The sequence below is a fragment of the Adiantum capillus-veneris genome, chromosome 26 (assembly GCF_014529385.1).
Source record: "Adiantum capillus-veneris isolate H3 chromosome 26, ASM1452938v2, whole genome shotgun sequence".
In the NCBI taxonomy this organism is placed as follows: domain Eukaryota; kingdom Viridiplantae; phylum Streptophyta; class Polypodiopsida; order Polypodiales; family Pteridaceae; genus Adiantum; species Adiantum capillus-veneris.
The window spans coordinates 49,633,965-49,778,143 of record NC_140956.1 but is presented as its reverse complement, the minus strand read 5'-3'; the positions used below and the strand labels follow the sequence as shown (position 1 = coordinate 49,778,143).

At 44.0% G+C, this 144,179-nt stretch overlaps 2 protein-coding genes, 1 long non-coding RNA gene and 1 pseudogene across 4 annotated transcripts; 2 read left to right on the top strand and 2 right to left on the bottom strand.

Moving 5' to 3' along the window:
• The first annotated feature begins 25,475 nt into the window (after window positions 1-25,475).
• Window positions 25,476-59,545, top strand: LOC147423414 (uncharacterized). 2 transcript variants are annotated; one of them, XR_015186689.1, is made up of 3 exons: window positions 25,476-25,881; window positions 25,989-26,219; window positions 57,072-59,545. It is a non-coding gene; the product is annotated as an uncharacterized LOC147423414 (long non-coding RNA). The 2 variants fall into 2 exon arrangements; XR_015186688.1 differs by having other exon boundaries at window positions 57,001-59,545.
• Window positions 59,546-63,373: 3,828 nt separating this feature from the next.
• LOC147423413 (uncharacterized) lies at window positions 63,374-71,964 on the bottom strand (annotated as a pseudogene).
• A 183-nt stretch (window positions 71,965-72,147) lies between these two features.
• On the bottom strand, window positions 72,148-74,787 carry LOC147423412 (uncharacterized). The gene is made up of 5 exons (XM_086501478.1): window positions 74,742-74,787; window positions 73,860-74,638; window positions 73,744-73,769; window positions 73,583-73,648; window positions 72,148-72,318 (listed from the first exon to the last, which is right to left on the bottom strand). The coding sequence occupies exons 1-5, from the start codon at window positions 74,785-74,787 to the stop codon at window positions 72,189-72,191; spliced, it is 1,047 nt and encodes a 348-aa protein (XP_086357604.1). The 3' UTR covers window positions 72,148-72,188.
• On the top strand, window positions 74,619-82,121 carry LOC147423411 (uncharacterized). Its single transcript, XM_086502243.1, has 5 exons — window positions 74,619-75,842; window positions 75,933-75,958; window positions 76,054-76,119; window positions 77,384-77,462; window positions 78,582-82,121. Exons 1-5 carry the CDS (start codon window positions 74,814-74,816, stop codon window positions 79,278-79,280), a joined length of 1,899 nt encoding a protein of 632 aa, XP_086358369.1. The 5' UTR covers window positions 74,619-74,813; the 3' UTR covers window positions 79,281-82,121.
• Window positions 82,122-144,179: the final 62,058 nt, after the last annotated feature.

Here is a 144,179-nt window from a genome sequence, read left to right as displayed (position 1 = left end):
AAGCATAAAAATTGCTTCACGAGCTTCCTATCTGGAATGTCGACACTGATTGTGGGAAGTGCGCAATGAGAGCTGGGCTAGAAAGCTCTAGGCTGTTTTCAGCAGATGCCAAGCGAGGGCCTCTCTCTAGATGCCATCACCTATGCATGCATCTTGAAGGGGTGTGCCTCTCCACAAGATGCTCGTATGGACACGAAACTTCACGATTAGTCAAAGAATCTTTAAAAAATTTGTTGAGCCTGGAATTGTCTTGCTTGATATGTATGCCAAATGTGGAGTGCTTGAGAAAGCATATAAAATTCTTGAGGAGCTTCATGTCTGGCATGTCACCTCTTGGAATGCACTAATTGCGGGATTATATTGTTAGTCAGTGGCTGTTGAAAAAAGATGCCGTGCTTGGCTCTGTCTTGGTCGATATGTATGCCAAATGTTATGCACTTGAGAAAGCACAAAAAGGAGATCTAGGTTGTTTTCAGCAGATGCTAAGCAAGGGCCTCTCTTCACATGCAATCACCTATGTCGCAAGCTTTTTTAATCACTGGCAAATCGCATTGGGTAACCTCTTGTGCTAAACTTGCTACACTAGATAAGTGCTTACAAGCAGATGGGATTCAACAATACCAGCATGGATCTTTCTACCTGTGCAGAGGTCCTTATGTTGGGCACAAAACTTGAACTGGGCTTCTAGACTATTTTCAACAGATGCAAAGCGAGGGCCTCTCTAGATGCAGTCACCTACACATGAATCTTGAAGGCACGTGGCTCTACGCAAGATGATGATATGGGCACAAAACTTCACAATTAGTCATAGGCTGTTGAAAAAATATGTTGTGCTTGGCATTATCTTGGCTGATATGTACGCCACATGTGGTGCGCTTGAGAAAGCAGAAAAAGAGCTTGAGGAGCTTCTTATCCGGAATTTCACCTCTTAAAATCCACTAATTGCGCGATTATATTGTTCGTCAAAGGCTATTGCAAAAAGATGTTGTGCTTGACATTGCCTTGGTTGATATGTATAGCAAATGTAGTGCACTTGAGAAAGAACAAAAAGTGCTCGAGGAGATCCCTGTCCGGAATGTCATCCTCTACCAAGGAATGCATTGATCGCGGGATGTGTGCAACGAGAGCAGATCCAGAAAGTTCTAGGCTGTTTCAGCAGATGCGAAGCAACGGCCTCCTTCTAGATGCAATCATCTATGTCATAATCTTTTTTAATCACAAGAAACTTGCATCACATAACCGCCTCTGCTAAACTTGCAACTATGAGAAGTGCTTTCAAGCAGCCGAGATTCAACGATATCAGCATGGGATCTTATTATTGTCTGTGCAGAGGTCCTTCTGTTGGGCACAAAACTTGCATTGGGTGGCAAGAGCATTGTCCTTGCATGCACTTGTGTTGGTTATGGCCATGAGTTGGACCTTCCCCACCTTTGCTTGCATCCTCAAAGCCTGTAGAGGCTACTCGCATCGAGGACGCCCTACATCCTAGCACCCTCATGAACATGTATGCAAAATGCAATGCTATTAAAAAGGCACACCATGTCTTTAATGAGCTTCCATAAAAAAATATGATTTGTTGGATTGCGTTTATCACAAGCTATTCCCACCATGGGCTTGGCAAGGAGGGGCTTGCTTGTTTCCATCAATGAAATGCGAGGGACTTTCTCCTGATGCGACAACCTTTGCTTGCATCTTCAAAGCCTGTGGAGGAAAAGATGTGGTGCTTGGAATTATCTTGATCAATATGTATGCCAAATGTGGTGCGCTTGAGAAAGCTCAAAAAGTGCTTGAGGAGCTTTCTGTCTGGAATGTCGCCTTTTGGAATGCACTGATTGCATGATTAGGTTGTTAGTCAGAGGTTGTTGAAAAAAGATGTTGTGCTTGGCACTATCTTGGTCAATATGTATGCCAAATGTGTGTGCTTGAGAAAGCACGGAGCTTCTTGTCTGGAATGTCACCTCTTCGAAGGAATGCATTGATTGCGAGATGTGTGCAACGAGAGTTGGGCCAGAAAGCTCTAGCCTATTTTCAGTATATGCAAAGTGAGGGCCTCTCTCCATATTGCGATCACCTACGTCGCAAGCTTTTTAATCGTAGGTAAATCTCATCACATAACCTCCTCTGCTAAACTCGTTGTTGTGGAAGAATGCTTTCAAACAGCCGAGATTCAACAATATTGACATGGATCTTGTTGCCATGAGGAGCTTCTTGTCCGGAATGTCACATTTTGGCATGCACTGATTGCGAAATTATGTTGTTAGTCAGAGTCTGTTGGTGAAAAAAGGTGTCATGCTTGGCACTGTCTTGGTCGATATGTATGCCAAATGTGGTGCGTTTGAGAAGGCACAAATAGTGCTCGAGAAGCTTCTTGTCTGGAATGTCACCTATTCCAAGGATGTGCTCAACGAGAGCAGGGCCAGAAAGCTCTAGGCTGTTTTTAGTACATGTGAAGCGAGGACCTCTCTCTACATGCAATCACCTATGTTGCAAGATTTTTTAATCGTAAGCAAATTGCATTGTAAAACTACCTCCGCAAAATTCGTCGCTATGGAGAAGTGCTTTCAAGCAGCGATGATTCAGCAATATCAGCATGGAGCTTGCTGCCTTTGCCAAAGGTCCTTATGTTGGACACAAAACGTGAGTTGGGTCTCTAGGCTATTTAGCAGATGCAAAGCGAGGACCTCTCTCCAGATGCAATCACCTATGTCGCAAGATTTTTTAATCACTTGCAAATGCATTGCGTAATTGTTTCTGCTAAACTCACTACTGCGGAGAAGTGCTTTCAAGCAACGGAGATTCAACGATATTAGAATGGATCTTGCTGTCTGAGCAGAGGTCCTTATGTTGGGCACAAAACGTGAGTTGGATGACGAGCCTTGCCCTTGCATGCACTCGTGTTGGTTATGGCCATGAGTGTAACCTTCCCCACCTTTGCTTGCATTCTCTCATTAATCCACGGGTCGGACTTTCAAACAACAGGTTTGCTTGTTATTTATGCCGTTTAATATGGCTCGTATGCTTTTCAACAACGCTACATCATCATCCTCTGGATCTAACTCCACCCTGTGTAGTCTCCTAGGCCTGCGTCACCTTTCCTCAGCATGATGGCGAGCTGCATGAAAAAGACAACAAGAAAGCGCACATACAACTGCTTAATGCTCTTGGCTATTTTCAGCAGATGTGAAGCAAGGGCCTCTCTCTGGATGCAACCTCTATGCAAGATGTTGATACGGGCACAAGATGCTGATATGCGCTTGAGAAAGTACAAAAATTGCCTCAGGAGCTTCCTGTCTGGAATGTCAGCACTAATTGCGGGATGTGTGCAATGATGCAGGGCTAGAAAGCTCTAGGTTGCTTTCAAAAGATGCAAAGCGAGGGTCTCTCTCAAGATGCAATCACCTATGCATGCATCTTGAAGGCATGTTTCTCTATGCAAGATGCTAATATGGGCATGAAACTTAACAGTTAGTCGGAGACTGTTGAAAATAGTTGTCATGCTTGGCACTGTCTTGCTGGATATGCACGCCAAATGTAGTGTGTGTGAGAAAGCACCAAAAGTGCTTGAGTGTTGGAATTAGGGTTGCAGAGAAACACACACAGCTTGGAGAAGACGAAGGAAGCTCAAGGCACACAACAGAGAGTGTATAACTTAGTGTGCAATGGAAAGATAGATAGCCCTAGAGTGATGGGTGTATATACAATGCTCGTGGGACAAAACCTCCTAAAGAGGGAAAAAATGCCACGGCGGTCCTAGTGTGTTCACACACATCACTACCACATGTATATGGTAACAAATCCCCCCTGGAGTGATGCGGTGAACGAGAGATGGTACATGAGTAAACGAAAGTTCCATGCCCTGAGGACATGATCAGTCCACAAAGGGGAGTAAGCCCAAAGCTTTGTGGAAATCTTCAATCTTCTCACGAGACAATGCCTTTGTGAAAAGATCTGCAAGGTTGTCCTGTGTTGGCACATAAGCCAAGCTGATCTCTCCTGCTGAGAGTCTCTCCCTCACAATAGTGGTAATGCACCTCAATGTGCTTTGTGCGAGCATGAAAAACTAGGTTCCTCGCAACTGCCAATGCGCTCTGACTGTCAGTGTAGATAATGTTGGCAGTGTCCTGTCCAACACCCAAATCATCCATAAGGCGTCTGAGCCATACACACTCAACCGTAGTTGTGAAGACTGCCCTGTACTCAGCCTCACAACTCGAAGTGGCCACAGTAGGTTGCTTCTTTCTCAACCATGATATACATGAACTGCCAATCATGAAACAAAAACCACTTGTGGACACTCTCGTGTCAAAACAACCAGCCCAATCTGAGTCCGAAAAAGCATGTAAGTCTGGCGGCAATGATCCCTCCTTGGGATAAAACAAGCCAAGATGTAAAGTGCCACTAAGATAGCGGAAAATCCTTGTGACAGCCTGCCAATGCTTAGACCCTGGGCTATGCATAAATCTGCTGACTTGTGAGACTGCAAACTGAATATCTGGCCTTGTGTTGCATACATAAATGAGGCAGCCCACAACATTTTGGTAAAGAGTGACATCAATAGGATCGCCAGCATCATGTAGACTCAACTTCAAACCTGTTTCCATGGGAGTGGCAATAGGTTTGCAATCCTCAAGTCCAAACTTACATAGCAATGTCTCTATGTAACTTTTCTGACACAAGGCAATACCACCATCACACTGCTTAAACTGTATACCCAAGTAATGATGCAACAGCCCCAAATCTTTCATCTTGAAAGTAGCATTCAAATCAGCCTTAAATTCAGCAATATGTCTCTCATTTGGTCCAGTGATCAGCAAATCATCTACATAAAGAACCACAATGAGAAGTACATCACCCTCACGCTTTACATACAATGTGCTTTTTGTTGGACTGTTACGAAAGCCTCGTTTAACCAAATGAGTGTCAGCTTTCTCATACCAAGCACGAGGAGATTGCTTCAACCCATACAAAGCCTTCTTACATCTGCACACATTGTCCTCTTGTCCTTTTATGACAAAACCGCGAGGCTGTGTTACATAAACTTCCTCAAATATGTCACCATTCAAGAAAGCAGTAACAATGTCTGATTGATGTACATCCCAACCAAAATGAGCTGCCAATGCACATAGAAAACGCACAGTAGTCATACGACAAGTGGGAGCAAAAGTCTCTTCATAATCAATGAATTTTTGCTGTGCATAACCATTTACAACAAGTCGAGCCTTATGGCAATCAATCTCACCATCCGGCTTGCGTTTCAACTTGTAAACCCACTTCGTACCAATGGCCTTTTTGCCAGGAGGCAAATCACATAAAGTCCATGTGTCATTTTCTATAAGTGCATCATATTCTGATTGCATGGTAGCCATCCAAATTTTTTGAATTTTGTGCTTCATCAAAAGACAGAGGCTCCTCAACATCATGTAAGCTAGACACAGCCAAAGCATAACAATCTGATACATAAGATGCATGGCGAGAGCCTGAACGAGTACGACTAGATAAAGGTGCATCCAATTTACTGTCACACAAAGTGCGCACCAGCCATTTTGGCATACCTCTAGCCTGCTCATTTTCAGCCCTTTCCTCATCAAGTACACCATGTACATCTGCATCAATAATAGGCTGATCTGTAACATTTTCAGAAACCCTCATAGGCTGTACATTTGCCTCATTGCAACTTACATTCGTATTTCCACCACTGAAAAGAGGCAACAAAGTGTCATAAATGTCATGTGAGCTTACATTACAATCTCTAGTACATGACAGCAAGGGCTGAACAAAATCTTCCACAAACACTGCATCCCGTGAAACCAGAATACGTTTTGTTTGCGGATGATACAACCTGTAGCCTTTGCTTTCAGCACTATAACCAACAAAAATACATTTGACAGCCTTATCATCCAATTTTCTGCGCTGCACTTGTGGCACCAAAGCATATGCCACACAGCCAAAAACACGCATGTGCTCAATAGAAGGCTTTCTATCATGCCATGCTTCTTATGGAGTAATAGACTACAAAGCTTTTGTAGGACACCTGTTAAGTACATAAGTGGCACACATGATGGCCTCAAGCCAAAAAGAATGTGGCAAAGCTTGACTTTTGACCATACATCGTGCCATTTCCGTCAGTGACCTGTTTTTCCTCTCAGCAATACCATTTTGCTGAGGTGTATAAGGCACTGTACATTGGTGTTTTATCCCATGACTAGCCAGAAATGCATTAAATTCATGAGACATATACTCTGCCCCTCGATCGGAACGGAGGGTGCCCATAGTACATTTCAAGAAATTTTCAGCCATAGCCAGAAATTTTTTGAAGCACATAAAAACTTCGGACTTCGCTTTAAGCGGAAATACCCATGCATGCCTAGAGTATTCATCAATGAAAGTCACGAAGTACAGGTAATTGCCCAAGGACAGAATTTGCATGGGCCCACAAACATCAGTATGCACAAGATGCAACCTGCATGTGGCCCGAACTGAACCATCCTTTGGAAACTTAGAACGCTGCATCTTACCCAAAATACAGCCTTCACAAACATGTTTGGCAGGTGCTTCAAGAGGCGTCAAAAAAACAACCATATCAGATTTCTGCAAACGCAGCAAACTGGCAAAATTCAGATGACCAAAACGTGCATGCCAAAGTTTTGCATCTGAAATAGCCCTTGAATCTGCAACAGCATTTGCAAAATTTTATCCACACTTGTCATACAAAGTGAGCTTTTACAGCCCACGACACAAAAGGCCAGATGCAACAATTTCATCACCAAAACTGAGATCGTGAACTGTACATCTGTCATCCACAAATTTGACTACAAGTCCAAGTCTAGCAAGTGCGGATAGAGACAATAGATTCTTCTTGATCCCAGGTACATAAAGTGCATCAACAAGTGTGAAGGAACTACCATTTGCAGTAGTAAGCACAATCTTTCCAACTCCCTGAACTGGATAAGAGGCATTGTTGGCACAAGTGACAGAATTCCCATGAGGGACAGACTCGAGAGAGGTAAACAATTCACGATGTGAGGTAATGTGCTTTGTAGCACCACTATCAAAATACCACACATGTGAATCTGCAGCAACTGACAAGCATGCATCATGGACAACAGGATTGTAAGTGCACTCTGCACTAAAAGCCCATTCTGCATCAACATCAGCATCACAGTCTCCTTTCACAGAAGACTCAACAATGGCTGCATTTGTAGTGGAACCAGCATTCGCAGTGGAACCACCCTCTTTCTTCTTAGCCACTTTGGCCTTCAAGTTAGGACACGACTTGATCAAGTGATCATTAGCTTTACAATAATGGCAACACATCTTCTTTTTGCCCTTATCACCAGAATTTCCAAACGAAGTGCTGCCAGCAAAAGCATTAGGAACAGAATTTCTGCCACTCGCAGCAGAACCATAAGAAGTGGATGCATTACTGTTACCACCCTTTCTTTGAGAAGCGATAAAAGCATGTTCAACTGCATGCTGCCTAGTCCTGTTTTTTCTAGAAAGTGACTCTTGCAACAGCAATGTGCATAATGCATCGAACTTGACAACTTCAGGATTTCCTTGGGTCATAAGTCTCCAAGTACTAGCAAAAGTCTCGTAAGAATCTAGTAAGGCATCAAGAACAATCTGCACAAGAGAACTATTTGAAATGACTTCACCTGTAGAAATAAGTTGCTCATTGATATCCTTGACACCAACAAGGAAAGTGTCCATGTCATCTTCCTCACGCATAATCTTTGACTCCAGCTCTTTACGCATCAAAGCAATTTTAGCCTCATTGCGGCTTGCATAAAGACCTGCTAGAATATCCCAAGCCAGTTTTGTAAATTTTGTTGAACGGATGTGAGGAACAATGGTGCGCTTCACAGACAACACAATCAATGCATGAGCTTGTGCATCCTTTACATCCCAACGAGCTTGTTCTGTCGTAGGCAAAACAACTCTAACAGCAGCAATCCTTGCAGCAAGACCTGCAACATCCTCAACATCACCTACATCCTCAGAACCAGGACATACATCAATGCCCTGCACAATGTTCCAGACGCCCTTTGACACAAGAACATGTTGCATCATAAGCCCACATAGGGTAATTGTCCCCATCCAACCTGTCCTCAGCAGCAAACATCTTGAACACATCTGTGTTGTTGTCAGCCATGGTAAATGCTGCACCTGATGTGAAAATTGCGCGAAAATAGGAGAAATGGAGTGGGAACAACACGTGCTATATAGCACAAACCGTAGAAGACTGTAAGGCACCTGTTATGCAGAAAACGGCACTGACAGAAATTCTACACAAAATGACAAAATAGCCTGTGCAGTACTGCCTGTAGTGGAAACGGAGGCCGGGATGAGCCCAAATCAAAAATCGACCTGCGAACGCTCGCCAAAGCTTACTGAAATCGAAGAAAGTGAGCAGGCGTGAACTGGAGCAGCTGGCGACTAAGCCCGGGAGGATGCAACCTGCTCTGATACCAATTGTTAGAATTAGGGTTGCAGAGAAACACACACAGCTTGGAGAAGACGAAGGAAGCTCAAGGCACACAACAGAGAGTGTATAACTTAGTGTGCAATGGAAAGATAGATAGCCCTAGAGTGATGGGCGTATATACAATGCTCGGGGGAAAAAACCTCCTAAGGAGGGAAAAAATGCCCCGGCGGTCCTAGTGTGTTCACACACATCACTACCACATGTATATGGTAACATTGAGCTTCCTGTCCGGAATGTCCCCTCTTAGAATGCACCGATTGTAGGATCATTTTGTTAGTCAGAGGCTGTTGGAAAAAGATGATGTGCTTGGCACAGTCTTGGTTGATATGTATGCTAAATGTGATGTGCTTGAGAAAGCACAAAAAGTGTTGGAGGAGCTTCCTATCCGGAATGTCACCTCTTCAAAGGAATGCACTAAGTGCAGGATTGCGCAACAAGAGTAGGGCCAGAACTCTCCAATTCCAATCATTGACACGGGCATCTTGAAGGCATGTGGCTCTATGCAAGATGCTTGGCATTGTCTTAGTCAATATGTATGCCAAATGTGGTACGCTTGAGAAAGCATAAAAATTGCTTCAGGAGCTTCGTGTCTGGAATGTCGACACTAATTTTGGGGAGTGTGCAATGAGAGCTGATCTAGAAAGCTCTAGGCTATTTTTAGCAGATGCGAAGCGAGGGCCCCTCTCTGATGCAATCACCTATGCATGCATCCTGAAGGGGTGTGCCTCTACACAAGATGCTCGTATGGACACGAAACTTCACAATTTGTCAAAGACTGTTGAAAAGTTATCGAGCTTAGCATTGTCTTGCTTGATATGTATGCCAAGTGTGGTGTGCTTGAGAAAGCATAAAACGTGCTTGAGAAGCTTCACGTCTGGCATGTCGCCTCTTGGAATTCACTGATTGCGGGATTATATTGTTAGTCAGAGGCTATTGAAAAAAGATGTTGTGCTTGGCTCTGTCTTGGTTGATATGTATGCCAAATGTGATGCGCTTGAGAAAGCACAAAAAGGAGATCTAGGCTGTTTTCAGTAGATGCTAAGCGAGGGCCTCTCTTCAGATGCAATCGCCTATGTTGCAAAATTTTCTAATCACTGGCAAATCGCATTGCGTAACCGCCTGTTCTAAACTTGCTACACTAGAGAAGTTCTTACAAGGAGCTGGGATCTAGCAATACCAGCATGGATCTTGCTACCTGTGGAGAGTTCCTTATGCTGGGTGCAAAACTTGAATTGGGCTTCTAGGCTATTTTCAGTAGATGCAAAGCGAGGGCCTCTCTCTAGATGTCTTCACCTACGCATGCATCTTGAAGGCATGTGGCTCTACGCAAGATGATGATATGGGCACAAAACTTCACAATTAGTCATAGGTTGTTGAGAAAAGATGTCTTGCTTGGCATTGTCTTGGCCGATATGTAAGCCACATGCGGTGCACTTGAGAAAGCAAAAAAAGAGCTTGAGGAGCTTCTTGTTCGGAATGTCACCTCTTAAAATGCACTGATGGCATGATTATATTGTTCATCAAAGGCTATTGCAAAAAGATGCCATGCTTGGCATTGTCTTGGTTGATATGTATAGCAAATGTGGTGCGCTTGAGAAAGAACAAAAAGTGCTCAAGGAGATTCCTGTCCGGAATGTCACCTCTACCAAGGAATGCATTGATTGCGGGATGTGTGCAACAAGAGCAGAGCTAGAAAGCTCTAGGCTGTTTTCAGCAGATGCGAAGCAACAGCCTCCCTCTAGATGCGATCATCTATGTCATAAGCGTTTTTAATCGCAAGAAACTTGCATCACATAACCACCTCTGCTAAACTTGCAACTGTGGAGAAGTGCTTTCACAGATTCAATGATATCAGCATGGGATCTTATTACTATCTATACACAGGTCCTTCCGTTGGTCACAAAACTTGCATTGGGTGATAAGAGCATTGTCCTTGCATGCACTTGTGTTGGTTATGGCCATGAGTTGGACCTTCCCCACCTTTGCTTGCATCCTCAAAGCATGTAGAGGCTGCTCGCATTGGGGACACCCTGCATCCTAGCGCCCTCATGAACATGTATGCAAAATGCAATGCTCTAAAAAAGGCACACCATGTTGTTAATGAGCTTCCATAAAAAAATGTGATTTGTTGGATTGCGCTTATCACAAGCTATTCCCACCATGGGCTTGGCAAGGAGGGGCTTTCTTGTTTCCATCAATGAAATGCGAGGGACTTTCTCCTGATGCGACAGCCTTTGCTTGCATCTTCAAAGCCTGTGGAGGAAAAGATGTTGTGCATGGCATTGTCTTGCTCGATATGTATGCCAAATGTGGTGCACTTGAGAAAGCACAAAAAGTGCTTGAGGAGCTTTCTGTTCGGAATGTCGCCTTTTGGAATGCATTGATTGCACGATTATGTTATTAGTCACAGGCTGTTGAAAAAAGATGTTGTGCTTGGCATTGTCTTGGTCAATATGTATGCCAAATGTGGTGCACTTGAGAAAGCATGGAGCTTCTTGTCTGGAATGTCAACTCTTCGAAGGAATGCATTGATTGCGAGATGTGTGCAACGAGAGTTGGGCCAAAAAGCTCTAGGCTATTTTTAGTATATGCAAAGTGAGGGACTCTCTCCAGATGCAATCACCTATGTCGCAAGCTTTTTAATCGTAGTCAAATTGCATCACGTAACCGCCTCTGCTAAACTCGTTGTTGTGGATAATGCTTTCAAGCAGCCGAGATTCAACAATATCGACATGGATCTTGCTGCGTGAGGAGCTTCTTGTCCGAAATGTTACATTTTGGCATGCACTGATTACAAAATTATGTTGTTAGTCAAAGGCTGTTGGTGAAAAAAGGTGTCATGCTTCGCACTGTCTTGGTCAATATGTATGCCAAATGTGGTGCGCTTGAGAAGGCACAAATAGTGCTCTAGAAGCTTCTTGTCTGGAATGTCACCTATTCCAAGGATGTGCTCAACGAGAGAAAGACCAGAAATCTCTAGGCTGTTGTCAGCACATGCAAAGCAAGGACCTCTCTCTACATGCAATCACCTATGTTGCAAGCTTTTTTAATCATAGGCAAATCGCATTGTAAAATTGCCTCTGCGAAACTCTGTGCTATGGGGAAGTGATTTCAAGTAGTGGGGATTCAACAATATCAGCATGGATATTGCTGCCTATGGCAGAGGTCCTTATGTTGGACACAAAACTTGAGTTGGGTCTCTAGGCTGTTTTTAGCAGATGCAAAGCGAGGACCTCTCTCCAGATGCAATCACCTTTGAAGCACTATGATCGATATCTCATTTTTGCAAGATATACCTTTGAAACACGATGATCGATATCCCAAACATACTCTCAGGTTAAAAAAAAAGTTAACATGCTTTGATGAAATCTCTCTCTCTCTCTCTCTCTCTCTCTCTCTCTCTCTCTCTCTCTCTCTCTCTCTCTCTCTCTCTCTCTCTCTCTCTCTCTCTCTCTCTCGGGATAGCTTCCTACGACATTAAAATTCTCTTCTTATCCTCCTCCTCTTGGGTAAAAAAAATTAACTCTTTGATGTAAACTCTCTCTCTCTCTCTCTCTCTCTCTCTCTCTCTCTCTCTCTCTCTCTCTCTGCGCTTCATTTTGATGTCTCCCCTCCCAATTAATAAATATCTTAGACATAATTAATAGAATCAAATAGTCAATTTTTTGAATTTGATAAGTCTTGAAATGGCATATATAATATTTTGCTCAATCTTAATTCGATTGAAAAGAATCACGCGTTTTGTATCCACAGTAAATCCACTACAGAGAAGAAGCAATATTCACTACACAAGTCAAGCATAGACAGGAAGAGCATGCGTTGTTGCAATGCTTTGGTCTATATGTATGCCAAATGTGGTGCCATTGCGAAAGGATGAAGAGTTTTTGTAGGTATCCTCTTCAAAATGTCATCACTTAGGTCGCATTGATTTCAAGATATGCCCAATATAGCTATGGCAAGGAAGCTATGGGCTTTTCCACCAACTCCAAGGTAAGGCCTCCCTCATTAGGAGATTTCGGAGGTCTTTTGGAGGGCCTTTTAGAAAAGAGAGGAAAAAGCGCTCCTCCAATGAAAGAAGAGCTTACGTTACATAGAAAAATAGATTAATATTAAGAAAAATATAAAAAAAGGTGTCAGTGGTCCTTGAAAACAGGCGTCTTTTCATTCAATGCGAATGTTTCTTTCATGAGGTAGGCGACGCTCATTTAATGTGACTTTGTCACCATTGAAATTTTTTAAAAAAACACAAAACTATCAATTGGTGTTAGAATTAAAGTTTTTGATACCGCCAATGTGTCCAAAATGACCAAAAACTTAAAAAATGTCTATCTACTTGCCTCAATCTGACAACCAGAGAAGGAGAAATTGTCAAATACCCCTAAAAAGGAGATGTTGCCTCATGGCGCGCGGGGGACCATCTGGAAAATTCCAAATGGCCCTCCGCATCGTGAGACAAAAAATAAAAAAAGTGGATGACGATGCGCAAAGGGTCATCTAGAGTGATTTTGTGATCTTTTAATTTCAATGATGACAAAAGCTATATTGAATGAGCGTCGTGTACTTCATGCAAGCGACACACGCATTGAATGAAAAAGTGACCGATTTTTGAAAAGTTAGTTTTAGAGTGTTCAATTGTCCTTTTGGACGTAGGCAACAAGTGCAAGTATATTTTAAGAACATTTTCTAGAGAGAGAAATAGAATTTCTTAGAAGGCCCTCCAAATGACCTTCAAAATCTTCTAATGCTAGATGCAATCACTTTCCCTTGCGGGCCTTTTTCACATGGGCAAGAGATTTCATGATGAGATTTGTACTCAAGGGCTATTGAAGGAAGATGTTGTAATGGCGGTGCTTTGGTCGATACGAATGCAGTCAAATGCAAGAAATGTCCAACATGGCTAGGAAAAATGAAGCTATGGTTGTTCACCTTAACACTAGAATGGTAACCTAATAGGACATAAAAGTGTCCTTTCAGGGTTTTGGGAAAAAATTCCAAAACCATAGTAGATCCACTCATTTTGAAAAATCCTTTCATGAGCTTATAGTTCAATAACTACTACATATGGAAAAAATAAGAAACTTGTAATTTTTCTCATCCCTTGGTCACTACAAGCCTCCAAAGTTGATGGACCAGTGCACTTTGCCCAAAACAGTAATTTCTTACGGTTGATTGCATATAAATAAGAGTGGGGATTTTTGTAGGACATGAGATAAAATGCCCTGTTAACTTCAATGGGTTGGTGACCAAAACATATGGTTGTTTTTACCTCACTAATTTTTCTTTAGGAAAAAATAATAGGTACAAAGAAGTTGCATTTTTGCCATTCTGCGGACCTATCATCAAAGTTTCTATAGTCACACTCAATACAGATACTATATACATGTTTTCTTAGTTCCCTTTGGGCCTTTGGATTCAAAAGGAGCCTGGAGCATGTCAAAAGGATAATGGATCTCTTACAATTGGAACCTTGGGGGCAATGATAAAGTGCTAAATACAGCAAACATGAAAAAACTGGGTTTAGCATTATGACCTCTAGAAACCCATAGAAACTACTCAATATCTAGCCAAGTTTGTAGTCTATGATTAGATATGGTCACTACCTATAAAATACACACAATTGGCCTAAGAAACTAGCAATATTGAGAAAGTTATACTTGCTACTCTAAAATGTATCGTATTCTTCAGCAATCAAAAAACTCAACCATCATCATATACTATGCTATATAGCATATTAGGTCCCCCAAAACTCAAGGAAGATTATCTTTATGTTATACATTACACTTACACAATCAAAATTGAATTTGGATATCAAGAAAGTCACCAAAAAAATCATAAAAGTGTTAATTTTGGCCAAAAAACAGGATTATGCAATTCTTGTAAATTGGTCATAACTTTCAATTTTAACAATTAGCTCTCCCTACAAGCATCAAAACATGTTGAGAACTATGAAGTCCTAACCTCTAGCCATCTAAACCTCAAAAACATGAAGTTTAGAGTGGTATAGTTGCCAAAAATTGAAAAAAAGCCAAAAACAGGATCCGTTTTTTCACACAGTTTAGGTTCAAAAATGTTGTGCAAGAGTAAGGTTAATGGTGAGATCGATACTCCAAAAAAAATGCTAAGTTTTTTTCAGCTCATAAGGCAACTTGGTGGATATAAAGCACCTAGAAATTCATTTTCATACTCTTCAAATAATTCAAGCAAAATGGTCACTTAACAGGACACAAAAGTGTCCAAGGACATAAAAGTGTCCTGTTACCATTCTAGTGTTAAAGATGTGCAAAAACTTCACATGGGTGAGACCATTCAGAATGAGATTGCCAATCAAGGTTTGCTCAAATGAAGATGTCATGTGTAACAATGCATTGGTTGATATGTATTTCAAATGCAAGTGCCTCATGAAAGAACGAATGGTCTCGATGCACATTCTATTCAGGATCTCATTATTTGGACAACATTGATTGCAGGATATTCCCACCATGGATTGTCAAGGAGGCTCTAGGTTTTTTTCACCAGTAGTGAAAGGAGGGCGGCCTCTCTCGAAATGAAATCATTTATGTTTCCACCTCCAGGCATGTGGGCATACACAAGATATTCATATGTGTAAGATAATTCACTATCAGATTTCTACTTAGGGGCTGTCGTTGCAGAAAAATGTGCTTGACGATGCTTGGTTTGATATGTATGCCAAATGTGGTTCGCCACAAAAAACTCTAATGGGCATCCTCTCTAGAAGGTCATCTTTTTGAATGCACTGATTGTAGGATATGCCCAACATGGGTTTGGCATTAAGGAAGCTATTTCACGCTAATATGAAGGGAAGACCCTTCTCCATGTGGCCTTTGGCAAAAACTTCAAGTGGATGCAAGATGCTGATATGGGCACCAAAATTCACAATTATATTGTTAGTCAGAGGCTACTGAAAAAAGATGTTGTGCTTGGCATTGTCTTGGTGGATATGTATGCCAAATGTGGTGCGCTTGAGAAAGCACAAGCGGAATGTCGCCTCTTGGAATGCACTGATTTCAGGATGTGCGCAACAAGAGCAGGGTCAGAGAGCTCTACGCTGTTTTTGACGAGTGAGATGTTGTACTTGGCACTTCTTGGCCGATATGAATGCCAAATGTGGTGCACTTGAGAAAGCACGAAAAATGCTTGCGATCCTTCCTGTGCAGAATGTCACCTCTTGTAATGCATTGATTGCACGATGTGCATAACAAGAGCGGGGAAGCTCTAGGCTATTTTCAGCAGATGAGATGTCGTGCTTCACAAAAGTGCTTGAGGTGCTTCTTGTTCGGAATAAGCACAAAAAGTGCTTGAGGAGCTTCTTGTCCGGAATGTTGCCTCTTGGAATGCACTGATTGCAGGGTGTGCAACAAGAGCAGGGCCAGAAAGCTTTAGGTTGTTTTCAGCGGGTGCCAAGCAAGTGTATTTCTCCAAATTTAGTCACCTACACTTTTGTCTTGAAGTCTATGCTTACATCTTGAAGCCATCTGCTGGCTCTATGCAAGTGCTTGAGGAGCTTCCTGTCCAGAGTGTGAACTCTTGGAATGCACTGATGCAAGAATTTTCCACCCTCTTTGGCACTGTGTTGGTCGACATGTATGCCAAATATGGTACGCTTGAGAAATCACAAGTGCTTCCTGTCCAGAATGTCGCCTCTTGGAATGCACTGATTGTGAGATGTGCAACAAGGGCAGGGCTAGAAAGCTCTAAGCTATTTTAGTGGGTGAGATGTCGTGCTTGGCATTGTCTTGGTCGATATGTATGCCACATACGATGTGCTTGAGAAAGAACAAAAAGTTCTTGAGGTGCTTCCTGTTCGGAATGTCGCCTCTTAGAATGCACTGATTGCGGGATGAGCGCAACAATAGTAGTGCCAAAAAGCTCTTACCTATTTTCAATGGGTGAGATGTCATGCTTAGCGCTGTCTTGGTCAACATGTATGCCAGATGTGGTGCATTTGAGAAATCACAAAAAGTGTTTGAGGTGATTCTTGTCTAGAATGTTGCCTCTTGGAATGCACTGATTGCGGGATATGCGCAGCAAGAGCTGGGCCAGAAAGATCTAGGCTATTTTTAGCAAATGAAAATTTAGTCACCTACACTCTCGTCTTGAAGTCTATGCTTACATCTTTTAGGCACGTGGCTCTATACAAGTGCTTCAGGAGATTTCTATCCGGAGTGTGGACTCTTGGAATGCACTGATTGCAAGATTTTCCCCACGTGACACGGGGCAGGGCTAGAAAGCTCTAGTCTGTTCTCGATAGATGCGAAGCGAGGGCCTCTCTCTATATGCAATCACCTACGCATGCATCTTGTGACTATATGCGAGATGATGGTATGCGAGGTACATTGACCAAAATTGGGGCTTCTCTATTGTATTAAGGAAGGTATCAATCAAAAAACAAGGAAACATGCTTTGATGAAAGGTAACAGGCTCTTTCTTTCTTCCATTTTCTTCTTCAAGGACATATTTTCTTGTTGAATCTTCATATTACACAACCACACTTACACAAATGATAGCAATGCATTTCTGAATGAGTCGAAGAGGAAGACATTTCAGATGTTGATTCTGAAAAAGTGTCTGAGACTTCTTCAAAAATAGTGTCCAAGTGCTCTCCTTGATTCACACTCTCTCTGGTGGATACTCTACTAGCGATCTCTCCAAATATTCCTTGATTTGCTAGTATATGACCAAATTTAAGGTTCATATAGACTTGTGAAGCCCTGGATAGAGTACTTACCATCAGATTGACTTGTTATCAGCTTCTTCCACTTTACTTGATTGCAACTTCTATCAAGATTTCAATTCCTTGTCTACACCCTGATTCCTGTATCAATTTTAATCAAGTTAGCTATTCTTTCACATGGAATGTACAATTTTTGCTAACTATTGTGACTAGTCTATGTGTATCTCTTCAATTTGAGCTAGGTGAGTCAGCAATTGAGACTTTCAGATTCTACTTTTGCAAAAAGCCAAAGGCTAATCTGCAACCTAGAAACTGAGTTAACATGTACTAATTTGGATCATATGGAACCCAAAATTTCCCGGTGGCTTTGTATTATGTTGGTCTAACACTGTACAAGTTCAAAAGTCAAAAAGTCTGTCTTTGTGTATCAATGGTAGTAAATAATCACGATTATTTACTTTTCTCAGTTTTTTGCACTTTTTGGCTTCATTTGCCAATTATGAAACTTGTTAAGGTCTCTAGACAAGTTTCACTAAGTTTGAACAAAATTTGTTCAAGTTATCAACTATTTCGTGTCCACAAACTCAATTTTCAAGAATAGGGCTTAAGACTCACTTTTGTGATCCAAATTTCACTAAAATTGATTTGTGCAGTCTACTTGATATGCTTGACCTTGTGGTATACTCAAATGTGCAAAAATGTCTAGTTTTGAAGCAGATGTAAATAATCACGATTATTTGCTCTCGCTATTTTGTGCACTTTTTTTCTTAAGCTCCCTAGCCAAGTTTCATGAAGTTTAGATAGTTTCTGTTCAAATGGTCAACAGTTTTGTGTCTACAGACTGACTTTGCAAATTTGGCCACAATTTTCAATCCAATGATCCAAATCTTACCAAATTGGATTTGTGGGCTAAATATGACATGCTAAAACTAGTGGTATGTTGGGTTGATTAAAAAAATGAAAAATGGGACAAAAATGCTAAGAAGATTGACCTAGCTAGACTTGGGGAAGAACTAAAACCGGCTTATATAGCAATGGATTTATCTCAAGACAAAGAGGAAATCCTCATCAAAAGTCTAAAGGAATATAGGGATGTTTTTGCATGGTCTTACAAAGATCTTGAGGGAATAGATACTGACATCCATCAGGATCTACTCCTGACATTTGTTCGCATACTATACCCATGCGAGATGATGCCAAACCAAGTAGAGGCCCTACACATACAATGAGACATTCGCAAGAAAAAGTAAGGAAGAGATCGAGAAGCTCAAGGAAGCAAAATTCATCTATGAGATAGAACACACTCACTGGGTATCCACAATAGTGGTGGTACCAAAGAAAAATGGGAGACTACGAGTGTGTGTTAACCTCAAAAAAGCTGAATGTTGCAACTATACGAGACAATTACCCTCTTCCTATCACAAATCATGTTCTCAAACAAGGGGCTGGAAAAGAGGCTTACAGCTTCCAGGGTGGGTTCTCGAGGTATAATCAATTGGCCATTGTACCTAAGGACCAACACAAACTGGCTTTGCCATAGAATGGGAAACTTTTGCATATTGAGTCATATTCTTTGGGTTGATGAATGCTCCTGCAACATTCCAAAGACTAACAAGCCATGCCTTCAAAGAATATTTCAGAAACTTCTTAGAAGTTTATATGGATCCAAGAGAGAAGACCATTTTGAACATCTAAAGTGTGTCTTTGAGAAATGCTATCTATATCAAATTTGTTTAAATCCTGAAAAAATGTGTATTCATGGCTAGACAAGCCAAAATTCTTGGACATATTGTTTCAAAAAATGGCATTGCCACGGATATGGAAAAAGTGACAGTGATTAGCTGATATACCTAGACCTATTAATGCTTGGGAATTGCAACATTTATAGGACATTGTGCATATTTTATTGAAGATTTATCTACATGTATGCTATCATTGAAAAACCCATCTATGGTCTTATTACTCAATTTGCATGGATTGATGAATATGAAGAGTCATTCCAAACTTAAGCAAGCTTGACTTCAGCACCTATTTTGAAGGCTGTAGATTGAATAAAAATTTTCCATGTACATATTGATGCTTCAAATTTTTCCATTGGAAGCATATTGGCACAACCAGGAGAAGGTACCATGGGTTTTCCTATCTCCTACGCTAGCAGGCAACTCAACTTTGCTAAGAAGAATTACACCACGATGGAACGGGAAGGACTTGGGATGGTCTATATGATGTTAAAAAGTTTAGGCACTACTTATTAGCAAATAATTTTGTGTTTTTTGTGGACCATCAAGCTTTGCTATAGTTGGTCAACCTGCAATATGGGAAGGATTGTAAGATAGTTCATCATCTTACTAGAATTTTATTTTATAGTGGTAGTTAAGAAAGGCACCACTCATTAGAGAGCGGATCACTTATCAAGGATTACTTTGGGAGAACCACACAGGGGAGTTGATGATGACCTTCCCGATGCATATTTGTTTTTGGTTGAAATGATCCCTAGATGGTCAGAGGATTTAGTTGCTCTAATGACAATCACACAAGTAGGTTCATATATTCCACTTCATTTAACACCGTGACTAATAGAAAAATAGGCTATGTATCAATTGTTGGCAGGAAGACTGTATCATAAGAACAAAGATGTAAGGTGCAACATATGTGAATGTTGAACTTTGCTCAAGATGAGTGCTCCGAGCTTTGCTCAAGGCTTCTTTTACTTACGGAAGGAAGAGAGTGCAAATGATCACAAACAAAGTGAATGATACTGTGAATGAAGGTACTGAGACTGAGAGATAGAGAGAAGAATACGACACCGGAATGTTGTCAAACCCTCCTCCGAAGGCCCCACTCTCTATGGCGAGAGTGGTCTACTATTGATTGCACAAAGCTCTACAATGCAATGGACTTACCAACGATGTCGACGACGATGAGGAGGACAACTAGACGGGCTGAGATCTGAAAACACTAAGGCTGAAATCAGCAAATTTTTATCTAATGAATTTTGACTCTATGTTGGTGACGGCGGCAATGACGACGAGGTGACGACGACACACTGAAAACACAAATGCTAAAATCTGTATTTTTCAGGTTGAATCTGCAAACAGTGGCTGATCTGACCGTGGGGTGAGGATCTGCTGCGAGAAGGTGAAATCTGCGAGGATTGGGGTTTCTACTGCGGAGTCTTGATGCTGAAAACTGAAAATGCTGATGCTATTCTAGGTCTTGTCGCGATGAATCTGCAAGACGCTAGGAGGTCATGCTGATGCAAAAACGCTAGGGCTAACTGTTGTCCTGTTGTTGCTAGATTGGCTTGCAAATGCAAAACGCTAGGCTACTTGCTGGAATTTGCTACTGCTGGGGCTGATCTGCAATGCAAACGCCAGGCTGTCTTCATGCAAAAATGCTATGCTACATCTAGGGTCTGTGGCTGAAAATGCAAGGTTGACTACTGGGGGGGTTCTTGTCGCGAAGCTGCCTGCTGAACACTTGGTTCATGTTGCCTCTTCTTCCATATTATGCTAGCACTGGGTTTTCTTATATACTTGGCTATCAAAATTTCCCTACCTATTTCCCAACAAAAGTCACTTAAAAATAATAAGTGAAAAATAGCTAAAATAGGGAAAATAGGTTTAGACACTGTAAAAATGCTCTTGATGGGTCCTGATGGTAATCTGATGGTCATGTTGTGTGCAACCAGAGGATATGCATCTACTCTAAGTTCATGGACATGCACGGTCTGCAAACAGACTCACAAAGGTGCCAGAACACTTCCTAATCTAGGCTGACTGAAATGAACTGAACCCATGTCATGAAGTAGCTTGTCCACATACACATAGCATTAGATGTGCACGTGACAAAAGATGGATTTCTACTTCTGTGCATAAGCCCCGATGAATAAGAAAACTACTTAAACCAAACCCACACCATGGTATTTGGGATCCATTTTGCAGTAGACCAAACATTGAGAAGGCTCACATGGTAAGGAGTCTACTGGCCAAACATGAAACGTGATGTTTATGCATATGTGAATGACTTCTCCCAGTGCAAAAAGAGAGCAGCAATACCACATGTTACTTTATTCCAGATCTCTATAACACCGAGGTGGAGTAGATATTTGGTGGAGTACTTGCAAAACAGGAAATTTCCTAAATATGTGAGCAAAGAGCAATCAAAATGGAAGCGGTCAACTACACCTTAATCGGCCAACAATTATACATACGAGGAAAACATCAACGAAGACAAGTATATTCCAATCTTACAATAGGCACACGTAGGTTAATTGGTGGTCACTTTTCTCATGAAAAAATGACTAGAGCAATTTTGATGGTTGGTATTTGGTGGCCAACTTTGTTTGTAGATGCAAAAGAGTTTGTCTGACGATGCAACTCATGTCAAAGAGCTAAAATTCCCAACAAGAATGGATAGCATTCCATCAACCAATGATGTGAGCTATAGATTTTGTTAAATTGGGTATAGACTTTGTGGGTCCTATACATCCACCAGCTTATTAAACATAGGCACAATACATTATTGTTGCCATTGATTATCTAACCAAATGGACTGAAGCAAGAGCTACTAGGAAGAAGAATGAATGAGCAACCATTGCATTCTTATATGAATGTATGTTCACGAGATATGCACTTCCTATAGAGTTAGTCAGTGATAGGGGGACTCACTTCTTGAATGAGGTGATAGAGCACTTACTAAATGAGTTTATGGTGATCCATTACAAATCTGCACCCTATCACCCAATAAAATGGTCAAGAAAAGCACACAAATAAACTCCTTAGCTTGGTATTGACAAAGATTGTCAGCTCTGGATGCACTGATTGGTAAATGAACCTCCATTTTTCTCTTTGAGGTTACAGGGTGTCATAGAAAACCGCTTTGAACACCACTCCATTTAACTTGGTCTATGGACTAGATGCTATATTGTCAATGGAGGTTTTGTTACCAACAACAAGAGTTGCACAAGAATTAGAATGGATCAGACACAAACTTTCAGAACGCTTAGAAAATTTAGAGGAATTAGATGAGCAAAGGCTGGTAGCTATTGCACATATCTATGCTCAAAAAAGAAACAAAAGAAATTCTTTGACTCTCACATACTGACAAAAATCTTCAAACCAGGAGATCTTGTAATGATCTATTCCCTAAACAGCACATTCCCAAATTTAAGAAAAAGGGACACATTTCATTTGTGATCTAGAGTGTTTCACCTAGCGGGCCATCAAATTAGCCATTGTGGATGGAGAAATATTGGAAAATTGGATTAGTGGATGCCGTCTGAGAAAGTATAATATGCCACTAGCCAATGATCTTTTAGAAAGGATGCATGCAATAAAAGAACAAAAGATCAAGTACGAACAGGTGATTGATGAAGCTCATGAAGAATCTCAAGTCCAAATTTTAAAAGGGAAAGCAACAATGCAACCTGCACCAAAAGTCATGCCAATTAACATGTTGCAAGTTCAGGCAGTGCAGTCACTCAACTCTATCTGCAGATGAGATGGAAACAAATGATGAATGGCTAGATGGACTTCACATGAGGATAATGATAACCTTGAAATATGAAGTCAAAGTCCAAGCATTGGCTAATACAGGTGCCAAAATAAATGTAGTAAGCTATTCCACTCATAAAAAAGCAACGACCCAACCTTTGGAGTACTCTAGAGGTGAAGTTAAAGGTTGCAACAAAGAATTCATTCTAGCCTTGGGAAAAATCAACTTGAACATCTTTGTACAGGGATTCCCTTGCTCACACCCATTCATCTGTATTCCAGATGAACAAATGAATGAGGACATTATACTAGGAGTTCCATGGAGACGAACATATAAAGCTGTGCAAGATTGGGATGCCAAGGCGTTGGAACTTACACTAAAAAATGGACAGTTGAAGGTACCATTTGCATACAACAAAGAGGAATGGAAGGCAAGTCTCGATGTTTCCAAGTCGACAAGGCCAATACAAAACACCGCTCTTATGGCAATTTACCCTCACCCCTCAAACATGCAAGGAACTAGGAAATATTGGGTACTAAAGCTCAACTACAAGGACACCCTAAATAGATTTGGGTGCCGAAGGAACAATCAAGAGCCACAAGATAACCTGCAAATCACCAACATCAGCTCCAACATCAATAAGAAGAACCAGCAATCATCTAACACATCCCAAGTATGTGTGGACAGAAACAACTTGAAGCTCACCAACCAATCAAGCTGGTCTACAAATGGAGATCAAAGACCAAAATGGAGTCACCACAATCAAGGAACATTGTCTACAAATGGGTGCCAAAGCTTCAGCAACAACCAATCTCTCAATAGCCTGACAAAACAAATGACAATGGTGCTTCGCTGTTTACTATCAAAGAACGAGCTCAACTACTTTAGAATCTTCTATTCAAGAGAATCACTCAGCAGGAAGCTTTGACATGAGAAGCCCTTGAGCACTCTGCTCAAGACCCACCTCTCGCACTGCATAGTCTTTTGCAATGCATCGACTACATTAGCATGGTAGAGCCACTCAAGGCTATGCATAGACATGGCTTGTTATCCCATGCACTGCACTACTTGGACCACACACTATCATCCAGGAGGACTCCACTTATCGGTCTCTCACCCTGAGGCGAAGCGCCAGCGCAGCCAACGCCATTAGACTATGTATTGGTCCTTGTGGTTTGACAGAGATGTATACTCAGTGTGGTTTTTAGCTGGTTTCATGGATTTTCACATTGTTACTTGGAATACCAATGGGTTGCATACTGCAAGGAAGCTTTTATTGCGACAAGATTTGCACAAATATGTGGTGGATGAGATAGATGTTTTATTTGTGCAAGAGCACAAACTCTCCCTGGCAGATACTCAGTCTTGTGGGAGGATTCTTCACACACTTTTTGAGAGCCTACCATGGGAGTGATGTCTTGCAGTGGGGGTGTTGCTATTTCTACTGGTCCATGTTGGGTCTCATGCATTAGAGACCACGGGACTTTGGTTGATGGCCGTTGTAGGGTAAAGGGGCCAATTAAAAGCCGCCCCCCTTTACAAGGACATGGCCACCCCCAAAATTAAACTTACGTTTATCTAATCGTGGGACGTCAAATGACGAATGCTGTGCTGGTTACGTGAGCTTCTCAAGGAATCTGGGCCACACGATCTGCGCTCGATCCTTGTTGGCAGCATTGGCACATTATACCCCTCTCCTATGGCTTGCCCTTCAACCCCGATTTTGGTACACAGGAAATCTCTATCGCTGCTGTGTGTCGCCTTCGGATCCCCGTCAACCCTCATCTTTTTATTGCATGTGCGCCTTGCAATAAGCTTCCGATCGCATTCTTCCAAGCTAAAATAGGTGAACGTTATCGCCAGAAAATTGCGCCCCTCCTTAGGTGGCCTTAAGTTGAGGGTTTTACCCTATGTGGTACCCATCAATGCAGATTCAGGAACAGTTGGTTGGCTTTCTTTGTATTTATGCGCCTACAGATGCTCGGTTGAGAGCTGGTTTTTGGCAGGAGATTGTGAATGTTTTGCCGATTGTGGACTCTTGGATAGCAGGTGGGGATTTGGAAGGTCCCTCTTCTGACTATCGCACTGACATTCCTCCTCACCTGCCTGAGAGTGATGCATGGGATAGTTTTCTGTTTTCATTGCGCATTTCTGATGCTTGGTATGAGCAGTCTTTTATGCACGCTACAGGCACCTTGGATTTCTCTTGGGGCTTTTGTCGACAGGCAGGTCGTTGCTTGAGAGACTAGAACGGTTCTGCATTGGTGCATGGGCTTCTATGATTGGCGGCTCCATGAGGATTTGGCCAGGCACGTCGCTTTCTGATAATGCTCCTGTCTCTCTTCGCATTGTGGTTCAGAGACTTGGTGCTCCTCGTAGGGGTTGCAGGACTCCAGATGTGATTTTGACTTCAGACTCCCTACATGTGCAGCCTGAGGATATTTGGTTTCTTTCTCCAGAGGCTCCCCCAGCAGATTTTGTGCTTTTCATTACTGCCAGTCTTGTAGCTTCTAGTGAGACTTGTCATCATCATGCGACTGTGAGGAGACGCTTTCTTTGGGCTAGTGATCAAGGGCTCCATATTCGTCTTGCATCTATACATCGGCTGCAGCAGCAGCAGCACGCTCAGGATGACTTTCTTGTTCATGAGGAGAGTGAGGCTAGGGCTGAGATTTCTCTTGTCTTGGAGAGGAGGGTGGAGTTCACCTATCATGCTTCAGTTTTTCAGTGGATTACCAAAACTGATAGGATGAACAAAGATTTTTTTGCGACCTTCAGAGAGCGCACGTCGGGCTCTTATTTGTGAGCTGTCAGGCATTCAGATGGCATTCTTTACTCTAGGCCTGCAGAGGTTCTTCATTTGGCAGTAGATTACTTTGAGTCACTCTTTGTACCTGATGTTCTCACTAGAGAGATTGCAGATGCTCAAGATGAGGTGTAATCACATGTACCTTTGGTTGTTACACCAGACATGTCTGATTCTCTCATGCGTCCATTCACGGATGTTGAGCTTCGTGATGCAGTTGCTTCTTTGGATGCCCTGGGGATGATGGTCTTACTAGACAGTTTTTTGTTGAGTACTAGGATTTGGTGAACCGGCCAATTCTCTTTGGTCTTCAGCATATGTTTGACAGTGGCAGCATACCGCCTTCCTTGACCTCTGGTTTAATTGCTCTCATTCCCAAAGGGGGGGACCCTACTCTATTAGGTCAGTGGAGACTGATCACTTTGCTTTCCTCCTCTTACAAGCTTATGGGTCATCTGATTTCAGCTCGTCTGCAGCCTCTTATGCGTTTGCTTATTCATGGTTCCCAGATGGCGTTTATTCAGGACAGATGCATTCTTGATAGTTTTTACTTTCTATGCTGTGGCCGAGTGGGCCAAATCTTCAGCTCAGAGATTAGCAGTTCTTCTTCTCGATTTTGAGAAGGCCTATGACAGGGTTGACTGGGATTTCTTGGAGGGCACTCTTTCCAGTTTTGGATTTCCTGAACGTTTCTAGCAAAAATGGATTGGACCAAGCACCGACAAGCAGAAACAAAGGAGGTAAGCTTCAAATTTCCTTAAGCAGTTCCAAAATTTAAAGATGATGAATTGTACAGAATGCATGTAAAAAAATTTGATAATCGTAGTGAGTTTGTTGCCCTGTATGCAACCTTAAAAGGAACCATATTTAAAACTATGATGGCATACACTTTTCCGTATCCAAACAAACAGGATTTACATGTCTATGGAAAAAGAGGGGGACAACATCCTTAGATATCAGGGATGCATGGGGAAACAAATACTATAGAGGGAGAGGGTTTACAAGACTTCACTAGAAGGGGCATACCATTATTTCCTTCACGACCACATGCACCTACAGTGGATTTAAGACCAACCTCTGCCACATTAGGACTGGGAAGATTCTGGATACCATATGCCTACTCCAAGATTTGGAGAGACTTCTGCACCCACTTATGGTTAAACTCATGAGAGTGGGGATCCTAGAGTGAGAGACCCTCCACGAGTGCCAAAATCTCATGAAGATACACTTAGACCAGGAATGGGTGAAACTGGGGGAGTTACGTCAGGAGCTGAACTAAACATGCCAAGGGGAAAAGAAAAGTTTCCAGAACCAAAAGTAAGGGGAAAATGGGAAGAATCGGGGGGTAAGAACATCCACCCAACAACCCTCCAAAAGTTTTGTAAGAAGTTTGATGGAACAGGAGACCCACATGAACATGTGGCTCAATTTAACCAGTTCATCTACGTTGAGGGAGTCACAGATATGCACACTAAGGTGCATGGGTTTGGGTTAACGTTGAGCGAAAGTGCTCTGTCTTGGTTTCAAACCCTGAAGCCAAAGACACTATATGATTTTGACATCTTAGTCAAAAAATGATTGAGGCGCACATAAAGATAGTAATCAAGCACAACACTGTGACCCTAATCCTAAACTTCAAACAAGGGGAAAAGGAAACAGTGCGACAAAGCGTTGATCGAATGAAACAATACATAGCTCGATGCCCAGAGTCTGAATTGCCCAAACAAGAACGTCTTGTATCTTGTTTTCTTGAGGGCTTATTAGATGCACATCTTTATATGTTGTTGTTTGTGCAAGGCCACAAAGACTTTGAGTTTTGTTGTTTTGAAGCCCTGCACTTAGATGACAACAGAAGGGGACGATCTTTTATTGAAGAACAAAGATCTAATTCTTCTAGTAACGCTCACAAAAATGAAGAGATTGTCTCGCATACAATAGCAGAAAAGATAGTTCACCTCCTCAAGCAAGATAATCGGGGGATCCCACAAAATTGCCCATACCAACCAACGCCATGATTGAGAGACAATCCTCAAGGATCTCTCAAATGGTGGGAACCATGTAGAAGATGGGGCAACCATAGCACAAATGAGTGCTATAGTAAACAGAGGTACATGAGGGAGATTGGGGCAGCAATGCCAGGGGATTACAAACCGTCTAATGCTCCACCTCTCGTAGGAACTAATGAAGGGGTAAGGCCTGTGTTGGGTGCTCAGCCAGCTCCATCGAGAACCACACCTTTCCATTTTGTTTGGGAAGTAGAAGATTTGGGACCATCTTTGGAATTGGTACCCTTGTGTCTGTACTACGAGGAGACCCCTGAATATCTGCAGTCAGCGAAATCCCAGTTGACGGACTTAGACACATCAATAGTCCAACTTCTAGCACAAGCATTGTATGTGCTAGCCAATGGGGGTTACAGGTCACAGGGTGGGTACCCAAGAAGAACAGCAAGTCCAGGAATGGATACGCCCTTAGGCCCATGTTATGAATGCAATGGTGCACATTTGGTCAGGGACTGCCCAGCTAGAAGAGAAAAGAGCTTAGCCGCAAATGATAATGGTAATCAAATTTGGCCTCGGCTGCTTAGATATTGTGGAGGTTGTGGCAATGACCATCTAGCTAAAGACTATCCAAATAAGCCACAAGAAACAAAAACTTCATTTGGTTTTGTTGAGGTGATTCCCTCACCTGCAACTTCGAAACAAAAGGGGAAACAATACCGTTGAGAGTCATTTCGCGGAATACATCTCCAAATGCTCAAATGCAACCTCTATTGACACCAGTAGAAGGGGATAATTCTCAACAGGACAATCCACAAGATGGAAGGGAGAGCCTTCCGTTCTTAATGAGAGAATGCTATGATCACAAACAAAGTGAATGGACACTATGTGTGCAAGTGTATGAGACTGAGAGATAGAGAGAGAAGAGAGATACGACAAAAGAGACGTTGTAAAACCCTCCTCCGAAGGCCCCTCTCGCCGACAACGAGAGTGGTCTACTATTGATTGCACAAACTGGTACAAACGGAATGCATGTGACTGATGCAAGTCTAGGCTATGTTGACGACGACGACGGGGGATAATGAGGCCGACACTAGGGCTGAAATCTGCAATCTGGTATCTGTTGTCCAAAAACGCTATGGGCTGAAATCTGCTGTTGCTGAAAAACGCTGATTTTGGGGGTTGTTTTCTGATGATCTTTGTCGCTGAAATTCTGCAGGTTTAGGGCTGAAAACTGAGGTTCTTCAAGGCTGAAAACTGTTGGTCTTTCCGGGCTGAATCTGCTACCTTCTTAGGGGCTGAATCTGCTACCTTTTTTATATACCGTTTGGAAGTTCCACAAGAACCCTATAAAGCCTAGATTTATAGCTGCTTCTTGTAACACCTCTTTGACCGAGGTTTCCAAATGGCTTAGTTATTGTTTCAAAGCCATTTTACCTAGCGTAAATGAATTGTGGAATAATATGCTAAAGGAAGCAGACGTACCTACCGATTCAAGTTGGATTTTAAATGATTCAGTAGGTGTGATTCCTGTTTTAAAGTTTTTGAACTCTTCAAGAAGCCTTAAGGAGAAATCTTCTCCTTTATGTCTCCAAACTTTTGACTTTACAACGCTATACTCGAAGCTAAATTTGGAGGACCTTAAATTTAGAGTCAAGTCTCTTATTTCAAAAGTTTTTGCGTTCAAGCTTGAGAAGGATAGGTACAAGGCATTGCTTGTAGAAAAGTCAGCCTTGAACTTTGACTTCTTATGGCTGAAAAATAAGAATGTAGATGTAGACAAAGGAAGAAAGAGAGTCACCAGGATTGTAGATGACATTGACATCATATCTTGGTTAGATTTTCTTTTGGACAATTTATATATAACCATCGGCGACTCTCTTTTCAAGCAAACAATTGGTATCCCTATGGGTACTAATTGTGCTGTTTTTCTTGCTAATTTCTATCTTTTTACTTATGAGTTTGATTTTATGGAGTGTCTTGTCCTTGCTAACACTTGCCCAATATTTTTGCACAAGTTATGCAATGTAAGACGCTTTGTAGATGATCTTTTTGTCGCTGACGTTCCTTCTTTTCAAGATTTTATGTACTTGAATTCGAGTTCTGTAGGCGGAGGGATTTATCCCAAGGAGTTTTGTGAACTTAACTGTACCACAAATAGTGATTGTTGTGCCTTTTTAGACCTTAAGATTTTTCAGACTCCCTTGGGATTAGAAGTAGATATCTATGATAAGCGCCTTGAACCAGAATATGCCAATCTAAAAATCATCCGCATGCCTCACATTTCTTCGAACATTTCTCTTTTAGCTAAGTACGGTGTCATTTGCTCTCAACTATTTAGATTTTCTCGTCTTTGTTCTAGTAAATCTACTTTTGTTGTTCAATCTTGCCATCTTATTTCTTTACTAGTTGAAAAAGGATACTCATTCAAAAGAATCATGAAAAAAGTTCGTTCATTTTTGCATCGTAGTAAGTTTATTTTTAGTGTTTCTTCCTTTGGAATGTTCAAGATAATCAGTAGTAAATTCAATAGAAGTGGGGAGCTAAAAAGCCGACTTATTGTTTGACTTAATAACACCTTATGTTGTTGTTTTGATCTTTAGCGTTTCTAGTATTTTCACTATAGCTTGACAATTGCTAGCCTTTATCATGGCTGAGTATGCCCATCACCTCCGGAGGGTGATAAAAACTCAGCTCGTTGGTTTTGTAGAGTACGTTCAAAGCATGAATGACCTCTATATAAACCTGCACCTACTCTTGGGCACTGACGACGTGAGTAGGGATGTCATAGCTGTTGTCCAAGCTATGCATGATAAAGGTGATAATCTTATTCTTCCTGTTTGGACAAGCAGTGAAGTTGAGATCACATATTGTCAAGTTTGGTTCTTTGCTCTTCGTAGGTTTGTAGTAGTATTCATTTTTCGATTTCATATTTAGCTTACCTGAGGACTTAAGAATGTGTTCCGTTATAGGTTGTTGTGTGAAGTTTGATTTCGAGGATTAAGTTTTTAAGATGTCTTATCCTTTTTTTTTTTTTTTGGCTTAAAGTTGAGTACTTGTTTTAAGCCAAGTAAGTTGCGTCAACTTATTTTACACATACCTTTTTTGAAAACATTTTTAAGTTAATAATGTTTTGTTTTATCTAGTTTTGTTTCGAAGCAATCAAAGTGATTTAGTTAGTTAGTTTGTTTGTTTTTGTTTTTCTTTTCTTTTCGTGTGTCCCTTGCTTTTATAGTTTTATGAGTGCTTTATTCCCTCTTATAATTCGTGAGTTCAGACTATTCTGAACTTATGAAGGTATACCTTCTTAGGGGCTGATCTTGATGGTTTTCCTACTGCTGAAATCGATGCATGCTGTGGCTGAAAACGTTGCAAATATGCAAAGGTTGAAATCTTCAAAAACGCTAGGCTGAGGTGTCTTTGCAAAAAGCTATGGTCTTCAAAAACGCTAGCTTGCTGGGGGTTCTGTTGGCGATGATGCTGATGCAAAAACGCTATGCGATGGGGTCTTCCGCCGCGGTGATCTACTGATGAGAAAACGCTAGGGCTGATTCTTCTTGCTTGGTGGGGGAAACCGCCAAGGTCTTGTTGAGAAGTTGCCTGCTGAGCTTGGCTCCTGTTGCCTTTTCTGCCCGCAACAAGCAAAAAAAAATTCTTGTGATTCTTGTGGTTCTTTCCTTGAGTGATACAGAACACTGCCAAAGCTCTGATACCAATGTTAGATGCAGCGGAATCAATGTTTGCGCTTTGCTCAAGATGAGTGCTCCAAACTGTGCTCAAGGTTCCTTTTCATTCTTATGGAAGGGAGAGCCTTCCGTTCTTAATGAGAGAATGCTATGATCACAAACAAAGTGTATGAGACTGAGAGATAGAGAGAGAAGAGAGATACGATGATATACCGCTTTTGACGTGTACAAAGTAGCGTTTATATGCATGGTCATATGTCCAAAAAGATGTAAATACATGCATTTGGGAGCTTTGCAAAGTGGTTTCAAGTTCGGAAAAAGGTGCAACGTGTGCACATTGTAAAAATGCGTGCTTGCGTGTCGGCAGTCGAGCATACGTACATGCTTGGATAGGGTATCGACGCCTTGGATATGGTTCTAGGTGGCTTATTTTGGCTCTATATAATGTGTTTGAGCTTTCTAGAATGTAAATAATGCAAGTGACAAGTGTGGGTACTCTCATCTCGCTCGAGAAGTTTGACACATGCGATAACTGTCTATTTGCGGCACCTGATCTGCGGTGAGGCGTGCACCGCCCTAGAAGTGGTCAAAAATAAAATGTGGGGATGTGGAAATGTGCTTTGGGTATTGAGGATCAAGCGTGCGAAATTTGGTGAATTTTGGAGTCCGTTTGGGGTTTTTCCTACGAAAAATGCCCGCCAGGGGTCAAAACTGGCCAAAACTGGGCCAAAAAAGGTGTGAAAAGGCATCAAAGTGCCACATCAGTGACGCTGCCGTGAGTGCTTGGGCTGATAGAGCATTTTGGAAGCCAAGTTTTGGTACTTTCACCTCTCTGTGTGGGGAAGGAAGCAGGGTTCCTACAAGTGGTCTAGTGCAGTCCCGTTGCGTTCCCGTCCTGTTTTCGAGTGTATGGAGGAGTGAATGAGAGCTTTCTCTCTTCAATTTTGCACTTGGGAGAGTCTATGGAAGTTCTGAGGTTTCCATGGATGTGTGTGTGCAAGGAATTGAGGGAAGAAGGTGCGGCTTTCTGCAAGACTATGTGACCCTGTATCGGTGCCATTAGGGTTGGCGCTACTCCAAAGAGTCCAACAGAGTGGAGTTTGGTGAAGCTTTTGCAATGGTTTGAGAGTGGCTTTTTGTGGTTGGAGTTTTTTGGGTTTTTGATGGTTTTTCTTGTATATTTTGGTTACCATCAAGCGTGATTTCTAATGTTGATCACCTCGAATCTCCTTGAAGTGTCTGCGGGCAGGCAAGGGCTTGTAGGTCGAGGCGTTTGGAGTTTGAATTGAGCTTGTGGGTAGAATTTTTAGGGAGCTTTTGAGTGGTGGTGAGCGAGGTGAGGAATTTAAGTAAATTCCTTGTATTGTGTTGAATTTTCAAGGTGTGTGAGTGTGCACACGACATCTTTTGCTCCATCATCCTTTGGCGATCCCGCTGGGGAGCGGAAATTTGCCGGTTGTGCACCCAAGTGAAGCGGTTTTGCTGTGAAGTTCGAGCTTCATTGAAGAAAAGTGGTGGTTTGGTTGAGGTGCAAGACTTCAACTTTTGTGGAGTTACTCACGCAAGGGAGAAGCGACTCCGAAGAGATGGCTTATAGTCGGCCAGTGTTCACAGGGAAGGAGGATGTGAAGGACTGGATTGCGGATTTCGAGTGGCATATGCTTGGTATGCACATTGTGAATGACGAAGCCAAGCTTCGTGTATTTCCTCTTGCGCTCAAAGGAGAAGCTCGGGAGTGGTTTGAAGGTTTAGAGGAAGACAAAAAGCAAACATGGGAGCAGGTGAAGTTGGCAATTTTGATAGGTTTCGGAAGAAACTAACCGCAACAGAAGCGACGACTAAATTGAGAGGTTTGCAGCAAGATGTCCATGCTAACTTTAAAGAGTTTTTGCAACACTTCAAAGGACTTTGGGTTCAATTAGAGGCGGCATCCCAAATACCTCCAGGGGATTTCTTTAAAGTGCGTCAGTTTATGGATTGTCTCCATCCAAGTGTAAGAGAGAAGGTCGATCAAGAGGAGCTTGCTACATTTGAAAGAGCTGTGGAAATTGCCGAGGCCAAGAGCAAGAAGATCAAGAGAAGTCTGAAGGTGGGAGCAAGGCATGATACACGCTGAGCCAGTTGTGGTGCAACCAATGGTCCCTATGACAACGGATGATAGAGTGGAGCGAGTGGTTCAAGGTCCAATCCTGTTACGGCCCGGGTTCTACATGATCTTGCTGGTCAGTTACAAGAATTAAGAATTAACATAATGAATAGGAACCAAAGAGAGGAGCGGTCAGCTGGGAGAGGCAGGGGACGAAGGCTACAAGGTAGATGCTACAATTGTGATGAAGAGGGTCATTACGTCCCTGATTGTCCTGAACCACCAAGAGAGAGAGGAGGGATATACCCCTTATATGGACGTGGTCGAGGAAGAATAGAAGAGAATCATCAAGAGCGGGCACTAGAAGCACCGCCGCCACAACAACCACCACAACTGTTGCCTGGAAATGGAGAAGGTAGGGCTATCAACATCATTACCCTTGAGCATCAAGATGTGGATGTTTTGGCCAATAAGAGAGCTAGGCATGGGAGAAAGAGACAGAAGAAGAGAGGGAAACAAGAGCAAGGAAAGGAAAGGCTAAGGTAGAAGACAAACCAGAAAGTAGCAAGAGGCGGCGAAGAAGGAAAATTGGTCCAAAGGACTACCTCCTTGGCCAAGGTGTTGAAGACTATGATATTGTCGACGACATATGAAATCAAAAGGCAAATATATCTTTTGGTGAGTTGGTGGCTTTGAATGCTAAATTGAGGAGGCAGTGGACCAAGTGTGTGAGTACGCGGCTTCCTTCCAAGAAGGAAAAGCGTCAAAGCATGGTGTCATCTTTGAGGGTTGGTCACCCAGTGGATATGGTGCCAATAGTTGAAGCTATGTTGGGAAAGAAGACGGAAGTGCAAGCATATGTGGATGGTGGTGCCCAGGTGTGTGTCATGACCGAGGCTATCATGAAGGAAGCAGACGTTAAGATGTCAGTGAATGCTTCGATCCGTATGAGGATGGCCAACCACAAAAAGGCAAGGTGTCTTGGAATAGCTGAAGATGTGAAGATAAAAGTCTTGGGGATTGAGTGCTTGGTTGATTGCTACGTGATGCAAGCGGGTGAGAATGCTTATCCGATCATTTTAGGGAGGCCATGGCTTATAACCCTTGGTGCTAAGCAGGATTGGGGTACGGGCTTGATAACCATCCCCGACAAAGAGAAAGGAAGGACCATTGTCTACAGCATGAAGACACACGAGAGCCGTACACAGCCCCTATTGGAGATGCAAGATACAGATTCGACAGAAACTACGTCATACGATAGTGATGGGTCGTCTACGACATCAGAAGAAAGTGTAGAGGAAGGATTGATGCAATTATGTCCTGATCTTTTTGGGATAAGTGTTGAAAAGGAAGCATCGATGCATGATGTGAATGTCAAGGAGAAGAAGGATAGTCCAAAAGCAATTGTAGAGCCTGCCAAAGTGAATGTAAGGAGCATGCTAGGAGAGGACTTGACAGAAAAAGAAAAAAAGGAGTATGAAGACATGTTCAAGGAATTTCCAAAGCTATTCGCCACTGAATATACAGAGTTGCAAGGAGCTAAAGGAGTCGAGCATAGAATCAATCTAAAAGAAGGTGCCAAGCCAAAGGTTCAAAAGCTTAGGAGGTTGGGGGTCATTCATGAGAAGGCACTTCATGAAGAGGTGACGAAGCTTTTGGAAGCAGATTTCATCTTTCGAGTGGAGGAGTCTGAATGGGTCTCTCCAGTTGTTATTGTGCCCAAGAAGAACGGAAGATTTAGGATATGTGTTGATTTCAAACCTTTGAATGCTGCCACAAAAAGAAATCATTATCCACTACCCTTCCTAGATGAAATCCTCAATCAGGTTGCCGGTCATGAACGTTAATCAATCATGGATGGATTTTTTGGCTACTTTCAGATCTTGATAGCGATTGAAGACGACCTTCATTACTCCCTGGGGTTGTTTTGCCTAAAAAGAATGCCTTTTGGGCTGGTTAATGCATATGCTACCTTCCAAGGATGGATGAATAGAGTGTTTGGTCCCTACTTGGGTAAGTTCATTCGTGTTTTCATGGATGACATTGGGTGTTATAGCATAAGGGTCACACATTTGGAGAAGCTGAAACGCTTCAACAAGAGGGTGGGCAACTCAACCCAAAGAAGTGTAAATTTGCTCATGCCAGAGTCCATTTGCTAGGACATGTGGTTTCCCAAAATGGAATAGAAGCTGACCCAGAGAAAGTTAAGGCTTTGTTGCTTATGGATCCGCCCAACAACACAAAGGATTTGGCATCATTTGTGCATAAGCTCAGGTACTTGTCACGTTTTTTCTGGATGCTATGTCAGTATGTGTATCCTCTCCAGAAATTGAGTCAAAGAGTTCAAGGGTTTGAATGGAATGAAGACATGCAACAAGCTTTTGATGGCATCAAGGAGGTATTGTGTGCTTTACCAACAGTGAGTCCTCCTGACTTGCAGTTGATTTTCTATGTATCTATTAGTGTGGGGTCAGTAGCTTTTGGGTCGGTTCTCTTACAAAAGCAAGGAAGGAACTTCAAGCCAGTTTATTTTGAGAGCAAGATGAAGAATGTAAGCAAGTTCTCCTACACGGAAATGGAACAGTGGGTATTTGCCTTGGTTCTTGCATGTCGAAGGTTCAAAACCTATTTGTTGCCCCAAAAGTTCTATGTGCTCACCACAACGAATCTTTTGCCGGATGTAGTACAACATTTGAAGCCTAGCAAGCGCATCTTAAAGTGGACTTTGGAGCTTCAAGAGTATGAGTTTGAATTTAAAGTGGATCAGTGTGTTAAAGCTCACTTGGCAGACATAGTGGTACATAAGGGGGGGGGGGGAGCTTCCATCTTACCCAAGGGTGGACAAGGATGATCATGAAGAGGAAGTAGATATTACAAATGTGTATACAATGATGTTTGATGGTGCATACAGGAAAGTTCTTCAAAAGGCAAGTGGTGGGGTAGTCATTAAGAACCCAAAAGGCGATGTAATCTTTTCTAAAGCTTACGATCTTGATGAAGCTGAAAGTAACAATGAGGCCGAGTACCTCACGCTTTTCCTTGGGTTGAAGCAGTGCATTGAGTTTGGACTGAAGAGGGTCATTGCAAAAGGGGATGCATTGCTAGTCACGAATCAGTTGCTTGGTTTGTGGAATGTTAAGAAAGACAATTTGAAGAAGTGGTTCTATGGCATCAAGAAGCTTTTGCATGAGTTTGAGAAGATATAGTTTGCATTGCTAGTCATGAATCAGTTGCTTGGTTTGTGGAATGTTAAGAAAGACAATTTGAAGAAGTGGTTCTATGGCATCAAGAAGCTTTTGCATGAGTTTGAGAAGATACAGTTTAAGCACGTTCCTCATGAGCAAAATAAAGAAGCTGATGAGTTGGCTAGGGACAAGTTGGATGCCTTGGTAGCTCCTTTAAAGGTCAAGGAAGCCTGTATGCAGGAAGGGAATCATTGCAAGATGTAGAAGTATTTCTTGGTAAAGGGAAATGTCCAGAGGGCATGTCAAAAGTTCGGCGTCAGAGAATAGTTGCAAAAGCAAGAAACTACATATTGGTAGGTGAGGATCTCATGCTTTATGGCAAGGATAGCATTTTGAGAAAAGTGCTGTACAAAGAAGAGATAGGCTTGATTTTGGAGCACTGCCATCAAGGCAAGGATCAGGTTGTCTTTCGTGTTTTAAGAGCAGGTTACTGTTGGCCCTCTATGATGAGAGATGCTTATTTTTGGTGCAAGTCATGCCATGAATGCCAAGTGTTTGCAAATCGGAAGCTTTTGGCTGAGCCTCAGAAAGCTATAATGTCTTTTGATGCATTTGCAAAATGGGGAGTAGATGCTATAGGTCCAATGCCGAGGACCAACAATGGCAAAAGGTATATCCTTGTGGCTGTGGACTATTTGACAAAATGGGTTGAGGCAAGAGCAGTAAAAGATGTAACAGCAGGAAGAGTGGCCTCTTTTTTATACGAACAGGTGTGTTGCAGGTTTGGAGCTCCTATGGTTATCATTTCTGATCGTGGACCAGGGTTTAGGGGAAAACTTGTTGCTGCTCTCATGGAGAAATTGAAAATTCAGCATAGGCATTCTTCTCCTTACTACCCACAATGCAATGGGCTGGTTGAGAACTACAACGGTCAAATTGTGAAGATGCTATCAAAGTATGCTAGAGAGCATCCTAAAGAGTGGGACTTGGACTTGGAAAAGTGTTTGTGGGCTTATAGAACTGCGTATAGAGTGTCAACACAATTTACACCATATGAACTTGTTTATGGAAAGGAAGCTCTTATGCCCATACAAGTGCAGTCGGATGCCTTGAAGTTGTTGTGCAGAATGCAAGGTGAGTATAGTGACAAGCTGCAAGAAAGAATTCTTTCTCTAGAGTTGTTGCGAATGAATAGAGAGAAAGCTAGTGATTATTACCTTCAGCAAGCAGAGACAAGGATGGAGAAAATGAATAAGAGGCTGCCAGAGAAAGAGATCAAAGAGGGAGATCTGGTGATGAAGTATGATTCTCGCTTGGATTTTACTTTTTAGAAGAAATTGAGGGACAAATGGTTGGGTCCATACAGAGTGAAGCATGTATTTTCTAATGGCACCTATGAGTTGGAAAAATTGTCTGGTGAACGTTTGCGCTATAGAATAAACGGTTATAGACTGAAGAAATATTTTGCGAGGAATGTGGTTCCAGATGCAAATAGTCTCTTGGTTGAGCATAAATGCTCTACCTAGAGGTGGGCAATGATGATAGACCGCTTTTGACGTATACAAAGTAGCGTTTATATGCATGGTCATATGTACAAAAAGATGTAAATACGTGCATTTGGAAGCTTTTGCAAAGTGGTTTCAAGTTCGGAAAAAGGTGCAACGTGTGCACATTGTAAATATGCGTGCTTGCGTGTCGACAGTCGAGCATACATACATGCCTGGATAGGGTATCGAGGCCTTGGATATGGTTCTAGGTGGCTTATTTTGGCTCTATATAATGTGTTTGAGCTTTCTAGAATGTAAATAATGCAAGTAACAAGTGTGGGTACTCTCATCCCGCTCGAGAAGTTTCACACATGCGATAACTGTCTATTTGCGGCGCCTGATCCGTGGTGAGGCGTGCACTGCCCTAGAAGTGGTCAAAAATAGAATGTGGGGATGTGGAAATGTGCTTTGGGTATTGAGGATCAAGCGTGCGAAATTTGGTGAATTTTGGAGTCCGTTTGGGGTTTTTCCTGCGAAAAATGCCCGCCAGGGTCAAAACTGGCCAAAACTGGGCCAAGAAAGGTCTAAAAAAGGTCAAAAAAGGTGTGAAAAGGCATCAAAGTGCCACATCAGTGACGCTGTCGTGAGTGCTTGGGTTGATAGAGCATTTTGGAAGCCAACTTTCACCTCTCTGTGTGGGGAAGGAAGCAGGGTTCATACAGGTGGTCTAGTACAGTCCCGTTGCGTTCCCATCCTGTTTTCGAGTGTATGGAGGAGTAAATGAGAGCTTTCTCTCTTCAATTTTGCACTTGGGAGAGTTTATGGAAGTTCTGAGGTTTCCATGGATGTGTGTGTGCAAGGAATTGAGGGAAGAAGGTGCGGCTTTCTGCAAAACTATGTGACCCTGTATCGGTGCCACTAGGCTTGGCGCTACTCCAAAGAGTCCAACAGAGTGGAGTTTGGTGAAGGTTTTGCAATGGTTTGAGAGTGGCTTTTTGTGGCTCGAGTTTTTTGGGTTTTTGATGGTTTTTCTTGTATATTTTGGTCACCATCAAGCGTGATTTCCAATGTTGATCACCTCGACTCACCTTGTAGTGTCTGTGGGCAGGCAAGGGCTTGTAGGTCGAGGCGTTTGGAGTTTGAATTGAGCTTGTGGGTAGAATTTTTAGGGAGCTTTTGAGTGGTGGTGAGCGAGGTGAGGAATTTAAGTAAATTCCTTGTATTGTGTTGAGTTTTCTGGGTGTGTGAGTGTGCGCACGACATCTTTTGCTCCATCGACGACACCAGAGACGTTGTAAAACCCTCCTCCGAAGGCCCCACTCTCGTCGGCGAGAGTGGTCTACTATTGATTGCATAAACTGGTACAAACGGAATGCATGTGACTGATGCAAGTCTAGGCTATGTTGACACGACGACGTGGATAATGAGGCCGACACTAGGGCTGAAATCTGCAATCTTGTATCTGCTGTCCAAAAATGCTATGGGTTGAAATCTGCTGTTGCTGAAAAATGCTGATTTTGGGGGCTGTTTTCTGATGATCTTTGTCGCTGAAATTCTGCAGGTTTAGGGCTGAAAACTGAGGTTCTTCAAGGCTGAAAACTGTTGGTCTTTCCGGGCTGAATCTGCTACCTTCTTAGGGTCTGATCTTGATGGTTTTCCTACTGCTGAAATCGCTGCATGCTGTGGCTGAAAACGCTGCAAATATGCAAAGGCTGAAATCTTCAAAAACGCTAGGCTTGAGGTGTCTTTGCAAAAAGCTATGGTCTTCAAAAACGCTAGCTTGCTGGGGGTTCTGCTGGGGATGATGCTAATGCAAAAACGCTATGTGATGGGGTCTTCCGCCGCGGTGATCTGCTGATGAGAAATGGCTAGGGCTGATTCTTCTTGCTTAGTGGGGGAAACCGCCAAGGTCTTGTAGAGAAGTTGCCTGCTGAGCTTGGCTCCTGTTGCCTTTTCTGCCATTTAGTGCTAGTTTAGGTTTGCTTATATACAAACTTACTCAATTTGCCCTACCTACTTTCCAACAAAAGTCACTTAAAAATAATAAGTGAAAAATGTCAAAAATAGATAAAATAGGCTAAATGCACTGGAAAATCTACACTAAGTGACTGGGCATGCACGGTCTACGAATAGACTCACAAAAGTGCCAAATCACTGCTAATCTAGAGTGCCTTGTCGTGTTGTAGCTTGTCCACAGACACATAGGGTTGGATGTGTCACGTGACATCAAAAGGGGGCAAAAGACGATCCTTTGCAAGATAACCCAAAAGAAACCTAGACAGCAAAAAAGATCACAAAAGTCAATCAAACCACTACTTCAAGGGATACAAATTCTGGTTGGTCAGTGTTGGTTGACATAGTCAATGAAACCTTAGAGAGTATTCTCAGGGCTTACAAAAAGCATGTCAACGCAGATACGACCATACCTCCTAAGCTAAAGGAATATCCAAATCCGATCCAAGAAAAGATCAATTTGGTAAAACATCAAGGGCTTATTTGAGACACTCAAACAATGTTGGAAGGACCTCCACCCTATCCCACAGAGAGACTTCCGATACATGTTCCAAATTTGGAAATGATTCCTGAAGTGTCTAAACAGGAAACTAAACAAACTAGCGTGGATAGAGAATTGGAGAGATCAAAGATTGTATCCATTCCTCCATTGCAAGATGAAAATGTGAATAAACTGTGGGAATAAGTGCATAATCACAAAGAAAGGGATGAGAGTTCATTGAACTCCTCTCCCTTCTCTGTAATTCATCTCACAAGTTCTATTGAATCTGGTCGGGTACCATGGCCAAGGGAAATAGTGGAAGACGATGTTGATGATTGTAGTCAGGCTAACACATTAGCCACACTACCTTCCTATTTAGGAAAGATGGAAATTGGAACAAAAATTCTACCTTTTCCTCTTTCGGAACACGTCACTCTCAAGGCAAAAGATATTCTAAATCTTCAGGCTATTTTAGCAGCCCTAGTAACAACAACGTTACCCCTAATGGATTTTTTGAAAATCAAACCTGAAATGTGGACACAAGTGTCAAAGCTTTTAAGAAATAAAGGATACTCTGGGTTTGGGGATTTCAATCCAGATAAGCAAATTGAAAAGATGAAAGAACTTCCAGAACAAAATGTCTCGTTAAACAAACTAAACAACCTTGAGGTGGACATGCTTCCTGTTCAGGTTGATAAGGTGAAAACTTTAGCAGTCTTGGATACTGGAGCTGGGGTCAGCATAGCTGCCAAAGCCATGTGGATCAAATGGGGCAAATTTATGATGAGTTAAACTCAAATGGAATTACAATTAGCGGACGAAAACTTAGAACATCCCTTAAGACTGTTGGAAAACGTAGTGGTAGAATCTTGCGGGGTAAGGTATGAGCATACATTTGCGATAGTTTACTTCGGTCAAGATCCAAATTAGGAGGTCATACTGGGAAAACCATTCATGCGCCAAAAAATGAGGGTTATCCAGGATTGGGGGTTTGATTACCTCTACTTAAGGCACGACAATGTCACTGCAAAGGTTAATTTGATTGACCACACTTATCGTGATGTCATGAAAACTCCGATAGATGATTTTAATTCTTGTTCATCAGGATTATCTTCTAATTTGGCAAGTTCAAGTTGTTACTTTGAAAATACATTGTTATTCCAAACCTTATAGAAGCTATCCTAGCAGAGAATAAACTCTTGACTGACAAAACTCTTCGAGATGAAGCTTACATTCCACATCCTTTTCCTGAACACCTTATGGATGATCATGAATGGATACATGTTTTAGCAGCCTTGGATACATGTACAATCTGTAATGGACCGCAATTGTGCGATGATGACAATCAAGAGATCATTCCTATCCAAATGGTAAATTTGAGACACTATGAGCCAAAATATGAGGAAATCCGATGGGTTAAAGAAAGCATATCCATAGCTGACACGAGCTCAAGTGAGGAAGAAGGCTATTTGCAGATTTACAATGAATCAGGGTATGTTAACGAAGAGTCTTTCCTAGGGGGGGACGATGACATTGTCCCTGAAATCGAGATGGAAAAAGTAAGACTCTTATTGCAAGAACGGGATGCAATGGAATTGGAGTTCACACCTCCTACGTTCCAGCGCATCTGCAAAAAGCAACGTGAGGACTGCAAAAAGAAACAAGTTCAATCAAAAGGGAGAAAACGTATGCCCGTGTTCTCAAATCAAACAAAATTTTTGCTTCATGTTGAGGCTACCGGCTGCATAAAAGCACACAAGAAATGGAAGGCCACTTTGCACTCCATTCACACGAAAGAAGGGCAAACAAGAACCATGACAACTAAGTTTCAAAGGGGCAAACAAAAAACGGCAAGAACTATAGCTCAATCCATTTCTTCGAAAACACAATCCGAACCATAAGTTAAAAGTCCGCGGAACTTTTGAACATGTCAAAAATTGAGCAGAGAAAGGTTTTCAAAGAGTGCAAACGGGAGTTAAATGAGTCTTTAAAGTCCTGGGATGACTCTAGCAGCAGTTCTAGCTCTGGCATAAGTGTACCTCCAAATTTCAAAAGATACATGATAGAGGATCGAAAAATCAAACTACAAACCCCTCAACGAATCCACAAAATTTTGGAGAGTCGTACGATGGGCCGGAAGATGCCAAGTTAGTTGATTTAGTAGGAGTGGGGGAAACTTCGGAACCTGTATACATTGCAACTGACTTATTGCCAACAGAAGAAGAGCTTATGATAAAAACTCTCAAGAATTATAAGGACATCTTTGCATGGACTGATAAGGACCTCAAAGGAGTAGATCCAACCATCCGTCAACACATTATGCCTATGAAAGAGAATGCAAAACCAAGAAAACAACGTCCCTACATGTACAATGAAAATTTTGGTAGGAAGATCAAAGAAGAGATTGACAAGCTACTTGACGCTGAATTCATTTTGAAATCGAGCATACAGAGTGGGTATCCCCCATCGTGGTGGTGCCAAAGAAAAATGGTAAACTTTGAGTGTGCGTAAACTTAAAGCACGTGAATGCAGCCACGGTACGCAACAGTTACCCTTTGCCTATCACTGACCATGTTTTAGAACGGGTAGCAGGTAAAGAGGCTTACATCTTTCTCGATGGATTTTCAGGATACAATCAAGTCTCCATAGCTCTTCAAGACCAACATAAAACAACTTTTGCAATGGAATGGGGCATATTTTCTTATTGTGTCATGCCTTTTGGTTTGACCAATGCACCAACAACATTCCAGCGTTTAATGATACATGCATTTAAAGCTTATCTATGGGATTTCTTAGAAATCTTCATGGATGACCTTTGTGTACATTCAAAAGCTAGACAAGACCACGTTGATCATCTCATCAAGATGAAAAGAAAGAGAGAGGAGGAGAGCTTGAGCTCTTGCAAGCGTACACACACACAAATCCTAACAATGGAGTACACAAGGAAGGAGGTTGAAATCTTATTCTTCTTCACACCAAAAAGATAGGCAAGGTCTACTAACATAAAAGAGGGACTACCACATAAGTAGTGTTATGTACAACGGTCAATGTGAAACCACTAGTGAGTGAGCTGGCGGTAGGTGTGCCATCACTCTTGGTAGGTAGACCTACCGGTGAAGTACAGCTGTAGTATCACTGGCAAGGATCGCCAGTGATGAAGGTCGGTGGGGAATCAGCCAGGTGGACCATGACCTAAGCTTGATATCTCAACACTCCCCCTCAAGATCAGTGCCATCTCCTGTACTCCAAGCATCGCTCAATTGTATGCTGCTAATGTTGTCACAGTGAATGACAATCGGTACCTACACCTGTATCCCCAAATCTGCAAGTAGTATCTGCAACCATGCTACCTCACATGCTGCCACTGTAGCACCCTTGTACTTTGCCTCTATACTCAATAAAGCAATCGTGGGTTGCTTCTTGCTGCTCCAAGTGATAGCAGCACTCCCAAGTGAGAACATAAACCTGGTGGTAGACCGTCGATCACATACACTACCATCCCAATCGACATCTATGTAGCCATAGAGCTGCAACTTAGTGCCAGCCTCATAAAAGAGTGCATAATCCAATGTAGCACTCACATAGCGCAATGTACACCGCATCGCATCCAAGTGTGGCTTCCTAGGAAGCTGCATAAACTCACTCTCCAAAGCCAACTGTGTAACTCAAATCCAGCCATGAGATAGTCAAGTAGATCAGGCTGCCCACAATCTTCCAATACATGGTAATGTCATCGAGCACCTGACCCTCATCAGCCCTCAGCTTCAAATTCTGAATTAAGGGCATAGAAATAGGCTTACAATCATCCATACCATATTTGGATAGCATATCCAAAGCATATTGTCTCCGTGACAGCCATATGCCCTCTTTCGTGCGTACTACCTGAATGCCCAAGAAGTCAGCTCCCCCAAATCTTTCATGTCAAATTCCTGCTTCAAGAGTCTTTACATGCACTATCTCGGTCTCATTATCACCTCCAACAATTAAATCATCCACATAAATGCAAATGATGACAATGCCATTCTCATTGTCTCGCACATACAATGAGTGATCTGCATCAGCCATATGAAACCCAATGGATATAAGCACGCCACAATTCTTGCATGCCATGCTCTTGGCACTTGCTTCAGCCCATACAAGGCTTTCTTAAGCTTGCATACATAATGGGGATGCCTCACATCCTCATATCCCTGTGGCTGCTGCATATACACTTCTTCTTGCAAGTCACCATGCAAGAACGCATTCTTTACATCCATATGATGTAACAACCACCCTTTTGATGCAGCCACTGCAATAATAGCACGAACTATAGCCATCTTAGCTATGGGGCTAAAAGTCTCCTCATAATCTATCCCATAGGTTTGTGCATAACCTTTGGCTACTAATCTAGCCTTGTACCTGCTCACACTGCCATCACTGTTATGCTTCACTTTGTACACCCATTTGCACCCAAATCACATTCTTGTCTTTGGGCAAGGGAACCAAATCCCATGTTTCATTTACATCAAGTGCAGCCATCTCCTCATCCATGGCTTTATCCCATTTTACATTTCCAACTGCATCATCAAAACAAGTGGGTTCTACATCCTGCACAATCTTACACAATCTTTGCCATATATGCATAGTGATGTGCTACATATCCATCATACACCAAACACTGCACGGGCTTCTTGACTCTAGAAGACCTTCTTAGCTTTGTATGCATGCCTTCCAAGGCCTTTTTAATGCCAAGTGTCTTTAAAGAGGGGATCCCAAACTCCTCATCAAGACTATGCTCAGAACCACTTGAATTTCCATCTACATTACCATGACCTGCACTCAAGTTTGGTAGCTTGGGGCATCATTAACCTTTTCCTTACCCTTTCTTGATATATTAGATGAACTAGCAGGGCTTTCCTTTTCATGCAACCTGCCACTCCAAGGCTTCTCAACAGCACTTGTACTAGGTGACCCTTGCGGTCCACTCAACTTGCGAAGGACCTGCATTTTTTGTCACCACATTCTCCTTTACATCAACCCCAATACCATGTTCTACATCATCATACCAACTTGCCATCTCATCAAAAACCACATCCCTGCTCACCCTTAACTTATGTGTGACAAGGTTGTAACATTTGTACCCTTTTTGCTCAAGAGAGTACCCAATGAAAACACATTTTTCAACCTTTGGATCGAGCTTAGTTCGTAGCTCATTTGGCACATGCACATAAGCAATGCCTCCAAACACTTTTAAGTGTGCCAAATCAGGTTTGCTTCCAGAAAACTTCTCCTTAGGCGTCATATCATGTATTGCAACAGTAGGAGTCATGTTCATGATATACACAGCTATAGACACAGCTTCAGCCCAATAACAATGGAGCATGCTCTCTCAAACATCAACAATCTTGCAATTTTTGCAATGTGCATGTTCTTTCGCTCAGCAACACCATTTTTACTGTGGAGTATACCTGCATGAAAATTGCCTCTAAATTCCATGCTTTTTCAAAAAACTATTAAGCTCATTGGAGAAGTATTCTCCCCCTCCATCTGACCTCAGGCACTATACATGTTTCCCTGTCTGTTTTTCAGCCATAGCCTTGAAATTCTGAAAGTGAGTAAACACCTCACTCTTCTCCTTCATGAAATACACCCATACTTTGCGAGTATGGTCATCAGTAAAGGTAACATAAAACCTGTATCCACCCATAGACGCAGTCTTTGCTAGACCCCATACATCTGAGTGTACCAACTCTAGCACATTGTTGCTTACATGCTTGTCTTTTGGAAATGGACCTCTTGATTGCTTTCCAAATTGACATGCTTCACAAACCTTTTGCATATCAGCAACCTTAAACATGGGCAAACATGTTACAAGTTCTCGACTTTGCATTGTTTTCAACCTTTGCACATTTACATAATAGGATGTGCAGTATCATCTCCAGTCTCTACATAACCAGCATTCTGCAAGGTCTGCAATTCCTTGAACCATTCTCAATGGTTGGTCATGTGATTCGAAGCACCCGAATCCACATACCACACATTTTGACTGCATTTTGATGCATTTACAGACATGTTATTCATCAAGTGTTGCATCACAAAGAGCCTCTCTGAATCATCTGTACTCCTGCTGGTAGACGCATAATTGTTCTATTGCCTTCTTTCACCTTGTTGTCTTGATCGACAGCCATTCTGAAAATGACATGTTCGTCCACAATTCCAACATTCTCTGCTATCATTTCCTACATTGTTTCTTTGGAAATTTTTGTGACTTCTCCCCCTGCCTCTGGACTATCCACGTCCACGAGTGTTTGATCCATGTGCATCATTCATCTGCTGTTGTTGCTGGCCTTGATTTTGGTTGCCACGGCCACAACCTCATCCTTGACTTGCACCACGTCCTCTACCTCTACCTCTGTTTGAGTAGAAGACCTGCTCAAAACTGTTTCTGTCTTGTGAAGAAGATGCGTCTTCACCAAGGTTTTTTTCTTCAACAATCAGCATGGGAATCAAATCTAAAAAGCTAGGAATGTTTTTCCTAATATAAATAGAGGTCTTGAACTGTTTGTATGCAGGCATCAAGCCACGCAAGCATACCTCAACTTTATCATCATCCTCAACTGTCACACCAATTGAGCCCAGAGATACGCATATTGATTTGATCTTCGAGGTGTAATCATTAACTGACAAGTTGTCCTTCTTGACTGTATCAGCTCATTCTTCAAGTGAGTATTCCTTGCCTTTGTGTTCGTAGTATCGAACGATACTAACCTGTCCCAAGCCACTTTGGGTGAAATGGCATCTTGGATATGCCCAATCATGCTATCATGTATGCTCACAGATAGCCAATACATCACCTTCCTTGCTCCTTGATTCCAATCCCTGAATGCCTTTGTATGTGCAGCAGTGGCATTTCGCTCAGGTACAATTGGTGCTTCCTCTTGGTCACCATCTATGTACTCCCAATAGCCTTTACCCATCAGGAAGTTGGTCATCCTAAACTTCCAAGCATGGAAGTTGTTCTTATCCAACTTGTCACCAACAATCTTGCCAAATGCATCATTGTTGTCCTTTTTTGCAAATAGTCAGAAATCTGCACAAGCACTCAATTGTCTGCCATGGTACCCAATACACGCAGTATGTCACTGCTATCACCACAATTTACATATATATACCAAGTAGCACCTGCAATCCTCCTGTGCAGTGCGTACATTGTCTAAATGCCAAAACCTGATGTCTGCACGTAGAAAATTTGAAACCTGCAAAAAATTGAAACTTACCCTGGAGCACGCGTGTCACAAACGAGAGCGCATAACAATATAAAATACATTCGGATAAATAGGATTTATCACTTATTACGGAAGCCAGAGGATATATAGAGAAATAGATAGAGAGTGAGAAGATCGACAAAGTACTAGGGACCAGAAGATAGGCTGGTCCCCCCCCCGTAATAGTATTATTATTACTGAGGAGAAGTATATACAAGGACTTGAACCAAACGTATTACCACGTTCGTTCTAGAATAAGACTTGATGGTCCCGGAAGCCTCAACTTCCGATTCCTAGGGCAAAACCCTATTCCAAGGAACTTCCGTTCCTTATTCCAAATCCTTGAGAACCAAGGTTCTCACCTCTGGATCTCACCTTCCAGACTCAGGGCATGACATCCCTGCAACTCTCTTTCCCAACTTTGTTTCCAGAGTCCTCTTCCCGCAGAACAACTCTGCTTTCCTGGACACGAAGTCCTTACTTGGGAATCCCAACTTCCGGATCACAACTTGAGAGACTACCTCTCCCGGATCCGTGGATCTACTTCCCAAACTCGGGTACGAAACCCTTGGGCTGATCTGGCTCTAGTTCCTCAAAGCGCTTTTCTCCTGCAGAGGCTCATGCCTTCCGTTGCTCCTAGTCCCTCACGAAGAGGAAGTACACCTGCAATCAAATTCTCAGAGATCATAACATGAAAATCGTTACCTTCAAAGTCTCGACGCTCGAAACGCAGCTCAGTTCTCGAAAAGCAATTCCCCAGAAGAGATCTCTTCATAGAAAATCCTCTCTTCCAATCCTACACACAAAAGAGGTGTGTTCCTTCTCGTAAATCAGCCCCGTTTACGACGTTTATGGGCTGAAAACAGAGGAGAACAGCAACTTGTCGCGATGGAAACACGCTTCGTAGGCACTTCTTCGCGAGGGAACTCGCGCACTGGGTCTTGGCGACATCTGGTACACTTGGGGCACCCATGGGCATCACCGGCAACGTCTTCTTTACGGCTGAAATCTGCAGCAGCATCTCCTCCTTGCAAAGATTGGTCTTCTCGTTGGGAGAGGGCATGTGATGCTTTTATAGCTCCTTGGCCATGGCAAAGATAGCTGGTCGCGTAGAGGTCGCGGCTGTTTTTTCTTTCGTTTTTTTTTTTCGTTGTTCTGCCAGAAAAAGAGAAAGAGAACACGTTGGATGATCTATTGCCTTATTTTAGTCTGAACCTGCCCAAAATCTCAATAAAACCTTAAAGTTAAAAACAATGCTTTCACAGCACTTCCCAGGCGTCCCTGGATGCAATCACATGCACAGTTGCAATGCAGACATAGACTTCCTCGCAGGAAAGCATCTGCTTTCCCGAAAAGCAATCCCGCTTTCTCAGAAAGCATCTGTTTTTCCTCAAAAGTTTCCTCTGAACCCATCTTCATTCAAGTGCTTGCTTTTCCTTGTGCACAATTCCAACACAGTTCGGAATTTCCTCTTGACTATGGATATCCCCTTTCCGATGCACCCGTCACCCACCTTGTGACGCATCAGGAATACCCATCACCTAGTCCTTTCCTACCGAACTTATGGTACAATCTCCTTCACGATGCTCTATGTCACCCATCCTATGACGCATCAAAGATGTCCGTTCCCGAATGGTCGGATACTTCTTTCCGATGCTTCCTGTTACCCATCCGATGTGACGCATTAGAAGTACCCGTTCTTGGTGGCCTTACAGATATTCCCGTTCTCAGTGCTCCCGTCATTACCTTGAATGACGCACTAGGAATACTCTGTACTCGGATATCTCCAGTGAGAAAAACCCTCTCACTTATAAATCCAATAATTCATTTAGAATTATTTTTTTTGTAAGATAAAGCCAATTTAGCAACATCCCTCTCACTTATAAACAGTTGTCCTCAACTGTAGAGGTCCAACTGAACTGCCGGGGAGAAATCGGAAAAATTGCAAATCTCGCTCAATGGTGAGTTGAGCTGGTCCTTTCTCAGAAGAGAACTTAAAAATAAATTAAGCAAAAATTCAATAATTCAATACTTATCTTACCGGTTCATGTCCTTCCTCTAGTACCTCGAGGATATCCTTCACCATTCATTAAACTTACGAGCCATGTAAGAACTCGTCTGTTAACTCAATTCCACCTTCTCAATCCCGAGAAGAATAATCCTCCTAGAAATCAATCTAGGTATCTGTCCTTGCGCATAATCTTGCGTTGTTAGTCCAGAGGGTATTAAACCTCTTGTGTCCTCCCACATAGGGAATGTCGAGAGCACTAAGCTCATGTGAATCTTCCTGTGGCAGACAAGGTGTGGCACCTTACCAATGTAAGTTCTTATTCCGGCCTTTGCTTTGGATAGGCCAATTGTTTAGATCCAAAGTTTCCTTATCCGAGGCTCTGTTAACTTGATTCCGTCTTCTCAAATTCGAAAAGAATAATCTTCCTAGAAATCAATCTAGGTATCTGTCCTTGCGCATAATCCTGCGCTGTTAGTCCAGAGGGTATTAAACCTCTTGTGTCCTCCCACATAGGGAATGCCCAAGTCATAGAGCATTAAGCTCGATGTCTTTCTTTCACGATTTGCGATCACCTTAAAGAAGGTTCTTGTTCCGGGCTGTCGCTCAACGTAGGCAGACGGTTCCAATCTGAAGATTCTTTGTGCACGGCGGCACTTCCTTCCAATCTTTTCCTCCTGCGAGTTATTACCACCAGTAGTGTTTTCCCGACGCCCATTAGCGTCTCTTCCTTACAAAATCATAAAAAATGATTCACCTTGCGAGCATCAATGATGACTTGCAAAATCTCAGGCAGATTGGATTCTAGCCATAGCATTTTCTGAACGTATGTTCAAACCGGGTTCACAATAGAGCGAACCGTCTTTGATTCTCAGGGATGTTCTTCCATATGTAATTCTTACCATTTTGAAACGGTGGGCGGATTATATTCTTACGAACAGAATAGTTCGAATTTATTCCAGGAGCGTGTAAATACTACTTGACCTGCTCATGGAGAAACATATACCGCAACCAAAAGTTGCTACTGTAATGGCAAAAGCACATAGCGTACTCAATGATCAACGACCATCAGAAAACCTCTTCTCCATAGAGAAACTCAAATTCCTTCTACCGAACACATCTCAAATAGAGATTCTCGTGTCAGAATATCCTTGCGCGCAAAAAGGCGCTCAAGAGAGTATAACAAACTCTCGTCCAGTTCCTTGGCATAGGTCTGCATCTTCGTGTGTTATCCATGTACCCAAATGTGTACATAAGTTTCAGTGAGCCTGGGAAATTACCTTCCCTTCGTAAGATCCTTAGAGCGAAGACGCTCAACCTGACGATCCCTTGGCTCAATCTTAGAGCAAAACCCGCTCATCAAATAAACTAGGATTTTAATCCTTGGATTCCTCGCTCAAAGGCCGTAGTCGTCGCTTGTTCCTTCCCTCGTAAAGAGAGTATTCCTTCACTTGTCCGAAAAGCACTACTATATCTTCCCTTACCGGGTAAGGGGTGTAGGCTTAAAGAGAACTCAAGCTTAATGAAAGCTTTTCTTTGCTTGTAAGCTTAGAATGGTTCCTTCATAATTGCCTACCCGCAGTAGCAGGTAATCTGTTCGAGAATTACCGGATACCAGATCAATTATGGACCTCCGGATGGTTAAGCAAAGTAGTTCATCGTATAAAACAATGTTCTGACTCAACCCTACTCTCATAAGCACTCAAGAGTGATCAATCCTGGTTAGACTTATGCATTCCTCGTGCAAAAAAACGTGCTTTGTAACTTCCTCAAAGATGTAACTTTGATCAGACATGCCCTCTTACTTGAAGTTTGAGGGTCTTCTATTCAAGAACTCGGGAGTTAGATTGGATTCCCTTACTCCAAACTTTCTCCGGATAGCAACGTATCCTTCGAGGAGAAATAACAAAAATTCGTTGTTTCTGTGTTCAATGGTTCTCGTCCCAATGCGGGGATTGTATTCTATGTACACTAAGGTGTACACTTTCAGCTTTTATTGCTGACTCCACCATCTGCTGCAAAGTATCTTGCAGATGGGTTTACAAAATTCGGGCAAAAGTCCTTCGTTAAACTTCTTTATCGTTTCTTCCTCAAAGAGGTTCAAGAGTGGAGCCACCTTGGAAAGAGTGAACAAATACTCATTCACATAATCCATGACTCGCTCATGCTCCTATTGGGCAAACCGATCCCAACCTTCTTGGATGCCTTCCTCAAAGTGTAGAGAAAGAAAAATTTGCCGGAAAATTCAACCTTGAATTGAATTCAAGTCTTGTTGTAAGTTCCTTGCAGAGCTTTGGTATACCACCAAGTACTTGCAATCCCCTTGAGGTGTTTGGTCACATGCCTCACCTTCGACGCTTCTCAAAAATTGCCGTTTGCAAAGGCAACTTCATATTGTCGAATGAAAGCCGTAGCTTTCGGGACATCTTCCCTTCCCGTCAAAAGTATCAAACTTGACTGGAGTGTTCCTAGGTCTAGACACCTTCTTCCTATCCTTCCCGAAATGACGGGATTTCTTGGCTATGGTTCTGGATTGATGTTCATGGATATCTTTTGGGTTCTGAAGTATCTCGAGCATTCCGCTCCTCAGATTCTCTAGGTTCTTGAGCATCATGCTCTTGTCACCTTCGCAGAGAATCCCAAGTCTTGTGTCGACTTCTTGCAAAGAGAATTTTTTTTTTCAACTCTACGAGCTTTTCCTGCAGGACTTAGGTTTCCGCCTGCTTACTTCTCTCTTGGCTTGTCATGGCTTCTTCCCGTATCTTCCCAGAGTCATCCTCCTTTACAGAGAAAGAGAGGAGACCATGCTCTGATACCACTGTCACAAACGAGTGCGCATAACAATATAAAATACATTTGGATAAATAGGATTTATCACTTATTACTGAAGCCAGAGGATATAGAGAGAAATAGAAAGAGAGAGAGTGAGAAGATCGACACATTACTGGGGACCAGAAGATGGGCTGGTCCCCCCCCGTAATAGTATCTTTATTTCTGAGGAGAAGTCTATACAAGCACTTGAACCGAACATATTACCACGTTCCTTCTAGAATAAGACTTGATGGTTCCCAGAAGCCTCAACTTCCGATTCCTAGGGCAAAACCCTATTCCAAGGAACTTTCGTTCCTTATTCCAAATCCTTGAGAACCAAGGTTCTCGCCTCTGAATCTCACCTTCCAGACTCAGGGCATGACATCCCTGCAACTCTCTTTCCCAACTCTGTTTCCAGAGTCCTCTTCCTGCAAAACAACTCTGCTTTCCCGGACACGAAGTCCTTACTTGGGAATCCCAACTTCCGGATCACAACTTGAGAGACTACCTCTCCCGGATCCGTGGATCTACTTCCCAAACTCGGGTACAAAACCCTTGGGCTGATCTGGCTCTAGTTCCTCAGAGCGCTTTTCTCCTGCAGAGGCTCATGCCGTCCTCTACTCCTACTCCCTCACGATGAGGAAGTGTGGAGTGCAATCAAATACTCAGAGATCATAACATGAAAATTGTTGCCTTCAAAGTGTCGACGCTCGAAACGCAGCTCAGTTCTCGAAAAGCAATTCCCCGGAAGAGATCTCTGCATAGAAAATCCTCTCTTCCAATCCTACACACTAAAGAGGTGTGTTCTCGGGTTCCTTCTGGTAAATCAGCCCCATCTACGACGTTTATGGGCTGAAAACAGAGAAAAATAGCAACTTGTCGCGATGGAAACACGCTTCGTGGGCACTTCTTCGCGAGGGAACTCGCGCACTGGGTCTCTGCGACATCTGGTACACTTGGGGCAGCCATGGGCATCACCGGCAACGTCTTCTTTACGGCTGAAATCTGCAGCAGCATCTCCTCCTTGCAAAGATTGGTCTTCTCTCTGGGAGAGGGCATGTGATGCTTTTATAGCTCCTTGGCCATGGCAAAGATAGCTGGTCGCGTAGAGGTCGCGGCCGTTTTTTTTTTTCGCTGTTCTGCCAGAAAAAGAGAGAGAGAAAACGTTGGATGATCTATTGCCTTATTTATCATATGGCTGCCCACTTATTAAGTGGTCTAAACCTGCCCAAAATCTCAATAATACCTTATAAGTTAAAAACAATGCTTTCACAGCACTTTCCAGGCGTCCCTGGATGCAATCACATGCACAATTGCAATGCAGACATAGACTTCCTCGCGGGAAAGCATTTGCTTTCCCTAAAAGCAATCCCGCTTTCCCAGGAAGCATCTGTTTTTCCTCAAAGTTTCCTCTGAACCCATCTTCATTCAAGTGCTTGCTTTTACTTGTACACAATTCCAACACAGTTCGGAATTTCCTCTTGACTATGGATATCCCCTTTCCGATGCACCCGTCACCCACCTTGTGACGCATCAGGAATACCCATCACCTAGTCCTTTCCTACCGAACTCACAGTACAATCTCCTTCACGATGCTCTGTGTCACCCATCCTATGACGCATCAGAGATGTCCGTTCCCGGATGGTCGGATACTTCTTTCCGATGCTCCCTGTTACCCATTTGATGTGACGCATCAGAAGTACCCGGTCCTGGCGGCCTTACAGATATTCTCGTTCTCAGTGCTCCCGTCATTACTTTGAATGACGCACTAGGAACACTCTGTACTCGGATATCTCCAGTGAGAAAAACCCTCACTTATAAATCCAATAATTCATTTAGAATTATTTTTCTGTTAGATAAAGCCAATTTAGCAACAACTTGAAAGCAGTAAATCGCATAAACGAAGGTCGAGATGAACCCGAAATGCAGTTTTGGCCGCACAGTCACAGTACGAAGTACTACACACTTTACCAAGCTACACACTTCTCGTGAAGGAAGCTCCTCAATCCGAGCTTCTTATCGGCACATCCAGGATGACCACCGCCATGGGTGTAGTAGGGCACAAGGGGGAAGAGATGTCGATGCTCTTACCCTAGACCGCTTCTTGTGCTGCTCACAGCTCCTTAGCCAAACCAGGCTCTGATACCATGAAAAGAAAGAGAGAGGAGGAGAGCTTGAGCTCTTGCAAGCACACACACAAACCCTAACAATGGAATACACAAGGAAGGAGACTGAAATCTTCTTCTCCTTCACACCAAAAAGATAGGCAAGGTCGACTACCACATAAGTAGTGCTATGTACAACGGTCAATGTGAAATCACTAGTGAGTGAGCTGGCGGTAGGTGTGTCATCACTCTCGGTAGGTAGACCTGTCGATGAAGTACAGTTGTAGTATCACTGGCAAGGATCGCCAATGATGAATGTCGATCGGGAATCAGTCGGGTGGACCATGACCTGAGCTTGATATCTCAACACAAGATCTTTGAACAATGTAGGATCTATCAAATTAGTTTAAATCTTGAGAAATATAAATTTATGGTCCGCCAGGGCAAGATTCTAGGACATATAGTGTTCGAAAACGGCATTTCGACGGATTTGGAGAAGATCAAGGTCATCGTTGATCTTCTACGACCAACAAATTATAAGGGTGTGCAAATATTTATGGGCCATTGTGGCTATTATCGGTGTTTCATTTACATGTACGCAGCAATTGCACGACCTTTACATGCACTACTAGTTGTTTTCAATTGGACAGATGATTGTGACATATCTTTTGAGAAACTAAAGAAGTTAGTGCACCTATTTTAAAAGCTTTGGACTGGAACACCCTATTCCACGTTCACATTGACCAGGGGAGCATAACATGGACTTCCCGATCTCATATGCCAACAGGCAATTGAACACAGCTGAGAAGAACTACACCACCACAGAGCGTGAAGGATTGATTATGGTGTATGCGGTCAAGTAGTTTCAACACTACTTACTGGCAAACCATTTTGTATTTTTTGTCGATCACCAAGCTCTCCTTTACTTGGTAAATAAACCTTGCAGCTGAAACCGGCCCGTAGGGCGGTAGGCGTTGGCTTTCACCCGAAAATCTTTACTTAAACACACACACAGAGCACTTTGCAAAGGAGACCTGTAACGAGAATTAACACTTCATCACACACACGGCTCGGAAGCTAGAATGCTCCGAGCAGACGCCGACAACCTGTAGGCCCCAAAATTGGCGCCCCTTTCGGTATTTCTTTATTCTTTAGGAGGGTAAATTACAAGGTAAGGTCCTGGGAATCCTTCACGTGTATCCACCTAGATACCATTTGATTTGGCCAAATTTCGGCAGCATAACAGCCCCAAAACTTGCGCGAAACCAATTCCCCTGCTGGAACTCGCTTGCACTGTCGTATACCCTCTGATTCCTGTCCAAAAACAGTAAATTCAGCACGCTGTATTTACTGGTTTTTGCCCTGTTTTCAGCCCCAAACAGTCCCCTAACTGTCCTTTGCCAGTGGGGCACGATTCCCAATGATCCTGGCGTCCGTATGGCTGAAAAACAGTCAAATTACAGCGCATACACAGCGCTGATTTTGCACCTGTACGGTGAGGTTATGACCCTCACCCGTGCCTGCTTTGGAGCAGCAGTTAGCTACCCCTGTTCCTGCTCAAGGAGGCTCTTGCCTCAGCACAAAAGCATGAACCCACACAACTGTACATCAGTCAAATGAGTAGCCCTCTTGTGGGGCATCACATAACTGCACGTAGGGGAGAAAGAGAGCAGTATGTAGCGTGCGGGGCATCACTCCCGTCACCATACTGTGCATAGAGGGCAAGGTAAGCATTCCATAGCTTCTGTACCTGTTGCAATCCGCCTGTGGCTGAAAATGGCGCCCCCTTTGTTGATATGCAGCTCGTTTTTGCCTCCCAGAGTGGCAGAATCGCTCACAAGCTGACACGTCGCCCAGTTTCCGAGTTTGGGCTTTCCCTGCTAAAAATATCTCAACTGGTGCGTCAGTTGACTTCGCGGCAGATTTTTTAAATGTATTTAAATCTCATTGGTTTAAATGCTTCCTTCTATGCTCTATTTTTTATTCAATATTTAAGTGGAGACGCCAGATAGAGAGAAATGAAATGTTATATTTGATGTCTTTAAAAGGCCAAAATGACCTGTGAGACCAAACTGGTACAGTCTTGGTGAATCTGATACAGTGTGTGGGCAAAATAAGATGAAATGAAATGAAACACAATAGGGAGTATAAGGCTACTGTCCTGAGTCGAAGCAGCTCAGCGCTGGGTATCATTACAAAGTGTGTGGGGGGCGCAGATACAGTGGGTAGTGAAACTCAATGTATAGAGAGAGAGAGAGAGAGAGAGAGAGAGAGAGAGAGAGAGAGAGAGAGAGAGAGAGAGAGAGAGAGAGAGAGAGAGCAGCAGCAGCAGCAGCAGCAGCAGCGTAGAATTGCAAGAGAGACCGAGAAATTATGCAGCCAAAAAGAGAGATTGTTATGTACATGTTATGACAGAGAGATTGTTATGTACATGTGTGCACGTGCGCGTGCGCGTGTGTGTGTGAGAGAGATTCCACGTTTTCCAGTTACGGTGGCTTTTCCGGGGATACCTCTTCAGTTCCGCCACCTTATATCCACAGTGGCCTCCAGGATGGGCACAGTGGTCCTTGGCTCTTTGGTCACTGGAGTTGGCACCCCCAGGATACAGGTGTGGGCTCCTGCTGCTACAGTGTTTCTGGATGTGGTAGAGCTCCTTTGGCGAGAATCCTCTTTTCGGCAGCGAGTATCCGTCTTGGGCTGCCCTGACCAGTGTTTGCGGTGTCAGTCCTTCGGCCACCACGTCAGAGACTGTCCTCGTCCTGCTCGGCACCCCAGACCGCAGGGTCAGGCACAGCATCAGGGTCGTCCTCAGCACAGCAGCAGCTGCACCGGCCACCACAGCCGCGAGCTCCGGGGGAATGGTGCCCTGTTGACCGTCGGCATCGTTTCCGTGGTCCGCACATCCAGGACCCCTTGTCTTCTTCTAGAGTTCCAAGACAGCAGAAGCTTCCACGTCCTCCTCTTTCCCCAGTATTGGAGGGGGAGGGCTCTCAGGAGGATCTGTCTTTCCCTGGTCCCTGCTTCTCCACCGGAGGGTCATGGCTCTGCTCCACGTCTGGGACCTCCTTTGCCTCTTCCTTTTGCTGGTTTTGGGGCTATGGACACAGTTTCCAGAGCTCCCCTCCTCGTCTTCCAGGGCACTGGTCTTAGCATCGCCACCAGGGCAGGCTTCCCCAGTGGGTCCACCTCTCTCAGTTATTCATGGATTGTGCTCCACTAGCTTGGAGATTTGACGTGGCGAGTATGAGCGCAGATGATACTGGGTCTCTTGAGATACGTGTTTACTTCGTTAGTCAGCAGTGTCTGGTTGCACCTCAGAAAAGAAAGACCCCCTTTCTCTCTTTCTTCCTACCTTTCACTGGGCAGGAGGATTGGTGGTCGGACTTGGTTCTTTCCTTCACTTGTACTCAGATCCAGCAGCACCTCACTTCTTGGCATCCTGCGTTGGCGGGTAGTTATTCCTTCTCCCAGATCACCCATTGCTTTGGCAAGGTGAAATGGGAGAATGGTCTTTGCAGATTCGTCTTGCCCGTTCTCTTTACTTTTGCAGATTCTTTGCTTGTGTTTGTGGTTGGAGTAATCTATGCATGTTTAAAAGGGTTGAGCATGGATGTGAATTCAATGTGTGATTAGCTTAAGAATTGATTTATTAGCCATTTGAGAGACTAGTGCTCTTGCTTGTGTGTGTTTTGTGTGTGAGATGCTTGCTTGCAGCTGCATTAAATGAATTGAGTTGAGTGTGTGTGAGTTGAGAGGGGTGTGTGGGTGCATTCAATTCGCATTCTTATCTATGTGCACTTACATGGGTTAAGAGGCTCTTGGATGACTCAGAGTATCAAAACTCGTTGGTTGAGAGCTCTTGTTTTCCCCTTGAGTACATCCCAAGGGACTCGAGGGTCGTCCACATGCGATGCACACACATTGAACTTGTTATTGAAAGATATAGGTAAGATGCCTTTTATAAAGAAACTTTATTGGATGATAATCATAGAGTTAAATTTATAAGAGCGCAGCAATTGTCGTATGTCTTTTTTCACTCAAAATCCAACAAAACCATACAAATTTATTGTGCCATAAGGTTTGCTACTGCCTACTATGTCTTGATCAGATTGATGTTAGTGTGCCTAGCTTTAAATGGGAAAGTTGCAGATAGAAGTTGGGATGTGTGGATTGAACAATACCAAAGTTATCATCAATCTATTGGCGTAAAATGTACACAATTGGTTCAATCTGCAGTATTTTGGCGTATTGTAGAAAAAATTGTGGGGTGCCGAAATCTTTTGTGGATTGCTACGCATTGTAGACACTCATAAATTTATTTTTGGCAAAGTTTATTAGATATTTTCTAAAGTTATTTGCCAAATAAAGAATTTAATTGAACTATTCTCAGCTAGAGAGGAGTCATAATTGGTTGTGGCTAAATATCATTGGGTTCAAATGCACACCCCTTTCCATGTTGCATGTCTTGGAACCAAAGTTTCAAATGAATTGATGGGCTGTAAATACTTATGTGGTGATGAATAATTTCAAATGTTTGCCAACAATTGCTTCTAGAGGATGAAGGACGAGAGGCATTTCATCAATGTGTTGATTGTGCTTATAGACTTGGATTGTTTGGATATCCTTGTCACATTGGAACAATAAAGAAGATGAGTGGTCCTCTATGGTGGTAAGGAGTATAGTGGTGAAAAAGTAGAGTTGCAATATACTGCGATTTGAGTATTATCTATAGTGGTCCTCTATGGTGGTAAGGAGTATAGTGGTGAAAAAGTAGAGTTGCAATATACTGCGATTTGAGTATTATCTATCCATTATTTGTGGTTGCTTCTAATGGAAGTTGTGAAATAAATTGGCATGCTTCAGATTCTGCAAATGCAAAGCATTGTAATTGCTTGAATCCTAGCCATGTTGTAGATGTAGTGAATGTGTCTTGTAATATGTGATTGATTCATGCACCATCTAAAATAGGGACCTGGGCTGAAGATTCCTTAGGTTCCTTTCAAACACATGAGGAGAGATTCAGTGATGATGAGATGCAATGGAAAGTTGTAGCTAAATGCTCTTATCTTAATGAAGTAGATGATATGGTGCTTGTGTTCGCTGACATTGGATCATAAATAGTGTTTTTATGAACTGACACCAGACTTAACAAGAAGAGCTAGCACTATCTTTTGTAATTCTTTCGATGAGTTAACCCACCAAACTCATTTTACCACTGTAATCTTTCCTTTTTATGTCATGAGTGGGTAATGTTTCATTTTTTGGGTAATGTTTCCACTCAATGTAAAATTACATGAGAGTTTAGACCTAGGTATGTAATCCATAGCTTGGACCAATGCAATCTCATTGCATTAATACAACAGCAAGAGTTGAAGCTTCTGTACACTTTTTATATTTCACTAATTTAACAAAATCACACACACACACACACACACACATATATATCTGTGTGTGTGTGTGTATTTGTTTGTATGTGTGTGTAAGCCCTTGTTGGCCAGATAGCTTGGAAGTCCGTTGGTGATAATGTTGCTACTCTTTTTGAATACTTTAGGTCACGAGATTTTTGGTTTTGAAGTGCTGATGGTGAGGTTATAGTTTTGGGAAGTCCTCTTATGTAAGGGATGGGTGAAGTGGAGCTCCCCCTGGTTTTGACTTGGTTGTGCCTTGTAAATGGCTTCTCAATTCTTGATAAAAGTACAAAGAAAATGAAAAAGGTTGATGAAGGGAAAAATCCATTGGGAGAAAGGTGTCTTCATCCTTTAGCCGAATGCGGGACACCCTATTGATGCATACAAAATTAGCAATCATTAAAAAGTATGTTGTGCAAGAGAAGATTGTGATGGGTGCTCTAAAGATTAAATGTAGCAAGTTTGACACACTTAAGCGTCAAAAGAGTTGCCATGTGTCTGGAGAGGGTTTGCGTTGTCAGGACTTTCCACTCTGTCCTCATTGTGCACCAGTGCATGATAGTAAGGCTCTTCTTCTCTCTGTCGGACTTAATAAATAAGACTTAGACTTTGACTCTCAGCTTCTTAGACTCAAATAAAGTTAATGGAATGCATGGGTTTGTGCATGAGTTTGTTAAGAAATGTGTAATGAAAGTATTGTTAATTCCAATACCCTATATGCACTTGTAGTTCATGCATGGGGAAGATTATGCGGTGCAAGCAATCTTGCTAAAGGTACTCGAGTCATTAACGGAACAACTCCAAATATAAACGTGTCGAAGTCCAGCCGTTAAAGTGTCAAGTGGCATGTGTAGAAGAGGATTATCACTTGGCTCACATAAATTTCTTCTCTGATTCACTTGTAGTGTGCATATGCGAGTGGGGTGTTTGTGTGTGACTGGACAATTGTTTGCTTCTGCATCTATCTTTTTAAGTATAATAGTCTTTGACACTTATGCTTACCCTTCCGACGTAAGCGACACATTTAAATAGTCCTGCCTTTCGATTCAAAATTAAAACAAATTAACATGTTAAAGTTTATAAATGCAAGCAATCTATAGACAATTTATTACTTGAAGCTTTTAGGACTAATATCCGAACACGTTTTGGTTCGAAATGCCCGACTTTTTACTCTTATGTTGTTTGCCTTAGCTAACAGCGACTTGACTTTCCATGGGCAAAGAGCTTTGACCAAATAGTTTGCATTTTGGCGGAAATGGACTCGTGAATCCCGTATTTGCAAGTCCAGAAGGAAGATTGAGGTTGAACTGGATGGCAGGGCTGTGATGTTCTGGCGTATTCTGTTCAATTCGGCCTGTGAATAGGGCACCTCTGTAGTCTTTTTTACCTTGCTCTGTTGGAGTTGTGGTTTTGTTGCCATTGCCTTTTGTTTTTGGATTTGGCTAGAAATTGATAGAATAATTGGCTTTGATGTTGGCAGATGCATTTGGGGAGTAGGTTTGATTTGAACTTATGCCTTGGTATAGTTGAACTTTTCTTAGTCTTTGGCACCCAAATGTAGTTGTTTTTGTGATAGAAGTCTTGTGCCCGTAGCAGTGTTGTTGGTATCCACCGTTTTTGAGTGGGTATTGTTGGTACTGGCTTCGATCTTTGATGAGCCTGGTGTTTGGTGGCTGAGGCAGCTTTGGCTTTTGGCACCCAAATGTGGTTGTTGCCTTCATAGAAGTTTTGTGCTTGTAGCAACGGTTTTGGCAACCATCTGCTTTGAAGGTGTTGTTTGTGTGGCACACTTCTTTTCTATTTCAGTGGTATTAGTGATTGTGTTGTAGCATCTGGAGTTGCAATTGAGATGGCAGGAATGGAAGTAGTTGCCGTGGCAGCCGGAAGGTTGAGTTTTGTTGTACCATATTCAATATTGATACTTCGCTCCTCCCAGTCAAATTGACACCGATGTCATGCACACTTGAGTATGAGGTCATGTGCACTGTCCTTGTCCTTTGTGACGTAAAAAAGGCACCCCTTCTTATAGCCATCCACATAGATTGATACGCTTGCTGTGCCTTTGCAATCAAATGTCTGGTTTGCGACACTGTTGAGCTGCATGGTTGTGGAAGTCGTTGACTGTTGGACATATGCTTCAAAAGTGTGTTTCGCCATTACATTCACCGAAGCTCCTGAATCCAAAAGGGCAGGACAAGTGTGGTTTTTATTGTCGATTCCAACCTTGAAAACAACATAGTCACCCACATATGTGTTGGTGATGGCTATTGCGGAAACTTGATGTCGTTTTGCTTTATCTTTTGTTGCGCGAAGTCGGGCTTCCTCTTGAGCTTCCCTCTTCATGGTTTCCAGCGCTAATTTCCTCGTCTTAGCAGCATGCATTTTCTCAAGCGTTTCTTCTGTTAGTGGTTCATGAAAACGTTTTAAACAACTTTCATTAATGAAATTAGCCATGGGCTCACCATCCGGAGTTTCTAGACGTACTGCACCTCCTGAAGTAATGTCGTTAATGACATAAGGCCCTAAGCCCCGCATTTTCAATTTGCGCTTGTGTTTCTTGAGAGTATATATCAAAACTAAATCCCCCTTTTGAAACTCTTTAGTGCGTACATTGGTATCATACCAGTGTTTTTGCCTTTGTTTTTCCGCATAAATGCCCATGATAGTTGTTCTGCGCCTTTTCCCAAGTCGTTCTAATTCCTCCAATGTATTTGATAGCTCGTGACTCGTCCATTCCAAGGACTTTGCAACACGTAGAGTAGGGATTAAAAAATCGATGGGTAGGATTGCATTCAAGCCAAAGACAAGTTCGTATGGTGTTCAATTTATGGCTGTTTTGTAAGCTGTGCGGTGTGCCCATAAGTAATTGTTTAGCTTAAGTTCCCACTCACTTTGTGATCCTTCCACTACCTTTGTTAAAGCAGTGCATAGCACCTTATTTGTGCTCTCAGCCTGACCATTAGCTTGGGGATGATAATGAGCGGATTTATGATGAATGACCATGAATTCTTAGAGGAGATATTCAATCACTTCATTTATGAAATGTGTGCCTTGATCACTCACAAGCTCAATTGGTAGTCCATAGCGGGTGATATGTTTTCATATAAGAATTTTGTTGTGGTACAAGCATCATTCTTGACCGTGGACTTAGCTTCAACTCACTTAATGAGATAAACTGTGGCTACCAATATGTATTTTGCGTGTGTGTCCTTGTCAGGTGGTTTGATAAGACCTACAAAGTCTAAACCCAATTTAGCAACAGCACATGTGCTTATCATTGGTTTGAGAGGCATGCGATCAAACATGTTGGGTACTTTGGAGCGTTGACACTCTTCGCAACGTTTTACAAATGCTTCAGCATCATGGAAGAGTGTCGGCCACTAGATTCCTGACCATAGAATGTTCTTGACTGTTGTTCGTGAACTAAATTGACCGTTTCTTACTGAGTGTGCTTGGTGACAGATAGGAACATATTCTTTGTCGCCTATGCACAAAAGGAGTTGGCCATCAATGCTCCTTTTTATACAGTTGATCCCCGACTAATGTATAGTCCTTAGCATCAGCCTGCAATTGTTTTTGTCTGTGTAGGGAATGTCCTTGGTGACCTTTCCAAACATGATGCATGCTACAATATTTTTAGCCCATCCCGGAATAGGAATAACCTTGTAAAGAGTGGCATGTGAATATAGTGGGTGAAGTTGACATGATTTGCATACTTTTGTAACAAAAGTATGCGATATGAAAGTTCATTGTTGGCCACCACTACCCACTGCATAATATATGGCTCCTTGCCTCGATCTATGCTGGCCTGTGAAACTCACATGCGCGTCCTACACTATCCTAGGATATTCTTCTGAATTTGGCACTAAGCGCAAGATTCCATCATTCGTTAAATGATATAGCCATCCTGAGATTAGTTGAAAGTGACTACATGCTTCCAAGTAATTTGCTTGAGCCTAGACATTCTTACGCCTTGTGTTAAAGATGGTAGTGGATAAGAATTCAGCAATCATTCTGCTCCATTTGGGTACCGGCTCTATGTGAAATAGAGTTGCATATGGTGGGTCATCATCTACCCCTGTAGGCTCCTCATCGTTTGTGATTCTACTCATGTAGTCTACGCGTTTGTGCATTAAACCCTTCTTGACTGCCACTGTGAAATCAAAATCTACAAGAATGACAAACCATCTAACGATTCATCCCGTGCTGCTGTCACGAGGACGTGGCAGTTATTAACCATGTCACAGAGATGTGGCAACTGCTAACCTTGGTTGTTGGTTTCTTTCCAATGGGGTTTATTTTATTTGTTTAAGACCCTCTTTTTGAAGTAGCAAACGGTCGGACATTGTATGGCCAATGTGAACGGTAGATTCACCCGCAGACGGGAAGGGGTCGGCACTGGAATTCGTATGGTAAGAGGATGTCTAGGCTCAGAGCAAGATCATATAGGTCCCCCCGTCGCACTTAGCAAGTTGGTGGATACTAGGAAGTGAACTCAATTAAGGCGTAAAGTCAAGGTGGGACTACCAACCAAAAGTATCCGACAGTTGGGCCACATTGCATTTTTGGATGCGGTCCTAATGAGGATAGATGGTCAGAAGACCAGTGGGAGCCCAACGGAAGCATCTCCTAAAATTTAGGGAACTGCTATTTTGGGCCACGAAATGTGTTCGCGTCATTACCTTCGGTATGACTAGGGGAACACTTTACAACTCTGCCGCGAAGTCAACTGACGCACCAGTTGAGATATTTTTAGCAGGGAAAGCCCAAACTCGGAAACTGGGCGACGTGTCAGCTTGTGAGCGATTCTGCCACTCTGGGAGGCAAAAACGAGCTGCATATCAACAAAGGGGGCGCCATTTTTAGCCACAGGCGGATTGCAACAGGTACAGAAGCTATGGAATGCTTACCTTGCCCTCTATGCACAGTATGGTGACGGGAGTGATGCCCCGCACGCTACATACTGCTCTCTTTCTCCCCTACGTGCAGTTATGTGATGCCCCGCACGCTACATACTGCTCTCTTTCTCCCCTACGTGCAGTTATGTGATGCCCCACAAGAGGGCTACTCATTTGACTGATGTACAGTTGTGTGGGTTCATGCTTTTGTGCTGAGGCAAGAGCCTCCTTGAGCAGGAACAGGGGTAGCTAACTGCTGCTCCAAAGCAGGCACGGGTGAGGGTCATAACCTCACCGTACAGGTGCAAAATCAGCGCTGTGTATGCGCTGTAATTTGACTGTTTTTCAGCCATACGGACGCCAGGATCATTGGGAATCGTGCCCCACTGGCAAAGGACAGTTAGGGGACTGTTTGGGGCTGAAAACAGGGCAAAAACCAGTAAATACAGCGTGCTGAATTTACTGTTTTTGGACAGGAATCAGAGGGTATACGACAGTGCAAGCGAGTTCCAGCAGGGGAATTGGTTTCGCGCAAGTTTTGGGGTTGTTATGCTGCCGAAATTTGGCCAAATCAAATGGTATCTAGGTGGATACACGTGAAGGATTCCCAGGACCTTACCTTGTAATTTACCCTCCTAAAGAATAAAGAAATACCGAAAGGGGCGCCAATTTTGGGGCCTACAGGTTGTCGGCGTCTGCTCGGAGCATTCTAGCTTCCGAGCCGTGTGTGTGATGAAGTGTTAATTCTCGTTACAGGTCTCCTTTGCAAAGTGCTCTGTGTGTGTGTTTAAGTAAAGATTTTCGGGTGAAAGCCAACGCTTACCGCCCTACGGGCCGGTTTCATGGTTCCATTGCCGGGATATCAATCACTTTTTCCTCAAAGAGTGAGCCTGGATTGTTCAGGGTAAAGACACACAGTCCAAGAACGCGGGGATTACACTATGGCTGACAAGGGGAAGGGAATTATGGAAGAGGGTTCCTCTCCATAGGACAGGCAGGAGATTCCTATGGTTTTTGAGATTGGCGAGAGCTCACGGCCACGTCAGTCTGTACCTCCTGTCAACGTGAATGTCCCTCCAGTAGTACAGGGCTTTATGACAGGGCAACTTGAGGATGATGCGTTTAAGACTCAGTTAGTTGCCGCGGTGAATGTCTTTTCGCAGCTGGTGCAGAATCCGAGGTTTATGGAATTCTTGCAAGCGCCACCAGTGCAACAACAAAATAGGCAACCTACGCCGCGTACGGAGCTTGTTGAAGCTCAAGCCCAGGTACTTCATGAGGCGCAGGAGGAAAGGGAACACTCGCATGTTGCGGAGTCGGGGGCTCCAAAGCAGATTCCTCCCGTGCTTGAACAGGTGGCTAGAACGCCTATTCCACAGGTTATGCCAGTTCAGCCCGCCACCTTTCAGAGCCAGCATGTTGTCTTGAATGGACAGGGAGCTGGATACCAGGCTATGCACTCAGTTTTTCCACCACCCACGGTACATCCTGGGTATTTCGGGGGTGGATCAGTGTTCCAAAGTATGGCTGGTTATGCGTCTGGAAGTCAGCCGTACATGCCAGGAACAGTGTTCGGGGGTATGCAAGGCATCATGCCAAACCCCATGTATGGTACTATCGGCATGCAGCAAGGTTTCCACGGCAACCAGGGCCAGTTTGGGGTGCCACAGGGTCATTTTGGCATGGCTGGTTTTTTTGGACAGCAGCCAGATATCGCACCTCTGATGCAAAATGTGAATGGCCAACACGTGCCGATCATGCCTAGTACAGTGCCCATGTTGCAGACCATTCCGTATGACAATTTGGGGGCACTAGAGAAGCCGAAGGCTTACAAAGAGGGTGGTGCAGCAGTAAAGTTCAGTACCTTCAATGGTTTCGAGGACAAGACAAAGGCACTCACTTTCCTCCAGCAGTTTGATACAGCTTATGCGGGAGGGAATTTTACAGAGGCCTCGAAGGTCAGGAAAGCTGCCACTTTCTTAAAGGACAATGCGCTTACCTGGTGGACGACATTGTTAATGCAAGGACAGGCACCCGCCACTTGGGTTTACTTCAAGCAAATGTTTGCATCTGCTTGGCTATCAAATGAATTTGAAGCCGATGTCTTGACAGATTGGCACCAGCTTACGGCAGCTTCGTGCAAGAGCTTGCTGGAGTACAATAGGAGGTTTTGTAAAGCATTACTCTCAGTAACCTCCTACAGATTTGTGCCATTGACAGAGCAGATAGAGAAGTATTGTTGTGGGCTGCCTAAAGGGCTTCGCGATTACTGTACAAAGAATAGAGTGGCTACCCTTACTCAGCTTATGGAAGTTGCGAACACTGGTCTTGCCCTGTTGAAAGGAGAGGACAGTGGATTTCCGAGCAGTGATAAAGGAGGGCAGCAAAAGAAAAATTCAGCGAAGAAGCCCTTTGTGAAGACGGCTCCTGATGCGTCATAGGGGTCAGAACAGGCCACCAAAGACAAGGATTCAGCTGGGACTTCTGGAGCGCAGGCAAAGAAACAGAAAAGGAAGCCTTTTGTGCGCAAGTCGCCCGAGGAAAAGAAGGTCCTAATGGCTGAGAACAAATGCTTTATATGCGAGCAGCATGGTCACTTTTCTATCAATTGTCCACAAAGGAAAAGGCCAGCTGACTCAGAGGATAAAGAAGACCAGAAAGGCAAGAAGCCTAAACCCACGGCAGGTTTAGTGCCAGACATGATGGGTGACAAGCCCAGCACAGATGCCAGTGAGTTATGCAGGGCATGGGGTAAAGTTAGGGATCAGACGGCACTCATCTTCTTTGATCCAGGTGCCAAAGCCAACTTTATCTCACCAGAGTTAGCTATGAAGCTCGGCATCAAAGCTGAAGAGATGGGGTACACCGCAGAGGCAGGGTTGGCATGTCCTGGCCACTCAGAGTGTGTTACTCCCATCATTGGAAAACTGCGTTTGCATATTCAGTCGTATGTGGACACTGAAGAGTTTTACATCATGCCGCTGGAAGGTTGTGACGCCTTGTTGGGGATCCCGTGGATGTTCCGAGTGCATGGAGTCTTGGATGCCTACAACAAAAAGATCACTGTACAGCATAGGGGCAAAACTCACATCTTGGATGTAAAGCTTAAAGGAGAGTCAGTCCCTATTGTATCTGCTTCTGCTATCACTTCTGTAATAAAGAATCATCTTTCTGTGTACTTGATTTTTGCACGTGATGTCTCAGATAGTGATCAGTCAAATTTATCTGTGTTAGATAAAGAAAGGTCAGCATTTTTGCAAAAGTTTAGTGACTGTTTTTCTGATTCATTACCGTCGCAATTGCCGCCAGAGAGACCTGAGGACCATCGGATAGATTTGGTGCCAGGGTGTAGCCCACCAAATAGACCTCCCTACAGGGTTAGTGCGGCGCAGCAGAAAGAGATTATGGGCCAGGTTGAGGAGTTATTAGAGAAGGGGCTGATTCAGCCTAGTTCTTCACCCTTTTGCTCCCCAGTGCTCCTAGTGCAGAAGAAGGATGGCTCATGGCGCATGTGTATTGATTACCGTGCGTTGAATAAGAATACCATCAAGAATAGGTTTCCTATTCCTCGCATTGATGATATTCTCGATCGTTTAGAGGGTGCTGCAATTTTCAGCAAGATAGACCTGAAGAGTGGGTACCATCAGATTCATATAAGCCCAGAGGATGTGCACAAGACTGCGTTTAGAACGACATTTGGTCTTTATGAGTTTCTAGTGATGCCGTTTGGGCTAACAAATGCTCCTGCCACGTTCAACAGAATGATGGACTGGATTTTCCGCTCGCATCAACAGTTTGTTGGAACATTCTTCGATGACATGATTGTGTATTCGAAGAATGAAGAGGAGCATAGGCGTCACTTGACCATTGTGTTCGAAGAGCTGCGCAGTCACAGGTTACTTGTCAATCCTAAGAAAAGTGAATTCTTCCTGGAAGAGATCCACTTTCTGGGCCACATAGTCTCAAAGGATGGTGTTAGAATGGATCCCGCAAAGGTCGAAGCTATCAAGACATGGCTAGGCTTGAAGACTGTGCACGATGTCAGAAGCTTCTTGGGATTGTGTTCCTACTATAGAAGGTTTATCAGAAATTTTGCCGAGATAGCATCGCCTCTTCACGCATTGCAGAAGAAAGAGGTCACTTTCAGATGGACCCAAAAAGAGATTTCAGCTTTTAGTCTCTTAAAGGAAAAGTTGACTTCAGATCCAGTTATTGTTTTGCCAGATCTCAGGAAGTCATTTGTGGTCCAGTGTGACGCGTGTGGCAGTAGCATCGGAGCAGTGCTAATGCAAGATGGACGGGTAGTAGCATATGAAAGCCGAATTTTGCAAGGGCCAGAGAGGACTATGCAAGTCTATGAGAAAGAACTCTTGGCCGTTATTCATGCGCTTTCTAGCTGGAAGCACTACCTCTTAGGTGCTGATTTTGTTGTCCAAACAGATCATCAGACCTTGCGATACTTCTTGACACAGTCAAAGTTATCCGAAAAGCATATGCGATGGGCAAACATTCTTTCCATGTTCCACTTTCAGATTATGCATGTGGAAGGCAAGAAGAATGTTGTGGCTGATGCGTTATCAAGAAAGCCACAAATTTCAGCTGTGTCAATTCCTTATCATCATGAGTTAGATGACATGAAGGAACAGTATACTGCTGATGAAGATTTTGCAAGGATCTTTGAACAGTTACAAGAGGGGCAACATCACGAGCACTACCTCCTCAGAGACGGTTTTATGATGATGCATGGCAGACTTTGTGTCACTAGGCCACTGCGACATAAGGTCATGGAAGAGAGTCATGTCCCACCGTATGCAGGGCATCGTGGCATTGATGCAACAGTTAAAGCGGTAGAGACGTTCTTCTATTGGCCTACCTTGAGGAGAGATGTGGATGCCTTTGTGCGAGCATGCATAGTTTGCCAAAAGGTCAAGTTTGACAGGCAAAAGGCACCAGGGTTGTTACAACTACTGCCGATTCCGGATAAGCCATGGGAAAGCATTGCTATGGACTTTATCTTTGATCTTCCAAGGACGCCAACAGGGAATGATGGTATATGGACCATTATCTGCAGGTTCAGCAAGCAGGCCCATTTTATCCCTGTCAGGAAGAAGATAAAATATGATCAGATGGCACGCTTGTTCATGTACAATGTGTTTAAGTACCATGGTATGCCACAATCGATTATCAGTGATCGTGATCCTCGCATGACCAGTTTGTTATGGAGAGGATTGTTTGAGAACATGGGTACTACGCTCAAGTTCTCGTCTTCGTTTCATCCACAAACGGATGGACAGTCAGAAAAGGCCAATTCTACTGTCTTAGATCTGCTGAAATGCTATGTGTCAGATAATAAGGGCAAGTGGGAACAGTATTTGCCTATGCTTGAGTATGCGTACAATAATACGGTGCATTCGTCTACTGGCAAAGCACCTTTTGAAATTGTTGAAGGCGGCAAAAAGGTTCCTCCCATTTTGCACACAAAGGACAAGATCTTTGAGGCAGATCGATATGTTGAGAACATGGATGAGATGTATAAGAAGATTAAAGTTGCCTTGGAGAAGACTCAGGCAAAACAGAAAAAGGCTGCTGATCGTCACCGTCGTGAATTGCTACTATCACCTGGTGATTGGGTTCTCTTAAGGTTCGAAAAGGCAAGATTAAAGAAGATGAAGGGCAAGGAACGGCTGTTTCCTAAGCTCAGCATGCGTTACTATGGGCCTTTTCAAGTGCTTGACAAGATCAACGATGTGGCTTACAGGCTGAAATTGCCTGATGCATGGAAGATTCATAATGCGTTTCACGTGAGTCTTCTAAGACCCTTCGTGGGTGATGTGCCAGAAGATATGCCAGTTGAGGATCAGCCAGAAGTTGAGGAACTTGATGAGATCCTGGTACCTGAGCAAGTTTTGGCACATAAGGACAGAAAAGTTAAAGGACAAGTTGCAAGACGCTATTTGGTGAAGTTCAAGAACTATCCGCCTATGGATGCAAAGTGGATGGAAGAGCATGAACTGTCAGAGTCACCAAATGTATTGCAGCTTTACCTTGAAGCCTTTGGGTTACAGCCTACTTATGCCCCAACCCAACGTGTGCAAAGGAGGGGTAATGATAGAGCTAGTACATCAAATGTACATATGAATTCAGTGCCATAGATGGAAATGGCAAAAGTATGAAGGCCTCATTAAGTCATTTGTATCTATGTATGTTACGACCTTTCTTGCGGATACATGCGATGATAAAAGACTGTTAATAGCACAAGATCATCAGTGGCGTGTATTTATGGTATGCAATCGAGGACGTTTGCGATTTCAAGAGGGGGGTATGTCACGAGGACGTGGCAGTTATTAACCATGTCACAGAGATGTGGCAACTGCTAACCTTGGTTGTTGGTTTCTTTCCAATGGGGTTTATTTTTTTTGTTTAAGACCCTCTTTTTGAAGTAGCAAACGGTCGGACATTGTATGGCCAATGTGAACGGTAGATTCACCCGCAGACGGGAAGGGGTCGGCACTGGAATTCGTATGGTAAGAGGATGTCTAGGCTCAGAGCAAGATCATATAGGTCCCCCCGTCGCACTTAGCAAGTTGGTGGATACTAGGAAGTGAACTCAATTAAGGCGTAAAGTCAAGGTGGGACTACCAACCAAAAGTATCCGACAGTTGGGCCACATTGCATTTTTGGATGCGGTCCCAATGAGGATAGATGGTCAGAAGACCAGTGGGAGCCCAACGGAAGCATCTCCTAAAATTTAGGGAACTGCTATTTTGGGCCACGAAATGTGTTCGCGTCATTACCTTCGGTATGACTAGGGGGCCATCACAGAAACAGAAAGTAAACTTTTTTCTGCCATCAAAAATGTTTTCGTAGACTGATATCTCTGATCAGCCTCTTTTCGACTCTTCAACTCAAATTAATCCTCTGTAAAAGCTCGTTTTTGCAAGTACTACAGAGAAGGACTCTTCAACTTAAATTAATCCTCTGTAAAAGCTCGTTTTTGCAAGTACTACAGAGAAGGTTGCCCCCATTCCCTTCATACTTTCTTGATAACGATTTACGATTGCCTCTAGAGTCATTAAAACTGGAAGGAAGAAAAATTACACCCTCAAGTAGAAAGCATGGACATTGTTAAAGTTGCAAAATACTTTGACATTACAAACAATTTTGGTGAACAAGCTTGTATATTTGTATTATCATCCATGTTTTGTACATGATTTTCTGCATAGCTGCAGCTAAGCTACAAAGTAACATTACAGAAGTCTCAAAACTTTTCTGAAGGTTTTCTGTGATTTATCTGTTTCTATTTACCCATTCTTGTGCGTAAAGCTATACTGTATGTAAGGTTAGGTACCTTACTACCTGTGTAGCTCTTGTATGCTGTACATAGCTTATCTTTATGTACAAGAATCTGCCTTGATGGTGTGATCGGCCTGTTCAACCAAACACAGAAAAAATATAAGCTCTAGGAAGAAGGAACTTTGAAGCAGTTTCTTCACAAGACTCGACATCAACATCACATTTTCTTCAGCATTATCATGAATTTTTTTGGTGAAAAAAAACATGTGTTCAACTAACTCATCTGTGAGAATGGAATTCTCTCCCATTCTCACAGAAGTGTTCAACTACAATTCCACAAAAACGGGTTAGAATGGGTATTCATCTAAAAACCTCACAGAGAAAAGGGCACACAGAGAGCTCAAAAACATAGGTCTTTCCGGCCCATCACAACAGGACATTAAAGACTCTGGCATCAATCTGACATTGTATGAGTGTCTAGTACACTGAGAAAACATGGGTGGAGGACACAGTATTGCAAGCTGCGGGAGCTAAAATGCAGACAACGAAGAGGTGCTTGCTCTTATCCCAACTAATCAACTACACAAGGGTACCATAACTCTGTAACTCTGTTCGAGAGGGAGAACAGGGGCGTGGACTTACAAAGGGACTTGGAACTTCAATCACATGCCTCCTAACAGTTTTTGACAGGCATCCTAAACAAGTACTAATAACTGGTACCCTGGTTTTTTGAGCGCTTAATCTTGGAGGAGGAGATATACAATTTATAGCTATAGCGCTCACTGAAGAACTATTTTTACATTGCAAAGGCCAACCTTTCAAAGCATAAGGTATCCAGAGATCAAGCTGGCTTTACAATTGCACCTGATCATCAAGTTTAGAAAGCCTATACATCAAGTATAACTAAGTCAGAGGAGCATCAGCACTTTATAAGACCATGAGCACGCCGATTTTCGCAGCACTCAGACTATATTTGTTACAAGCAGTGATGTTTAGCTACACAAGCAATGCAGGCAAAAAATTCACAGAAACAAGCCCAAGAAGCAATCATTAAGCAAATAGAAGCTGAGACTAATCTTTAGATTGTGAATAGGCTTTACCGAGCCCAAGAAGCAATCATTAAGCAAATAGAAGCTGAGACTAATCTTTAGATTGTGAATAGGCTTTACCGAGCCCAAGAAGCCACAAAAAGCAATGCAGGCAAAAACATCACAGAAATAAGCCCAAGAAGAAGTCATGCAGCAAAACTAAGCTTTACCAAGAGAGTGTGCTGCACATAAATGACATTATCAACACTCCTTAAGATTCTTACAATAAAACTGTTCCAAAACACCATGCTGAACACTAATTTTGCACACATAAATATTTATAAAAGTCAAAATTTTACCCGAGATATACCTTTCCACATTATGACAGTGTGACATGTTGAGCATTAAGGATAAACCACAAGACTTCTCTTTGATGCTGAGCCACCAAGAATTAAAGAAGACTTTCCACCTACCACCAAGGGCGGCTTGATTGGATTCTTTTGACCAGGGATTGTAACTTGCATGTTGTACCATTTGACAACTCTTTCGTGCTCATTCTACATAGCAAAAGAAAGCCAAACTTAGTGAAAAAAAAAGACAAACTAAAAGAAAACGAGCAAGTAGTAAACGAGAAGTCATTTACTTACATTTCTCTTCATGAACTCTTTAATGAGAAAGAAGGCTGCAGGCAAAACTGTTTTATAGTTGTCCCCGGTTGCTCCATTGTTGAACTTGCTCTCTAAATCTGCAAGCAAAAGTGCAAGCTTCCCCAAGACATCTTCTTTGAAAATTTTCCCGTGAACTTGCGGAAACTTCTCTTTCATTCCAGCCAATTGTGCTAGAGGCGTTTTGAATTGTGTCCACAACATCGTGGTGAAAGGATGCGACCCGAAGTTGCGGTCATCCTTGTCCTTTGCTTCTTCCTGCGGTGGTGTTGATTCAGCAAAGAGCTTTGGCAGATCTCTGTAAACGAGAAGATCATTGCGAAGGAATTCTGCAAATGCTCTACGATCTTCCACTTGAGCACCAAGATTCTCCATAAGACTGATGAGGCTAAATTCTGTTGCCTCAAGCAACGAAAAACATCTTGCTAGTAATGCACTTGCCTCAGTCTGCTCATCCCCCTTTTGCTTATCTGCATCAACCTGTTTCTGAAGGTAACCAATGAATTTCAGCAGGATAAGGTAGGTTATGTGCTCTGCCTTGTCTGACTGAAAGGGTTTCTTGGCATAAAGACCGATAAAAATCACTTCGAAGCTCTTATCAGTGCTGGCAAGTCTCCTCAGGCAATGGTCGAGAATGGCAAGCACAAAACCAATAGAGTCTCCCAAGCATTGCACAAAAGATGTTTGAAGAAGATGAAAATATAGCAGATAGTCATCTCTAAAGCTCATAAGTTCCTTGAATACCTTATTGGTTTGGCCATCTTAAAATTAAATTTTAATGTTATTAACCTTTTCTCTTGCAGCAAAACCTAAACGCAAAAGCTCGTCTTTTTAACCTTTTCTCTCTCTTGCCATAGCCGAAACCTTCTCTCACGCAAACGCAGAAAGCTTCGTCTCCCTTCTGCCGCATTCCCTCATCTCTCTCCTACTGCGAGTATGGATATGGAGCGTTCCCCTCCTCCACTTGCAAAACGCCTAAAGCCAGGGTCTTCTGGATCCTCATCATCCTGTGCGCTTCGTTTCTCACTGTCCCCACAGTCCATTGATGCAAAGGACGCCATTGCGTTGAAGGAGAAAGATCCAAACTTGAGCTTGCGGCTTACTTCAACAGAAGAGTTTTCTCCCAAGAAGGCGTTGAGGGAGAACATAAGGCCTGGCTTTGCCTTCTCTGTCTGGCCTTCTCAGACAGGCCAAACCAATAAGGTATTCAAGGAACTTATGAGCTTTAGAGATGACTATCTGCTATATTTTCATCTTCTTCAAACATCTTTTGTGCAATGCTTGGGAGACTCTATTGGTTTTGTGCTTGCCATTCTCGACCATTGCCTGAGGAGACTTGCCAGCACTGATAAGAGCTTCGAAGTGATTTTTATCGGTCTTTATGCCAAGAAACCCTTTCAGTCAGACAAGGCAGAGCACATAACCTACCTTATCCTGCTGAAATTCATTGGTTACCTTCAGAAACAGGTTGATGCAGATAAGCAAAAGGGGGATGAGCAGACTGAGGCAAGTGCATTACTAGCAAGATGTTTTTCGTTGCTTGAGGCAACAGAATTTAGCCTCATCAGTCTTATGGAGAATCTTGGTGCTCAAGTGGAAGATCGTAGAGCATTTGCAGAATTCCTTCGCAATGATCTTCTCGTTTACAGAGATCTGCCAAAGCTCTTTGCTGAATCAACACCACCGCAGGAAGAAGCAAAGGACAAGGATGACCGCAACTTCGGGTCGCATCCTTTCACCACGATGTTGTGGACACAATTCAAAACGCCTCTAGCACAATTGGCTGGAATGAAAGAAAAGTTTCCGCAAGTTCACGGGAAAATTTTCAAAGAAGATGTCTTGGGGAAGCTTGCACTTTTGCTTGCAGATTTAGAGAGCAAGTTCAACAATGGAGCAACCGGGGACAACTATAAAACAGTTTTGCCTGCAGCCTTCTTTCTCATTAAAGAGTTCATGAAGAGAAATGTAAGTAAATGACTTCTCGTTTACTACTTGCTCGTTTTCTTTTAGTTTGTCTTTTTTTTTCACTAAGTTTGGCTTTCTTTTGCTATGTAGAATGAGCACGAAAGAGTTGTCAAATGGTACAACATGCAAGTTACAATCCCTGGTCAAAAGAATCCAATCAAGCCGCCCTTGGTGGTAGGTGGAAAGTCTTCTTTAATTCTTGGTGGCTCAGCATCAAAGAGAAGTCTTGTGGTTTATCCTTAATGCTCAACATGTCACACTGTCATAATGTGGAAAGGTATATCTCGGGTAAAATTTTGACTTTTATAAATATTTATGTGTGCAAAATTAGTGTTCAGCATGGTGTTTTGGAACAGTTTTATTGTAAGAATCTTAAGGAGTGTTGATAATGTCATTTATGTGCAGCACACTCTCTTGGTAAAGCTTAGTTTTGCTGCATGACTTCTTCTTGGGCTTATTTCTGTGATGTTTTTGCCTGCATTGCTTTTTGTGGCTTCTTGGGCTCGGTAAAGCCTATTCACAATCTAAAGATTAGTCTCAGCTTCTATTTGCTTAATGATTGCTTCTTGGGCTCGGTAAAGCCTATTCACAATCTAAAGATTAGTCTCAGCTTCTATTTGCTTAATGATTGCTTCTTGGGCTTGTTTCTGTGAATTTTTTGCCTGCATTGCTTGTGTAGCTAAACATCACTGCTTGTAACAAATATAGTCTGAGTGCTGCGAAAATCGGCGTGCTCATGGTCTTATAAAGTGCTGATGCTCCTCTGACTTAGTTATACTTGATGTATAGGCTTTCTAAACTTGATGATCAGGTGCAATTGTAAAGCCAGCTTGATCTCTGGATACCTTATGCTTTGAAAGGTTGGCCTTTGCAATGTAAAAATAGTTCTTCAGTGAGCGCTGTAGCTATAAATTGTATATCTCCTCCTCCAAGGTTAAGCGCTCAAAAAACCAGGGTACCAGTTATTAGTACTTGTTTAGGATGCCTGTCAAAAACTGTTAGGAGGCATGTGATTGAAGTTCCAAGTCCCTTTGTAAGTCCACGCCCCTGTTCTCCCTCTCGAACAGAGTTATAGAGTTATGGTACCCTTGTGTAGTTGATTAGTTGGGATAAGAGCAAGCACCTCTTCGTTGTCTGCATTTTAGCTCCCGCAGCTTGCAATACTGTGTCCTCCACCCATGTTTTCTCAGTGTACTAGACACTCATACAATGTCAGATTGATGCCAGAGTCTTTAATGTCCTGCTGTGATGGGCCGGAAAGACCTGTGTTTTTGAGCTCTCTGTGTGCCCTTTTCTCTGTGAGGTTTTTAGATGAATACCCATTCTAACCCGTTTTTGTGGAATTGTAGTTGAACACTTCTGTGAGAATGGGAGAGAATTCCATTCTCACAGATGAGTTAGTTGAACACATGTTTTTTTTCACCAAAAAAATTCCTGATAATGCTGAAGAAAATGTGATGTTGATGTCGAGTCTTGTGAAGAAACTGCTTCAAAGTTCCTTCTTCCTAGAGCTTATATTTTTTCTGTGTTTGGTTGAACAGGCCGATCACACCATCAAGGCAGATTCTTGTACATAAAGATAAGCTATGTACAGCATACAAGAGCTACACAGGTAGTAAGGTACCTAACCTTACATACAGTATAGCTTTACGCACAAGAATGGGTAAATAGAAACAGATAAATCACAGAAAACCGTCAGAAAAGTTTTGAGACTTCTGTAATGTTACTTTGTAGCCTAGCTGCAGCTATGCAGAAAATCATGTACAAAACATGGATGATAATACAAATATACAAGCTTGTTCACCAAAATTGTTTGTAATGTCAAAGTATTTTGCAACTTTAACAATGTCCATGCTTTCTACTTGAGGGTGTAATTTTTCTTCCTTCCAGTTTTAATGACTCTAGAGGCAATCGTAAATCGTTATCAAGAAAGTATGAAGGGAATGGGGGCAACCTTCTCTGTAGTACTTGCAAAAACGAGCTTTTACAGAGGATTAATTTAAGTTGAAGAGTCCTTCTCTGTAGTACTTGCAAAAACGAGCTTTTACAGAGGATTAATTTGAGTTGAAGAGTCGAAAAGAGGCTGATCAGAGATATCAGTCTACGAAAACATTTTTGATGGCAGAAAAAAGTTTACTTTCTGTTTCTGTGATGGCTGATTCATATTTTGTATATTCACAGATTTTTTAAATGTATTTAAATCTCATTGGTTTAAATGCTTCCTTCTATAATCTATTTTTTATTCAATATTTAAGTGGAGACGCCAGATAGAGAGAAATGAAATGTTATATTTGATGTCTTTAAAAGGCCAAAATGACCTGTGAGACCAAACTGGTACAGTCCTGGTGAATCTGATACAGTGTGTGGGCAAAATAAGATGAAATGAAATGAAACACAATAGGGAGTATAAGGCTACTGTCCTGAGTCGAAGCAGCTCAGCGCTGTGTATCATTACAAAGTGTGTGGGGGGCGCAGATACAGTGGGTAGTGAAACTCAATGTAGAGAGAGAGAGAGAGAGAGAGAGAGAGAGAGAGAGAGAGAGAGAGCAGCAGCAGCAGCAGCAGCGTAGAATTGCAAGAGAGACCGAGAAATTATGCAGCCAAAAAGAGAGATTGTTATGTACATGTTATGACAGAGAGATTGTTATGTACATGTGTGCACGTGCGCGTGCGCGTGTGTGTGTGAGAGAGATTCCACTTTTTCCAGTTACGGTGGCTTTTCCGGGGATACCTCTTCAGTTCCGCCACCTTATATCCACAGTGGCCTCCAGGATGGGCACAGTGGTCCTTGGCTCTTTGGTCACTGGAGTTGGCACCCCCAGGATACAGGTGTGGGCTCCTGCTGCTACAGTGTTTCTGGATGTGGTAGAGCTCCTTTGGCGAGAATCCTCTTTTCGGCAGCGAGTATCCGTCTTGGGCTGCCCTGACCAGTGTTTGCGGTGTCAGTCCTTCGGCCACCACGTCAGAGACTGTCCTCGTCCTGCTCGGCACCCCAGACCGCAGGGTCAGGCACAGCATCAGGGTCGTCCTCAGCACAGCAGCAGCTGCACCGGCCACCACAGCCGCGAGCTCCGGGGGAATGGTGCCCTGTTGACCGTCGGCATCGTTTCCGTGGTCCGCACATCCAGGACCCCTTGTCTTCTAGAGTTCCAAGACAGCAGAAGCTTCCACGTCCTCCTCTTTCCCCAGTATTGGAGGGGGAGGGCTCTCAGGAGGATCTGTCTTTCCCTGGTCCCTGCTTCTCCACCGGAGGGTCATGGCTCTGCTCCACGTCTGGGACCTCCTTTGCCTCTTCCTTTTGCTGGTTTTGGGGCTATGGACACAGTTTCCAGAGCTCCCCTCCTCGTCTTCCAGGGCACTGGTCTTAGCATCGCCACCAGGGCAGGCTTCCCCAGTGGGTCCACCTCTCTCAGTTATTCATGGATTGTGCTCCACTAGCTTGGAGATTTGACGTGGCGAGTATGAGCGCAGATGATACTGGGTCTCTTGAGATACGTGTTTACTTCGTTAGTCAGCAGTGTCTGGTTGCACCTCAGAAAAGAAAGACCCCCTTTCTCTCTTTCTTCCTACCTTTCACTGGGCAGGAGGATTGGTGGTCGGACTTGGTTCTTTCCTTCACTTGTACTCAGATCCAGCAGCACCTCACTTCTTGGCATCCTGCGTTGGCGGGTAGTTATTCCTTCTCCCAGATCACCCATTGCTTTGGCAAGGTGAAATGGGAGAATGGTCTTTGCAGATTCGTCTTGCCCGTTCTCTTTACTTTTGCAGATTCTTTGCTTGTGTTTGTGGTTGGAGTAATCTATGCATGTTTAAAAGGGTTGAGCATGGATGTGAATTCAATGTGTGATTAGCTTAAGAATTGATTTATTAGCCATTTGAGAGACTAGTGCTCTTGCTTGTGTGTGTTTTGTGTGTGAGATGCTTGCTTGCAGCTGCATTAAATGAATTGAGTTGAGTGTGTGTGAGTTGAGAGGGGTGTGTGGGTGCATTCAATTCGCATTCTTATCTATGTGCACTTACATGGGTTAAGAGGCTCTTGGATGACTCAGAGTATCAAAACTCGTTGGTTGAGAGCTCTTGTTTTCCCCTTGAGTACATCCCAAGGGACTCGAGGGTCGTCCACATGCGATGCACACACATTGAACTTGTTATTGAAAGATATAGGTAAGATGCCTTTTATAAAGAAACTTTATTGGATGATAATCATAGAGTTAAACTTATAAGAGCGTAGCAATTGACGTATGCCTTTTTTCACTCAAAATCCAACAAAACCATACAAATTTATTGTGCCATAAGGTTTGCTACTGCCTACTATGTCTTGATCGGATTGATGTTAGTGTGCCTAGCTTTAAATGGGAAAGTTGCAGATAGAAGTTGGGATGTGTGGATTGAACAATACCAAAGTTATCATCAATCTATTGGCGTAAAATGTACACAATTGGTTCAATCTGCAGTATTTTGGCGTATTGTAGAAAAAATTGTGGGGTGCCGAAATCTTTTGTGGATTGCTACGCATTGTAGACACTCATAAATTTATTTTTGGCAAAGTTTATTAGATATTTTCTAAAGTTATTTGCCAAATAAAGAATTTAATCGATCAATTCTCAGCTAGAGAGGAGTCATAATTGGTTGTGGCTAAATATCATTGGGTTCAAATGCACACCCCTTTCCATGTTGCATGTCTTGGAACCAAAGTTTCAAATGAATTGATGGGCTGTAAATACTTATGTGGTGATGAATAATTTCAAATGTTTGCCAACAATTGCTTCTAGAGGATGAAGGACGAGAGGCATTTCATCAATGTGTTGATTGTGCTTATAGACTTGGATTGTTTGGATATCCTTGTCACATTGGAACAATAAAGAAGATGAGTGGTCCTCTATGGTGGTAAGGAGTATAGTGGTGAAAAAGTAGAGTTGCAATATACTGCGATTTGAGTATTATCTATAGTGGTCCTCTATGGTGGTAAGGAGTATAGTGGTGAAAAAGTAGAGTTGCAATATACTGCGATTTGAGTATTATCTATCCATTATTTGTGGTTGCTTCTAATGGAAGTTGTGAAATAAATTGGCATGCTTCAGATTCTGCAAATGCAAAGCATTGTAATTGCTTGAATCCTAGCCATGTTGTAGATGTAGTGAATGTGTCTTGTAATATGTGATTGATTCATGCACCATCTAAAATAGGGACCTGGGCTGAAGATTCCTTAGGTTCCTTTCAAACACATGAGGAGAGATTCAGTGATGATGAGATGCAATGGAAAGTTGTAGCTAAATGCTCTTATCTTAATGAAGTAGATGATATGGTGCTTGTGTTCGCTGACATTGGATCATAAATAGTGTTTTTATGAACTGACACCAGACTTAACAAGAAGAGCTAGCACTATCTTTTGTAATTCTTTCGATGAGTTAACCCACCAAACTCATTTTACCACTGTAATCTTTCCTTTTTATGTCATGAGTGGGTAATGTTTCATTTTTTGGGTAATGTTTCCACTCAATGTAAAATTACATGAGAGTTTAGACCTAGGTATGTAATCCATAGCTTGGACCAATGCAATCTCATTGCATTAATACAACAGCAAGAGTTGAAGCTTCTGTACACTTTTTATATTTCACTAATTTAACAAAATCACACACACACACACACACACACATATATATCTGTGTGTGTGTGTGTATTTGTTTGTATGTGTGTGTAAGCCCTTGTTGGCCAGATAGCTTGGAAGTCCGTTGGTGATAATGTTGCTACTCTTTTTGAATACTTTAGGTCACGAGATTTTTGGTTTTGAAGTGCTGATGGTGAGGTTATAGTTTTGGGAAGTCCTCTTATGTAAGGGATGGGTGAAGTGGAGCTCCCCCTGGTTTTGACTTGGTTGTGCCTTGTAAATGGCTTCTCAATTCTTGATAAAAGTACAAAGAAAATGAAAAAGGTTGATGAAGGGAAAAATCCATTGGGAGAAAGGTGTCTTCATCCTTTAGCCGAATGCGGGACACCCTATTGATGCATACAAAATTAGCAATCATTAAAAAGTATGTTGTGCAAGAGAAGATTGTGATGGGTGCTCTAAAGATTAAATGTAGCAAGTTTGACACACTTAAGCGTCAAAAGAGTTGCCATGTGTCTGGAGAGGGTTTGCGTTGTCAGGACTTTCCACTCTGTCCTCATTGTGCACCAGTGCATGATAGTAAGGCTCTTCTTCTCTCTGTCGGACTTAATAAATAAGACTTAGACTTTGACTCTCAGCTTCTTAGACTCAAATAAAGTTAATGGAATGCATGGGTTTGTGCATGAGTTTGTTAAGAAATGTGTAATGAAAGTATTGTTAATTCCAATACCCTATATGCACTTGTAGTTCATGCATGGGGAAGATTATGCGGTGCAAGCAATCTTGCTAAAGGTACTCGAGTCATTAACGGAACAACTCCAAATGTAAACGTGTCGAAGTCCAGCCGTTAAAGTGTCAAGTGGCATGTGTAGAAGAGGATTATCACTTGGCTCACATAAATTTCTTCTCTGATTCACTTGTAGTGTGCATATGCGAGTGGGGTGTTTGTGTGTGACTGGACAATTGTTTGCTTCTGCATCTATCTTTTTAAGTATAATAGTCTTTGACACTTATGCTTACCCTTCCGACGTAAGCGACACATTTAAATAGTCCTGCCTTTCGATTCAAAATTAAAACAAATTAACATGTTAAAGTTTATAAATGCAAGCAATCTATAGACAATTTATTACTTGAAGCTTTTAGGACTAATATCCGAACACGTTTTGGTTCGAAATGCCCGACTTTTTACTCTTATGTTGTTTGCCTTAGCTAACAGCGACTTGACTTTCCATGGGCAAAGAGCTTTGACCAAATAGTTTGCATTTTGGCGGAAATGGACTCGTGAATCCCGTATTTGTAAGTCCAGAAGGAAGATTGAGGTTGAACTGGATGGCAGGGCTGTGATGTTCTGGCGTATTCTGTTCAATTCGGCCTGTGAATAGGGCACCTCTGTAGTCTTTTTTCCCTTGCTCTGTTGGAGTTGTGGTTTTGTTGCCATTGCCTTTTGTTTTTGGATTTGGCTAGAAATTGATAGAATAATTGGCTTTGATGTTGGCAGATGCATTTGGGGAGTAGGTTTGATTTGAACTTATGCCTTGGTATAGTTGAACTTTTCTTAGTCTTTGGCACCCAAATGTAGTTGTTTCTGTGATAGAAGTCTTGTGCCTGTAGCAGTGTTGTTGGTATCCACCGTTTTTGAGTGGGTATTGTTGGTACTGGCTTCGATCTTTGATGAGCCTGGTGTTTGGTGGCTGAGGCAGCTTTGGCTTTTGGCACCCAAATGTGGGAAACGAAAGAAAAAAGGCATGGGATCGACACCTGGCAGGCAATTAGAGTGAGAGTGAGAGAGAAAGAGAAAAGGGCATGGACCTGCTACGGTGGGAGGACAAATGCTCTCTCTCTCTCTCTCTCTCTCTCTCTATGTGTGTGTGTGTGTGTGCTATCGCTGATCGAAGGCAACGTAGGCTTGCCCCTGCTTGCCCTCGCCCAGATCAACTTCTCACAGTGCTTCTCCTTCTAGGTCCAAGTGAGCAGAGAAGAGATAGGTTGGGTGCAGGGCAGAGAGCGGTGGCGAGTGTGTCCACTCAGCAAGCAACATCGCGGAGCCGACTTGCACATGCAGCAGCGATGGCCAGGGCGAGGCCTTTGCAGAGCTGTGATCCGAACATCTGGAACAGAGCCTTGATCCGGCCAATTGGGACAAACAGAGTATGCTTATGAATCCTTTTTGGGTGATTTAGCTCGAGCCTGCAGGACAAGCATTTGCAGAGACTAAGACAATGCCTGCAATGTCTTCTCTGTGTCGCAGACGGAGCAAAGACAATGCAAGCAAAAGGAAGACCTGCTGCGATGGGAGGATGAATGTGGCTATGTGGCTGGGAATGCCCACACCTATGCATGGCCCGGAGGTTTAGAGCACGTGCAAGAGAGAGAGAGAGAGAGAGAGGGGAGAGAGAGACAGAGCTGTCATGTGAGGGGCGGCATAATATTCCAAGGCATGAGCCAAGGACACATGGGTGGCGCAAGTGGGAGGAGGACGAGCTCGTCCAATGGCTAGGGTGCCAGATGGAGAAGAGGGACGAAAACATGGGCGTTGTTTAGTGGAGGTGATGGTGTATTTCTAGCATGTGTCTCTTCTTCTGTTTGCACGTCGAAGCATAAGGCAATGAGAGGAGGATTTTGGGGGCACATAAGGTGCACAGAGAGTGGAAGAGAGGGAGGGGGCCACAAAAGGGGGAGCAAGCACAAGAGAACATGCACGTTCTCTGCATGGGCTCACCCACAATAGGGCAGCAACGCAGTCGCAAAGGGAAAGGAGGGAGGGGCATCGCAGGTGGGGAGCAAGATAGGGTGTTTGTGCACGCAGGAACCCGAGCAAAGGTAGATAATCTGCTTTGATGAAAATGGCACAGGGAATCTTTGCACCTAATTAATTAATGGGTGCAATGTAGACCCAATATGTACTTACTAGTTAATATGCTCTTTAGGCAAGTTAGCAACGGGAGGGGTTTTGATTTATCTGAATTTTGGGCTATGCCACGTAAATATTTCATTTATGGAGAAGCAAATAATTTACGTGGCAAGGAAGAAAACAAGTGAAAATTCACGAGGCCTGCCCTTAGAGATGAGATTGCTATAAGTAGTTCTTCTAAGAGTTTTGTAGACATCAAGAAAAGATTAGCATATGGTTTGATTTTTGTTGTGAGTTTGAACGTTTAGGATAGGGCCTAGCTTACTCATTTTCTTGGGAATATACTCTTTTGAAGGAGAACTCTTTACAAAGATCTTAGAAGGCACCTTTGCATTGAGAAAGGGATCCAAATCGGGATTGTTGGGCTAACCTTCAATGATGTGCCTCTCTGTATATGTGTCCTATACTTTAATGTCTCTTGAGACAAGCATTGAGCATGGTGGCAAGTACCCAAAACGCTCTTTTCAATATTAACTTGGAATCGTGCAACATTGGATGGAGAGAGAGAGAGAGAAAGTCACATCAACCAAATGTATTCCATAGTAAAAGCTTAGTTAGAACTTCAGGAGGCTATTTCACACTTTCAAAGGCAACCAAAATCTTTTTCATCATTGCTTTTACACGCTCTTCATTTCATGAGTGCCCACTATCATATTCAACCAATCAAATTTTTTATTTATAAAAATTAAAAATTGAAATTGTCTTTAATTTTTTTTATTTTTTTTTCAACAGCAAAAAGGAAACCCATCTTTATAGCCTTTGCCTTTGGCAGGCCAAAAAGCTATTTTCAATAGGATGCATAAGAGTAAGTGAGGATATAAGATCTTGAACTCACATAGTCAAGCTTGCTTGCTTTCGTAGGCAGCGAATACATTTCGGAGACTCCGAGACGAAAGCGAGCAAGTCGAAAGTGTTATGACCAAGCCTGCCAAGAAATTTTTTAGGCAGCAAATACATTTCGCTGACTCCGAGAGGAAAGCGAGCAAGTCGAAACTCTTATGACCAAACCTACTAGGATTTTGCCTCCCTTTCAAAGCCAAGAAAGTGGTCAAAAGCTTCATTAGAGCAGCAATTGAGAAGATATACTTTTGGCTTTTCTCTTGTTCTCTACCACTCCTAATTCACACTATCATCTACTTCATGATTGCCTACTAATCTACACATAAGCTTTTATCTATATTAATTAATTAATTTACTTATTTATTTATTTATATATAATATCTAATTCTCCTAAATGATTTTCTCATGTTAAACTGATCATTTAATATGGAGAAGTACCAGGGGAGAAAAAGCTAGAATATTGGTTAAGCTGGCAGATCGGTCACAGTAGGGATCCAGGGATCCAAAGGGGGGGCCATCTGTAAAACAGCAATGTGCAATAATGGGCTTCAAAGACCCTAAGGTTCAACCCATTAAGACTTCCAAAATGCTCAGACCTTGAAAAAATAAGCTCAAAAATGAGAAGATGGGAGTTTGTTCTCCTCCCTTCCAAAGCCGGATTAGAGTGATTATTGCTTTTATGATCCCGTATATTGCTTTCCTCAGCCCCGTGCTCAAGATGGCTAAGTGTAATTGGAAAGAATCCTTAAAACCAGTGAAAAGGTTTCTTTGGAAGAACAACACGAAAACCTCCCGGCCATGGCAGTGGGCTAGATGGGAGGTAGTTGCTCGCCCGGTAGACCAAGGAGGGCTCGGCATTCTTAACCCTGTATCCCATGTTGAGGCCCTTTGTGCCAAATTTATGGTCTCATTGGCTAAACAGGACCAAGCTTGGGCTATCATGACCAAGGAAATGCTTGATGCAGTAAAACTGGGATCGAAAGGGGGAAAGTGGAAGGGGGTTGTGATGCACGACAAACTTCTCGCCCCGAAATGGTCTTCTTAGATCTAGTGAACTCTCAGGGGAGCTGATGAGGAAGTACAAAAGAGCAGCCGAGGTTTTGGAATGGGGGGAAGCAACCGGATACTTTAAGAACGCTAAGGACTTTGCCACTGGCAGGCCAAAAAGGTTAAAAATAAGTTTTGCTTTGGAGTAGAGATAAAACATAAAATAAGAAACTAGCATTTCTCTTAAAAAGAAACTAGAAAATCAAAAACAAATTTATCTTCTTCAAAAAAGACAGTGAATTTAATTACATCAAATGGCGAAGCCTGACTCACAGAAATCTAGCTGAAAAATCATAGTTAGTGGGAGACTCTGTCCGTTGCAAGTTACAAGTTACAAGGGCGAATTAATGACAGCATCTATAAACATGATTATGGATTGGATATGCTCTTTAGGCAAGTTAGCAATGGGAGGGGTTTTGATTTATTTGAATTTTGGGCTATGCCACGTAAATATTTCATTTATGGAAAAGCAAATAATTTACGTGGCAAGGAAGAAAAAAAAAGATAAAGCAATAATAAACAGCAGTGAAGTTAGAGTGACCTATCTTGCGAACTGAAGCTAGCTATGGAAGCTTGGTAGAACAGCATCATCTCTCTCTCTTTTGGAAAAAGGTTATTATTTTCAAACACTTCCGAGAAAAAAAAGCTATTTTCAATAGGGTGCACAAAAGTAAGTGAGGATATAAGATCTTGAACTCACATAGTCGAGCTTGCTTGCTTTTGTAGGCAGCAAATACATTTCGGAGACTCCGAGAGAAAAGCGAGCAAGTCGAAAGTGTTATGACCAAACCTGCCAAGAATTTTTTTAGGCAGCAAATACATTTCGGAGACTCCGAGAGGAAAGCGAGCAAGTCGAAATTGTTATGACCAAACCTACTAGGATTTTGCCTCCCTTTCAAAGCCAAGAAAGTGGTCAAAAGCTTCATTAGAGCAGCAATTGAGAAGATAAACTTTTGGCTTTTCTCTTGTTCTCTACCACTCCTAATTCACACTATCATCTACTTCATGATTGCTTACTAATCTACACATAAGCTTTTATCTATATTAATTAATTAATTAATTTATTTATTTACTTACTTATTTACTTATATATATATATTTATTTATTTATATGAACATATCTGTCATAATAACTAATAATTCTCCTAAATGAATTTCTCATGTTAAACTGATTATTTAATATGGGGAAGTACCAAGGGAGAAAAAGCTAGAATATTGGTTAAGCTGGCAGACCGGTCACAGTAGGGATCCAGGGATCCAAAGGGGGGGCCATCTGCAAAAGAGCAATGTGCAACAATGGGCTTCAAAGACCCTAAGGTTCAGCCCATTAAGACTTCCAAAATGCTCAGTCCTTGAAAAAATAAGCTCAAAAATGAGAAAATGGGAGTTTGTTCTCCTCCCCTTCCAAAGCCGGATTAGAGTGATTATTGCTTTTATGATCCCGTATATTGCTTTCCTCAGCCCCGTGCTCAAGATGGCTAAGTGTAACTGGAAAGAATTCTTAAAACCAGTGAAAAGGTTTCTTTGGAAGAACAACACAAAAACCTCCCGGCCATGGCAGTGGGCTAGATGGGAGGTAGTTGCTCGCCTAGTAGACCAAGGAGGGCTCGGCATTCTTAACCATGTATCCTATGCTGAGGCCCTTTGTGCCAAATTTATGGTCTCATTGGCTAAACAGGGCCAAGCTTGGGCTATCATGACCAAGGAAATGCTTGATGCAGTAAAACTGGGATCGAAAGGGGGAAAGTGGAAGGGGGTTGTGATGCACGACAAACTTCTCGCCCCGAAGTGGTCTTCTTAGATCTGGTGGACTCTCAGGGGAGCTGATGAGGAAGTGCAAAGAGCAGCTAAGGTTTTGGAATGGGGGGAAGCAACCGGATACTTTAAGAACTCCATTTTGCACTGGTCCCCTTGGCTCTCTAAAATAGTGGGGCCGCCGCAAAGCCCCTATTGGATAGAAATGGCCAGGAATGTGAATAATAAGGGGCTTGTTCGACTATAGCAATTCTAGGATGGCAACAGGAAGTGCTGGAAAACTGCTGACTCTTTAGCCATCCAATTTCAACTGAATGGCTTTGAGATCTTACTAGTCTACACAGTGATGAAAGAGCTTGATAAGGTGGTGATGCCAATTTGTGAATCCAACTTTGAATGGGACGCTTGGAGATGGCTCGGGAGTAGCCTCTTTTGGAAACCACATTCTAAAGGCATTTACAATGCATTAATGCACGAGGCTAATTGGTGTAGCCCCCTCAACAAATTATGGAAGAGGCACTGGACGGAAAAACGGTGGGAGGGAGTCATGAAGAACATCTGGAAGCCAAGGTGGCCTCAGTATATGGAGATATTTCTATGGAAAGTGATGTAGGGTGCTATCTCGACGGGCGTAAAGATACAAGAAAGAGGAATCGGGTGCTCAGGGTGCAGAATAGCTAGTGAAGACCTAGCCCACCTTTTCATGGGATGCCAGGCAATCAGTGGCATGGCTGGGAAAAAATACAAGTGGATTCAAAGGACATGGCAAATTAAGTTCTTCAAGACTGATATGTTCTTCGGCAGTAACAGGTTGGGAAGTCCTGCTCTTCTTGTCTACACTCAAATAATCCGATACTACTTCTTTCACCATATTTGGCAAGCAAGAACCACCGCGTATTTGAGGGGATCTAGCTGTGGCAAGCTTTTGTTAAATCATACAAGAGAGCAGAGTGAAGATCCACATAATCAGAGAGGCAAACAAGCCTCAGAGGACTGGTCTAGAACAATACATGTCATGATGACATCTTGTAATAAGTAAAGCCTAGGAGTAGTTGTGGTTTCTCTGTCAAGCAAAAAACTTGTAATCCTTTGACCCTCAAGGCTCGGTCTGAGCTCGAGGTTGGTGATGTTCTTAATACTATTCACTCACAATTGTGATTTTTGCACCAAAAAAAAAAAAGACTTCCAAAATGTTAAGGTTCCAAAATCCAAAGGTTAAGTTCAATGGTCAAAACCTAGGAAAGATTGGATGCTTATGGGAAGACTCAAAAGTCTTCCCACATCCCCATCTTGGAGGGGGCGAGTCCTTTTAGTAGGGGATGAGAGAGAAACACACACACACTCTCTAGCAGGCTTCCTTTACACAAAGGGAATAGGGGACACATGTCAGCTCCCTAGGTCAGTTGCCCCAAGATGCATTCAATTCCTATTGGATGGCCATAGAGGTGGACCAATGAAAATTAAGCTAGAGTACATTTAGTTTAATTCAATTAAAAACACTTCATAAAAGAACAAATAGAAATTAAGGTCTCTAGAAGACTATTGGATGGTCTCCCAAGGGGTCCAATGAGCATTCAGCAGCCCAATGGCTTGCCTGATTCCTATTGGCCAGAAGACTAAGGGGTCCAATGAGAGTTTAATTAATTACCTAAAGCTCCACAAAACGGGAAAGGGGAACACATGTCACAAGGGTATCACTTATGCTCCTTAATTATCATTGGATAAGCTTTGCAGGGTCCAATGGGGTGCCAGCATGAGTAAAATGCAAGAGAGAGAGAGAGAGAGAGAGAGAGAGAGAGAGAGGGGAGTTGATTTTGGCAAGGCATTATTGTTGAGATGTCGAGCTCTACATCTTGAGCTGGAATCCACTACGGGTCTTGGCCGCTTACGGCATTTACTCACTGGTGCGTTAGGTGACCGACACGGAGGATCTCTGCCAGTGATTCTACAGCTGGACTACACTTATAGTGCCAGTCTAGTACGCTTCTAGCGAGTTCACACTTAGTGACCGTATGTACATATGTGCTACTTTTCAGCTTTAACACTTAGTCATTTTGTACTCTCTTTTTTGTGAGAAGAAGAAGAAGCTTTCCATCTCTGTGTGCTTTGTGCTTGTCTTGTGTAGCTCTCTTGCATCCTCATTCTTTACATGGTATCAGAGCCTAATGCAGGCAAGAGAGGCTAAGAGAGCAAGAGCATCACAATCTCTTTGTTCGCAATCCACGTTTTTCATACAAGTTTCTGAACAGGTCTCCAAAGTGCAGTACACAGAGATTTACTGTACAAGTACGGTGGTTGTATGTACGCTTGATTGTGGACACTCGTTGAGTGTAGAAAGCGTTACAGGTACCACGATAGCAGGTTCAGCAGATTTGCAGGTTTTTGCAGATTGCAGCTATTTTGTCTTAGTGCTTTAAGATGTCTGACGGTTTCAGTCAGATTGTTACTGAGAAGCTTGAGAAAAATAACTACCCTGCATGGAAGTTCAGAATAACAAATTTCCTAAAAGGAAAAGGTTATTGGGACTATGTAGAAGGAGACAATGAAAAGGAACCAGAGATTCCCGAGGCAAATGCTACAGCAGAACAAAGAAAAGCTTTGAGGGACTGGCAGCAAGGCTAGAGCAAAGTGATGTATTGGCTTTCTATGAACATCACAGATGGCATGATGGGCTATTTACAGGATGCTGAAACCCCCGCCATTGCATGGAAAAACTTAGGTAGAGTGTTCGAGGTGAACACCAAGGCCAGGAAGCTTCAACTAAAGTCGGAGCTAAATCATGTTAAGATGAACAACCTCTCCATCAATGATTATGCCTTGAAGATCAAGAGTATCATTGAGGCTCTTGGATCTATTAAAGTCTCAGTGGAAGACAATGACATTGCCCGCGCATGCTTGGATGGTCTAGGAGATGAGTATGTACATTTCAGGTCTTCCATGAATACAAGAGACGACATCCCCGTGTTCCGAGATTTGATTTCTATGCTTATTGTCATGCCAAGGGTAGGACTAGACGGGCACGGCCCGGGCAATGTGCCGGACACACATGCAGTAAAGGGGTCTATATATGGAAGAGGGCCAGGGGCCTATATATAGGATGGTTGGGAGGTTATTAGCATGTCTGTCTACCCGCTGGTCTTACACTGGTATCAGAGCTCAGGGGGAGAGAGGAGCTATGGAGGAGGGGGAAGCCTTGCGGAGGAGGAGGAAGCTTTACTTCGATGCATGTTCTCTCTCTCTCTCTCTCTCTCTCTCTCTCTCTCTCTCTCTCTCTCTCTCTCTCTCTCTCTCGATCTCTCGATCTCTCTCGCAGCCCTGGCGAAATTCAGGTCTCATGAAAAGCCATGCAAAGGAGGGTAAGGTCGTGCATCAAGTTTCATGGCAGAAACGGTCACCATCAGAGACTCGACAGCAAGCAGGGCTATGGGATGCAGTCCCTCCAGAGCCGAGGAACAGGCCGTGTGCATCATATGCCTAACGTGCAGCATATCCTATAAGCATGCAACAAGTTTCTGCTATGACTCTCTCATTGAGAGAGGTAACAGAAAAACAAAACTCACTCCGACCCACCTACCTTGTAGGGGCCATGAGTGTATGAGTACGACTGAGCTATGGCACTTTGCCCATAAAAGAAGTCTTAGATTGAGGTTCCTTTTAGTGTTGTTGTGTATCAAGAGCAACCAACAATCATGCTAAACAATCCTGTGAAACAACCCATCACGTATGTTGTCCTTGACAGAGTTACGAGTGTGATAACAGAAGCGTAATCTATGATGGGGTGGAGGTGAGTCCACCTAGCGAACATGCCTTGCATGCAAGCTTGTAAGCCCGTGGCTACTATGACAGCCTCAAGCGTGAGAGCCGAAACCAGAAGTACCTTGCACAACCTGCATTGGTAGTGGGACATCATAACAGGATATCACCACACCTAAAATGAGAGAAAACTGCAGGTCATACCAATTCCCCAAACTTGCGTGCCAATACCCTTGATGCCAAAGCAATGGGCAGTAGCATGGCACGCAGGAGAAGCCTTGCTTCACTTAAGTTCATCAAATGGATGAGACAAGAATGTAACCTGAAAGCTCATAGCTAACAGATGCTCTTGGTGACACACATATGTCCGAGCAGAAAAAGATTGACCTTGTCAAAATTGCGTAGAGAATCGGCCTTGCCAAATTTTGCTACTGATTGAGAATCATAAGATTTCTCGACAGTGAGAGAGATATCAACTACAGCGGAACTATCCAATGTCAGCGACTGTCCAATACTGCTTGATTAAAGCAACCTTTGCTTGACAAGTTGGCAGTGTGAAAATTCATATGTTGGTCAACGTTGCATCTCGCTCCTAGCTGTGAATGTCAATGCCTATTCCACGATGCTTCATGTACCCATATTGCCTGCTCCTAGCAAGCTGCAATGGCTTGGAAATGAGTATGCATCCAAGAGGGCCGTGCTCCCAGAAATCTTGCATGATCGACCTTGTCGAATTGTAAATGTAATGCAAAAACAGTAGAACATGTGCAAATTATGCGTCGCATACCTGATTAGCGCTATGAATGATAACCGTGATCCTTCATTCCATTGCATACGAGAATTATCAAGCACTTTGCTCAATAATTACTCTACTTCATGTTGTCAAGGGCCTTGCCCAATTCGCAACCAATTTGGAATCTTATCAGCAACTTCAATGCTCCAGTGATGGTACACAAAGTGTGCGCCGATCATGACGAGCTCTGTGCACCTTGACCAAGAGCGTTGCTACTGGTTGGCCTTGCCGAATATTGTATTAGGATATGGCACAGGCCCTGCCTTAGTTTCTTTTGTATCAACCTTCACTCTCCGACGAACGTGGGGTGTCGAAGTATTGCATACTCAAGCCATGCTTGATGTTGATTCCGCAACCCAACAGTTGGTCATTGCAAAAAAAAGCAGGCAACAAAAGTAGAATATGTACCGAACTGTCACAAGCCGTGCTTGTGCCTGCATGCAATAGCTACATAGCATGTTTGAAACGTCAGCAAACCCAAAACGAAAACTATTGCATACCTGGTTAATCATGCGATTCGACCCGTGAGTCACTGTGTCCATGGACCTTAGACCGCAACCGAAACCGCAACCAAGATTACGGAGAAGGCTTTCAGCACCTATCTAGGTTGCAACTCGCCCTAGACTACACCCTTGCCGAGTTCGGGTTGTGTATGCCATTGGCCTCTGTGGTCACGGAATTCAGTCGCTCTTTCTGCCCTGTTTTGGGAAGTTTTCTCCTTTGCATGGCTTTTCTCCAACTTTTGTTGCAAAATATGCTATATTCCTGAGAATGTCTCATGGTTGGTACCTAGGTGTGATCGGGATGTCACATTCTATTATGGTCCAAATTTGTTGCAAGACTTTCACGTACGTACCGTGGAAAGTCTCGTTATGGAATTGCGGTTCGGATATGTTTGTGTTAAATGCATGCACACTAGGTGTTATGGGCCCTAGTGTTTAACACAAATTTATTCGGAGCGGCATGCAAATTCATGGACATTATTGTTTCTGCAATTTTTTGCACTGCCAGTGCAATCTCTCTTGCAGATTTAGTATGAGTTTACACCCTGCCATACAAGGTGATGGCTGAGTATGGGTGTTCGTGATTGGCTGCTTGAAACTCCAATCTGTTTTCAACCTAGTTGATTGTCTCCATTCCATATCGAGTATATGGCTCGATACTCCATGATTGAGTCATAGTTTGTCGTCAGTCGTGGGCGTCTGTCTGTAAGTGGTTGGGGGAAAGCACCTCACTCTTACTTTTGCTACTTTTGCTATTCATCCCGCGTAGGATGTGCAGCTTACAAGCATTCTATTTAGTACTAAAGGATATGCAAAGTGCATACGTTAGTAAACTACGCTAAAGGATATGCTGAGTGCATACGTTAGCAAGAAGTGAAACAACTGGATCAGTTACCTTTCTGGTTTGAAGTTTGCTTCATATGCTGAAAGGCATGTTACGGTTAGTTTTAGTCTCTGCATATTATTCTCAAGTTATCAACCTTAATCATCAGTTTTGATGAGGTTGGCTACTGGCAAGAAACCACAGCAAGTCAAGGACTTGGTTGCTGCTAATGAGTATGTCAGCATAGTACTTTCATGGAAAGATGAGCCGAGGTTATATTGCACATTCCAGTACCTTTAGAAAGTCTGAAATCTGGGTATGCATTTAAACACCTCTTAGTTGTGATAACTCGACATGAAGAATTCTCAAGTGAGTTCTAAATGGAGCCTTCACGCTCTTTTGATTATGAGTCGGTTAACCAAGACGGTTGCACAGGGACAACAATGTAGAAAATCAGGATGTTACTCTTGATTTCATTGAACCTCCCAATGAACCAGGTTTCGATTAACGAACCGCTGGATCCATGAGGGATGCCACGGTGGAAAACATTAGTGTTCTTATGAAGATGCCACCACTTGTGTTTTCGGGGATTCGAGGACGAAAACGCTTCTCCAAGGGGGGAGTAATGTCATGCCAAGGGTAGAACTAGACGGGCACGGCCCGGGCAATGTACCGGACACACATGCAGTAAAGGGGTCTATATATGGAAGAGGGCCAGGGGCCTATATATAGGATGGTTGGGAGGTTATTAGCATGTCTGTCTACCCGTTGGTCTTACACTTATTCTTGAGGAGAAGAACCTTGACACATCTTCTTCTCATGGCAAAAATAATTCTGAACAGGCCTTCTATTCTAACTCCAACAGAGGTAGAGGTAGAGGTCGTGGTCGAGGCCCAAGGGGTTGCAGGGGCCAAATTTCAAGAAGGTCAATCAAATCAAAACAATACAGGTGGCAGGGGAAACCAGTCTCAAGGCAGGGGGAGTCAAAGAGGTCGTGGTGCAGGATCAAGCAGGCAGCAACATACTCCAGATAGCAGGGAATGTTGGACTTGTGGTGAAAGAGGTCACATTTCACGTGATTGTCCAAAGGGAAAATCAAGTGGAAAGAGAGAACATGGCAACTATGCATCTACTAGCAGAGATGCAGATGACATAAAAAACGAGCGCATGTTTGTTATGCAGCATCTAATGAATACAATGACTGCAGAGAATTCCACCCAAGATGATGTTTGGTATGTGGATTCAGGTGCCTCTAATCACATGACATCTCGTGGAGAGTGGTTTAGAGATATGCACAAACCAGATGTGTCAGGCTATGTGCAGACAGGAGATGACACAGCTCACCCCATTGCTCATGTAGGGGACATACCTCTAAATACAAAGAGTGGGAAATCAAAGTACTTAGCAGATGTACTTCACGTCCCAAACATTACAAAGAATCTTGTTTTTGTTGGACAAATGGTTGAGCAGGGTTTGCAGGTTCGTTTCAATCCGAATGGCTGTTATGTAGAAGATTTCCAGAATGGCTGTTAGCTCAACACAGAGGGCAAATGTGTGGGCAGAATGTTTACGCTGAATGTAGACATGCCTGAGGTAAAAGCTGCATTATTTGCACAGGGCACAGGTGTTGTGGCTGATGTTGACATTTGGCACAAACGCATTGGCCATGTCAATGAGCAGAGATTGCGCAACATGCAATCAAAACAGATTGTAAAAGGTTTGCCCAAATTCAAGGTGGATGGTATGCATAAAGTGTGTACAACATGCCAGTTTGGAAAACAGTCAAAGGGCTCATTTCCACATGAGCGCAATGTATGTAAAAAGCCACTTGAGGTGGTGCACACAGATGTTTGGGGTCCAACCGATACTGCAAGTATACATGGTTGCAGGTATTATGTCTCTTTCATTGATGACCATACAAGGAAAGTATGGGTCTACTTCATGCGTAACAAAAATGAAGTGTTTGGTCACTTTCAGGACTTCAAAGCCATGATTGAGAAGGAGACAAATATGCAAATCAAGTCATTGAGGTCAGATGGAGGGGGAGAGTACTTCTCTAATGATTTTTCATATTTTCTACGAATGCATGGTATACGCAGGCAGTTTACATGCAGATATACTCCACAACAGAATGGGGTCGCAGAAAGGAAAAACAGGCACATTGCAGAGGTTGCACGTGCATTGATGAATGAGAAGAACATGCCCCATCATTTCTGGGCTGAAGCTGTAAATACAACTGTGTACATTATGAACAGGACTCCTACAGCTGCAGTGCATGATGTAACACCTGAGGAAAAGTTTACAGGTACAAAGCCTGATTTGGCACACTTGAAAGTGTTTGGATGCATAGCTTACGTGCATGTACCAGATGAGTTGCGTAGAAAATTGGATCCTAAAGCAGAGAAATGTATTCTTGTGGGATATTCCCTTGAACAAAAGGGGTACAGGTGCTACAATCCTACTACACGAGAATTACGAGTGAGCAGAGATGTAGTCTTTGATGAGATGAGAAGCTGGTACAGTAATGCACATGGCACTATTGGGGCTGATGTAAAAGATGATGTGGTTGTACAAAATGTGAGGCCACAGTCACAGGTTTTGAGTGGACCACAAGAGTCCTCTTCTCGTGGCTCTGTTGAGAAGCCATGGAATGGTAGACTACGTACACAGGTTACTCCACCAGCAGGTACAGGGAATGTATCACGAAAAGGAAAGGAAAAGGTTGATGAACCTCTCTTTATGGCTGATGCATCATCAGGTTTTTCACATGTAGACATGGATTTAAATGGTTCTGAACAAAGTCTTGATGAGGAATTTGGAATTCCGGCTGTCAGGACACCTGGTGTAAGGAAAGTACAAGAAGATGCTAGAGGGCAAAGGAGTGACCCAGGACCGCGCAGATCTAACAGAGTCAGAAATCCAGTTCAAAAATTGACTTATGATGGGTATCTAGCGCATCACCAAGCCTACATGGCTAAGGTGATACAGGATGTGGAGCCCACATGTTTTGAGGATGCAGTTGGAAATGTGCATTGGGATGATGCAATGAATGAAGAGATGGCTGCATTGGAAGCAAATGACACATGGGAGTTGGTGCCATTGCCAAGTGGCAAGAAAGTTATTGACTGTAAATGGGTGTATAAAACCAAGCATAAGGCTGATGGTAACATTGAGCGTCACAAGGCAAGGCTGGTCGCAAAGGGTTATGCACAGACGTATGGCATAGACTATGAGGAGACCTTTGCTCCAGTGGCAAAGATGACGACTGTGAGAGCTGTCATAGCAGTGACTGCATCTAGAGGATGGATTATGCATCAAATGGATGTAAAGAATGCCTTCTTGAATGGTGAGTTGCAAGAGGAAGGGTATATGGATTAGCCACCTGGTTATGTCGATCCAGGTTACCCAGATTATGTATGCAGACTTCTCAAAGCTTTGTATGGTTTGAAGCAGGGCTCTAGAGCATGGTATGACAGGATTGCCAAGTATCTTGTCAGTATTGGGTTTAGGAGAGCTCATGCTGATCATTCACTCTATGTACATGAGAGTGATGTGGGGATTGTGGTCATTACCATATATGTAGATGACCTTATTATTGTTGGTGACAATGCTATGGAGATTGACCATGTAAAGGGTCTTCTCAAACAGGAGTTTGAAATGAAAGATTTGGGCGAGTTGCGCTACTTTCTTGGCATTGAGGTGATCAGGACTCCAGAGGGTGTATGGCTGTCACAGAGACAGTATGCTTTGGACATGTTGTCAAAGTATGGTATGGCTGATTGTAAGCCAATTTCTATTCCCTTGGATGTGAATGTAAAGCTGAGTGCAGAGAAGGGTGATGTTGTTGAGGATGTCAAGATGTACAGGAAGATTGTGGGTAGTCTAATCTACTTGACTATCACGAGGCCAGACTTGAGCTACATAGTAGGCTTGAAGAGTCAGTTCATGCAGCTTCCAAGGAAGCCACATTTGGATGGAGTACGACGCACACTTCGGTATGTGCAAGGGACTCTTGACTACGCATTGTTCTATGCAGCAGATGCTCCATTAGCATTGTATGGGTATACAGATGCAGATTGGGCAGGTAGCATTGTTGATAGGAGATCTATGAGTGGCTTCATGTTCTCTTTTGGGAGTGCTGCTGTTACTTGGAGCAGCAAAAAGCAGCCTACGGTTGCTTTATTGAGCACAGAGGCCGAGTACAGAGGTGCAGCAATTGCGGCATGCGAGGTAGCTTGGCTACGCACATTACTTGAGGACTTGGGAGTGCAGGTGGACCAGCAGATTGTCATCCATTGTGACAACCTCAGCAGCATGCAGTTGGCTGGGAACCCAGTGTTCCATGCCAGGACCAAACACATAGAGGTCCATTACCACTACGTTCGAGAGCGAGTGTTGGCGGGCGACATCGACTTGGTCTACGTCAGCACAGAGGAGCAGCTTGCGGATATATTTACCAAGGCCCTCGGAGCTGAGAAGCTTCGACGTTTCGGACTATGCTTGGACTCTGCAACATGCAGAGCTCGAGGGGGAGTGGTGAAATGTCGAGCTCTACATCTTGAGCTGGCATCCACTACGGGTCTTGGCCGCTTACGTCATTTACTCACTGGCACATTAGGTGACCGACACGGAGGATCTCTGCCAGTGATTCTACAGCTGGACTACACTTATAGTGCCAGCCTAGTACGCTTCTAGCGAGTTCACACTTAGTGACCGCATGTACATATGTGCTACTTTTCAGCTTTAGCACTTAGTCATTTTGTACTCTCTTTTCTGTGAGAAGAAGAAGAAGCTTTCCATCTCTGTGTGCTTTGTGCTTGTCTTGTGTAGCTCTCTTGCATCCTCATTCTTTACAATTATCACACACACACTGACACAATCTCATGTGTGAAGCAAAGAAGACTCTCTCTCCTTCTTAAGCTTTATTGGAAAGCTCATCATCTACTCCAAGCTTGTGAGAAGGGAGGCCTACACCAACAACTCTTGGCTTTGTGATGCAAATCCAACCAAGAGCCAAGCTCCAATGCATGCCCATCTCCTCTACCATGCTAATTACTAAGCTATGCTAAGCTTTTATGAGTGATTATGTGAGGAGATATGTAAGGGTGGTGGTAATGCGTGTGCTAGTCTTACCCAACCGTGCTATCTTATAGCCTCCATGTAGTGTACACACTATCCGGCCGTGCTGGTGGCCTTGCCTGTAGGACCCATGTCCTTACATTACCCCCCCCCCCTTGGAGAATCGTTTTCGTCCTCAAAAACGAACGCAGGAAAACGTTTCTTAAGTGTGGAGACATTCTCCCATGTAGAACCTCCTTCAGGTCTATCTAACCATTTTACCAACACCTGTCGTATAACATGATGTCTGGTGCGAAGCTCATGAGAATCCAAAATCTTTCGGGCTCATGAGGAATGCTTGGCGGTTTGATAAGGTAACTAGCACACATATGTCAATGACATTATCATTCTGTCCTAGCTGTTTTCGTAAACGGCTAACATGAAAAACAGGATGAACTCATGAGTGCTCTGGAAGAGCTAACTTATAAGCCACTTGACCTATACATTTGAGAATGGTAAATGGTCCACAATAGCATGGTGAAAGTTTAGCAACTTTTCCCGTCTTAAGAATTTTTGAATGCTCCGGAACCTTGAGGAAAACCTTGTCTCCTTCTTTGAAAGTAGCAAGACGATGATGCTCATCTGCGTATTTCTTATATCGATCTTCAACTTGCTTAACATTTTGTCTAGCAGCTTGAAGCATGTCAAAATGGTGTTGGAGAATCCTTCGCTTGTTGTATCTTCTCCTTAGCCAACCCCACCGTAACAGGTGATCTAGGTTGAAATCCATATAAAAGCATAAATGGACTAAACCCTGTAGTCACATGCTTTGAACTATTATAAGCAAATTCTAATATAGATAAGTAGTCTTCCCAATTGGTTTGCTTCTTGCTAACGTACGCTCGTAGCATATCCTCTAGCACTTGATTAACTCTTTCTGTTTGACCATCTGTTTCAGGATGATCAACTGTACTGAGATTTAGTTTGGTTTCCAACTTTTGAAACACAGCTCTCTAGAAGTGATTATCAAACTTTCAATCTCTATCACTAATGATACTAGCTGGAAGACCGTAGAGTCTATATATATTCTATACAAATAGCCGTTCTAACTCCGGTGTCTCAACCATAGTCTTAGTGGGAATGAATCGACCCATCTTTGTTAGACGGTCTACAATTACTCATATGGTGATAGCCGATTTTCGAAAATCAAAGAAAAAAAAGAAAAAGGTTTTCCTCTGCCGGAGCCTTGGCGACACCGTTGGACGGCTCGGCAATGCCTGGGCAACCTCATGGCCCTGGTTTTTACTGGCATGGCCTCTTCACATGCCCCCCCCCCCCCCCCCCCCCCCCCCCCCCCCCCCCCCCCTCGATTGGCCGGCCTTATCACCCTCATGCCCTCGCTCGTCCATGCCCCAGCCTAGCAGGCCGCCCTTGGTTTCACTCTCCCTTCTCTCTCTCTCCCTCTTGTTTTATTCCCCTGGCGGGCCGTCGTAATTCTCTCTCTTCTTCACTATCTCTCTCTCTCCATCTCTTCCCCCCCATCAATCCAGCTCTCTTCCCGTCTCTCGAAGAAAAGGCCCCGCGGGCATCGAATGAAATATCCCTCTCTCTCTCTCTCTCTCTCTCTCTCTCTCTCTCTCTCTCTCTCTCATTTTCTCTACACACCTCCCTCTTCCCCTCTCTCCATTCGCGGCACACACTCCCTCCCTCGCTCTCTGACAACTCGCTCTCTTTCTAGCTCGTGTCGGCTGTCCACATGACGCAGTGCTCGGCCATCCTCTCTCTCTTTATCTCCCTCGTTGCCTACAAGAGGCCGAACACACACACACACACTCTCTCTCTAATATTCTCTCTCTCTTACCCACACCCCGTTGACCCTCAATGACCCCCCACCTTACTTGCCACCCTCGGCCAAGAGCGGACTCGAGTTCCCCCCCCCCCTCCCCCCCTCTCTCGCGCTCCCTCTGTGTCGAATCCACAGCCGCATACGAACTCTCTCTCTCTCCCTTATTCTTATACACACGCTCACCATCACCCTCTCACACTCCCTCCCTCGCTCTCTGTGCAAGCAAATAGCCCGAAATTCTCTCTCTCTCTCTCTCTCACCCACACACCCCTCACTCTTCCCTCGGCCTCACTTCCTCTCCCTCCCTTGGCCCGCTATTCCTTCTCCCGCTCTCCCCACCCCATTGACTCTCTCCCCTCCTCTCGTTCTTGAGCCACCATGCAAAACACCGGGTAATATTCCCTCTCTCTCTCACCACACACCCCCTTACCCCACTTCATTGCCAAAGAACCCCCCCCCCCCCCCCCCCCCCCCCCCCCCCCCCCCCCCCCTTCCCTCGCTCTCTTGTCGGCGGCCCACAAGGTCCAGACCCCCCCGCCATCTCATTAGCCTCTCTCTCTCTCTCTCAGTGCAGCCGTTTTTTGACCTAGTAGACAACAGTCCACTCTTTTGATCATAACTTCTTCATCCGAACTCCGATTTGGGTGATCTATAGCCTCAATCGAAGAGCACGAAGTCCTCTACGCATTGACGTAAAGACATAAATTTTCAGAGTTATAGAAGGCGTTTCTGTAGCAGCATTTCCGAAGTGAACAGGTTCAACAAAATTGATTCTCATCTCCTATTTTACATACAATGTCTTCCGGCACTCGCAAGGGTTCTTCTTCTTCAACAGGGTCCACAACCATTGTGGAAAATGATCCAAAATCTCCTAAGTGTGGAGATAGCAACACAACCACCCAACCAACGACATCGGAAACCATGATCATGGCGTACTTGGTATCATTGCAAGAGACCGTAAACAAACAAGGTGAAGACTTACGAGCACTTGCAATGGAGAATGACACACTAAGGGTACTTGTGGTTGAGAATGAGAATCTCAAGAGGACACTTGAGATGCAAACAACACGTTTGATGCAACTTGAAGAGGAAGTCAAGGAATGTAAACGCTCTCTTGTGGACTTGAATGCTTTGAAGGAGCGGATGAGTAAAGTAGAGCATGACCATGTATTGAAAGAGGAGAAATTTGACACTATGAGCCGGGATGTATGCGACATGAAAAATGTATGCACAAACAAGTCTTGGGCTGATGTATATGGTAGCAATGTGGTTTCTAATTCCTCACTCATGCAAGCTATGGTTCAAACAAAGAATGTTGAGAATGTGGATGTGGAGGAGTTGAAAGAACGGGAGCGACGTTCCAAGAACATTGTTATTCGTGGAATTCCCGAAGAGAAGTTAGAGACACCTCCTTCTCTTGCCATTGTTATTGAAGATTTCTTCAAAACCCACTTTGGCATGTCCGGAGTTATGGTCTATGGAGCACATAGAGTGGGGAAGCAAGGAGCTCCTCGCTCGGGAGAACGGCCAATTGTATGCACCATGCCGGATGAGACCAAGCGAAAGATTATCCTTGATAATAGTTGGATCTATTTGAGGGATACAAAATGTTTTGTATGTGAAGATCGCACTATTAAGCAACAAAATATGCGTCGCAAGGCATACGAGGAAAAGAATAATAAAAACAAGGAGATATCTCATAAAGAAAATGTGCCCAAGGAGGAGGCAAGTCTCTCAAGCAAATAGGGATGCGTGACTTATGAGACCGAGTTACAATTGAAAATATGCTTTTGGAATTATAATGGATACCCATGGAATGCGGGGGTTGGCATTGATGAACTAACAAGCAAAGCCTATGTTGTACTTCTTGTTGAAACTTGGGAGCATGATACACAAAGGATTAACGGCTTGGAGGATTACAATGTACATTCATTGATGTGGTCAAAGAATCTCAAGCAACGAAGAGGACAAGGAGGGTTAGCATGTATGGTTAAGAAAGGATTGGAATATTTTGTATCAATTGTGAAAGATGACAAGTACAAACGTTATGTATGGCTGAAAATTATGACACCAAAAAGAGCACCCATTTTTGTAGCCGGTTGCTACATTCCTCATCATGATTCTCCCTTTTATGCTTGCATGGATAGAGATCAACCATTTTCTGATTTGGAAGAGGACATTACTTATTTCAAAGGTGAAGGTGATGTTATTGTATTTGGGGATATGAATGCTCGCACAAAAACATTGCAACATGATACTCAACAATTTGATATGCCATACATTTCAAGGGAGTTGGAGGAAGTTCACTTGTATGATCGTACTTCAATGGATGAGAAAGAGCCGGATCACTATGGAAAGTTACTTTTACACATGTGTAATAGCACGGGTATGCTCATTGCCAATGGTGTATCTTTGTGGAGTGGAACCAATGGATTTACATGTAGAAGACATAATGGGGATAGTGTGATTGACTATATGCTACTCTCTGAAGCCATCATGTATCGCATAAAGAGTTTTATGTTTGGTCAATGGACCCCGGAATCCGACCATCGCACCTTATGTATTGACCTTTCATGTGGAGAAGCAACTAAGCATGATAATCTCAGCCAAAGGAAAGATAAGTTATCACTATGTATGGATTTCAAACGGGCACCAATGTACATTGAAATGGTTGAGAAAAAATTATGGATGACAAAGCTTCAATGTGATGCACCATTGGAAACTAAATGGGAAGCTTTCAAGAAAGCTATTTGTTCTTGTGCGGAAGAATGCTTTGCCATAAAGCATCTCCATGGTATCAACAAAGATAGATCACGCAAAAGGTGGTTTGATAAAGAATGTCAAGATGCTCGAAAGTCCTTGATAAAGCTTGATGCAACTATGGACAAAGACAACTATCAAAGTCATTTGCATACATACAAGGCATTGATTCAAAAGAAGAGAAGAAGATGGGAAGTAAAGCAACAAGAATTTCAAGTCCAAGAAAAGGCACATGCATGTGGAAGATTTTGGAGAAACTTGAGAGGCAAGCGGGTTGAGAATTTTGGTAACTTGAGTCTAGTGGATATGTACACACATTGTAGGCAATTATATGAGCAAGAAAATACTGAAAAAATGCCATTTTATGGTTCACTCCCATGTATGCCGTCTTTTTTTACTATTGAGGATGTATGCGGTGGGCTTGAAAAGTTGGCCACTCGCAAAGCGGGAGATCTTCAAGGTATCAAGCCGGAGATGATCAAATGGACGGGAGATTTTACCCATGAGTGGATGTGTGATATGTTCAACCTTGCACTTCAACATGGTATGCCTTATGATTGGAGTACTAATTGGGTTAAGCCTTTGCATAAAGGAGGGGATGTAAAGAATGTAAGCAACTACCGGACTATAATGATTGGGTCTCTTATGGCAAAGTTGTTTGGGTGCATAATGGAGATGAAATTGAGTGATTGGGCTGAAGAGAATGACAAGCGTGCAAAGGGACAAGCAGGTTTTCGTCGATGCCATAGCACCATTGATCATCTTGTCACTCTTCGTGTTCTCATGGAGGAAAGTCGGTTGAAAGGCAAGCGATTGTATTGTTGTTTTGTGGACTTTAAGAAAGCCTTTGATATGATGCCACGTAACAATTTGTGGAGAAGGATGGAAGAGCTCCAAGTGCCAAGTGAGTTTATGCTTGCGGTTTTTCGAATCTATGAGAAGGTGATTTGTCAATTGCGCATGGGAAGAGAAATTTCAGAAATTTTTGTAAGCACTATTGGGGTTAAACAAGGATGTCCATTGTCACCAAATCTCTTTGGTCTATGCATCGATCAATTGGAACAAATGGTACTTGACTTTATGCAAGAAGAAGGCATTGAAGAGGTCACTATTTGCAATGCGGTAATCATGCTTTTGTTGTATGCGGATGATGTAGTGCTTCTAGCGCACACTTTAGAAGATGTACAAAAGCTTATGGTTGTCCTTGAGAACTTTTGCTTGCATAGTGGGCTGATTGTAAATGAATCCAAAACAAAGGTTATGCTTGTGAAAACCAACCATAAGGAGAAGCCATGCATTGTGTACAACAACGAGACACTTGAAGTTGTTGAGAGCTTTAAGTACCTTGGCCTTGAGGTTCCATCCAATCACAAGTGGCATGAATGTGCTATGCGTCGTTGGGAAGCGGGAAAGAGAGAATATTATGCATTTGAGAACATGTGTAATGTGGGAAACATCAAGTGTTGGGTTCTCAAGAAGTATCTTTTTGATGCATTGGTGACACCGGTTCTTCTTTATGGAGTTGAAGTGTGGGGCGGGAGCATCTCAAAGTCTACTTGGAAAGAGTTTGAGAATGTCCAAAAGCGTTTCTCTTACAAACTTTCTCCAAGTTAAGACACAAACACCATATATGCTCCTACTTCTTGAGTCGGGATCTCTTCCAATTGAGGTTATGGGCATGGAAAGGGTTGTGGAGTACATGATAAAGATGCGTCAAAACCCCTCACATCGACTTCCTACAATTGCATGGGAAGCAAGCAAAAAAGTTCAAAAGACGCATAAAAGCAAGATCTTGAGCACGGGATGGATGCAAGACATAAAGAAGTGGTTTGGGAGATGGGATGCATTACACTTGCTACATGATGCTTCAATTGACTCTCAAGTGAATGAAGCTTTTCTACAACGCCAATGTATTACGGCTTGGGAGAAATCCGGTGGGTCACGCTTCATACATTACACCACCTATATTGCCCCCAACTACAAAACCATGTTCTTCGTTGAGAGAGGAAACCGTACTCACACTTACATGCTTGAGCCTATTCCCTTGTCCGCGATACGCACTATCGCAGCAATTCGGCTTAGCTCCCATTTCCTTCGATGCGAGATAGGGCGTTGGGGCAATGGAGAAGAGTCAAATCGATTGTGCACATTATGCTCACTGCAAGTTCGAGAGTCTGAGTACCACACACTACTAGAGTGCTCAGCTTTTGATCACATCCGAACTTACTTCTCTCACATTTTCAGCCATAACTTAGACCTACACACTTTCCTCTCCCAGCCAAAGTGTGGGCTCTCCATTGCGACTCTCATCACTACAATTTTGGAGCATCGAGAGTCACTCATCAGCCATACACATACTACATCACATGTAACTTTGGTCCCATAGGTCATATTTGACCTCCGAGGACGATAATAAAATCTATCTATCTATCTATCTCTCTCTCTCGCTCCTGGATAAGCCTGTGCAGGTGCAGTAAAACGGCCCCCCCTCTCTCGCTCTGTGTCGAGCCCACTGCAACCCTATCCTCTCTCCCTCTATCTCTCTCTCTCGCTTTCAGCCTGTGCAAGCATCACCTCATAAATGAGCACCTTTTCTTTCTCTCTCTCTCTCTCTCTCTCTCTCTCTCTCTCTCTCTCTCTCTCTCTCTCTCTCTCTCTCTCTCTCTCTCTCCCCTATACACACACACACCCTCATCTCTCCCTCCCTCACCCCCTCACCACCACACCCCATCTCCCTCTCTCTCTCGTGCTCTGCACACAGCCCAGCGGCCTATTTCTCTCTCTCTCTCTCTCAGCCGTGCAGACGCATCAGTAACCGAAAATCTCTCTCTCTCTATCACACACACACACACCCCCCCCCCCCCCCCCCCCCCCCCCCCCCCCCCCCCTTCCCCCACACACACCGAGCTCTCTCTCCCCCCCATTCCCATCATCGCGTTCACAGTCAGCAGGCCGCCAATTGAAAAAAAGAAAATAAAAAAAATATATTTATATATATACATAATATACCCCCCCCTTCCCATGCACGCTCGCGCACACACATACATATACAAATACACACATTCACCTATATATATATACACACACACGCCTACCTGCACTCATACATACATACATAGACATGCATATACGTACACATCACGCATAAAATCCGAAGAAATGAAGGACCCTACGACTACGACACCATCAACAAAGGAGGACGACCCGGATCACGCGACCCCGACAACAAAAAGAACAAAGGCACCGAAGGCATGCCCCGGCCAACCCTGAAAAGACGTACACGCTACACCGACGCACCTGCAAGCTGCCATTCACCGGCATCATGCGACCAGGACACCATTTTCGGTAAATCGTAGGTTATTATCATCATTTTTTCAGTTTTTACCCAAGCCTTGTAAAGATCCCCAACTTGTAAATTTCCCCTCTCTCTAGGTGATGGTCACAAAGGCTCACCTAGAGGTTTTGATTTTTAATAACTCCCAAGACAAAGCAAGGGTCAACCACACCGGGCCCACCGCCTTTCTTTGTCTCCCTGATTAGCTTACCCTAATCAAGCAAGATTACCCTAATCTAAAGCAACCAACACCTATAAAAGGGCACTGAGAGGTCACTATCGGGGGGGGGGGGCAGTTCATGAGAGGTCAGCACTTGGTAGAGTTTTAGTGGGAAGAATTGACACTATTGGCATCACGGGGAGGGGACTTGTGTGATGGTTTGTTTTGGGAATTGCACCATGTGAAGGGAGCTACGTCCACCTCTCGACTCCAATGTCGATGCACACACACATACACATTCTTGGTAGCGAGTTTCATATCATCGAGTCGTCTTCAGAGAATGCACCAAGTAGATTCACCATCTCTTCTCCCTATCTCTCTATCACCACGGTGTGTCACCTCGCCGGAAGGAAGGCCATTGTAAATACGGCAAGAAATAACTCTCCCTCACACCCCCGAGGGTTTTCATCATTTGTCAATACTCTCTCTCTCTCTCTCTATGTATAAGTTTGCGGTGTTCACATCACCATTGTCTGCGTCCTAGCCACTCAAAGCTAGGTGGCATCCCCTGTTCGCTTTACTGTGACCGGCTCGAGGCGTGTCATCGGCTCCTGGCGTTTTAGAGGCTGTTAGGGTTCATGTCTCGCTTTGCTCCCGTCATTTGGTGCCCCCACGGAGGAGGGATTCTCGGAAACCTTCGGTTTACAATGCTGAAAGTAAGGCACACCACCAATCATGGACGAATGGCTGAAGGAATTCTCTAACTGGAGGACGGAAGAGGAGGAGACTAAAGAGGCACTAGCCGCCTTCATTGAAGTACTACTGCCAGGCTGTAGTGTCGTCAGTATTCAAGAGGTAAGCTCCCCATCTCGTGTTGCTTGTTGTGACCACAAATTGAGAGCATCAGGTGGGAGGTCTATGAAGTGCTATCACCACTGTCAACCAGAGCATTTTGTCAATGAGTACCGACAGAGGAAATGAAGAAAGAACGGTGAGTTTTGCTTTTGACACTCTAACGACGGTCAGATTTTCTGTAGCACCAAGTGTTTTCTCTCTAATGCTTTGAGAGGAGTCGTCAACTACATCAACCACAAAGTCTAAGTCCAAAAGCCTAAAGCATTTGGTGGACGCAAGTGGGCCTACACTCTCTCTAGGCCTGGAGAGTTCAAATGAAGTTCGACCACCGAAGCGCCGTCGTCGCATGCATAATGGAAAGCCGATTGAGGTAGACTCTTCTCGCCCAGTCTATTTTGAACCTAATGTGGAGGATTGTGCAAACTTCTACAAGAGGTAGGAGCATGTGGTGAAGGTATCACCTCGTCAACACCTGAGGTACGCAACCCTAGTGGTCAAGATCCTTGCCCTACACCCAACATGGATAATAACAATAGGCCAGAAGTATTTCCTTTCCGTTTCTTGCAACACATGCATGTAAACGTGTATATTAATAGGAAGATATTCTACCAGCAAAAGATTGTTTTCTTATTTGGAGCCAAGATGCTTGATGAAATACCGAGATCTCCTCGTCCCATCATCTTGCCCCTTCTGGATTACTACCACTCTTTTGATGTAAGCATTTTTATTCCGTTCTAGCTTTGCCATCCATTCTTTATCCTGTTTTAATCTATCCACTCAACCCTGTAAAAAGCCGCTATGAGCCGATACTGTCATTAATCTATTAGAAAAAAAAAGGTTTGTAATTTCCTGAGTCACTACCATGGCAAGTGTTTCTTTCCCCACATTTAATGGAAAGAATGGAGAAGATCTCACCACCGACTTTCTGGATGATTTCGACATCGCTTGTGTGGTTTCCAACAAGGATGACGACGCCTCACAACTTCAAATTTTTCTTGTACTGATGAAAGTAGAGGCCAAGTCCTGGTACAATGCTTTGCCCCAGGCTACTAAAAATGCATGGGATGTGTTACGTGCTGCCTTTGTGAAGAGGTTTGGTGGAGGCCCAACCTCGGAGAAGCTATGGCAGCTACTGACGAAATTGAAGCAGGGAAGTCTGCTAGAGTATACCACCTACGAGTCCAAGTTTGTGGACTTATGGGAGAGATGGGTTGCCTCACTGGAGGAAGGTGAAGGAGCGCCTAATTTCCTAAAGAAGGACCATTTCATTGCTGGCATGTGGTCGCCGCTTAAGGAGAAGGTGAAGGGGAAGGTTTCCTGCAACATATGAGCTGGCAGTAGAAGTAGCCCACCTTAAAGACAAGAAGCTGCACATGCAAGCAAGAGTCAACGAGTTAGAGGAATCAAGCTCAGTCCGACTAACCCTAGTGACTGCAAAAGCCATTCATAGAGCCCAACCACAAGAGGCATCAGAAGAGCAGCAAGACCTGTTCAGTCGCATCACTACCCAACTAGACAGTTTATCCGTGCATCTAGTGCAGCAAGGGCATGCACCTGTCAGAAATCCAGAACAAGGAAGAGGACAACGAAGGCAAAGCCAAGAATACAATTGCTACAATTGCCGGGAAGACGGCCATGGTATGTACTACTACCCACATCCAATGAGGCAGAACTTCAATAGAGAAGGAAGGCAGAATCAGATTTCTCCACCGAGGGCAAGACCACCGCCCAGGCAACCAATCTCACCTGTTCAAATCCCACCACCAGCCGTGCAACCACAGCTAGCCCCACCAGTTCAATTCCTATAGCCACCGATGCAACCACCGCCACAATCACTGTCATCCTACACCCACCACCAATTGGTACCCACACACCAAGTATCATTGGTCTTGCAGAAGAGGTCAAGATGAAGATAACAGAAGAAGGATCAAGCGAGAAGTTTATTCAAAGGACGGAAGCAGTGGAACAAGAGGTTAAAGAATCAAAAGATGCTACCCCAGTGGGGGAGGTAAGTTAAGAAAATTGTGTTACAAAGGTGAGTACATCTTTAACCCTGGATGAAAAAGGCACCAAAGCAATCAGTCGACAGCGTTGGGCGGTAAGGGTAAGAAGACGTAAAGTGTTGATCAGGCCTCGTCAGAGTAAGAGGAATGCAGAGGGCATGGAAGATACAAGAGAAGAGGAAAACCGACCGGCTAGCAAGGCTTTGCAGAAGATGGACAACATATCAAGCAAAGGGGAGGGCTTTGAAAACAGAAGCCTGTGCACCAGCATGGACCAAGGACAATGTAGCAAGCTAAAGGAATCTTGCATCAAGGAAGTTTCACTAGAGAACCATAACAAAGAGGTAAGCAGGTCTGAAGGTTTGGAGTTGGATATTGCTCCAGAGGCTTGGCAGTCGAGCAAGACTTTATTGTGTAGTGTCATAGACTTAGACATGGGTAATGCCTCTAGTCTACTAAAAGGTGTTATAAACTTGGAGATGGGTAATGCCTCCAGTTTATGTGAGGGTGTTCAGAGTAAGTTTGATGATCAATATGTTGCCAACCTTTTAAGGATGTTCCATACTCCTCCAGAACACAACATTGTGTTTGCATGGGATGCATCAGACCTATGGCTATGGCTAGCCGCTAGAACATATAGAGGTAAGGTCAGCATGGAGACAAGAGTTAAGGAGCCATGGATAGACAAAAGGCTGATAGAATGCAAGAATGAAGGCCTCATTCCCAATTTGGTGCAATTCTTTACAAACAGTGTATCCTCTCTCTGGAGAGAGATAAGTGGGTTACGCTTTTATTTAAGCCACAAGGTAGGTGGCTTACTATCAACATCAGAAAATATAGCTGACATGTTTGAGCACACCCAAGAGAAGCATGATGTGCTTGCAGGTTTTCCCAATCGCGACAGTAAGCAAGGTTTTGAAGACAATTGGAGCTCACCACACCAACAAGGCGGCCATATATGGTGGATTCTTGGCACACTCTTGGGAATCATAATTTTCAGTTCTATCTTTGTAGGAGCCAAGATGCTCATTTCCCCTCTCGCTACTGGTGGTTACAAATTTGGTCCAATTTGGCATGCAAATTTTATTGTTTGGACACTGCAGACAACGATCCTATTTTTCACTTGGGATCCAGGAGGGCACTGGCACAAAGTTCTGGAAGCCATGGGCTTCCCATTTAATCAACCGACACTATTCCAAGGAGCAGGCTATCACCAGGACCCTTTGCAGATTCAGGAATATCCCAGAAATCTCACCAATGGCCAAATGGAATGGCTAGTTCAGAAGGCAACTCGATGTCGGCTCCTGCAGATCAGCTGAAGAAGAATTAGAGTCAGGGCTAGAGGCATGAATGCCTCTAGCCAAAAGCGGAGGGCTAATGATAGCCAATTTTCGAAAATAAAAAAAAAGAAAAGAAAAAGGTTTTTTTCCTCTGTCGGAGCCTTGGCGACACCGTTGGACGGCTCGGCAATGCCTGGTCAACCTCACGACCCTGGTTTTTTTTGGCATGGCCTCGTCACATGCCCCCCCCTCCTCGATTGGCTGGCCTTATCACCCTCATGCCCTCGCTCGTCCATGCCCCAACCTAGCAGGCCGCCCTCGGTTTCACTCTCCCTTCTCTCTCTCTCCCTCTTGTTTTATTCCCCTGGTGGGCCGTCGTAATTCTCTCTGTCTTCTTCACTATATCTCTCTCTCCATCTCTTCCCCCCCAACGCCAGCTCTCTTCCCCTCTCTCGAAGAAAAGGCCTCGCGGGCATCGAATGAAATATCCCACTCTCTCTCTCGTTTTCTCTACACACCTCCCTCTTCTCCTCTCTCCATTCTCGGCACACACTCTCTCTCCCACACTCCCTCCTTCGCTCTCTGACAACTCGCTCTCTTTCTAGCTCGTGTCGGCGGCCCACATGGCGTAGTGCTCGGTCATCCTCTCTCTCTATCTCCCTTGTTGCCTACAAGAGCCGGAACACACACTCTCTCTCTCTCTTAACACACACCCGTTGACCCTCAATGACCTCCCCCACCTTACTTGCCACCCTCGGCCGGACTCAAGTTCCCCCCCCTCTCTCTCGCTTTCTCTCTCGCGCTCCCTCTGTGTCGAGCCCACAACCGCATGCGAACTCTCTCTCTCCCTTATTCTTATCCACACGCTCACCATCACCCTCTCACACTCCCTCCCTCGCTCTTTGTGCAAGCCAATAACCCGAAATTCTCTGTCTCTCTCTCACCCACACACCCCTCACCCTTCCCTCGGCCTCACTTCCTCTCCCTCCCTTGGCCCGCTATTCCTTCTCCCTCTCTCCCCAGCCCATTGACTCTCTCCCCTCCTCTTGTCCTTGAGCCACCATGCAAAACACCGGATAATATTCCCTCTCTCTCTCTCACCACACACCCCCCTTACCACACTTCGTTGCCAAAGAAACCCCCCCCCCCCCCCTTCCCTCACTCTCTTGTCGGTGGCCCACAAGGTGCAGACCCCCCCGCCATCTCTCTCTCTCTCTCTCTCTCTCTCTCTCTCTCTCCTCCTCTCTCTCTCTCTCTCTCTCTCTCTCTCTCTCCCCCGGATAAGCCTATGCAGGCGCAGTAAAACGGCCCCCCCTCTCTCGCTGTGTCGAGCCCACTGCAACCCTATCCTCTCCCCCTCTATCTCTCTCTTGCTTTCAGCCTGTGCAAGCATCGCCTCAAAAATGATCACCTTCTCTCTCTCTCTCCGTCTCTCTCTCTCTCTCTCTCCCTCTCTCCTATACACACACACCCTCATCCTCTCCCTCCCTCACCCCCTCACACACCACACCCCATCTCCCTCTCTCTCTCTCGCGCTTTGCACACAGCCCAGGCGGCCTATTTCTCTCTCTCTCTCTCTCTCTCTCTCTCTCTCTCTCTCTCTCTCTCTCTCTCTCTCTCTCTCTCTCTCTCTCTCTCTCTCACACACACCACACACCCCCCCCCGTTCCCCCACACACCCCGAGCTCTCTCCCCCCCCATTCCCGTCATTGCGTTCACAGTCAACAGGCCACCAAATGAAAAAAAGAAAAAAGAATAATATATTTATATATATACATAATATACCTCCCTTCCCACGCACGCTCGTGCACACACATACATATACAAATACACACATTCACCTATATATATATACACACACACGCCTACCCGCACTCATACATACATACACAGACACACGCATATACGCACACATCATGCATAAAATCCGAAGAAACGGAGGACCCTACGACTACGACACCATCAACAAAGGAGGACGACCCGGATCACGCGACACCGACAACAAAAAGAACAAAGGCGCCGAAGGCATGCCCCGGCCGACCCGGAAAGACGTATATGCTACACCAACGCACCGGCAAGTTTCCATTCACCGGCATCACGCGACCACGGCACCATTTTCAATAAATCGTAGGTTATTATCATCATTTTTTTCAGTTTTCACCCAAGCCTTGTAAAGATCCCCAACTTGTAAATTTCCCCTCTCTCTAGGTGATAGTCACAAAAGCCTACCTAGAGGTTTTCATTTTTAATAACTCCCAAGACAAAGCAAGGGTCAACCACACCGGGCCCACCGCCTTGCTTTGTCTCCCCAATTAGCTTACCCTAATCAAGCTAGATTACCCTAATCTAAAGCAGCCAAGACCTATAAAAGGGCACTGAGAGGTCACTATCGGGGGGGGGGGGGGGGGGGGGGGGGGGGGGGGGGGGGGGGGGGGTTCATGAGAGGTCAGCACTTGGTAGAGTTTTAGTGGGAGGAATTGACACTATTGGCATCACGGGGAGGGGACTTGTGTGATGGTTTGTTTTGGGAATTGCACCATGTGAAGGGAGCTACATCTACCTCTCGCCTCCAATGGTTGATGCACACACACATACATATTCTTGGTAGCGAGTTTCACATCATCGAGTCGTCTTTAGGGAATGCACCAAGTAGATTCACCATCTCTTCTCCCTATTTCTCTATCACCACGGTGTGTCACCTGGTCGGAAGGAAGTCCATTGTAAATACGGCAAGAAATAACTCTCCCTCACACCCCCGAGGGTTTTCATCATTTGTCAATGCTGTGTGTGTGTGTGTGTGTGTGTATAGGTTTGCGGTGTTGACATCACGCTCGCACCCTGGACCCCTGCCCTCGCGGGTGCTGTGGACATACACAACCACACACATCTCCCCCCCCCCCCCCCCCCCCCCCCCAATTCTCTCACCCCCCTCTCCACACCCTCTCCCTCTCTCCCTCGCGCTGTGCGCTTGCACGTTGCAGGCGGCCCCGCTCTTCGCACGCTCTCTCTCTGCAGCCGGTGCAGGTGCCGCTTACCACACACACACACACACACACACACACCCGCTCTCTCTCTCTCTCTCACACACACACACACACACACACACACACACACACACACACACACACACATACTAGCACACACACACCCCTCTCTCACCCCATCTCTTCCCCCCCCGCCTCTGAGTTTCAACAGCTCCGAAATTTACAAAAAATAATATATATATATGTATGTATACACACCCCCTGTTCCCATGCACGCATACGCAGACACAAATATGTATATACACACACATGCTCACACACTCATACATATATACACAGACACGCATACACGCACCACACATTAAAAAATACTAAAAAGAACGGAGGATCCTATGACTACGACACCATCAACAAAGGAGGCGGCCAAAGCACGCATCGTCGACACCGAAACAAGCAAGGGCGCCGAAGGTGTCCCCTGGCCAGCACCAAAAGGGGGCAACTCAAACATCTCGGTTTCTCACGACAAAAATCGACTCCAGCAGCACTAAAACCTCACACCGACCACCCGAACCATCGACAAAAACCGTGTAAATACCCTAAAACTCCCACTCTTCCCTAATAGCCTAGCCATGGCTAGTGGATTCTAATAAAAACTCTCGCCCCAACCCCACTCTTTCTCTCTCTATCTCTACCTTCTCTGTCTCTACTTCTCTTACTAGAGAGGCATCTAGGCCTTCTACAACGACCAAAGGATATTTGCAATGACCAATGGGTAAGGACCACCTCTCAAGCCTATATAAAGAGGCCTCCCCTTAGCACAAAGACACAATACACACGGGAGAGGAGACACCCAAGAAGGAACACTCAAGTGAAGGAGGGGCATACTAGCTCCATGCACTCTACATTGTAAGCACCACTAAGCACCTAATGCACCCATGCTTGAGAGCTAATGGCATCATGTTGGGTTGCAAGCTTTGGGCACTTAGCATTGGCAACATCACCATTCTCCCCATGATTCACCACACCAGGTTGAGTTACTAATCACAACCACTCTATGCACGTGAAGTAGTCGCTACTCTTCCACCAAGCAACATGAGCACGCTTGGATTGAAGGTATCAACACCACACCACCTTGGCCCGCTCTCAATGTTGGTGATTGAGGTCATCGATGGCTGCATCGTCTTGCTGTTCTCCCTAAACTAAACCCTCCCGCTAACTCCAACCTTGTAGTGCACCATATGGCGCTCATAGCCTCATGTTGCATCCCAAATGCCAAGAGCTAGGTTTGTAGTCATCAAGACCACCACTTGTAAGTATCTTCATCACCAATAAAAGGGGTGTAACGTTGTCTTGATCTTTGGGGCCATCCTCTATTATGAAGTCCCATAGTTACGGGATGTTTTGTCTCTTGTATATCACCCTACTCATGCTCCATCGTGTGCAATCTCTTTCGCCAGTTAGTGTGTCCTGTTCCGAGCTCTTCACATATCTCTTTTGTGCACATACTAATGATTTGTGATGAGGCATTTCTCTACATGTGAACGGTTGTTACACCACCATTTCGTGTTGACTACCTAGAGAGCACTTCACGTTTGCTAACCTATGTCATGTATGTTTGCGTCCTAGCCGCATTTATGCTAGGTGGTGCCCCTTCCTACCCATAGGATCACTCCTACCTCCAGATGATGCTTGGGGATGTTCAGGCTATGTGTGGCGTAGAGGCCACCCCATATGGCTGGTCATTTCCGGCCATCATTTTCTTGGTGCCCCCACTGAGGATCCTTTCATGAAACCCTTCAGTTTACAAGACTGAAACCCCTAAAATTTTGTGGATGGATGAATGGCTAGCAGGGTTCGCTAACTGGGCGACAGAAGAAGAAGAGCTCCAAGCACAACTAGACGAACTCCGCATCTCCATCGAAGCTCGAGTGCCAGGCGTAACGGTGATCGATTTGCAGTGGGAGAGTCAACCAACACGCCAAACTCAGTGGATATACATAGGCCGGGTGCCAAGAAGAAGAAAGAAAAGGTCGAAACCATGTTCGCAACCTACAATCAACCCGCAACAACAAGATGGAAGGAGGTCTGCACAATAAAGAATCAACACTATTCTACTTCGAGAATCGGGTAAGTCAAGTCCACCGAGGTATTTATCACAGTCTGTTTCCAAGTCACACCTGATGCTGCAGCTCAAATAACGGAAGCATTTGCTCATACTCTCACTAGAGAAACTAGGGATCTACTGAGTTTGTTTCAGGAAAGAACACCACCCTCTCCCACATGCTTGGACAGCGACTAAGAACCTCTAAGCTTCACATGAATCAGTACAACCTACCTCAAGATAGATCACACATACCAACACGAGTACGCTCAATCAAGGTAATACTGGACTTGAAGGCTCACTACCAGTACGTAACCACACCATGCTGGGTGGGGAGCAGTTTTTTGAGCTTCTGGGATCAGATCAGCCATTTGTCTTACCTTTGGTACAAGGCAATGTACCGTTTGAAGTTTTAATCTATGTCCTAGTATAAGAGGGTATACACGCCTCCTTGTAAAGAAGAAAAGAAAAGAAAAACTTTTTGCAAGCTAAGCAGTGTGTCTTTCTAGCTCTCTCTTAGTAATCATGGCAAGTGTAGCATTTCCAACATTTAAAGGAAAGAAGGGGGAGGATTTAGTAACAAACTTCCTAGATGACTTTGAAGTAGCATGTGTAGTGAGTAACAAAGATACGGATGAATCCCGGGTTAGAATCTTTAAGCATCTCATGAAGCTAGAAGCTAGATCATGGTACAATGCACTTCCACAAGCAACCAAGGTTGACTGCGAGCCCTTAAAAACACGCTTTTAAGAGGCGCTTTGGGGAGGTACCACTTCAGGGAAGTTGTGAGACAAGCTGAGAGACTTGAAGCAGGAGGGTCTTTTAGAATATGCCACCTATGAGTCAAATTTTATTTGTGGGAATGGTGGGTTGAGTCACTGGCAAGGGGGGAAGCTGCACTGATTTCCTAAAGAAAGACCAGTTCACACATGGCTTATGGCCGCTTCTCAAGGAGAAGGTGAAGGGTAGATTCCCGGGTACGTACGAGTTACGTTGAGATTGCTCGCCTTAAGGACAAGAATTTGCGAACGAAAGCCAAAGAAACCGAGTCAACAAAAGCAGGAACATCACATCGACCAGCAACCACGACAACCACCATTCCACCACCACCATCGGCTCTTGGGGTAAGAGATGACCAACAAGATATGTTGGCCCATATTACTGACCAACTGCAGAATTTGTATGTCCACTTAATACAACAAGGAAGGAGTCAAGAAAGAAATCAAGACCCAGGAAGAGCACGACAACTAAACAGGGAGTATCACTGCTACAAATGCGGAGAAGATGGTCACGGTATGTACTATTGTCTGAAACCATGACAAAACTATAATAGAGGAGGTAGGAGGAACCAATTGTCACCCCCTAGAGAAAGAACACCCCCACCGCGAGCACTAGCCCCACCAACACAAATTCTACGTCCACCCCAGACACAACCACAAGCATCCATCCCACCTCTTCCACCAGCACCGCCACCTGATTGCCCTCTAAACATCATAAGGCTAGAAGAGAAAGGAAAAGCCGTAGTAGTGGATCCACCCATAACAAAGGAGATGGACGAGGGTAAGAAGGTAACATTTTTAGTACCATTTGAAGCCATGATTGTGAAAAGAGCTAGGAGGGAGAAAGCCACACAATTAGATGATGACAGAAGCATGAGAGGAGAGACTAGCAAGAGGCCATCCAGGACACGATGGAAATTGAGCATCACCGACTTCCAGTTAGGGGAAAGTTCTAAGCCCTATGATCTAACATTGGATGTGGCAAAGCAAGGACCAAAGATTACATGGCCACAACTGCTACATCTCACACCAAAAGTAAGGCGGTAATGGTTCAAAATGGTAAGTACAAGATGCTCCAAAGCAAAGGTAGACATAGCAATTTGGGGTTGCAACATGGACAACATCCTTCCAATTGTCGACGTCAACATAAAAGGAAAGAGGGTTGGAAACACCTACATTGATGGAGGTGCACAAATATGTGTGATGAGCAAAGCTACGATGCTTCAATTAGGGCTGGAGGTTGACAGGCCTTCTCCATGCAAGGCAAAGATGGAAAACAACGCAAAAGTAAAGTGTGTCGGTGTGGTAAGTGCTGTGAAGATAAAAGCTTTCAACATTGAGGTAGAGGTAGATGTTTTTGTAATGCCTACTAAGGGGGAGGGCTATCCACTAATCTTGGGAAGGCCATGGTTGATGGCCATGAAGCCAAAACAGGACTGGGGCACTGGCCTTCTACGCATGACCGGTAAGAAAGGGGAGACAATCTATTACAACATGAAGATTGGCAAGCAGAAGCAAATGAATTTGGAAACATCAGCACATGAAACCACTAGCGAGTCTTCCATTTCTGAGGAGGAGACCACATCCACTGACTAAAGTGACAGTTCCATGGATGTGATGGATATCATCATGAAGGATCCACAAAGGGTAAGCACAACTGGTGATCCATCACCAGAGGGGCAACGCAATGAAGAGGAGAGCAGATCACCTGGCCTACGAGAAAGTAGGTTGAAGGGTATGTTGTCCACGAAATTAACACTTGAAGAGAAAGATGGTTTTTTACAAATGGTGATAAGATTTCCTAACCTGTTCATTGACAACTATGAAAGAATCACAGGCATTATAGTGGTGGAACATCATATTAAGCTAAAGGAAGGGGTAAAACCAGTTGTGCAAAAGCTACGACGATTGGGGGTCATACAAGAAAAGGCACTCTTGGCCGAGGTAAGGAAACTACTGGAGGCAGGATTCATCTATCCTGTAGAAAACTCATAATGGGTATCACCCGTAGTAGTGATGCCTAAAAAGAATGGTAAGTGGAGGGTCTGTGTTGACTACAAACCACTAAATGCAGCTACAAAGAGAGACCACTTTCCTCTCCGTTTCTTGGATGAAATTTTAAATGAAGTAGCGGGTTTTGAATGCTATACCTTGTGTGATGGTTACTCCCCAACCCTGGCGGACCATCTCTTCCCCCCCCCCCCCCCCCCCCCCAAATCTTCACCTAGCCCTAACTCTAGCACTCTCTCACCCTCTCTTATGAGAGGTCCTGCAGACCTTTTAAAAAACTCTCTCTCTCTCTCTCTCTCTCTCTCTCTCTCTCTCTCTCTCTCTCTCTCTCTCTCTCTCTCTCTCTCTATTCTCTAAACTCCCACCCCCTCACAATCTCACACCCCCTCTCTCTCCCTCTTTTTCCTTGGTGGGAACCACTGCTAGGGGGGCCTTATACTCTCTCTTTAATATTTCCCCCCTCTCTCTTGTTGACTATGCTCACAACCCCCCCCCCCCCCCCCCCCCCCCCCCCCCCTTCCCCCCCCCGATTTTCGGCCACTGTCACGCTCTCTCTCCCCCTCACGTTCGCACCCTAGACCCCGGCCCTCGCGGGTGCTGTGGACATACACAACCACACACACATCTACCGCCCCCCCCCACCCTCTCCACACCCTCTCCCTCTCTCCCTCGCGTTGTGCCCTCGCATGCAATAGGCGTCCCCGCTCTTTGTGCGCTCTCTCTCCGCAATTGGTGCAGGCGCCGTTTACCACACACACACACACCCGCTCACACAACTGCTCACACACACACACACACACACTAGCACACACACACCCCTCTCTCACCCCATCTCTTCCCCCCCCCCCCCCCCGCCCGCCTCCGCGTTTCAACAACTCCGAAATTTACAAAAAAATAATAAATAATATATATATACCCACCCCCCGTTCCCACGCATGCATACGCACACATACATATGTATATACACTCACATGCTCACACACTCATACATATATACACACACACGCATACACGCACCACATATAAAAAAATACAAAAAAATGAAGGATCCTACGACTACGACACCATCAACAAAGGAGGCGGCCAAAGCACGCGTCGCCAATACCGAAACAAGCAAGGGCGCCAAAGGTGTGCCCCGGCCAGCACCGAAAGGGGGTAACTCAAACATCTCGGCTTCTCACGACAAAAAATCGACTCCAACAGCACGAAAACCTCACACCGACCACCCGAACCATCGACAAAACCAGTGTAAATACCCTAAAACCCCCACTCTTCCCTAATAACCTAGCCATGGCTAGTGGATTGTTAAAAAAACTCTCCCTCCAACCCCACTCATTCTCTCCCTATCTCTACCTTCTCTCTCTCTACTTCTCTTACTAGAGAGGCATCTAGGCCTTCTACAGCAACCAAAGGATATTTGCAATGACCAGTGGGTAAGGACCACCTCTCAAGCCGATATAAAGAGGCCTCCGCTTAGGACAAAGACACAATACACAGGGGGAAGGAGACACCCAAGAGGGAATACTCAAGTGAAGGAGGGGCATACTAGCTCCATGCACTCTACATTGTAAGCACCACTAAGCACCTAATGCACCCATGCTCGAGAGCTAATGGCATCATGTTCGGTTGCAAGCTTTGGGCACTTAGCATTGGCTACATCACCATTCTCCCCATGATTCACCACACCACGTTGAGTTACTAATCACGACCACTCTATGCACGTGAAGTAGTTGCTACTCTTTGACAAAGCAACATGAGCACGCTTGGATTGAAGGTATCAACACCACGCCACCTTGGCCTGCTCTCAATGTTGGTGATTGAGGTCATCCGGGCTGCATCGTCTTGCTGTTCTCCCTAAACTAACCCTCCCGCTAACTCCAACGTCGTCGTGGACCATATGGCGCTCGTATCTCATGTTGCATCCCAAATGCCCAGAGCCAGGTTTGTAGTCGTCAAGACCACCACTTGGAAGTATCTTCATCGCCAATAAAAGGGGTGTAATGTTGTCTTGATCTTTGGGGCCCATCCTCTATTCTGAATTTCCATAGTTACGGGATGTTTCCCCTCTTGCATATCACCCTACTCGTGCTTCATCTTGAGCAATCTCTTTCGCCAGTTAGTGTGCCCTGTTTCGAGCTCTTCACATATCTCTCTTGTGCACATACTAATGATTTGTGATGAGGCATTTGTATACATGTGAATGGTTATTACACCACCATTTCGTGTTGACTACCTAAAGAGCATTTCACGTTTGCTAACCTAGGTCATGTATGTTTGCGTCCTAGCCGCATTTATGCTAGGTGGTGCCCCTTCCTACCCATAGGATCACTCCTACCTTGAGATGATGCTTGGGGATGTTCAGGCTATGTGTGGCCTAGAGGCCACCCCATATGGCTGGTCATTTCCGGCCATCATTTTCTTGGTGCCCCCACGGAGGATCCTTTCATGAAACCCTTCAGTTTACAAGACTGAAACCCCTAAACTTTTGTGGATGGATGAATGGCTAGCAGGGTTCACTAACTGGACGACAGAAGAAGAAGAGCTCCAAGCACAACTAGACAAACTCCGCATCTCCATCGAAGCTCGAGTGCCAAGCATAACGGTGATCGATTTGCAGTGGGAGAGTCAACCAACACACCAAACTCACTGGATATACATAGGCCACATGCCAAGAAGAAGGAGAAGGTCGAAACCATGTTCGCAACCTACAACCAATCCGCAACAACAAGATGGAAGGAGCTCTGCACAATAGAGAATCAACACTATTCTACTTCGAGAATCGGGTAACTCAAGTCACCGAGGTATTTATCACAGTCTGTTTCCAAGTCGCACCTGATGCTGCAGCACAGATAACGGAAGCATTTGCTCACACGCTCACTAGAGAAACTAGGGATCTACTGAGTTTGTTTCAGGAAAGAACACCACCCTCTCCGACAAGCTTGGACAGTGACTAAGCACCTCTAAGCTTCACATGAATCAGTACAACCTACCTCAAGACAGATCACATAGAAAAACACGAGTACGCTCAATCAAGGTAATACTGGACTTGAAGCCTCATATCAGTACGTCATCCACACCATGCTGGGTGGGGAGCGGTTTGTTGAGGTTCTGGCATCAGATTAGCCATTTGTCTTACCTTTGGTACAAGGCAATGTACCGTTTGAAGTTTTATTCTATGTCCTAGTATAAGAGGGTATACACGCCTCCTTGTAAAGGAGAAAAGATTTTTTTTTTTTTCAAGCTAAACAGTGTCTTTCTAGCTCTCACTCAGTAATCATGGCAAGTGTAGCATTTCCAACATCTAAAGGAAATAAGGGGGAGGATTTAGTAATAGACTTCTTAGATGACTTTGATGCAGCATGTGTAGTGAGCAACAAAGATACGGATGAATCCCGGGTTAGAATCTTTAAGCATCTCATGAAGCTAGAAGCTAGATCATGGTACAATGCACTTCCACAAGCAACCAAGGATAACTAGGAGCCCTTAAAAACCGCTTTTAAGAGGCGCTTTGGGGGTGGTACCACTTCAGAGAAGTTGTGGGACAAGCTGAGAGACTTGAAGCAGGAGGGTCTTTTAGAATATGCCACCTATGAGTCCAAGTTTGTGGATTTGTGGGAACAGTGGGTTGAGTCATTGGCAAGGGGGGAAGCTGCACCCAATTTCCTAAAGAAAGACCGGTTCATGCATGGCTTATGGCCGCTTCTCAAGGAGAAGGTGAAGGGTAGATTCCCGGGTACGTACGAGTTAGCCGTTGAGATTGCTCGCCTTAAGGACAAGAAGTTACGAATGAAAGCCAAAGAAACCGAGTCAACAGAAGCAAGAACATCGCGTCGACCAGCAACCACGTCAACCACCATTCCACCACCACCACCGGCTCTTGGGGTAAGAGATGACCAACAAGATATGTTGGCCCATATTACTGACCAACTGCAGAATTTGTTTATCCACTTAATACAGCAAGAAAGGAGTCAAGAAAGAGATCAAGACCCAGGAAGAGCAAGACGACAAAATAGGGACTGTCACTGCTACAACTGCAGAGAAGATGGTCATGGTATGTACTACTATCCCAAACCACCACAAAACCATAATAGAGGAGGTAGGAGGAACCAATTGTCACCCCCTAGAGAAAGAACACCCCCACCGCGAGCACCAGCCCCACCAACACAAATTCTACGTCCACCCCAGACACCACCACAAGTATCCATCCCACCTCTTCCACCAGCACTCTACCTGATCGCCCTGTAAACATCATAAGGCTAGAAGAGAAAGGAAAAGCCGTAGTAGTGGATCCACCCAGAGCAAAGGAGAGGGACGAGGGTAAGGAGAAGGTAACCTTTTTAGAACCATTTGAAGCGATCACTGTGAAAAGAGCTAGGAGGGAGAAAGCCACACAATCAGATGATGAGAGAAGCATGAGAGGAGAGACTAGCAAGAGGCCATCCAAGCCACGACGGAAATTGGGCATCACCGACTTCCAGTCAAGGGAAAGTTCTAAGCCCTATGATCTAACATTGGATGTGGCAGAGCAAGGACCAAAGATTACATGGCCACAACTGCTACATCTCGCACCAAAAGTAACGCGGCAATGTTTCAAAATGGTAAGTAAAAGACGCTCCAAAGAAAAGGTAGCCGGAGCAATTTCGGGTTGCAACATGGACGACATCCTTCCAATTGTCGACGTCAACATAAAAGGAAAGAGGGTTGGAAACACCTACATTGATGGAGGTGCACAAATGTGTGTGATGAGCAAAGCTATGATGCTTCAATTAGGGCTCGAGGTTGAAAGGCCTTCTCCATGCAAGGCAAAGATGGCAAACAACACAAAAGTAAAGTGTGTCGGTGTGGTAAGTGCCGTGAAGAGAAAAGCTTTCAACACTGAGGTAGAGGTAGATGTTTTTGTAATGCCTACTAACGGGGAGGGCTATCCACTAATCTTGGGAAGGCCATGGTTGATGGCCATGAAGGCAAAACAGGACTGGGGCACTGGCCTTCTACGCATGACCGGTAAGAAAGGGGAGACAATCTACTACGACATGAAGATTGGCAAGCAGAAGCAAATGAATCTGGAAACATCAGCAGATGAAACCACTAGCGAGTCTTCCATGTCTGCGGAGGAGACCACATCCACCGAAGAAAGTGACAGTTCCATCGATGTGATGGATATCATCATGAAGGATCCACAAAGGGTAAGCACAACTGGTGATCTATCACGAGAGGGGCACCGCAATGAAGAGGAGAGCAAATCACCTGGCCTAGGAGAAAGTAGGTTGAAGGGTATGTTGTCCACGGAATTAACACTTGAGGAGAAAGATGGTTTTTTACAAATGGTGATGGGATTTCCTAACCTGTTCATTGACAACTATGAAAGAATCACAGGCATTACAGTGGTAAAACATCATATTAAGCTGAAGGAAGGGGTAAAACCAGTTGTGCAAAAGCTACGACGACTGGAGGTCATACAAGAAAAGGCACTCTTGGCTGAGGTAAGGAAACTACTGGAGGTGGGATTCATCTATCCTGTAGAAAACTCAGAATGGGTATCACCCATAGTAGTGACACCTAAAAATAATGGTAAGTGGAGGGTCTGTGTTGACTACAAACCACTAAATGCAGCTACAAAGAGAGACCACTTTCCTCTCCCTTTCTTGGATGAAATTTTGAATGAAGTAGCGGGTTTTGAATGCTATACCGTGTGTGATGGTTATTATGGATATTTTCAAAGATGCATAACCTTGGAAGATCAGTTAAAAACCACTTTTATCATGCCATAGTTGTTTTGCATACAGGGTTATGCCATTTGGTCTCACAAATGCACCTGCGACATTCCAAAGATATGTCACATATGTTTTTCAACCGTTCTTTAGAACATCCATAAGAGTGTTCATTGATGATTTTTGTATATATAGCTCCCGTATATCACACTTAGAAAAGGTAATTGAAGGTTGGGCTAGGTTGCAAAGCGTAGGCAGGCAATTAAATGTGGATAAATGCCACATTGGGGAGAGTAAAGTCATTCTACTAGGCCATGCAATTTCAGCAAAAAGTATCAACGCCGACCCAAGTAAGGTGTCCGCACTCATAGCCCTACTTTCACCAATGACCGCACATCAACTGGTCTCTTTTCTACAAAAAGTGAGGTACTTGAGTAGATTCATACATCTACTATCGCAACTTGTTCTACCACTGCAACAGCTCACTCAAAAATGAACTTTCACTGGGGATGAGGAAAGCGAACATCACTACAATAAGGTACATGAGGTCTTAGCCACCTTGCCAACTATCTCACCACCTAAGTGGGATGAAAAATTCTATGTCAACCTCAAGTGTGGGTGATGACTCATTGGGGGTGTTCTACTCCAAAAGGATACGACGACCTCTTTCATGAGGCCAATCTACTTCTCTAGTCGAATGATGACAACAGCAGAGAAAGGTTTCACCTATGTGGAACACTTAGTCCTAGCTCTTAGATTTGCAACTACAAAGTTTAGGTCATATCTGCTGCCTAAACAATTTGTGATTCTAACCACGGACGAGATATTTCCCTATGTCGTACAACACATGGATGTGTCTGCTAGGATTACTAAATGGCTAGTTCGTCTGCAAGAATTTAACTACACGGTATAGGTGGAAAGCATGACAAGGGCAAGCTTGGGGGGACTCATGACCTACCAAGTCTTTGAAAGGAAGGAGAAGCAATCTAAAGGGGAAGAAGTTAGATTACCTCCAGTACCACCGATGGTAGAAGGAGCACACTCCCTCTACTTTGATGGAGCTTACAAGCGAACCTCCGACAAAGCAGCCACATGCATAGTGGTCTTTGATGACAAAGGGACAAAGGTATTTTTGCTGGGCCAATTGTTAGATTCACATTCAAACAATGAAGCTGAGTATGCAGCACTAACCAAGGGTCTACAATGGTGCGTCTCGCAAGGTGTACAACGCCTTAATGTATTTGGGGATGCTCTACTTCTGGTAAGGCAAGTAAATGGAGTATGGACATGCAAGAATCCTAGCTTGAGGACTCACTTAAGCGGTGTAAAAACCTTGTTGGGTAAGTTTGAAGAAGTTGAAATACACCATATCCCAAGGACTCAAAACCATGAAGCAGATGCCCTAGAAAGTGAAAGACTGCAGGAAGTGTTGGTTGGGGCTATCAAGCTAAAGCTCCCTCTATTTCAAGGTAGTGACGCCTTACCTGACATCATGCATTTTTTGGAAACAGGGGAATGCCCATAAGATTTAACAAAGGGACAAAAGGAATGGCTGACGTGGAAGGCCACGAGGTATCGGGTCATCAATGACGGTTTGTACTATAAGGGTAAGGACCAAATACTCAAGAAGGTCCCTCTGTCTCATGAAATCACGGGAGTAATTGCAAGCTTTCATGACGGGGTTTGTGGTGGTCACTTTGCCCTAGACATAACAACTAGGAAAATCTTGCAGGCTGGCTTCATATGGCCTAGCCTCAACCGTGATGTACACCACTGGTGCAAAACGTGTAAGTTGTGTCAAAAGGCCGGCACTAGGTCACTTATGCCTGAACCACAGACACCTATTCTCTCATATGGACCATTTGAAAAGTGGGGTATCGATGCCATAGGACCATTACCTAGACCAAACTAGGAACATTCTACATCATCATGGGGCTCGACTACGTGACTAGATGGGCAGAAGCTACAGCCACTACTAGAATCACAGCGGTAGAGGTAGCTAAGTTTATCTACGAGCACATATGTTGTAGGTTTGGCACATATCATCTTTGATAGAGGGCCAGGTTTCAGAGCAGACTTGGTAGGAGAATTAATGCAGAAACTGGGCATTACAAGGAGGCACTCTTCACCATATTACCCTCAATGTAATGGCCTAGTTGAAAAGGTGAATGGAATGGTTTCTAAAATTATTACCAAGCAGGTAAACAATCATCCTGGAGACTGGGATAAGTACCTACTACCAGCTTTGTGGGCCTACAGAACCTCATTCCTTTTCACACCGTATCATCTGGTATTTGGTAAGGAAGCAATCTTGCCCATTGAAGTGCAACTACAAAGTCTCAGAGTAATGGCAAGCCAACTTCAACGACCCAACATGCATTTGAGAGATCACATCATCGACTTGGAGAGACTACAGCTGGACAGAGAAGAAGCAATAAATTATTATGCGGCACAAGTAGAGCACAGACGGCTTAGCTTTAACCAGCATCTTCGGCAAAAAGAATTGAAGAAAGGAATGTTGGTGCTCCGCTACGACAATCGCTTCGACACGCGCAAGGATAAGAAACTCCTACTCCGATGGGAAGGCCCTTTGATCATCAGGAAAAAGTATACCAATGGAAGCTACCAGCTTATGGAAGCTGATGGAAAAATTCATAAAACCATGGTAAATGGTTGGCGGCTCAAACCTTATTTTCTTCGATTTGACCACACTCCATCTATTGACATTCCAGATGAGGATACACCATCAACCCCCACCTCCGACGACAATGATCAAACAGATCAGCTAGAGACATGAATGCCTCTAGCCAAAAGGGGAGGGCTAATGATAGCCGATTTTTATAAAACAAGGAAAAAAAAGAAAAAAAAATATTTTTCCTTTGCCGGAGTTTTGGAAACACTGTCGGAAGACTCAGCAATGCCCGGGTCCACCTCATGGCCCTAGCTCGTCCATACCCTCGGTTTCACCTCACCCCACCCTCTCTCTCCCCCTCTTGTTTTACACCCCTAGCAGGCTGCCAGTTTTGTAATATCTCTCTCTCACTCTTTCAAATATTCTCCCTCTCTCCCTTTGCTCATCCACACCCTAACCCCGACAGGCCGCCCTAATATGTTCCTCTCCCTCTCTTGTCCACAGTCCCTTCGGCCTTATACCCCCCCCCCCCCCCCCCCCCCCCCCAACCCCCCCCCCCCCCCCCCCCCCCCCTCTGTTTCTTCCCCAACCCTGGCGGACCATCTCTGCCCCCCCCCCCCCCCCTATCTTCACCTAGCCCTAGCTCTAGCTCTCTCTCACCCTCTCTTAGGAGCGGTCCCGCAGACCTTAAAAAAACCTCTCTCTCTCTCTCTCTCTATCCTTTTTCTCTCTCTTTGTCTCTCTCTCTCTCTCTCTCTCTATTCGTTCAATAGCTCCAAAATTTATAAAATAAAAAATAATAAAAAATATATATATACCCACCCCCTCGTTCCCACGCACGCATACACACACACATACATATATACACACACATGCTCACACACATATGTATATACGCACACATGCTCACACACTCATACATATATACACACACATGCATACACGCACCACACATAAAAAAATACAAAAAAACGGAGGATCCTACGACTACGACACCATCAACAAAGGAGGCGGCCAAAGCACGTGTCGCCGACACCGAAACAAGAAAGGGCGCCGAAGGTGCACTCCGGCCAACACCGAAAGGGGGTAACTCAAACATCTCGGCTTCTCACGACAAAATCGACTCCAGCAGCACTAAAACCTCACACCGACCACCCGAACCATCGACAAAACCCATGTAAATACCCTAAAACCCCCACTCTTCCCTAATAACCTAGCCATGGCTAGTGGATTGTAATAAAAACTCTCACCCCAACCCCACTCTTTCTCTCTCTATCTCTACCTTCTCTCTCTCTACTTCTCTTACTAGAGAGGCATCTAGGCCTTCTACAACGACCAAAGGATATTTGCAATGACCAGTGGGTAAGGACCACCTCTCAAGCCTATATAAAGAGGCCTCCGCTTAGCACAAAGACACAATACACAGGGGAGAGGAGACACCCAAGAGGGAACACTCAAGTGAAGGAGGGGCATACTAGCTCCATGCACTCTACATTGTAAGCACCACTAAGCACGTAATGCACCCATTCTTGAGAGCTAATGGCATCATGTTTGGTTGCAAGCTTTGGGCACTTAGCATTCAAAACATCACCATTCTCCCCATGATTCACCACACCACGTTGAGTTACTAATCATGACCACTCTATGCACGTGAAGTAGTCGCTACTCTTCCACCAAGCAACATGAGCACGCTTGGATTGAAGGTATCAACGCCACGCCACCTTGGCCCACTCTCAATGTTGGTGATTGAGATCATCAGTGGCTGCATCGTCTTGCTATTCTCCCTAAACTAACCCTCCCGCTAACTCCAACCTCGCCGTATAGCATATGGCGCTCGTATCTCATGTTGCATCCCAAATGCCAAGAGCCAGGTTTGTAGTCGTCAAGACCACCAATTGTAAGTATCTTCATCACCAATAAAAGGGGTGTAATGTTGTCTTGATCTTTGGGGCCCATCCTCTGTTCTGAATTCCCATAGTTACGGGATGTTTCGTCTCTTGTATATCACCCTACTCGTGCTCCATCATGTGCAATCTTTTCCGCCAGTCAGTGTGCCCTGTTTCGAGCTCTTCACATATCTCTCTTGTGCACATACTAATGATTTGTGATGAGGCATTTCTTTACATGTGAACGGTTGTCACACCACGATTTCGTGTTGACTACCTAGAGAGCATTTCACATTTGCTAACCTAGGTCATGCATGTTTGCGTCCTAGCCACATTTATGCTAGGTGGTGCCCATTCCTACCCATAGGATCACTCCTATCTCCGGATGATGCTCGGAGATGTTCAGGCTATGTGTGGCGTAGAGGCCACCCCCATATGGCATGTCATTTCCGACCATCAATGGCATCATGGCCACAATTTGTAATAGGTAGTCGTACTACAAAATCCATAGAGATACTCTCCCACTTACCTTGTGGAATCTCTAAAGGATGTAAAAGGCCACCTACCTTGAGGTGCTCTGCTTTATTCACTTGGCACTGTTGGCAGTTTAGTACGTACTCTTGAACATCATGGTTAAGCCTGGATAATAAAATTGCCGTCGAACTAAGGGATACGTCTTACAAATACCTGGATGACCAGCACTTGGACTATCGTGACACTCAAATAAGATTTGGCGCCTAGTCTTTGAGTCCTTTGGCACACATACTCTACCCTTGTGAAGTAAGTAGCCATCATCAATGGAAAAATTCTTCCATCGCTTAAGCTCTTCCTGAGTAGGGGTGGAGCTCTGTGTGTTGGAGTTTAATCTGCGCGTGCAGAGACATGTTGATTTGGCTAAACAGAGACATGTGAGTGTGAGGGATCCCTTTTTAAAACTGCACTCCACACTTTACATATGATTTATCTTGTGCACACTTGCCACGTAATGACTCCAAAAATCCACTCTTTATTTCCGTGAAAGCAAGTGAATTAATCTAAGGCATCCGACTTAGTGCATCCGCTACCACATTATATCGCCCCTTGCAATATCATAGCTTACAATCATAATCTTGAAGGGTCTCTGCCCATCTAGCCTTACAACCCTTCAAGTCCATTTGAGTAGTAAACCATTTGATACTCTCATGATAAAAAACTACTTCATACTCGGCACCATATAAATAGTGTCGCCACTTTTGTAAAGCGTGAATTATGGCATAGAGCTCTCTCTCATAGACATAATAATTCTGTTGAGCTCTATTTAACTTTTTATTTTCAAAGGCTATAGGTCTTCCCTCCTAGAGAAGTACCGCACCAATTGCTTTATCACCAGCATCAGTCTCTACCACAAACGACTTAAGTGGGTGTTGGACAGATACGCCGCGACGGACGTCAGCACATCGAGAACTCACCTCACAAGATTTGTCAGCTAAGGACGAAGCTCGACCCGGAGGTGCGTGGAAGCAAGTATATGGTGTCAACCTACACTCGACCGACTCCTAACTAATTCCTACAGAGGTCTCTACCCAATGTCTAAGCTACAGCCTTCAGGAGTGCATAAGAGGAAACTTCCTACAACGCTTTCTGGAGTCGAATACCCATCAAACAATCTCGAAACGCCACAGAACTTGAAGGAGACCCTACTAACACCAATAGGTCGCTCTCCCTAAGGTCTATGAACCAAAATGCCAACCCAAAACACCTGGTGAAAAATCACGTAGGATGTCTGGCAAAAATTTGCAGGTCGTCGTTTTCGAAAACTAAAGTGCCTAATGTGTAGCTCTACTCAATGCAAACGCGTGGATATGCTGAAATGCAAAAACGGATAACGTATGCTCACCGAATCACCAGACGAAGCTCGTAGATGGAGCTCACAAAACGGGACTGTACGCGTGCAATGTAGGTATTGGTGCATAGCTCTCGTCGGGGGCAGCACGCTGCAGTTCTTCGCACTCGATTCCGACCACCGGTGCGCGCATAGTGTCAAGATGAAGCTCTCACTCTCTCTCGTACACAATACACTCACTCACAGACTTCAAACTTCTTTTAAATGACAAAAGGTTTTTTCATTAAGGTCAAAAAGTGGTATAAATACCTTACAATCTCAAACCCTAATGTTCCAATTTAACCATCTACTCAATCTAAATGTCAAAACTGGGATACAATCTGGAAACTTCTATAAGCCCCAATATTTACAAAGGTGAAACGTCGGGTTTTCTCAATAAATAAATAATTCCAACAAATAATAATCCACCGAGCAGTCATTTTTCGTAGGGTGTGTCCAGCTTCTAACACTCCCCCCCTCCTTGTTCATGTCGTCCCTGACATGGCTGTTGAGATGCTTCTTCATCTTAGGCTTTCTCTCATCTTGATCAGTGACTCATATCTTGCATGTTGAGCTAGTAGCGTCAGGCCGAAGATATCTGTGCTGATTGTGAAGAAGCCGGTGTAGAAAGCTTCTTCAAAGTCCTGGAGGTGATAGGATGGCAAAAACATGATCCTTTGATACAATGCATGTATCACCTCCTTGGAAAGTTGACCAGACATATCATATGCACATCTGTACGTATCTTGAAAGAAGAAGATACTGTCTGTCGCCTGGCCTGGTTTGAATGTCTCGAAGACTGCCAAATGTGTTTTGCAAATATTTCTCATCATAATGCAAGATAGGTCAGGTGAGCCAGTGAACAATTTGATGGCACCCGCTAGGGTTTTCACCATGTATTGAACACTTATTCTCTCGCCTGCCTTCAAGCCTGGCAGCTTCGGGTAATTTAGCCAAGTAGGTTGGATTCTTTGCAATAGCTCATGGGCCTTCCACGTCCATATCCTTGGTAGAGGGCAGAAACTTAGGTTATCTCTGATGACTTTAGGTGCCTCTACCAAATGGATTAGATACTGTGGATACTTTGTCAGCCATGCCTTTCTCCACCTGGGTTGAGAGTCGACTATCAACTTTACCCCTTTAGGCGTGGAGATGTCTGCTTTGTACAGTGGCACTGTTTGCTCCTCTCTGATTCTTTTGTTGATTGTGGCAGCTTTGTACTTTAGCAGAGGATATGGGAGAGAGGGCTGTAGCCATTCACGCCAAAGGTTGCTGGCGTTTATCTTCTGAATAGTCATTGATTTAAAGACCCTCTGCTCCCATTCCAAGGCTTCTTTGGCTGTGTCTCTGATTTTCGCTTTCTATGGCCTTTCGCAGCTTCTCTTCTTCTTCTTGTGTCAGATCTTGTGGCTCTTGAGAGGGTCCTACAAGGATTTCCTCTTGCATGGGTGTGTCCACAGGATCTGCCACATTCTCTAAGTCTATTCCCTCCATGGCTGCTGGCCTGGTGCTCAACTGCTTTTCTGTCTGCTGGCCTCTCAGCTCTTCTATTTTCTTTTGAAATGTCTTCTTTTTCGCTTCAGCTTGTTCTCCCATATTCACAAGGAGGTCGTTTAGATCAGCATTTATCTTTTCTGCCTCTTCGAGCTTTCTCTTGATGGCTTCTAGCTCATTCTGTATTGCTTTGTGCTCTTCTTCCATGCAGGTTTGCATGACCACTGACCCCTCGGCCATCATCAGCCTCTGCTTTTTCTCTAATGTTAACTCCTTTTGGAGCTCTTTCATTTGCTCTTCATAAAGCTGACTCTCTGAAGTGGTGTGAGTCGAGCTAGTAGCTCTGACTCTGGCAGGAGATGCCCGTAGCCGTTGGATGGTTTGATCTTTGACTTTCATCTGGTCTTTAAGCTCGATGACTTTATCCTGGCTCGCTTCATTCTCTAGCTCTTCCTTTTCCTTGGCATTTCTCAGTGTTTCCACTTCCTTGGATTCTTCAGCAAGTTGTAGGGTTAGGTTGTCCCTTTCCCTCTTTGCATCTGTCAATGTCTTGCTGAGTTTTCTGTATTCTTCTTTAGCTCTTTGCAGTCTTTGAGCTACTACCTGATTTTCTCTTTCCATCTCCTGGCATCTTTGCAATGCCGTGGCTAGACTGGATTGCATCTCTGCTTCTTTATCTATATGCCCTTGGTTCTGTCTTTGTAGTGTGTCTACTTCGGATTTGATAAAAACTTCATTGGCTTTGAGATTAGCCATCTCACTTTCCGTGGCCATTGATTGTGCCCTGAGCCCGGTTAGCTTAGTCATCACCACCTCCCAATCATTGGTGAGTGGCTGCAGGTCCACTGTATCAGTGGCCATCTCCTTCAATTCCACTAACCGCAGGCTCTGCAGCTGTTCTTTGGGCCCTGTGCTTGCCAAGTCAAATGCTACTGTACCTGCCTCTTCTTTTGAATATCCCGCAGCTAGTAGATCAAGAAACGTGTTAAACCTCGCTTCATCTGGCTCTGGCTGCTCATCTTTGGGCTTAGCTTCTTCTTTTTGCTCTTGCCCTTGGCTCTGTTCCTTCCTTGAATCTTCTTGTTCCTCCTCCTTTTGTTGGGTTTGTGGAGGGCTACGAGGGGGTAGTGATGGCGGTGGGCTGGATTCCGGGCTTGACGGTGGAGTTGGTGGCTTCTTCTTGAAGTCCTGGTCTGCCTTGGTCTTTCTCTCTCTTTGCTGGCCTTCCTGCTCTTCTAGCAGTTGCCGTCGTACTTCATCCACTTCTTCTTCTGTAAATGGGATGTTAGGGACGTTTTCTGCCGTAGCATCCAAAATCTCAAAATTCTTGATGTAATCTTCAAATCTATCTCTGTGCACTCTTCGGGATGATCCCGACATTGCTTCTAGTGACGGCTTCCATAGCTCGCTCAAATCTCCCTTGAGGGCTCTTTCGGCTCTGAAGATTTCCATTAGCCGCTCTAGCCGTGCCGATTTCTGTGATTTTGTCTCTTTGACCGGCACTTGTACAGATTCCTTCTTTCCTTCTTCAACTCTGGCTGCTCCTCTTGCACGGTCTCTAACCGGCGCTTCAATCTTGTGGCAACTCTGGGCGCTTTGGGCTATTCATCCTCTTTATCTTCCTTGAGCCTTAGCCAGTCATTCTGTGATGGAGGGTCAGGCCATCTTCCCTTGGCGTGCAATGCCCCATAAACCACTTTCGTTATCAGCTCACCTGGCATAATGTAGGTGGGATTCTTGTTGCCCATCTTTACCACATTGTCATGGATATAAGCAACATAGTTGATCACCTTCGGCTTGCTCTTCTGCATTGCCCAAGTGAAGGTTGTGGCAATTGCTCCAGGTGGCATTTTGTACTTTTGTGGCCGCTTTGTACACATGTGGAAATACTGGTTAAAGCTGGCTCATGATTGCCACTTTAGGATTTGCAATGTCTTCAAAGGTGTAGTTGCTCTTCTTTTCTATGTACACCTTGACTTCATCTCGGCGCTTTGTCACACTATCCCCTTCGTTGGAGAGGTCTAGTGCTGCTGCCACCACTCTCTCTGTGATTACAATCACCGTGCCTGGCTTGCCCTGCAGATCAGTAACTCTGGCCACTCCATCTTCCTTGATAGTGGCCACAAACTCCCATACTCTTTTTATGTCAATTCCTGCCGGCACAGCTTCAAAATAGTTATGGAGATCTATCTTCTCCAGGTACTCTGCCATCTTGCTTCTGACAAACTCATTGAGCTCCCGCAGTAGCATGGGTAGCTCTATTACATTTCCTTCCGTATCTTTGAACACGCCTTGGTAGATCTTCATATCATTAGACTCTAGCAAGCCCTCTTGAATCCAGGTGCTGGTTGGCTTTAGAGTTCCTTTTGGGATGACAAAGGGCTCTACTTCTTCCAAGTAATCTTTTATGGTCATCCTCTTCTTCTTTGCCGTGATTTTGCGGCTGCCATAGATCCTGTTGCACTCAGTAGTCCAAAGTTAGTGTTTTTTCCATATCCGCTGAAAAACTGAGTTTTAACTATCCAAATGACTTGAAAATTGAAAATAAAACTTAAAAGGAACTTGGGAAACCCTACATGTGCTCACAGTATCATTCTGGCTAAAATTTATCATTTAGACATCCTACGCGTAGGATGTCTTTTTCATCAGTTTTTGGTGAAACTTGACATGCTGGTGGTCCTTGGCCTGTGCAACATGGCTATGTGATTGGAATTGGGTTTGGGCATCAAAAAGTGCATTTTTGGGCAGATTCAGGCTTTAGGCTCACAAATTGGGTAGGATGTCCACAATGGTGGCAAATGATATTCAAATGGGTTGAAATTAGGTATATGAGCTTCTTGCACCATGGTTCTGGCTCCCATAAGGTCAATTTTTACACAGAAGTTCAAAAACAGAAGATACAGCAGAGCGTGTCAGGCTATGAAACGATGGCCCATGTTCAACCGCAGAGAGAGAGGGGGTATCTACGCACTATTTGGTAGAGGTCGAGGTCAGGGACAATACAATGGTCCAAGATAGCAAGCAGGAGAGAATCCTATGCAGCCGCCTTCGCAAAACGGAGGTGAGGTCCCAAGAGTAAACATCATAGGGGTGGATAAGCAGGACGTCGAAGTTTTGGCCAATAAGAGAGCAAGAGCTGAGAGGGAGACAAAGACAGAGCGGGAAAATAGAGCTCGCAAAGGCAAAGAGAAGGTGTAGGAAGGTAAAGAGCAGCCCGAGCCTAGCAAGAGAAGGATACATCACAAAATGAAGCAAGCGGATTTCCAGCTAGGACGTGGCTATCCCGAGTACAATCTTGTGAGTGATGTTCAAAAATCAAAAGGCAAATATTACTTTTGGCTAGCTGTTAGCTTTAAATCCAAAGTTAAGAAGGTAGTGGTCCACAAGTGTTAGCACCAAACTGCCGAGAGCTAAGGGAAATGTGCAAGCATTGCAAAAATTGGCTCTGAGGGTAGGTAGCCCCACTGATGTTCTTCCGTTGGTGGATGCGATTATAGAGAAGAGGATGCAGGTACAAGCCTACATAGACGGTCGAGCACAGGTTTGTGTCATGACAGAAGCAACCATGAAAGAGACGAGTTCAAGACAGTAGTCAGATCAAATGTGCGCATGAGGATGGCCAACCATACTAAAGCCAGGTGTCTGGGTGTGCCTCAGGATGTGAAGGTCAAGGTGATGAATATAGAGTGCCTGATAGACTTCTTTTTTATAAAGGCAGGGGATAATTATTATCCAATCATTTCGGGTAGGCCATGGATTTTGGCAATAGGAGCAAAGAAGGATTGGGAGAGCAAAGTATTCACATTGCCAGACAAAGAGAAAGGCAGACAGATTGTGCTGGATTTGAAGAGCAAAGAGAGCAATACTCGTCCTATGGCAGTCAAAGAGGAGGGTGGCACGACGAGCTACGAATACGAGACAGAGACGGGCTATGATGAAGGTTAGACTAGCACAGAGGAAGAGGAGAGCAAGGACGACATGCTGAAGATAGATGCAGACTTATTTGGAGTCACCATAGACGACTCCCCACCTAAAGAAGAAGGTATGTAGCCTCAAGATCATGGTTTGAGCATAGAGGAGGTTTCAAGCATGTTAAGTGAAGACTTAACCAAGGGTGGAAAGAAGGCTATGTTCAGCTGTGCGAGTCCTATCCAAATTTATTTGCGATGGAGTACAAGCATTTGCGAGGTGCAAAAGGGGTGGAGCATAAGATTGTTCTTAAGGAGGGACATAAGCCTAAAGCACAGAAGCTGAGAAGACTAGGGGAAATCCAAAAGGAGGCCCTTTGGCAAGAGATCAATAAGGTGCTAGATGCTGGCATCATATTCCCTGTGAAAGAGTCAGAGTGGGTCTCGCCAGTGGTTATAACCCCTAAGAAGATGGGAAATGGAGAGTGTGTGTAGACTACAAGTCATTGAATGCTGCGACTAAGAGGAATCACTACAACTTGCCATTTCAAGATGAAATCCTAAACCAGGTGGCTGGGCATGAGAGATACTCGATTATGGATGGCTTTTTGGGGTATTTTCAAATAGGGATTGCACTTGGAGACCACATTCATATCTCCATGGGGTTGCTTTGCTTACTGTAAGATGCCATTCGGGTTGGTGAACGCATATGCCACCTTCCAAGGTTGGATGAACAGGGTATTTGGTCCATACTTGGGCCGTTTTATTAGGGTCTTCATTGATGATATTGGCTGCTACAGTTCAAAATGGGAGCACCTATTGAAGATCCAGTTATGATTTCAGAGGCTTGATGAAGAAGGAGGTTAGCTGAATCCCAAGAAGGGCAAGCTAGCACAGTCTCAAGCACAGTTGTTAGGTCATGTGGTGTTGCCAAACGGTATAGAGGTTGATCCCAAGAAGGTGAAGGCGTTGGAGTTGATGGAGCCTCCATCAGATGCTCAAGGTTTGGCTTCATTTGTTCAAAAATTGAAGTATCTATCACATTTCTTTTGGATGCTGTTGCAATATGTGCATCCTTTTCAAAGGAGGGCTCAACAAGTGCATGGTTATGAGTGGGATGGGGAAGCTCAGGAGGCTTTTGATAGAGTCAAAGAGATTTTATGTCAATTGCTAGCAGTATGTCCTCCTAATTGAGAGGACAACTTCTATGTGTCTATGACAGTGGGCACAATTGCTATTGGAGCGGTTCTACTGCAAAAGGTAGGGAGAAGCTACAAGCCGATTTACTTCGAGATCAGGGTGATTAGCCCAGGAGAGGCTACCTATACTGAGGCGGAGCAGTGGGTGATGGCTCTGGTCTTCTCTTGCAGGAAGTTCAAGGTGCATTTAACTGTGCATAAGTTTTTTGTGTTGGCGGCTAATAATCGATTGCCAGAGGTAGTGTTACATTTGAAGCCAGGAAGGAGGATTATGAAGTGGGTGTTGGAGCTACAAGAGTTTGATTTTGAGTTCAAGGTAGATCACAGGAGTCGATCTCACCTAGCAGACATTCTTGTCAGCAAGGCCATCGATTTACCGGCCTATCCAAGAATGGTGCGAGATGAAGCTAAGGAGGAACCCAACTTGGAGGATGCTTTTACAATGTGGTTCTACGAAGCATATCAAAGAGTAGTGCAGAAGGCAGGAGGAGGTGTGGTGATACACGACCCACACAGCAAAGCTATATTCTCAAAGGCGTATGATCTGGAGGATGTCCATACTAATAATAAGGTGGAGTATCTCACTCTGCATTTGGGTCTTAAGCAATGTATAGAGTTTGGCATTTCAAGGTTGGTAGTGAAAGGATATGTGTTGCTAGTCATCAAGCAACTGTTAGGCCAGTGGCAGGTAAAGCGATTCTTTGAAGCATTGGTTTTTTTCCATCAAGAAGATGTTGAAGTCTTTTGAGGAAGTCCAATTCAAGCATGTGAAAAGAGAACAAAATCAAGAGGCGGATCAGCTAGCAAGTAGCAAAGTGCAGGTGCATGTTGCAGGTCTATATGTGGCCCCAGCCACTTATGCAGGTAGGGATACTCTTAAGGAGATTGAAGGTTTTTTGGGTACAGGGCAATGTTCAGAAGGTTTGTCCAAGCTGCAAAAGAGAAGAGTGGTGCAAAAGGCCCGCAAATTCACACTGGTAGGTGAAGATCTCATGAACTATGGGCGTGATGGAGTGCTTAGAAGGGTGCTATACAAAGAGGAGATAGGAATAGTGTTGGAGCAATGCCATGAAGAGAGTGGGCATCAGGGCAAAGATCAGGTTCTGTTTTGACTGCTTAGAGTAGGATTTTGGTGGCCTTCCATTGTGAAATACGTGCATTACTGGTGCAAGACGTGTCACGAATGTCAAACTATAGGTGAAAGACGACTGGTAGCGGAGTCACAGGGAGCCATCATCGCACAAAGTGCTTCTGAGAAGTGGGGTCTGGATGCCATAGGCCCTCTCCCAAAGTCTACAAGTGGTAAGAAGTACGTGGTGGTGGCCATTGACTACCTTACAAGGTGGTTCAAGGCCAAAGCAATGAAGGAAGTAAATGCTAATATGGTGGCTCAGTTTGTGTTTGATAACATATGTTGCCATTTTGGTGTTCCATGGGTGTTAGTTTTTAATAGGGGTCAGGGGTTTAGAAGCAAGCTCATGAGTGCATTAGTGGAGAAGTTAAAGATTTAGCATTGTTTTTCATCGCCCTAACACCCCCAATGCAATGGTCTAGTTGAGAGTGCTAATGGTCAAATTGTCAAGATGTGAAAAGAAGTAGGTGTATAAGCAGGAAGCTGAGTGGGAAGCAAATCTAGAGAAGTGTCTGTGGGCGTATAGGACTTCCTATAAAGTGTCTACAAACTTCACTCCATTAGCCTATGGTAAGGAGGTTGTGTTGCTAGTACATGCACAACTAGGTGCTTTTAAAGGGTATGTGTTGTGTCAATGCCACTCAACAAGGGGTTCTACAAGATCGAATAGCCAGTTTAGAGGCTTTGCAGATGGACAGAGAGGCAGCCGACAGACTACTATGTGAAGCAGAGGGAGAAGCGGGTTGCCAAGTTCAATCAGAATCTTCCGGACAAGAAGATAGAGGAAGGAGACCTGGTCATGACGTATGAAAGCTACCTAGATTTCACATTCCAGAAGAAGTTCAAGAAGAAGTGGATGGGTCCATATAAAGTGAAGAAGGCCTTTCCGATTGGGACCTATCAGCTGGTAAGAGCGAATGGCAAGCTTCTTAGGAACATGGTAAATGGTGTACGGCTCAAACTGTATTTTGGGAGGGATCTAGTGCCTCAAGTGCAGCAAATTATAGTCAAGGGGGGTGGGTACCCCACCTAGAACATGTGGTGTGCGAGAGAAAGAAGATGAAGCTTTTGTACAAAGTTTGTACATACAGTTATGGTATTGCGAGTGCTTTTAATTGTCACTTTGGTGTGCCAATTTCAAAGTTTTGTACATATGCTTTTGGTCGAACATAAATGTTCGACAAGGGGGCTGGGCAATGATGGTGCAACCAAAGTTGGTAGAAGCTAGCAGGTGGTCTATGCCAGGCAAAGGGTGCAGTCGAGTGCACTGCAGAAGGCTAGGGCAGGTGCAAAGGCCCTTGGCAGCCAAAGGATAGCGGGAATGTATGCTTAAAGCAACTTTTTAGTCCAAAAGTGCTGTGGGATAGTCCAGATGGGATGGCAGGTCAAGGTGTCCAAAATGACAAATCAGTTTCCTAAAATGTAGTGCTAAGTGTGCTCTAGAAGCTGGTTCAGACGGTGCATCAAACGGAGCCCCGGTGTGCAAGATACTGAAGTTTAAAGTTGGAGTGTGTAGCAGATCCCCGACGGACAGGGCAACTGGGGACATGTAGCCCGGGTTTATGTCATTGTATACATGTGTAGAGCTCGAGTTATGGAGCATGCTTGTCTTCTCGGATCACGAATCAGAGCTCTGGATAGCAAGTTATGGCAAGTTGAATTTTTTTCCGGGGGCTAGGTCTGAACCCACTTGCCCACACTGGAGAATGCACCATTTGGAATCTTTTCGGCCTTGCCAAGGTTCTCGCTGATAGTATGTATCATGTGGAGTTGGCACGCATTGACGTCGCGTCAATCCGATGCTTGGTCGGCTAGATACAGCCGGATCAAGTTGGGAACCTTGGATAGTGAAAGATTGGCAGATAATTTTCCTGTTTTTTTGCTGCCTCAAATCTTGGACCCGGGGAATTTCAAGTGTGATGAGCGTAGGGTATTTCAGGGTCAATGATAGGTTATATTGGCCAAGCTTTACGGCTTGACAAATTGATATGGGAGCAGAATATAAGAGCTGGGTAAAGGAAGGCCAAAAAAGAAGATAAAATGGGGTTTTTTTAGAACCTTGGAGGCCATTGGAGGGGGGTGCCATAGAGCTTCCACGTGGCGCAGGAATGCCCCCACATGTGGTGTCAAGGTAAGAGACTCCGGGCTATATCCGCTGGGCAGTGAGCCCTCAAATAAACACACAAGAGAGAGAGAGAGAGAGAGGGGAGCTCTCCCTCCCGTTGGCTATGGCGGGCCCTTGCGGGCGCTGCTATGGTGGCAGCGGTTCTACGTGCGGCGTGAGGCGGCCAATGGGCGCGCCCACGGTGGTTTGAGCAGTGCAGTAGACAAGGGGATGGCGCCAGTGCCGTGCACCTGTAAGGCATGTGATTATGTGGTGCCCGATGAGGGGCCTTGTTCCCGCGCCCGTTGAGGCCCAACTCTTTGAGGAGAACCCCCTTCCCCCCCCCCCCCCGCCCCCCCCAAATTAGCGAGGTCGCTAATGCTCAAGGGCAGGGGGGCAGAGGATAGTTCCGAGAGAGAGAGAGAGAGAGAGAGAGAGAGAGAGAGAGAGAGAGAGAGAGAGAGAGAGAGAGAGAGAGAGAGAGAGAGAGAGAGAGAGAGAGAGAGAAGGCTCGGCCCAAGGTAGCCATGTGCAAAACGCAAGGGCCACATCAAGACCAAGGTCAAAGAAGGGAGACCATCTGAGCTAAGAGCAGGAACAAGCCAAAGCAAAGGTAAAAAATGAAGGGCAAGGCCAAAGAGAGAGGTGATAGAGGAGTCGGATAGAGAGAGGGAAAACAAGTCAAAATCAAGCAGTGCAAGGTTGAGGCCACAAGAGGGTAAAAAATGAAAGATAAAAAATAAAAAATAAAAAGGCTAGGAGGAAATAGTGACATCGCTAATGCCCCCTCCCCAAGTGCAAAGAGGGAAGAAGAGAGAGATAGAGCAAGGTGGTGCCCCCTTTCCCAAAATTGCCAATTCAAGGTGCCAAGTGGACCAATTAAAGTGTAAATTCCCAAATTAAAGGCCTCCCTATAAAAGTAAAAAATTAATCAAATTAGGGGCTTTTTCCTGGCCTTTTGAGTGCCGTTTGAAGCTTGCAAAGTGGATTTCTTTAGCAAGCTAACCCTTTTGTAACTTTTGCTTGAAAATGGCCATGGTGATGGCAGTGAAAGCCCGTGTATATGTTTTTTGAACTGCAATCAAGCCACAACTGCCTCTCGTGTTGTTGTTTCCCCTTCCCCCCTTCTCTTTGTCCTGCTTTCATGTTTCTCCTCGGTGCCGGCTGTCCAAAAGTGTGGGCCCTCGGACCGATGATGTTTTGTGTGAGAGAGTGAGATTGAGTGGCTGTGTGTGTGTGTAAGGGTGGAGAGAGGCCGTGGTAGTAGGTGTGCGCTGTGTGGTGGGTTTGTGGAGTGTGTGAACAATGAAAATTGGGCAGGTGGTGGTCTGCTAGTGTAAAGTGTTTCTTTGAAGGTGTTGTTCGAGAGGATAGGGGTGTTGTGGATACCTTGAGCTATAGAGAGGCCTTTGTGTTGGTGCCGGGTGTGTTCCCCCATTTCCCCTCTCCAAAGTGACTTTTGTTCCACTGATTCCTTATCAGTCAAGAAACTCTCAACAAGTTTCAAAAATCAATTTGGACATTTTTTGAGCAAATTAAGACCAATACAAGCCTGAATTTGCAGTTTTCTGTCTTTTGCTCTTTGCAAGCCCAGATGAGCTCCAAATTCTATGAAATTCTGGCTAAGGACTTCTTTTATCCTTTAGGACACTAGGGTATATTCAAATGTTTGTTTTGACGCAAATCTGGTCTATGAGACTTTATACGCGTATAAAGTCTTTTGTCTTAGAATTCACTTAGATTTCCACCCAAGGTACTCCTTGATGCATCCATCAAGAATATGTGATTACAACAAATTTTGGATGTAAAAATTGCTCAAAATCACATATTTTTCACCTTTTCGGCCTTGTATCTGTAAAGTCTCTTTAAACGCCAACGTATGTGTCCAAATGAGATGAAATTTCGCAAGCAAGCTTAACACATCATTTCCAACCTTGCTATGTGGTCAAACGTGCAATTTGACTGTCAGATCTGGCCTTGAGACTTCATATGCATATAAAGTCTATGTGCTCAGATTTTCACAAAATTTGGTGTGTGAGCTTGTCTTGTGGTGCTTCACACCTTAGTAAGCTCAGATTTCAATTTTGGTCTCTAAAAGTGCCCTTTAGACTTCATATGCGTATAAAGTCTAACTTGTCAGAATGAAGGGTGTTCCTCACAACACTGGTAACTCATAGCAAGTTTCAAAATTGAATTTTGACTCTTTTTGAGTAAGTTATGGCTAATACAAGCAATCACTTGGCTAAATGCATCTTTTGGTTTTTGCAAGCCCCAAAGTGATCCAAATTTGATGAAATTTGGTCTATATGCTTCCTAAATGTTGTAGATCACAAGAAGACACTCAAGTGTAACTTTTGACCCCAGATATGGCCTTTAAGACTTCATACGTGTATGAAGTCTTTTGCTCAGATTTTAGTTCTGTTTCTACCAGAGGTTCCTCTTAGTGTGTAGATCAAGAATATGTGCTCACAACAAATTTTGCATATCAAAATTGGACAAAATAATCAATTTTCACAAGAAAATCCCTTGAAAGAGTAAAATCCTCTCAGTTTTCAATATATATGTCCAAATGACATGAGAGTTGGTGTATGTGCTCAACACAACATGCAGAAGATGGGTATAATGTCAAAAGTTCAAAATTGCTGCTAAAATCACCCTTGAGACTTCACACGCGTATGATGTCTGCGGATGAATTTTTGGACAGAATTTATTCACAAGCATCCCCAAGTCTCTAGCACTGGTTTTCAAGCACTTCTACCAATTTTCATGCAAAATTGAGCTCAAAATCACAAGTTTTTCTTTTCCCCATTTCAGACACTCCCTCTTTTTCCTTTGGGTTGTTTAGTGTTGGTCAAAACTCTAGTCTCAATATGTACTTAGGGTAAAACCCCCCTTTTGAACACACTGGTGTAGTTAGATTTTTGAAATCTGGTCTCAGAATGGTGTTGGAGACTTCATACACGTATAAAGTCTACTATCTCAGATTTCAGATCTATTTCTATTCTAAGTTCCCCTTATCATTAGCAACATTACATGTGTTTACAACAAAATTTAAAGCTCAAAGTGCTCACAAACACAAGTTTTTGCTTTTTCAATCACAACCACTCTATCTTTTGGCTTTTGGTCCCCAAATCTATGCCAATACTCCCCACTAAAGGTGTTCTTAGGGTAAATGATACCTTTTGAACACATTGGTGTAGTCAGATT

What these genes read in the sequence shown, in the direction of transcription:
- LOC147423411 (XM_086502243.1), top strand. Translation starts at nt 74,814, where the DNA reads ATGGATATGGAGCGTTCCCCTCCTCCACTTGCAAAACGCCTAAAGCCA. An exon ending in CACTGTCATAATGTGGAAAG is followed by an intron (nt 76,120 to 77,383) that starts GTATATCTCGGG and finishes TTGGTTGAACAG; the next exon opens with GCCGATCACACCATCAAGGC. An exon ending in AGAGCTACACAGGTAGTAAG is followed by an intron (nt 77,463 to 78,581) that starts GTACCTAACCTT and finishes ATACCTCTTCAG; the next exon opens with TTCCGCCACCTTATATCCAC.
- LOC147423412 (XM_086501478.1), bottom strand. Translation starts at nt 74,787, where the DNA reads ATGCGGCAGAAGGGAGACGAAGCTTTCTGCGTTTGCGTGAGAGAAG. An exon ending in AAGAGTTCATGAAGAGAAAT is followed by an intron (nt 73,770 to 73,859) that starts GTAAGTAAATGA and finishes TTTGCTATGTAG; the next exon opens with AATGAGCACGAAAGAGTTGT. An exon ending in CACGAAAGAGTTGTCAAATG is followed by an intron (nt 73,649 to 73,743) that starts GTACAACATGCA and finishes TTGGTGGCTCAG; the next exon opens with CATCAAAGAGAAGTCTTGTG.